General features: G+C 34.5%; 12 protein-coding genes, 1 long non-coding RNA gene and 3 other non-coding genes across 23 annotated transcripts; 5 read left to right on the top strand and 11 right to left on the bottom strand.

The window, feature by feature from the left end:
* Positions 1–4,791: 4,791 nt before the first annotated feature.
* Positions 4,792–6,196, bottom strand: LOC123695161. The gene is made up of 2 exons (XR_006751909.1): positions 5,978–6,196; positions 4,792–5,703 (listed from the first exon to the last, which is right to left on the bottom strand). It is a non-coding gene; the product is annotated as an uncharacterized LOC123695161 (long non-coding RNA).
* A 4,980-nt stretch (positions 6,197–11,176) lies between these two features.
* On the bottom strand, positions 11,177–11,250 carry Trnat-agu. The gene has a single exon. It is a non-coding gene; the product is annotated as a tRNA-Thr (tRNA).
* Positions 11,251–12,596: 1,346 nt separating this feature from the next.
* Trnat-agu lies at positions 12,597–12,670 on the bottom strand. The gene has a single exon. It is a non-coding gene; the product is annotated as a tRNA-Thr (tRNA).
* A 2,444-nt stretch (positions 12,671–15,114) lies between these two features.
* On the bottom strand, positions 15,115–22,489 carry LOC123694976 (centromere protein F). Of its 2 annotated transcripts, none has more exons than XM_045640625.1 (8): positions 22,380–22,489; positions 20,632–20,703; positions 20,073–20,198; positions 19,643–19,744; positions 19,058–19,189; positions 17,790–17,954; positions 16,295–16,432; positions 15,115–15,304 (listed from the first exon to the last, which is right to left on the bottom strand). In XM_045640625.1, exons 1-8 carry the CDS (start codon positions 22,380–22,382, stop codon positions 15,197–15,199), a joined length of 846 nt encoding a protein of 281 aa, XP_045496581.1. In that variant the 5' UTR covers positions 22,383–22,489; the 3' UTR covers positions 15,115–15,196. The 2 variants fall into 2 exon arrangements, with proteins under 2 accessions (XP_045496581.1, XP_045496580.1); XM_045640624.1 differs by lacking the exon at positions 22,380–22,489 and adding an exon at positions 22,014–22,117.
* A 3,912-nt stretch (positions 22,490–26,401) lies between these two features.
* On the bottom strand, positions 26,402–28,194 carry LOC123694899 (mitochondrial import inner membrane translocase subunit Tim17-B). Its single transcript, XM_045640515.1, has 4 exons — positions 28,028–28,194; positions 27,779–27,949; positions 27,260–27,437; positions 26,402–26,763 (listed from the first exon to the last, which is right to left on the bottom strand). Exons 2-4 carry the CDS (start codon positions 27,920–27,922, stop codon positions 26,588–26,590), a joined length of 498 nt encoding a protein of 165 aa, XP_045496471.1. The 5' UTR covers positions 27,923–27,949; positions 28,028–28,194; the 3' UTR covers positions 26,402–26,587.
* A 4,570-nt stretch (positions 28,195–32,764) lies between these two features.
* Positions 32,765–33,487, bottom strand: LOC123695219. Its single transcript, XM_045640992.1, has one exon. It carries the CDS (start codon positions 33,485–33,487, stop codon positions 32,765–32,767), a length of 723 nt encoding a protein of 240 aa, XP_045496948.1.
* Positions 33,488–34,844: 1,357 nt separating this feature from the next.
* Positions 34,845–38,062, top strand: LOC123694841 (trafficking protein particle complex subunit 1). The gene is made up of 3 exons (XM_045640436.1): positions 34,845–35,062; positions 35,282–35,659; positions 37,888–38,062. Exons 1-2 carry the CDS (start codon positions 34,964–34,966, stop codon positions 35,618–35,620), a joined length of 438 nt encoding a protein of 145 aa, XP_045496392.1. The 5' UTR covers positions 34,845–34,963; the 3' UTR covers positions 35,621–35,659; positions 37,888–38,062.
* Positions 38,063–39,023: 961 nt separating this feature from the next.
* Positions 39,024–42,398, bottom strand: LOC123694840 (MFS-type transporter clz9-like). 3 transcript variants are annotated; one of them, XM_045640434.1, is made up of 2 exons: positions 42,288–42,398; positions 39,024–40,910 (listed from the first exon to the last, which is right to left on the bottom strand). In XM_045640434.1, the coding sequence occupies exon 2, from the start codon at positions 40,875–40,877 to the stop codon at positions 39,585–39,587; it is 1,293 nt and encodes a 430-aa protein (XP_045496390.1). In that variant the 5' UTR covers positions 40,878–40,910; positions 42,288–42,398; the 3' UTR covers positions 39,024–39,584. The 3 variants fall into 3 exon arrangements, with proteins under 3 accessions (XP_045496390.1, XP_045496389.1, XP_045496391.1); XM_045640433.1 differs by having other exon boundaries at positions 39,024–40,912; positions 42,270–42,345; XM_045640435.1 differs by lacking the exon at positions 42,288–42,398 and adding an exon at positions 41,255–41,266.
* Positions 42,337–50,179, top strand: LOC123694839 (major antigen). Its single transcript, XM_045640431.1, has 9 exons — positions 42,337–43,551; positions 43,812–44,045; positions 44,361–44,615; positions 44,961–45,164; positions 45,545–45,771; positions 46,162–46,264; positions 47,019–47,160; positions 47,929–48,068; positions 49,384–50,179. The coding sequence occupies exons 1-9, from the start codon at positions 42,337–42,339 to the stop codon at positions 49,516–49,518; spliced, it is 2,655 nt and encodes an 884-aa protein (XP_045496387.1). The 3' UTR covers positions 49,519–50,179.
* A 1,195-nt stretch (positions 50,180–51,374) lies between these two features.
* LOC123694870 (WD repeat-containing protein 44) lies at positions 51,375–82,492 on the bottom strand. Of its 4 annotated transcripts, XM_045640470.1 has the most exons (19): positions 82,304–82,492; positions 81,456–81,606; positions 80,932–81,050; positions 78,838–78,926; positions 77,987–78,082; positions 77,230–77,370; positions 76,406–76,518; positions 69,605–69,719; positions 68,965–69,141; positions 68,572–68,650; positions 64,631–64,788; positions 63,890–64,031; positions 60,401–60,517; positions 59,997–60,050; positions 58,719–58,920; positions 58,051–58,191; positions 54,500–54,883; positions 53,645–54,235; positions 51,375–53,195 (listed from the first exon to the last, which is right to left on the bottom strand). In XM_045640470.1, exons 1-19 carry the CDS (start codon positions 82,369–82,371, stop codon positions 53,055–53,057), a joined length of 3,078 nt encoding a protein of 1,025 aa, XP_045496426.1. In that variant the 5' UTR covers positions 82,372–82,492; the 3' UTR covers positions 51,375–53,054. The 4 variants fall into 4 exon arrangements, with proteins under 4 accessions (XP_045496426.1, XP_045496427.1, XP_045496428.1 ...); XM_045640471.1 differs by lacking the exon at positions 59,997–60,050 and having other exon boundaries at positions 63,890–64,013; XM_045640472.1 differs by lacking the exons at positions 58,051–58,191; positions 58,719–58,920; positions 59,997–60,050; ... (11 more) ...; positions 81,456–81,606; positions 82,304–82,492 and adding an exon at positions 55,354–56,843.
* On the bottom strand, positions 80,014–80,097 carry Trnal-cag. Its single transcript has one exon. It is a non-coding gene; the product is annotated as a tRNA-Leu (tRNA).
* Positions 82,493–88,809: 6,317 nt separating the features above from the next.
* Positions 88,810–100,902, top strand: LOC123695163 (glutathione S-transferase 1-1-like). The gene is made up of 5 exons (XM_045640912.1): positions 88,810–88,936; positions 92,280–92,421; positions 98,154–98,354; positions 99,203–99,408; positions 100,495–100,902. The coding sequence occupies exons 2-5, from the start codon at positions 92,281–92,283 to the stop codon at positions 100,595–100,597; spliced, it is 651 nt and encodes a 216-aa protein (XP_045496868.1). The 5' UTR covers positions 88,810–88,936; position 92,280; the 3' UTR covers positions 100,598–100,902.
* Positions 100,903–102,380: 1,478 nt separating this feature from the next.
* LOC123695162 (ras-related protein Rab-11A) lies at positions 102,381–114,267 on the bottom strand. Of its 2 annotated transcripts, none has more exons than XM_045640911.1 (6): positions 113,956–114,267; positions 113,411–113,532; positions 105,542–105,774; positions 104,940–105,055; positions 104,454–104,586; positions 102,381–103,183 (listed from the first exon to the last, which is right to left on the bottom strand). In XM_045640911.1, exons 1-5 carry the CDS (start codon positions 113,993–113,995, stop codon positions 104,456–104,458), a joined length of 642 nt encoding a protein of 213 aa, XP_045496867.1. In that variant the 5' UTR covers positions 113,996–114,267; the 3' UTR covers positions 102,381–103,183; positions 104,454–104,455. The 2 variants fall into 2 exon arrangements, with proteins under 2 accessions (XP_045496867.1, XP_045496865.1); XM_045640909.1 differs by having other exon boundaries at positions 102,381–103,179; positions 104,448–104,586; positions 113,956–114,266.
* A 1,953-nt stretch (positions 114,268–116,220) lies between these two features.
* On the bottom strand, positions 116,221–119,610 carry LOC123694962 (50S ribosomal protein L1). The gene is made up of 8 exons (XM_045640607.1): positions 119,501–119,610; positions 119,342–119,391; positions 119,124–119,254; positions 118,620–118,833; positions 118,074–118,241; positions 117,365–117,598; positions 116,814–116,911; positions 116,221–116,407 (listed from the first exon to the last, which is right to left on the bottom strand). Exons 1-8 carry the CDS (start codon positions 119,517–119,519, stop codon positions 116,275–116,277), a joined length of 1,047 nt encoding a protein of 348 aa, XP_045496563.1. The 5' UTR covers positions 119,520–119,610; the 3' UTR covers positions 116,221–116,274.
* A 287-nt stretch (positions 119,611–119,897) lies between these two features.
* Positions 119,898–135,034, top strand: LOC123694853. The gene is made up of 11 exons (XM_045640451.1): positions 119,898–120,930; positions 121,140–121,269; positions 122,636–122,801; positions 123,124–123,304; positions 123,588–123,705; positions 128,863–128,983; positions 130,020–130,139; positions 130,416–130,554; positions 131,403–131,552; positions 131,996–132,113; positions 132,466–135,034. Exons 1-11 carry the CDS (start codon positions 120,023–120,025, stop codon positions 132,718–132,720), a joined length of 2,406 nt encoding a protein of 801 aa, XP_045496407.1. The 5' UTR covers positions 119,898–120,022; the 3' UTR covers positions 132,721–135,034.
* A 1,210-nt stretch (positions 135,035–136,244) lies between these two features.
* LOC123695070 (mitochondrial pyruvate carrier 1) lies at positions 136,245–138,907 on the top strand. The gene is made up of 4 exons (XM_045640769.1): positions 136,245–136,350; positions 136,640–136,709; positions 136,935–137,035; positions 138,504–138,907. Exons 2-4 carry the CDS (start codon positions 136,645–136,647, stop codon positions 138,674–138,676), a joined length of 339 nt encoding a protein of 112 aa, XP_045496725.1. The 5' UTR covers positions 136,245–136,350; positions 136,640–136,644; the 3' UTR covers positions 138,677–138,907.
* The last annotated feature ends 5,272 nt before the right edge of the window (positions 138,908–144,179 follow it).

Genomic DNA, 144,179 nt, shown 5'->3' with positions numbered 1-144,179 from the left:
GTTTTATACTATGTAGTGATTATTTCCCTACTATACTAGTATATCTTGTAATGTGTAATGTATTGCTCAGTGGAAAACTCAAGAAAACACCAAATAGGTGCAATAGAGCAAAACAACATCTTCTGGGGCAGCTAGTTTGTTTGTTTGATTGTAATAAATAGGCTCATAAACTACTGGACCGATTTTAAAAATTCTTTCATCATTCGAAAGCTACATTATCGACGAGTAATATTGGCTACATAATATTATCACGCTAAGACCATAAGGAGCGGAGCCACGCGAGTGAAACCGCGCGGCACAGCTAGTCTAATATATAAAAGGTTATGTGACTGCTCAACTTCTTTCATTTGTATAGTAGGTACTACAACTCCCATAGTTTTTGTTCATACATTGCAAACGTTCTAATTTTCTAGAGAGGATGGCACAGATGTATCGGTACTCTTTAAACAGTAGTTTTGGAATATAGATGACTAAAACCAGCTGGGACGGGATTGGCCTAGGTCGTTCGGAAGTTATGGTAGCCTAGTACATTTAGTAAATACCTACCTCTGAATTCTTGGTTTATGTTTTGTTATTAACTCTATAGAGTATAGTTTGATTGTAGATTAATATATTTTTGCACAATACAAGAAGGTGTAAATTTGTATTTACTTACAATAATTTATAGTCGTAATTAATACATTAATTAGGTTTAAATGTCAATGAAGATTTCTATGTGGAACTAGGTACATTATAAAAACATCTTATTAATCAGAATGTTAACAATATTATAAGTTTTTAAAGTCGTAAAAGGATTAAAACATTTCGTTGAAAATCATTGAGATATACCTATGGAGACGACACCGCCTACATCACTTATGTTCCGCTCACCATAAGCCATATGGCTTAACTGCACGCTCATTTTTTATTTGTTTTAAAGTGAAACGCATCAAATATACCTTCGTGTGTGTTACGATATTGCACAAATAATACGGAAAAGTGCAAAGGAATAACTTTCATCGGTTAGTACCTAATTAGATAATAATTTTTAAAACTTAGAGCAAAAAAATGGCGCACAGATTTTATTCGTGGTGTCCCCTCCATACGTACTACGTAGTAATATTATCTCAATGTTGAAAATACTGTTATCCTATCTATACAATACTTCGATGTCTATAACAGTTATTTATATCTGCAAATCTGCGGTTATATAGTAACTTTTAATACTAATTAACTAGTAATTACAACGCAATTACATTTGCGGTTTGTACAAGCCTGCATTCGTAGTTTACATCTACTAAAATTATTTGGCTAAAATTTGATACGATAAAATATACACTTCTCTGAATTTGAATAAAGAGTTCCCCGAAAATGCTTAAAATTAGAAATTTAAATAAGTTTTAATAGAATTCCTAAAAGAATTTACGATAAATAAGTTTTTTATAGTTCATATTTTTATATCATTATTAAATTTCGATTTAAAAATTGCCATATTCAAAAAAATCAGTCGCTCTACAATTTTAACCTTCTTGAGCACTTTATAAGATTTTTTATATAAAAATAAATCGCAAAATGTGTTGGTAAGCGCATAACTCGAGAATGGCTGAACCGATTTCGATAATTCTTTTTTTATTATATTCCTTGAAGTACGAGGATGAATCTTATGTAGAGAAAACGTAAACATGTACCACGGGCGAAGCCAGGGCGGACTGCTAGTATAAAAATAAAAAAGTTTTTTCATTACTTCCTCTACCAACACTTGAAGTACGAGCAAATATTGAGATATAAAAAATATTGATAAACCGAAAACTCATTACACTGAGGGAGGGTCGCAGGGACACTCTAGTATAATGCCAATTGCCATAAGTTTAATATCAAATAAAATTAACACAACATCATTGGAAAGATAAAATACAGAGACAAAAATAATATAGGTACAAGGACATTAATATAGACATTATTTATTTCGTCATTTAATAAAGTCAAGTAGAATCACGCTAAGAATCACATCAATAGAAAGCCTCAATACCTACATATACAGGGTGTAATCATTAAGTGTGCACAGGCGATTTTTCCGTAACTATTACAGATATCAAAAAACTTTAAACTGATATCGAAAGTACTTTACCTAATGAGTAAAATGGCCGTAATAAATTTTTAAAAATAAAACGGGAAATATCAAAAAAATTATCTTTAAAGCCTCCCATCCCCATACATTTAGTATGAGATATGAATATCCCATGTACATTTAATATGAAAGATTTTAGCTTTCTCTTTCTTTTTTTGGTTTTCTGCTTTAATAACTTTGCAAATTTGAAGGGAAGTTCATTTAGAAACTTTAAATAGAGCTCCTCAGGGTATTGCACAATGAGGACGCCATTTCGAAAATCTGCTATGAATACAAAATGTATGGGAAATCAAATGTATGGGAGCGTTTAATGTAATATTTTTTGATATTTCTCGTTTTATTTTTAAAAAATTATTGTGGCCATTTTACTCATTAGGTTCATTGAGATAATATTAATATGGAGCAGACACCACGAACAAAATCTGTGCGCCAAGCGCGGCGGCGCGGGGCGCGCGAATGACGGCTAGACAGTCATAGATTATGCGATGTCACTGACTCACCGCTATAGAGGCGACACTTTGTTTCATTCTGTCTATTTTATTGGGTGCCACTCCTTACATGCACGTTGACTTGAAATTTTCTTTGTACTTACTTAATATTTATTTTAGGTATAAACTGACTTTACTACGCGGGGCTAACAATATCTGGCATATAATATAGGATGATGTAAATAGTGACGTCATATGGAATAATTTAATTTTTTTCGTGTTTTAGGTTCAGTCAGGGCTATGGGAAGTTTTATTCCTTACAAATTGAGCCTTTTTTAGAAAAAAAATAGTTTTTCCCTTTCTTCACGGCCCAGACATGGAAACCTTGAATAGAAAAAAATATTAATTACTTATCTCTGAACTAGCGGTCCGCCCCGGCTTCGCCCGTGGCACATATTTCGCAATAAAAAGTAGCCTATGTTCTTTCTCAGGGTCTTAAGATTGTCTGTGCCAAAGGAGAATGCCCATGAAAGTATGGACCACAGTACAGTGTTGCGTCAATGCCAGAGTGGTTTTGGAGGGTTCTTCGATATTCAAAAGATTTTTACCAATTCATTTTTTTGTGATAAAAACAGGGGTTTTCAAGATATTGAGAAAAATGTGAAATAACCTCAAAACTTAAATAAGCCCGATTTAGTTAGGTTTATGTGTGATTTAGGTAACATTTTATCGTCCAAAGGGTATTTTTCGATTAACATATTTAATCTATGCGTAGAGCTTATGCTTTCAGACAAAGTCTATCTGTTCATCGGCTAGTGTAGGTAGGCACCAGAAATCTTCCGGGACGGATTTCAAGAAAACCTAAATATATACTTAAAAAATGCCAATTGAGTTTTTATTCGGTTTACATGTTGTTGTTGTTGTTGTTGTTGTTTGAATAATTTTTTCACTACATATTCCAAGAAAGAAACAAATAAGAAATAACTGGTTACCTACCAAGCTATGTCATAATAATATTTTTTTTATATATACATATTTATATTATTTTACTTCACTATCTTTGTTAAAACAACCTACAGTGTATAAACAATACCTTAAAGAGTGATTTTATGTTAATTGATTTTTTTTGTAATTCAATGAACACAATAATCGATATTAATACATTTAGCTATTTAGTATTTACCATGGTAAATGTAATAAGTTACCGCTTGGTTACCGTGGTAACCGGTAATGGACACTAAATCTATAATAACGGATCTAAACAATTACATGTCTTATTAGATTTTACAAAACATTCCCTGTTCAAAATATATTTTCCGATGGTAAGAAGGCCTCTAAATTGCCGAGATTTTTTTTAATAGTATTGTTGTCTTGATGCATGAGAAAAACGAGTACCAAAAATGGGCATTCTCCTTTCATCAAAATCGGTCCAGTAGTTTATGAGCCTATTAATTACAATCAAACAAACAAACAAAGTTTTCCTCTTTATAATATTAGTGCAGATAAATAAATAATAATTCAATTATACGTTCAAGTCAGTAGCTTATACAATATCAATTAAAAACTTGATTAAAATCAATTAACAAAAAAAAATTGGTGATTGAGTAAATGATTTTCATATTTCATGATTTCACCTTTTTTCAATTAACAACCAGTCTATGCTTTTCTAAATATGTAAAATTATTATTTTATACTATAAAAATATACGCCAGCAAATATTACTAACAACACTTATTTCATACCCAATGTCATATCTTAAATTTTTAATCTATGACAAAATGTCGCCCGCCAAAAATTTTGTTCTAACTAAGTTTTAAAAATTATTATCTAGTTACTTACTGATGAAAAGTTATTCCTTTGCACTTTTCCGTATTCTTTGTATTATTTGTGCAATATCGTAACACACACGTAGGCATATTTGATGCGTTTCACTTTAAAACAAATAAAAAATGAGCGTGACGTTCGCGCCAATGAGCGAGCAACCGACTGAGTGCAGTTACGCCACATGACGTATGTTGAGTGGAACATAAGTGATGTAGGCGGTATCGTCTCCATATTAATATTATCTCAATGATTAGGTTAAGTACTTTCGATATCAGTTTAAAGTTTTTTGATATCTGCAATAGTTACGGAATATAAATCGCTTGTGCACACTTAACCCTTAAATTGTCACCCCTAGATAACTTGTGTTTATAATGTCCAAATTTGGAGGACGTATTGGAATTAGGATAGAAAAGAGGAAAATGAAAAAAAAAATTAAAAATTTTAATTTTTTCTATTGTTTTCACTATGTCACATAAAACGGACATTGCCAATTATATGTACATGTTCGAACCGTCACATATAACGGACATTGTACATTATTCCTGCAACCGTGGTACATGACTACAATGCACATTTTCAACTCTGTAATTCAAAATTATTATCAAATTATAATTATGGAGGATCTAGAATAAGCTTTTCAAACGTCTGTCTTAAAATGTTGGTTAAAACTTTAACGATATCGTTAAAAATAATGGATTTTAAAAAACGACAGTACTAAAAATCACAGCCTAAGAATATGCTAAGAATTGGAATAGAAATAGTATTACATAGCCTGAGAACTTATCTAATACACCAAGAAAGTCCTCTTCCCATTCACTAAATTGTACAGTTTGAAATGTGTTTGCTTCATCGTATGCAAAGAAGTCGTATACCATGCCTGAAGTACCAAAACGAACAGGAAATTTAAATCGCTTTTTTTGGATTCTTTGGCATATATTATATCCATTGTCTGCCTGTTTTTTAATTTGTAAGGTATTATATTATTTAAATTTTCAAACATTGGGTGGTATTTCTGGTAAGTAACATGATGCTGTGGCTGAAGAACTACTGAGAAGTAGGGAAGATTCATCTCACACCTCATGTAATGGCTGTAATTCTGCAGCAATAATATTTTGTTGATGGTAAAAATTCTGACTTTTTGAATCTTCATTGTGTCTCAAATCAATATGTCGTATAATTCCGAAGGTATGGTGCTGGGGGTAAATGATTGACACTGTTATCATAGTGAAATCACTCCTGTAGGTCTACATTTCCTTCGAAATCGACATCTCAACTCAACGCCAGACTCTTCAGCTTCCGCCAGAGGTAGTGAGGGAATTTTTTATTGATTGCCAAGTCATGCTCCTGTAAAATATAATAAAAATAGAGAAAAATATATCAAAATTATTCCGTTGAAAATGGAGGGCCTTATTGGCAACGTCCGTTACATAGGACATGTGAAGAATACCCTAGTATATACTCCAAGTTGTCAACGTCCGTTTTATGGGACATCGTATATAAACGAATATTTGTATACCAAATATTGTAAAATATGTCAAAATTATGTCAAAATACTATACTTACAATCGTATTCTAACTAATAATATAACATTATAAGCAAAATAGCCAAAATACTTACAGATATTATCAATTTTATCAAAAGAGTCAAGAGATCCGTTTTTTGCAATTTTCAAATGGTCACCATTCGCGACTGTACATGGCTTTGGTAAAAAAACCTGCATGTACGCGAAGGACATAGCTAGTCTCTTCCCAATATACCGATTAGCGAAGCTTAGGTCTGCCATAACAGCGCCAGCATGTGTGTAAATACTATGTCTTTTAAAACGGACGAAATCAATTTAAGGGTTAACGATTACACCCTGTATAGCTAAATGTAACATTGAAATAGAAAAATAGAAAAAGCAGTTATTCGCTGCTTAGGTTTAATTGAAGAAAGGTTATCTTTATCGTTTAGTACCCAAAACCACGCTTAAAGGTCGATTGCGTAGTTAGACAGAAAAAAAATTATATGTATCGGTAAAATGCAAAAATTGAACGTATACGTACCTACCTAAGAGAACTTTTTCATTTCACATTCATCTGAGCGAACATCATGGGACAAATAAAATTTTAACAACGCGAAAATGGCGATACGAAATTTTCCCGCCTGAATAAATAATAAAGAGATAATCCTCATGAATCTTTTTAAACCAACATTTTGCAGAGTTATAATCAAATTCGGCTCCGTTCGTGATATATTTGGGGATTATTTATCTGTATATATTACAGCTTACTGTTAGAAATTGTGATAATCTGTGGCCTTGTGGCATAATTCATAAACAAACGATGTTCCTTGTTTAAATTCAGAACAGACATGTGATGTGAATAAACATCTGGAATTATATTTTAACTAGCTAACCGCCCGCGGCTTCGCCCGCTTTGACTTAAACCTAATAAATTACTAAAACCTTCCTCTTGAATCACACTATCTATTATCATCAAAATCCGTTGCGTAGTTTGAAAGATTTAAGCATACAAAGGGACATAGGGACAGGGAAAGTGACTTTGTTTTATATGTAATGATATAGAAATGAAAAACGTATTTTTTATATAATGTATGAAAAGTAAGTGCAATACAATAAATAAATGCTATTATTTAATCTCTTTGAATTTAATATCCTTCCTTGTTGAAGCAAGACACAAAAACAAACTGAAATGTATAGCTCTGTGGTTTCAATAACATTGAGAATATTAAACTGCTGACTTTTATTTTGCGAAAATGAGAAGATTCAAGAGAAATGAAAAGCAAGATTTGAACGCTGAATTTGCGAGATATTTAATTATTTTAATGCTAAACGGCAATACTTTCTAATCATTTGTTTAATTCAGATAATTTATTCGAAACTCGTTTTGCTTTTAAGTAGCTTAAAGAATTAAGTTAATGTGATTAGTCACCTAATACTTGCTTCATATTTGGGATCTGGCACGAACATTTTATACTTTGCCTACTAATATTTCAGTAACTCAAACTGACATGTGTGTGTAACAAATAACATATAAAAATTCAAAAGATCTTTAACTACAAACAGCAACTGGTTTTTATAGTATAAATGTGTAAATCTAATTGTTATTGATATTGACTTTATAAAATGTTTTCATATTTGAAATTGAATCATAAATTAGATACCTATCAAAAGTAAATACGCTTGCAACAAAATGTTTACACGCAATTCACGTTTAGATAAATATGTGTAAATGTAATGTGAGTCTCTAGTGGATATGTAAACAAGAAAAACGTATTTGCACATATCTAAAATCAACGATTATTTTTCTGGTATTTGATTTCACGCAAGTATTTTTTTTTTCAAATCAAATCAAATTTGTTTATTTGCACGTATATGGTCATACAAAGGTGTTAATATACAATATTTATATCACATATACTGCCATTGTAAATGGCGTGCAAAAATTTTTGAAGGTACAAATAAAATTATCAATAATATAGGTACACATTAATACATTCAATCAACTAAAAAAAAAAGATAATAAATTACAAAATACATACAAAATTACAATTAAATTATAGGTAACTCATACATTAATGTCATTATCGTTCAAGTATTCCTTAACACTATAATAATTTTTGGCTTGTAGCAGTCTATATACTTTATTTTTAAAAATATTCGATGTCAGTATTTTATTAAATAATTTAACGGATTTAAAAGGCGATTTATTCAGTCCGTGACCACGCTCGCTGCAAAGTGTGCGAAACGTCGCGTCGGGATAATAATAATATAATGAAAACGCGTTTTAAATCCATTAAAATATTTAATTTGTAAATCAACGATTAATTGAATGAATTTCGAGCTGTTAATCCATACTATATAATAATTATATATTATAAATGCGAAAGTAACTCTGTCTGTCTGTCTGTTAGGTACTCAATCACGCCTCAACTACTGAACCAATTTGCATGAAATTTGGTATAGAGATATTTTGATACCCGAGAAAGGACATAGGCTACTTACTTTTTACCCCGGGAAATAGGATAGGTTCTATCCCGTAAATCCCACGAGAATGGGAACTATGCGGGTTTTTCTTTGACTGCGCGGGCGAAGCTGCGGGTGGAAAGCTAGTTAATTATAAATTTAATGGATGACGTTTGAATTTCAACCTCGAGGCGATAATTGCTTGTTATAATAAAAATATATGACATCAATTTATAATGACATGGCTATTTTTGAATTGATCTCTGGTAAATTTCATTAAAGTAGATTGTTAGGGATGCCTATTGTTTTATGTTTCCGAATTTAATTTATTTCAACTGATCAAAATTTCAAAGTATGGAATTAAGTTTCTTGAAATAGCGTTTAGAAATTCAAGCCAACATTATAAGAGACGACTTATTCATAGAAATAATCTGTTATCATCTACCCTTGATGTAGGGTTTAAAACGTCGGATACTTTTGTATTTAACTTAGAATTCGTAGATAATGTTTTAGTTATTCTCTCATAAAATTAAAAAGAATAAGTTTATCTATAGTAAGATGCATCAATTTTCAATCATCATTCATTTATTACTTTAATGAAATTTATAATATTGTAATTTACTCGGTTTTAACTGGATTATAATAACGAGATTACACTCAGAGAACTCTGAAATGATACCCTCTCATTAAGGTTAGGTTATGACTTATGGCAACCCTAAGCATGACTAATGAGGCGTACACACGAGGTGGAAAAGGTTAATATGAATAAGCCGGTGTGTATTACGCCTACATCCCAGTGTGTAGCCATGTTGTAGTAATTAATTATACTGTTGGACTTTTTTCTTGTTATTTAATTATGTTTAATGCTTTTATAGTTCTGACGCGGACTGTCACTAATAACGTTTTGTGAACGTTAATTTAAAAATATGGAAATATGGAATGTACTTTTTCCCTAAGGAAGTTTATTCCTATTTTTCTATCGCTGGGCCATCAACGAATGAAGAAACAAACAAAATTATACACAATTAGTTTCACATCACATACAATTCACTGCTGTTTATTTAACATCTTGATGATTACCCCTTGTAAGGGGGAGGGAATTTACACTCACTCTGTATTTGGCACATGTTTTACTGAACGATTTATTAACGGATAATTAGGTGATCAGCCCTCTGGGTGCTGCCAGATAAGTAATCTATCGGGTATTGAATTACAGCTTCCCCTTCTCTCACATGATAAGCGCTGTAATCGTAGACATACTTTATATTATTTAAGCAAATATTAATTGTCTGAAAATGAATATTATTTACTGAAGATAAGTTATCTCTTTAGCTAGATTATAATTAAACAAATGATAACATTAATTGTAATAAATTAGGACACATAAATCAACGAATTGATTTGGATAGACAAAAATTTACTTTGTGATTTGAGATTTTGCGACTAGTGTTCTCTGAAAAAAAAAGTACACTAGATAACAAACAGATAATATTATAATGTTAAGTTTTAAATTTATTTGGCATTTATTCAATTAAGGTCTCAAGGTTTTCTCACTCGTAGTGCTAAACATTATACAATATTAGGATCTCTAAAAGTACTTATTATGTAGTGTTATTCGGTAAAAATATTAAAATAATTTATTGAGCTACAGTGAGAAAAAGTCTATCCTCTTTAAGAAATGGTTAAAAAATATTATTTTAAATACGACCACTAAAATTTGCTACAGTAACTACAACTTATTAATAAGCTATTTTTATTTTATCCCGTAAACACTAAACTCATAGCCACCCCAAATCGTGTCACGTATGAAACATGCTTCGGGATTATCTGCATTGCAATATTAATGGTTCTCTCTGATACATTGATAACGGTATTTGCTGCTAAATTGAGATTTTACGTCGCAGGTAATCGGGCTAACATTGACAACGTGGAAGTTTCGAGAAGTTAGTTATCGTAGAAATATTACCTATAATTTTACTAATATTGTAAACGTGAATATTTGTGAAGATGTATTGGTTAGTAAAGCAGACGAATAGATTTTATGTAAAAACAAAACTTAAATATAATTACGTCTGTTTAAAACATCTATACTAATATTGTAAGCTTGTGGAGTTTGTTTGCTTGAACGCGCCTATCCCAGGAACCAATGGTTTGATTTGACAAATTTATTTTCTGTTGGACAGTCTTTTATCGAAAAATGCTATATAGTATAGGGTATATTATCATCACGCTTAGACCAATAGTAGCGGAGCAATGCTGGTAAAACAGCGAGGCACAGTCCACAGATAGTAACTCTATAAAATATTACTGTTAGTCCTAACAACTTCTCACTTCCTTGCTGGAGTACATAATTTAAAATAAAATAGTATATAAAATAGTTATAACTTATATGGTAATAAATATAAAAATTGGATCAAACTGGTATTCTTATTCCCAAAGGGTAATGGGATGGGACCACGAATAAATAGCTGTCACATGTTCGGATATTTCTGACAGGCGCAGTTAATTCCGTTGCATTGCATTTAGTATTAATTAATTTATTAATGTTGCCCTAATTGCGATGTAATTGTATTGCATTATTAATTTTATCTCTCATTATATTATAATCTATACGTACCTTTATTTTTCAATTTATTTAATACAATAAAAAATAAAAACAAGATTTTACACATATTTTTTCATATAGGTACATACCTAATATTATAGATACTATTTTTAACTATTTTTTTACATAGCACCTGAGTACTTGGCTTTCAAATTGAAACATTTTACATTTATTTAAATTATATGAAATGAATAAAAGTAATACTTAAATGTACACACTATTTTGTAGAAGAGTAAAAAAAATCAGGCGCCGGCGAGATTCGAACTCACGATCTCCTGTTTACTAGACAGGCGCTTTAACCAACTAAGCCACGGTGCCGATGGCGACGTTTGTGAAATAAGAAATAATATTATTCTCGAATGTATGTACCTACCTCAGTTTTTTTTATAATCCAACAAATTACCTACTTATACTTCAATATTTATTAATTGATGTATCGTGTGGGGCTCACCCTTGGCTCACCACAACCGAGTGCAAGAAACTGTTGTGGCTTTTGCTTACGTTGCAGTTTTTACCTCGTTGTAAACTAACGTAACGGAAACAGAGAAATTAAATTATAATCATAATCACAATATCTTCATCTTCATCTCCTTAGTCTGTGTTAAAGCATAAATCAATACTTGTGATAAAAAATTCAAATTCAAAATCAGATTTATATAAGTAACACGCATATATTATGTAGACCGTACATAATAATATGATAATATTTATAAGGATATTAGCTAAAATATATCGAGGTCAAGTAACTTTTATAGATCCCGATGGCCGAGTCAAGATATTATTGTGTAGACGTAATACATACTGGTAAGTATTATCCTTAAACTTAATTTGCATAAAATAAATCACCTGTACTTAAATAATTTGACAATAATATTATAGCTATTATTAATTAATTGTTTTTTATCTTTATTGAACGTTTTTTTTGTATGTACGTTGTATTATTTAATTTTAAATATCATGTGTTGATATCATCATATGAATTTTATAATACACTAGCTTTCCGCCCGCGGCTTCGCCCGCGTTTTCAAAGAAAAACCCGTTCCCGTAGGATTTCCGGGATAAAAACTATCCTATGTCCTTTCTCGGGTTTCAAAATATCTCTATACCAAATTTCATGCAAATTGGTTCAGTAGTTAAGGCGTGATTGAGTAACAGACAGACAGACAGACAGAGTTACTTTCGCATTTATAATATTAGTATGGATAAGAAACAATACATATAAAATATTAATTTTATACAACCCTATCGTGAAAAATAACATTACCTACAAACATGAAGACAAGATATAAAGTAATGCATGAAATACATTAGTTAGGTATTTAATATTTTGTTAAATGGGAAAGGATACTTATCGAAAATAAACCCAAGCTCAATGTAAATTTTACTTTACTGAATTATCCATACTAATATTATAAATGCGAAAGTAACTCTGTCTGTCTGTCTGTCTGTTACTCAATCACGCCTTAACTACTGAACCAATTCGCATGAAATTTGGTATAGAGATATTTCGATACTCGAGAAAGGACATAGGCTACTTTTTACCCCTGGAAATAGGATAGGTTTTATCGCGGAAATCCCACGGGAACGGGAACTATGCGGGTTTTCCTTTGATTGCGCGGGCGAAGCTGCAGGTGGAAAGCTAGTTGAAAATAAATAAAAGCATCAGGCGCCGGCGAGATTCGAACTCACGATCTCCTGTTTACTAGACAGGCGCTTTAACCAACTAAGCCACGGTGCCAATGGCAACACTGTCGAAATAGCTGATCCAAAGATAATGAATAATCTCTAAGAATAAAATCTATTATGCTTTGTTATACTAAAGAATAACTTAAGACTTAGGTGATTGTTAGCGTTTCCCTAACCAATATGGCTTAATTATGCAGAAAGTATGACTTCAAATAATAGAATTTAGACGCGGATACTACAGAAAAACTGCACGATAACACATACAATAATTAATTAGTACAAGATCCAACAGCTCAATTTATCAGCAATTGTTTGGAATTTCGCTAATCCATTAGGTTGAATTAGGTTGCCGCAAATATCTGCAATAACTGCATAAGCTTACAAAACAGCTATAATTGGAACCAGATCTACAATTTCAAGCAAGCTTTACGTATTAGTAACCACAAATCAGCAAGTTCATATACCTAAACCACAAATAATTCAGTCATCAAACGTCTGCTGCATATCCCAGTTTTACAGAACGACCTGCATCCGCTTTTCAATAAGTTATCCACACAAGTACAAACTCAAAGATTCCCAATGAAAATCCCTCCATCACACGCTACAGTAGCTCATTCCAGCGAATTGCGTTTGCAACTAAACTCGGAACTGTCCCAAACGACCTCAGGGATTTCAACTTCAATGAATTACGGAGCCCTTCCAAGGTCGAGCGAACTAATAAACTGTCAATACAGTCTTTCAATATTCTTTTTGGTTTGAATTGACACATTTGACAGCGGGATTTAGTTATTGGACAAGTATTGGACCGATGTTGGACGTAAAAATAATTAAGTAGGTATTGAAATAATATCCGAGAGCGTAGGTACATAATATTATACCTAATATTATTAATATCAATAGAAAGATATGGCGCTATACCGCCAAGTATCTTATATCTATTGCACTCTCTTTTAAAGATCGTTATTTAATAATGGTCATTAATTTTCGCTTGTTTAAAAATACTCAGCAAGAAAATAAAATGTTTCTAAGATCGAGCAGCCCCGCGAACCCACGCAGCTCGGTCTATGTGGATCTGGCTCGGCTTGAGGAAATTAACGGCAACTGAATTGTTTATAATGAAATTCGGCCGACATATAACCTAGTTTAACAAAGCATTTCTGCCCAAACCAACACCCCGCCCAAGTCATAAATAATTTGAACTAAAATTTAATGTCTTCAAAACTATGCGATTTATATGCATACATAATAAACAAATCATAAAGTTTCAATAAATGGCAAGTTAACCGCAGGAGCTATTCCGGTGTTCCCGAATGAAACTTAAATAGCCGGGGGCTGTCGGGTTCCCAATTACCTACTTGGGACCTCAGAGAGTAATAAGATCGATCACTAACAGGCCAAGAGACTGCTGTGAATTGCTTTAAGATACAGTTAAAATATTCCCGTTTGAAATTTAAATAGAAGAGTAAGTATAGTATACAATTAGGGCCTTGTGTTATACTAATCTTCCGCGTTTTTTAATGATTTGCATTTGTGTGATGAGGCACAGTTTAGATTGTACATTGTTACAGATTAAATTGTATTTCGTTCCTGCTTACTGTCAGTCTTGAGCTTAACTTATTGAAAAAATGAGTACTATTTTTTATGTGCTGATAAAAATATTATGTACTACGTGTATATGAAAATATTGAAATGTTTAAGAAGTGCATATCTACCACTTGAATTAACAAAATCACAAATAATATTCAAAAAACAGATCACTAGTCTTTTAGTCACCAGCTCCCTTACTATAAACTGTAACAAACCCATTTATACGGCGATTAGAGCAGAGTCTCCTTAATTAGTTTGCTTCTCGTGTGAGCCACGTGACCTTCTGCGGTCAAGAGTCACCAAAGATTTAGGTCATTAATTTTTAGCTCTCTTGAGACCCCTAACGATTATACCCGTGATTGTTAGGCATTACGCAGTCTAAAGAAATGTCTTTATAATTACTACAAAGCAAAAATTGGCATAGTTAAGTAACTAAGATGCGAAGTGTTTTAGCGAAAATTAAGATCAATCTCAAGCATTCTTTGATATTATTTATCTCACCGGCTGTGAGTGCCTTTACTAGTTTAACAGGAAGGGGGTCGAAATTGGCCAGAATTGCTTCTGAAAAGGAAGGAGAAAAGGATGGTACAGCCGTACCGCATTTTTACCCGACTGGCGCGGCCGTGCCCCCCATATTCAAATAAAGTATCTAGTAGATTCAGAGAGAAAAAAAATAAAATAAAAAAACCTACCTACCTTAAAATATTATAGATAAACCCTAACTGCCCTAACTATAATATTTTAAACCCTACCCTACCATCTACCCACTTATAACTTTCAATACCTACCTACCATAAATACACTAACTACTACCATGGACGAATATAATCTAGATATTTATTGGGTCCATGCTACTACACAGTTTGGTATTCTACTATTTAGAAAAGGCAAAAAAAAAAAACAACCAGATCTAATTGTTATTTATTAAAATAGTAAAATAAATACAATAAAATTATTCAGTTAACAGTCTTCAGTTACAAATATTCTTCAGCTATTTCGTCATATCCGCCTTCTCCTTGTCCGCTTTCCTCAAATCCTTCAACTGCTGGTTCTCTGATACCAGAGCTTGTACACGCTGCTCGTATTTTTCACGTAATTCCTGTAAAATATTATTTCATAAGATTTTTGTCAGTTTTTAATTTATCGTCGCTTGGATGATTTTTAGTTTTTAAAGAGTAAAAAACTACTGAATGGATTTTGACGAAACTAAAATAGCTTTAACATTGTGCTAAATGGTTGGGTGGATATGGCGGGTAGCAAAAACTTGGACATTAAAAAAGAATTTCACATAGGACAAGAATAAGAATTCATAGACGATGGAATATTTTCAAAAATGCGACAGATTATAAAAATTGATCGTGAGCCTATTAGTTCAGGATACATCGCCCATTTTTGCAAGTGACTACTATCAAGCTGATTTTCCGTTTGTAGCTTTATTTTGATGAGACACCGAATAATTTGGTGTACGAAACTCTCGATTGTGGTAGCTAACAGAGATAACAAGGATAAAAATTTTTGATTTGATGGTTCTCAAATATTTATTACGCAATTTGTAGGACAATATGTCTGTTGAATTATATAAACATTAACTAAGTGAAAACAAAAAAATCAGCTTGTTAGTAATCATTTATGATGACCTCGTTATCGATATACTTTGGAAAGGGGGACTCTTTGAACAAACCATAGATTTTGTAGGACAAATATTTTTTCGAATAATTTAGGTAATTATCTTGAGATTGAACAAAAAAAATTCAGTTAGTAATAAATATTTGAGAACCATCAAATCAAAATTTTTTATCCTTGTTATCTCTGTTAGCTACCACAATCGAGACTTTCGTACACGAAATTATTGGGCGTCTCATCAAAATAAAGCTACAAACGGAAAATTAGCTTGATAGTAGTCACTTGCAAAAATGGGCGATGTATCCTGAACTATATCTAAAAAAGGGATAACTTACAAGTGTGAAATTGAAAAAAATGAACATTGAACAACCTAAAAAGGGATTGTTTACAAACACAAAATTCAAAAAGCTATGACAACCTAAAAAAATTATCAACAACAATTGATCATTTTACAACACTACAGAACCTTGAATATAGCCAATTGCGTGGTATACTCCTTCTTCAGGTCATCGTTCAGGCCGGAGCTGGTGTGCGCGCGCTGCAGCACCAGCGCGTGCCGCTCCTTCTCCGCCTTGAAGCGGGCCTCCATCGCTTCCAAGCGATCCTGGAATTGACGTGCTCATTTGATAGTTTTCATGGTCGTGATAGTGACTATTACATGATGGCTGCTGGTAAATTTCAAACTGTGATGGTCATTGGAACATGATGGTCATGTTATAGTCACGATCACGATGGAACATGATGGTCATGTAATGGTCACGATCACGATGGAACATGGTGGTCATGTTATGGTCACGATCAATAAAACTATCAAAGGCATAACCTTCGAAACTTTACTATCAAGAATATGGTCATGGTAACGGTCAAGATAAAAATCACGATGATGATCACGGTCGCGACCACAACAACGATCACGACTATTATATATCATTTTTCATATACACGAAATGTATATGAAAAATTGATATTGACATATTAATAAAATTTTGGGAAAGGGTAGGTAATATCAAGAAGTTGCATAGTTATGCGAGTATATTCTGATTTCGAATGTAAAAATAAATTACTTGTTTATAATCGTACTAAAATAATCTAATATATATATCAAAGATTTCGCAAAAAACTTAAACGCGTTTCATTACAAAAACAAACGACAGCACAAGTTACTAAACATAACCTCCCTCTAATTGAAAAACCGAAAAATTGTATTACATATTTCTATTTACGTTGCGGCTGCATTGAACTCCGCGACATCTTTCAGAACACAAAAATCATTAATTATCATTTTACACGTCTCGCTCTCCGGCATGGACGAATATAATCTAGTTATTGGGACCATGCTCTCCGGTCATAAATTACTCAAGACTATTTCAAGCACAATTTCGCTTCATGATTTGCAAAATTTAAAAAGCTATACTAATGATGAAATTTCACAAGTCTGTAAGTGAAAAAGTTTTGCAAAAACCGCAGCACGTCAAAAATACTTCCTCGTATAATAACTTACTTCGGAAATTATATTTTTATGTATGGCAGTCTAAAAGATAAAAAATGCGTAGCATGACGCTCTCTGAAACCTTCCAAAACTGTCTAAACCATCACGGGTTTTCCTACAGATGGAACATATTTACCCGAAAATAATAATAACGATAAAATATAATGGAAACACACTAATTTACATTCAAGTGAGCTCAGTACTTGTTTCCATATTGAGATACATTTACGCTTGCTTGTAAAAAATATATCGTACTGAAATCAACCGTGTATTCAAGGAATCAAAATTATGAGTCATTTTAAAAAATATAGCAACATAATACAAAAAAACAAATAACTTTAAACCTAACGAATTTAATTTTGCAAAATTTTTAACTTGGTCGTTAGAAGTTTTCACAATATTAACACCGACTTTATCAAATTAAGTTTTTCATCAAAAACAACAAAACATCATCATCATCATCATCACCCACCTCCATAGCCTTAACCTCCGCGTTCCTAATATTCAGCAGATCCTTGGTGATAACGTTGATATCCTTGAGCGACTGCACTTGAGTGGTGAGAGCTTCGATCTGAAGCTCCTGGTTTTTCACCATCTTTGTCTTGTCGAATATCATACCGCGCGCTTTGCTTAACAGCTGCGAAATGAGAAATGATTATGAAGTGAAAAAACTTTAGTTGAGAGCCAAGATCGGCAAAAAATGCACACACGCTCTTTTATTTGTATGGAATAAGAGCGATTCGTAAATTTTCAGATGTTAAACAGATTTGCTGTCATTTTTGTACGTTTTCAGGCAGTTCATGCGTACGCTTTCATCAATATTCAATTGATTGCAATTTGCAAGCGGCGCAATCGCGACGTTGCCGCTCCGCACGACGAACGCATTACGAGTGGCAAACGCGACGTTGCCGTTCTGTCGACACATATAGTTTTGATTGTTTCTACAAAAGATGCAGGCAATCTTGCAATCGTCAAATGAAGAAAGCGTGCAATTAACGTGGATATTACGTGGTTAAATAGCCTAAGTAAAAAGTAAATTCACAAAAGCTATAGTAATTATATGGATAACAAAAATAACTACTTATAAGGCAAAACGTTATTGGAAAAAATGTGTGACAAACACTGCAAATATTTTTAACAAAACACATAAGTTATCTTGATGAAACTCAAAATTAAATTACATTAATGCCACTTCTTGTTTACTCATTTTAAAAGAAACCTTAACACAATCTTGTACCACGAAAACCCACAACATGAAGTTTTCGCTCAACTCAAACACGAAAGCAATAAATCTCGCGAATCACAAGTAAACCGGTGACAAGTCCCGCGGGAACATCAATATCAGTCACATTGACAACGGCTCCCCATTGTTTGCGGGTAGTTGAAATGTGTATTGAAATAATTTATGTTTTAGCAAACTTCCTCTAAGGAGACATATTTTCCCATATTAATTAGTATACGACGTGCGTTGTATTCATGCAAATTTAAAAGATTAAATGTTTGGAATCATAGCCGTTTATACGAAGTCGTTAAGTTTTTTTTAATTTTTCCAATTTTCCGCGCAATTATCTATCAATCAAAATATATCCTTAACAGGTATTTATTGTAATAAAAGAGCAGAAGATGAATAAAACCAGCAAAAAGTTCTCAAAAGGAAATAAGGTTCGATTCAATATCGATTTCACCACCTATAAAATCATCTAGGTACAAACATACAAACAGACAGACACACAAACTAACCTCCTCATGCTGCAGCTTGATGCTCTGTATCACCTCCTGGTTCTTGCCAGCTGGCTTTGACAATGCCGCTTGTAATTGTGTCTCGAGATTCTTTATCCTGCTTCTTAGAAGATCTATTTCCTCTTCGCGAACCTGGTGGTACGATTGAAAGATATCAAATGTAAATTTTTTTTCACTTAGAGGCGATATTTCAATCTTTTTCTAAAACTTATCCGACCACTTAAGAAAAACACAGTCACATAAAAATTTCACCTGAAAAATATTTTAATTAGGGCAATAGATACTGTTTGAAATTGTTATTAAATAGGTATGTTATTTGACGCATAAGTTTTATCCACGAATTGAAAAATCGCCCCTCAATCAAACAGTTTTTTATCCAACGATACTTCCTATAGAAGCTCTATTAAATCGTCAAATATGGAAAGACATTATTATCATCAAACTTTGTCTCTGATCTTTTTATCAACCCATAGATAGTGATTTCGTTATGAATAAAAGGAAAAAAAATTAGCATCTTACATAGAAAATCTGTTATTAATCAGTAGATAATGTACTCATAAAATAATCAAATTGCATAAAACTCACTTTCAATTCTAACCTAAGCCCATCTTCACTCCTTTCGTTTTTAACTTTCTCCAGCTCTTCAATTTTCTTCAATAACGCCTGTTCTCTTTGTAGCCAATCATCCTAAAGAATATATTTAATCGAAAATATAGTAGCAAATATGTAGGTCTATTTCCTTATTAGCTAAAAAAAAGCTCAAATAAAATCTTTCACAAAATTCCAGAAAAATTTGAAAGATATGGGTCACCGTACTGTAGTCTAATCAGTAGAAATGTCAATGAAATATGAAATATGATTAGAAAAATGAAAAATGTTATTAACATTTAGAGCATTTTTCGTACACAAAGGCGTTAAATCAAATCAAATAATTCACAAACTGCTCGATCTTCATTTACCCCCAAAAAAAACAATCTTCAGTTTTTCCCATTGAAAATCTAATGAGATCACTTACCGACGGCTTTACAGCGTCTACATTTCCGTTCGTAGCGGCGTCACCCTCGGAATTCACTTCAACCGGTTCCGGTTTGATTTCCGTCCTCGAAGGATCATTTTCCACTTGCGTTTCTTTAACGTCTGCCTGGGAATTGGGGATACGAATCCATTTAGCGAGGCGGTTTGATACAAACGTATTGTGAGTACTTCTAGCTTTACGCTTTGTAAGTTGGCGGGATGTAAATATGCGACCGTTCGTGTGAAATAGTATTCTACTAGTACCCTCTTGGTGGTTAAAAGGAGTAAACACGCATTTATCTGTGTCTGAGCAGTGTGTTGTAGTTTTTTTTAATATTAGAAAAAAACTGATATGTTAGTACGAGTCATAATAATTTTTTTGTCAAAATTATAACCTCTCTTTTTTTTATTTGTATAATACGCAATCAATACGAGTGATTATACTATTCAAACTAGTCTCTCGATTTACCGTATCGTAAATCAACCATACAGTTACCATGATACAACTTAATCTGTTAATATCTGCGATTAATTCATGAATAATTACATTAATAATTTACCTGTTGCTGTGTTTCTACCGCACTGACAGCAGGACTAGCAGGTGCCTCCTGACTTGGAACGCTTTGATCAGCCTGAAATCATGACAGACAAGTTTTAGCAATGGCTGACAGACAATTACAGGAGATGAATGTTTGTTTGAAGATAATGATATACCTGCGTAACTTAGTCATTATCTGTAATACATTTATCTCATGTTATAATTTCTTTATCTATTACGCAATAAATATTCAGAACAGTAAAAGTATAAAGCTGCTCTAGCCTCTAAGGCTAATAAACACTTGATATAAAAATTATATTCCACAATTTATCAAATCTAATCATCCGATCTGGCTGTGACATAAGACAATTTAGTGGTGATAGCCGAAATTACTTCATAAAAGGGTAACAGTTGGCTCAAAGGGATTAACACTGTCAAAACCAAAAGCGCACGGAATTAGAGCGAAATCACGCAACCATTCCGAGGCACAAACAATCCCTTAAAATGCTACGTGACTGGGCATTTTGGTGTTGGAATCAATCGTCGAAAATCCTGTTAAGTACTTAAGTTTGATTGATTTAAAAGCTTAGCTGCTAAACGGGTAAGTACTAATTGGTATTATAACGGCCATTCTATATGATAGATTCTTTGTCAGTTTATACTATACTAGTGGTTCTCCCCGGCTTCGCCCGTGGTACATATTTCGCAATAAAAGGTAGCCTATGTCCTTTCTCGGGTATCAAAATATCTCCATACCGAATTTCATGCAAATTGGTTCAGTAGTTTAGGCGTGATTGAGTAACAGACAGACAGACAGAGTTACTTTCGCATTTATAATATTAGTATGGATAATGTCTATATGACTATTATAATATTATGCTGGAAGGATTTTCATAAACCACGCCATATATTGAAAATATCTTTTGTAATCTGTTTACATCTCAATTATTTGTTAAAGCGCGTAAGTACGTACGTATTAAAAGTTGCAAGTGACTCTGAATAATTTTAACTAAAATAATTATACTTTTCTAGTAACTAAGTTTTATGTAAAAACAAACGTACCTAATTAAACAAGGCGCCAAAACGCGCGCGCTCCACCAATAATTTTGAATGACTGTCTTCTTCTTACCCTAGTATAATAGGTCATTGTTCTTACCGCGTTTTTTTTTTCGCGAATGAACAGTTGAAGGGAAGTTGTACGGGCTAGCCGTACATCCTGACTCAGCGCTTTACACGATCAATCTATCAACTTATCAAATAAAGGAGTGTATGGGATATCATATCATATCAACTCAGCAGCCCATACAGAAGTGAAATATAATACAACATTGTATTGGGTATTGTTGTAAACAATATGATATAATTGTAAAATTACTTTTACTTTTCAAATACTACTTAACTTACGCTTCCATTTTTCAAATCACTAATCTTTGTCCAAATGGAACGCATGAAGGAATTACTATTCGTTTTAACGTCACATCCGTCATGTAAGTTTATATCCTCAATGCAATTTTCACCGATCATCACACATGTGGCTTACGGTAGATATTTTAATAAACAATGATAAACGGGGATCAAGGTTAACAAATGTACCTATTTTTTTATGTTTTTATCGAATTACAATCAACAATACCAAAAATCATGACTCAGACTAAAGAAAGCTTTTTCAATTTCCGAATTCTATACAGCCAGTCCGCTAAATATGACATAAAGAAGTTTTATTTCATTAATTAATGTTTAAATAAAGTTTGGCGTACACAATGCACTCACCATTATAACAATATCTCTTATACCTCTACCAATAGGTATACTGATTTAAAACTTTCACGTGAAATAAGTAACGCGTACTAAACACACTGAAATGTCTTACGGGACTCGTCTATTTTTGGAGTGCAGGCGTTAGTATATAAATAGGATATTAGTGAACGATCACAATTCTCAACTTTCCTACATATAATTTACAAGGCGCATTTTACCTACAGTAATTAAAACAAACATTAGAGAGTTCTATTGACCTTGTTTTTAGGGTTCCGCACCAAAAAGATTTATTAGACGGTGGTTATCCTTTTGAAATTTACATTGCAAATCCTGACAAACAAAGAATAAAGGATAAAAATATATAATATTATAATATATGAAATATATTATATAACAATATCTTCTATATGTAATATGAGATGCACATCTATAGAAAAATATGAAGTTGAAGAGTTTGTTTGTTTACTTGAACTAACTAGGTACTAGATTAATTCCAAAAATTATTTTACCGTTGTATTGATTATGTTCACAGAGTTGCATGGTTTAAGTAGAATACATAGAAGTATTTTAGCCGGAAGAAAATAATTGTATCCTCAAAACAAACATTGTCAGCAGATTGCTTATTAAAACTAAAAAACATAATATTGTGTACGGAAGCTGAAGGGAAGAGGACGCAATGAAGAAGCTAAGTATCATATAGGTAGTAATATGAGGATATGTTCGATAAAATAAATACAATTACATATATATATAGGTATATACCAATAATTGGCGGCTGGTGCTAAATGCTCTAGCCTCTAAGTCTAAATCGCCACCACAGATCGCCACAGTATAACTTTACTCCACAGAACAGAAAAAACATATTTGTTTTTACTGTTCTGTGCTTTTAACCAACACAATTTTAAGGGCGTATACAGAAAGAAAGCTGGAAACTTTTAAGCGCTTACCGGCGCTTGTCAGGGCTGGTAACCCGCGCAGGAAATTAAATGAACACGCGCCGATAAGCGCTGAACGGTGCCGACAAGCTACAACACGCGCTGGTCAGCGCTGGGCGCTGCCATATAAAATTTGTCTTGGTCTGCTTCTGTGGTCTGCTTCAACCTGCTTCCTTTGTGTAGAACCACATGTAGAACGAACCAGCGCTGACAAGCGCCGGTAAGCGCTTAAAAGTTTCCAGCTTTTTTTCATAAATACGGCCTTAGGTTAGACTTGGTTAGACGTAAAGTCAAACGTGTGTATAGTCTGTGTCAAACCCAAAATTTTACACTTGACTAATGACTTTGACATTTGACACAAAAATAAATTGAAAGTTCGTTTCGTGGTTTCTTACAAATTGATTCTATTTAGAATTTAATGCAGATTTTTATCATTTAATTCAATATTTATTAAATTCTACTACCTGAAACCAAACTGAAAAATAACGTACTGTAAGTACTTCTCTGCGAGTGAAGTGAGTTTAAAGCTGTATTATTGTTCTATAATTGTAACTTCGCATTAGTTTGTTATTCCACTTCAGATAAGTAGCAACTGTGTTTAAAAATTATACATTTACATTCTAGATATAACAATGACATCAGAAAAGAACGCACAAGTCGGCCAAGCGAGGGAAGCTTTTCAAATGTTACACCAAATTTCACAACTGCTCAACACTGGTTTGGACTCTGAAACGTTAACTATTTGCATTCGACTGTGTGAGTTAGGTGTTCATCCAGAAGTCCTAGCTCTAGTAATCAAAGAAATAAGAAAGATGGGTGATGCATCTACACAAAGTAAACCAAGTAATTTGCAGTCCTAGAATTGAGTGTTTAAAATTAAGTATGTCTTATTGAATGAATGTTGTATAATGTTAAAATCATAGTTAAAACCTTGTAAGTACAATTAATTGATTTATCTTCCAATAAAACAAGAATTATGTTTACTAGAAAATTGTTAGTAACATATACCAGCGGATACCATACTAAAAAGTATCAGCTGATTTGAAAACATCTGTTTTGTGATAGACCTCAAATATATTTCTATAAAAAAAATTATAATATCCATTATTACAAGATATGGAAAATGTGAATATTGCCTCTGTAAAAAGCTTGCGAGTGAATTCTACTGAGCCTGTAAAAAATAATAATCTATACGTCATATTATAATAAAATCATAGGAAAGTCAAAACTGTACATTGTTTGTTTTCAAAAAGAATACTTGCAGTGTGATCTACAATAGATACCGAAGCCAAAAATATAGTTTTAGTATTTTTTGTTTGTATGTCTATATGTATGTCCGGTCTTATCTTAAAATAGAAGGATTTACGTCAAATTTGGTATGGAGATAGCTAGAGACCTGAGGAAGGACATAGAATAAGTTTTAACCCGGTAATCCCAAGGGAATGGGAACTATGCGGGTTTTTCTTTGACTATGCAGGTAAAGCTACTGGCGTAAAGCTAGTTAGAAATAACCCAACAAAAATACTATGTAGTTTGTGAAATGCTTAGGGAACTGAAACTTGAATACCTACTGTATTAAATACTATCCTCCATTTGATTTTATAAGAGTACATGTAAATTAAACTGTGATATAATTTTAGCCCTTGAAAAAGTTGAAAATATTGTAAACAAAATCCAATTCATGTAATAAGTTTGAAGTTTATTATTGATAATTAATTTCATAAGAAAAAGTAGTATCATTTATGTTTTCCATAATAATTATTAACAACAGACAGTAAATTGTAATAAAGCTTTTTTAATGAGATGGTATTTTCCTTAAAAAATGCATATTAATATGTTCTAAAAAGAGTACTGAGTATTAACTAAGGAGTGTGTATTGATGTATGAATTATTGATATTTTAGAATAGTATAATAACACCTTATAAATAAAACACAAGAGTAATAATTAAAATTTATTTTCATCTATTTTTACATTTGTTCTCATATTTCTACATCCGAAAATAAATTACAACAATAAACAAACAAGCTAATGATATTAAGATTGGGAACAAAAATCTCTTAATTATCAAGCTTTATTTGTCTAAAACAAATTCAACTATGTGGGAACAAATAATTAGTTGAATCTGTATGGATGTAAAACTATGAGATAATAACAAATAATTATAACTAAAAAGATTAGTTTTAAGTGAATTTTTGTCAGTTCGGAAACTGATTATATCACAGATGCTCATAATCCACTGAAAACCATTAAGATATACATATGGAGACGACACCGGCTACATCACTTATGTTCCGCTCACCATATAGCTTAACTGCATGCTCATTTTTTATTTGTTTTAAAGTGAAACGCATCAAATATGCCTTCGTGTGTGTTACGATATCACAAATAATACGGAAAAGTGCAAAGGAATAACTTTCAACGGTAAGTACCTAACTAGATAATAATTTTTAAACTTAGAGCAAAAAAATGGCGCACAGATTTTGTTCGTGGTGTCTCCTCCATACGTAGTAATATTATCTCAATGCTGAAAACAGGACTGTGTTGTTAATGTGTATGGTTAAGAAACATAACGCATTCACAATATGTATATCAACAAAATGTTTACTAGGTCCACCAAAGAAATTAAAATATTACTGACATTTTGTAATTAATGCGTAACACACTTTAAGCACACCCCGGACACTCCATACAAAATTATAGTTTTGACAGTCACACTGTAGAGACTGCAAATGTGTGTGTAAACTCTTTATGGTTGGCACATTTGTGACTAGCGTAAAAAAAAATTCGCGTTTTTCTGATGAAATACATCCGTAAACAGCACAATATCTAACCATTTTCTACGAAAAACGATAATCACAAATCCAAAATAATAAAATTGCTTTAAGTCAATTTGATTAATGTTGTCAATCTTCGTTGCGTTTCGTCTAAAGACGTCGTTGGTATCGTCCTTGCGGGGAAATGGGTACCATAACATGTCTGATCGTGCGGGGTGAGGTAAGTGTTTAATTTTGGCGGGAGGCGGAGAGTGTCCGTTCTGTAGCGTTTAGCTACTATTATGTATTCTGTGCTTTAAGTAAAAACAAATTCTATTCCTGAAATGTCATGTAGTTTTATACATGTGACTCTGTAACAATGCAATGAAGTGAAATTGCAATTGCAAAAAACTGTTAAAACTAATATAATTTAGTTTCATACTGGCAAGTTATACAAAATCAGATCAACAATAATTTTGTACCTGTGAACATTTTTGGTAAACTATCATAGACTTAGTATAATAACTACTTCATTGGAAGGTAGGGTTCTGTCCTTGAGTCTGTCCTAAGACGGAGGGGTCTTCGAAGATAGGTTGTTGTGGTTTGAATTGCTCCGCAGATATTCTCGTGAACATGATACCAATGCCTTCAATTAGCGCTAAAAGAATTCCACCCACTAATGCACTACCTGCCATTGCAGGTACACCTGTTAAAACATTTTATTTATATGATGAGAAACAACAGAATATATGTATATTATTAAATTTATCAATCATAGTTTTTTAGTCTGGTTTGACAATAGTCAAGTGCAGTCACCTAACAAGGTGTGCAATTCTATACTGATTTATATTTAGGTTGCACCAATTTTAGTGTGTAAAGGAAAAATTGTAATGTGTAAATCTTCTGACTGTTGATCTCTTTGGTACACCAAACAAAAATTAAAATATATAAGTAACTAGCTTTCCACCCGCGGCATCGCCCGCGCAGTCAAAGGAAAACCCGCATAGTTCCCGTTCCCGTGGGATTTCCGGGATAAAACCTATCCTATGTCCTTTCTCGGGTATCAAAATATCTCTATACCAAATTTCATGCAAATTTGTTCAGTAGTTAAGGCGTGATTGAGTAATAGACAGACAGACAGAGTTACTTTCGCATTAATAATATTAGTATGGATTATAATAAGTAATTAATAGATTTTTTACCATTTCTAGCAGCTAATATGCCACCGGTGAGTGCTCCACTCATTATTGAATTCCATGGATCTTCTTTTTGTCGTAAATATACTAAAGAGCAGTCTATTGTGGAGAACATGCCACCCCACACAGCAAAATTACCACCAACTATAGGTGATTTTTCTTTCATAGCTGCTAAACTGCCCAACTGTAATGACATTTATATTCTAAGTTAATTATAAAAATTTGAGTGATTTCAAGTGCTCTGTGTTACAATTTAAAAAGTCATATACCTACTATTACATTACTGAAATTTCATACATCCAAAAAATACATATAATTTATTATCACACATACAATCAAGTGATAGATTATGTTTTTAGATAAGTTTATATGCCGGGTGATCCCGGGCGAAGCCGGGAGGACCTAGTAGTATGATAAGCTACATAAATATTTCTATAAAATTTGTCAATATTGTATTAGTAAAAAGTTTATACTTATACTCCATAGACCTACCTATGTTTATAAGAAAATAACAGAAAATCTTACCATTTTCCTACTGAACCCAACTGGAGCATTTCGAAAGCCTTTAATCGAGTGAAATATACCGCCGCCAATCGCCCCCATCAGAAAAGCACCACCCGAGTCGTCTAATATACGCCAAGGGCAGGGTTCTCTTGAATATTCATCCATTTTCTATATAACGTTATAATATGATGTCTGTAATCATAAGTATTGTGTAAGATTAACCTTAAAATCGATAGCTTCATTATAATCCTTAATAATGTGAGTACTTACAAATTTAACGACCTTTTTTTTAAACGACACAATAAAGGTCGTTATTTTCTTTTATTATACTTAATTTCGGTACACTTTTACACCATTATGATTAAAGTCCGCAAGCAATAAAATTTCACGTTTTCCTTCACACAGTCGCACTTTACAAGGACAAAAATGACATTTGAGTTTTGACAATTCTATTTCTCATTCTCAATCAATCTAGGGTCGCCAGTAATAATAAAAATTGATTAGTCCATTATTTCCTAACGTGTTCTTAAACAAAAGATTGGCTTTTTGGTACTATATTTATTTAATAAATGCCCGTGACCTGTGCTCGTGACTTCCTTTATAAGTGGCAATAAATGTTCCCTATGTTATATTACGTACCTATTTTGTTGCCATATGAGAAATAAAAGATGGCAAAGTCTATGGGCAAAGTGCAAACCCAAGGCCAAGTGCAAAATACCACACAAAATACATTATATTACTTCATGTATTACTTGCTCTGTGGTGCAAACCCTGGTAGTTTTCCAATTACAGCACTAGAGCGTAATATACATAGTTACTATACTCTTTGAGCGTAATATACGGCATAATGCTTAACGTTGAATGTTTAAACTACAGCAACGCTTCGCACAATCGAGCACTCTTAAAAGTAATGCTGATGACTAAACTTTCTTCTTCTTTCGAAACGACGATAGTCGATAGACGATAAACTCGGAGTACTCGATAAATAGTCATCATCACTATCATCAGCTCTTTTAGAACTCATTTAAAAAAATTACTCAAAACAAAAAAATGATAATGAAATAATCAAAATCCCTTAAAATCCTAATTACTTAAAATAACCGTAAATAGCTGTTTTCAACCAATTATTATGTAATGAGCTCTATGAATAATAATAATAAATAATAAATAATAAAAATCTTTATTAACCAAAAGTGTAGAACATACAGTGTTACTGGAGATCCAAACTAGGCTGTTGCCTGTGTCTTGGATCTCAGAAACGGTATACATTTATGTTGAATTACATAGGAACACATCGTCATTAGAATAGGAAAAAAAAACGTATTTATCTAACAAATGTGGAGTTAGGAGTAATAGGGTTGTGTGTGAGGGTGAGTATTGTGTGTGTGTGGAAGTGTGTGTGTGTGTGGAAGTGTGTGTGTGTGGTAGTGTGTGAGAGTGGTAGTGAGTGTGTTTATGTTTGTGAGTGTGATCAATACTTTAATCTTATATTACAGTAAATGAGTACCTTTTATATTCTGAAAACTAGCCAGAATAAAATTTATCCTTATTGTATTAGTTTAAGTTATTATGTTTAAACCAGGTCTTCGGTATCGCTGTAGGATAGTTCATGAAGCCAAGATTTCATTATTTTGTTGCATTTGTGCATGTTACAATATTTCAGTGATTTCGTTTTACAGACATTATTGTAGGTATGGATAAGTGAGTACGATGGACTTCGTCTAGCTATTTTTGAGTTATATGCAGGAAGTGGGATTCTAAATTTTCTTTTCCTTAGTAGTTCCTCGTAATCGGGGCGTGAAGAAACAGATTTATGCGTTAGGTTAACTGCTGATAGTACGTATAGTTGACGAACTCGATGAACTTTGAACTCCCGATACAGTTCGTTCGTTGGAAAGCGGAAAGGCTTTTTCAGAGTTACTTTAATTAGTGCACGTTGAGCTCTCTCCAACTGCAGAAGGTGAGATTTGGCGGCGCTTCCCCAGATCGAAATGCTGTAATTTATTACGGATTGACAGAGAGATATGTAAACTTGTCTTAAAATGGTAATGGGGGTACAGTTGCGGAGTTTCTTCATAATGAATATGAGTTTTCTTATTTTTACTGATACCTCTGTTATATGTTGACTATAGTTTAAATTGCTGTCTAAAGTAACGCCTAAGTACTTTATAAACGGAATGTACTCGATGTTAGTACAATTGCATGTAGAGTGAGTTGTGTTTAGGTTGGTGCAAGAATGTAGTTTAATAGTCTGGTTTAGTAAAGGATTGGGGCGGGTGGATTTTGAAAAAGACAAGAATTTAGTTTTTTTAGAATTTAAGGTGAGCAAATTTTTATTCAGTGCTTCTACTATGGTTAAAAGTCCAAGTTCTGTAATATTCTGTGCATGTTCCCAATCTTTACCATGAAAAAGAACAGCAGTGTCGTCAGCGTAAGCAATTATATGGGCGTTTTCCAAAGTAATTTTGAGTATATCATTAATGTAAATGATAAAGAGTGTGGGGCCGAGAACACTTCCCTGTGGAACACCGAATTCTATTTTAAGTTCAGAACTAAGATTACTATTAATTTTTATGCATTGTCTGCGATCAGTTAAGTAGCTCTTAAACCAGTTTAACGATGTGTCTCTAACTCCAATTTGCTCCAGTTTCTTTGTGAGAAGTCCAAGTGATATTGTGTCGAATGCTTTAGCCAGGTCTAAGAATACGGCTATGCAACATTCTTTATTTTCTACATGTGAAGATATAAGATTGGTAAGTAGGGAGATAGCATGTTCTGTAGATTTGTTTTTTCTAAATCCGAATTGATTATCTGAAAGAAGTTGGAATTTGTCTAAATAAGATGTCAGTCTGTAGTTTACAATTTTTTCAAGTACTTTTCCAAGAATGTTTAATAGGGCTATGGGTCTGTAGTTTTCCGGGTGATTTTTGATTCCACTTTTATAAATCGGTATCACGACTGCTGTTTTCCAGCAGTTTGGGAACACTCCTGATTCTAAACTTAGATTATATATGTGTGTTAGAGGTTTGATGATATGAGGGAGAATGGCTTTTATTGTTCGGACTGTGATATTATCTATGCCGGGAGAACTATCACTATTCATGTTGGTTATGATTTTGTGTACTTCTGTTTCGTCGGTGGGGGAGAGGAAGAAGGATTGGGATGCTGAGTTAACTGTTTTGTAAGAGTTTATGAGAGCTTCTTGAGATATATTTAGGTTTTTTAGAATCTTCTCAGATAAAGTTTTTCCAACCGAAGTGAAATATTTATTACAGTTGTGAAGAGAGCTGTTTACATCATTGTTAATTTCGAGAAGTTCTAACGAAGAATTGGTCTGATTAGTGGGATAACTTATGTTTTTAATGGTTTTCCAAAGCAATTTTGTGTTAGATTTGTTTTGTTCTATGAGAGTGCTGTTGTATTGTATTTTGACATTACGGAGAATTTTATTACAGAAGTTTCTATATCGTTTAAATATGAGTTGGCGGATTTGATCGTTGGGGAATGTCTTAGTATCTTTATGCAGTTTGTCACGATGTTTGATGCAGCGAATTAAGCCTGGAGTGATCCAAGGCTTTAGATTTGTGCATTTACGACTTATTTTAACTTTAACGGAGTACTTTACTATGTTTTTTGTTAGTAATGCATAAAAAGAGGAAGATGCCTCATCAACGTGAGTAGAAGAGAGAGTTTCCTTCCAATCAATCATTTTTAAAGAGTTTATAAGAGCGTCTGTATCAATTTTTGTTCGCCATCGGGGTTGATTTTGTGTTATCTTTGTCTTCACAACTTGGCCAATAACAATATCATGATCGGTTATAGTCGATTGACAGATGGAACCACATAGTTTACCGGACGCCTTGATGAATATGTGGTCGAGACACGCTTCCCCTCGTGTGGGTTTTGTGATAGTAGGAAGAAAACAATAAGAAGACATGAGACATAGGTAATCTAAGGACTGCTGACATGTTGGGTTGAATATATCAATATTAAGATCACCAGCTACTATCGCTATAGGTTTTTCGCTTAAGGTATGAAGCAAATTATCTAACGAAGATAGAAATTTGTAACCGGGTAAACTATCAATTATAATATTTTCGGAAAGCCAACATTCAGTTAAGATTATAGCGTCAAATTTATTATGGAATCTACTCAGGTTTAAAACGAAATCATCGAAATTCCGTTGAATACTTCTAATGTTTAATGATAGCACCGAAAATCCGCATGCATTTGATTTTAAGTTGGAATCATTAAATTCTTCTGTAGACTTGTAGGCATGACATTCAATAGATATAGTTTCATCTAATTCATTACTTATGTTAATTAACGACATGCTGAAGAGATGAATTTGTAGCAGATTGTTTTTTCTTTAAATAATAATTTGTCATGCCCTTAATGAGTTTGAGTAAATTTACATGTTGGAAAAATCTTTTATAAGTATACACAATATGAGTGCAACGTATTGATGTGTATGATAGAAGGTAAGTGTGTGAGTGAGTTATGTGAGTTGTGTGTTGTAGTGTATTGTATTGGTAAGTGTGTTTACATAATATTATTAATCTAGTTAAGACAAAGATAAGTATAAATCTTTTAACAAAGAAGATATAAAGATAACATAAATTAGAATTCTTATAAACAGAAATTATAAACAAAATTATAAATATTTTAAACATTGTAAGTTTTGTCTTCTTGTTCACACAAATAAGTAGAATCATTAAACAAATAGAAGTTATAAATGTTGTTGTATTATTCAACAGATTTTTAAACAAACTTATTGTTGAGTCGCAAGACTTGCTTATAGTAAGATTTATCTTAATATCAATTAAATTATAATTAAGGATAAACTTAAAATATGAAAAATTAAAAATATAATTATCTTGTAGCTTAGTACTTAATAGGAAATTTATCACTAAGGTACATTTTACGTGTGTTTCTAGACATAAAGGAAATAAATTACATCTTACATTATATCTTAGCAAAAAACATAATAATAATATGAGAATGGGATTAGGAGTTTGACGAGGATTTACGTGAATTAAGTATCTGGTGGAGATCCTCCTGTTTCTTGATAGGGATTGCAGAGTTCCCTTCTTGTTTGCGGATGTAAACCACGCCGTTTTTAGTCCAACAGTACTTATAACCACATACTTTTGATTGTTGCCGAGCGGTACGAAATAAATATCTGTTTTCTTGGGTTAGACGTTCGTTGAAGTATAGTTCTATGTTTTTGAGTTCTGTTGCGAGTCCCAAGTCTAGAGCGTTGATGGAGCGCTGCTTCATTTTACCAGTTTTAAGAAATTCATCTCGTTTATTGCGGCTCAAAAATCGGACAACTAAAGGCCGAGACGATTGGGAAGAGTTATTTTCAGTAGGGCCTTTATTTTGTGAGTACTTGCGCGCGGGGCCTACGCGGGTTGTAAAGTCCAAATCAGATTCTTCAATGGGAAAACCTAATTTTTGAGTGATGACGCGGAATGTGTGAGCGGGGTTTTCGTTTGGAGTTTCTGGGATGCCTATTATTTCTACTTCGTTGCGAAGTTGAGCCTGTGCGTTTGAGTTCAAGCGATCTTTGAGTTCAGTTATGATATTGTCTAATGTAATTATTCTTTTTTCGTGATGATCCAGCTTAGTATCGTACTCGTCGAGTCGAAGGTTGCACTTTTCAATATGTTCAGTAAGGGTCAGCATTTGTGATTTAATTTCACCAACGGTTTCTCTGATAAGCCTCATTTCGTGAACGATAGCACTGATTGACACGTCGTTTGTGTTATCGGATGGGCTGGACGAAGCAGATGCAGTACAAGTATTGTTTGAACTTTGTATGTAGCTTGAGTTTTTCGGCTTGGTTTGTGAATTAATTATGTCGATATTCGAATTTATTGGAGGACATAAAGAACAGGTCCAATTTAATTTCGACTCTTCGTTAATTTTTTTTAAAATCTGCTATATTTGCACATACTGTGTGAAAGTTATGAGAGCATTTAGAACATTTAATACTGTGTTGGTTAATTTTTATTATTTTATTACATGCTCCGCAGTTGCAAGCCATATTATTAAAATTAAAATTTGTTTCAATTCTAAAAATAGAATATCGGTTACGCAAATTCCTTACTTTTGTCGCGTCGCTTCAAATCTGCGACGGAATATTTTCAAAAATAAGAGTCCGTCTCTTTCCCTCGTGAGGTGAAGTGGAGCTGCGCACCGCAAAAATTCACTGAATTTAATTTTGAAGTTATTTTAGAATGTCGTAACACAGATCGGCACTTTTACACTATTTTGAGACTTATTACAAGATATGTAGGACTATTATACTGTGAGACTATTTATTATTTTAAAATGAACACAAAAAACACGTCTATCCCTGATGAGCCTCGAAACTTAACTTATATATTTTTTTTCAACACTGAACTTAGCGCAACCTGCTGGTGCATTTGAAAACTAATTCACGTTCCATTGTAAGCATCAGCAAAGGTACAATTCCGAGACGGGCCGCAGACTGCAACCGCAGGCGACACTGTGGCTATCCGGCTGCGGTTACAGCAATGCTGCCTGCGGTCGCTATTCCAACTGCGGCTGCATGCCGTGGCTGCACAATGCACAGAACCGTGTCTAAATGATATAAACAAAAAAGACAAAGATAGTTTGTCACTTCCGCGCAGGTGGCATTTGCATACTGCAGAGTGCAGTCTGCGGTCGCTGCGCGCCGCGGCCGCACGCTGCGCGTTGCGTCTGCAGGCAGCAGTGTTGCCGCGCTTGGAATCAATTTCATAGATGTTCATAGAAACAAGTGCTGTCGCTTGCAGTTTGCGGTCTGAAGCCCGTCTCGGACTTGTACCTTAATTCGGCATTGTGCGCCCAGCGCCACTGAGTCGCATTAAGCTCTGTAATTGGATAACTACCCCTAAGTGCAAACCGTGCAAACCCCTTAATTTTTTTAAATTGACGTCACAAACATAGATAATGTCACAACTCACAGAGCAAATAATATTGACGTATTGACATATGATAATTATGACTAATATCATTGGACTTAATATTGTATTAAAAAATCCTTTATTAATTGCTCTGTGTTAAAAAATAAAATGTACTGACGTTGACGTATTGTTTGTTGATTTACGGTTTACCATATCTTCAATTTTGTAAAATATTTTTGAAATAATTGTTACCTACTTCTGTAACTGTGAATTGTAATCGTATTCTGCTGAAATGACGATTTATAATATGTATATTTTTGATCGCTATGGCACATTACTTTATTATGGTGAATGGAATAGGACAAAACAATCTGGAATGTCTAGGGAGGAGGTGATTGTTTTATTTTGATGTTTTTAGACCGAATCGCTTTAAATATATTCATTTTATCATTTATAAAAAAATACTATTTAGTGTCAAATTCCCGTAACAGTGCAATTGCCATTCCATTATACATAATGTTTGTTTCAGTTGATTTTTTGTGCTCAATTTCAGAATGTATAAAACACAACACATACTTTAGCTATATAATATCTTTTCACTAAATTCCAGGAGGGCAAGTTGATGTTTGGAATGCTGTTTTCCATAAAATCATTTGTGACAAAGATATCCCCCCTGGATCCCAAAGAGGGCTTCATCAGCTACAAAACATCGAAATACACGATCCATCATTTGGAAACCCCTTCAGGACTCAAATTCGCTCTCAACACAGACAATCAAGCTCAGGGAATGAGAGAATTGTTAAAAAAGATTTATTCAGACATCTATGTAAAGTATGTAATTCGGAATCCATTGTGTGGGATCGGCGAACCAATTATTAGTGAATTATTTAAGACTAAACTAGATTTATTTATTAAACAGGCGCCTTTAAGTGCTGCAAGAGCCTCTTGAAGATAAGTTATAATGTATTTAATGTTGTTATTTATTTAATTGTCTTTATCCAAGGGCGGATCCAGCTTTAGTGCCAGGGGGGGGTCACATAGTCGTGGTCAATAGTACGTGGTGATATGTAGTATGATAAACGGTCAAGTGCGAGTCGGATTCGCGAACCAAGAGTTCCGTACAAACATTTTTAATTTTAAATTCATGCTTTTTGCAATTTTTCTTTTATCTGTGCTATAAGACAGAACAGTGTTTTTACTGTTCTGTGGACGTAACTTTCTACAAAATATCAAGATCTGTGTTCACGGGAAGTACCCTGTAGGTTTTGATTCCTGGCGACACTTGAGAAATTTGATAAGCATGAAATGTATGTTTTAGCAATTTTTCCTCCATATTCTGTGCTGACACTGCTTTTAACCAAATTTCAAGACTCTGTGAGGTGTACAATATAGGTTTTGATTCATCATCATCATCAACATTAACAGCCTTTGTTCGTCCACTGCTGGACGAAGGCCTCTTCCAATGCATGCCACTGAGCCCGATCGACGGCCCTTTGCCGCCAATTGTGGCCAGCAACCCTGCGGATGTAGTCACTCCACCGTGTAGGTTTTGATTCCCTTGCGATAATGTCGAAATTTTGCGATAATTTTCAGCATAAACGACTGTATCTTTTGATTGCGTTGGCTATAAGTTTGATTTTTTCAAAGCTTCAAGGAACCGTAGATTTGAGTATTCGGTATAAATTTCAGATTGAAACCTCCACGCGTTCCTGAGACAAAGGGTCTTGACAGGCAGACAAACTTGAAAATTGTTCAAGATAATATTATATTTATTTATATGATGTAATTAAAAAAAAAATATTTTTTGCAATTATTCCTGTATCTGTACTAAGTATAAGATGTTGCTTTGTACCGAATTTCAAGACTCTGAGTTTACGAAAGTACCTAGTTTTGATTCCCTTGCGAATGTCGAAATTTGCGAAATTTCTCGGCATTTACGGCTGTATCTTCTGATTCGTAGACATATAAGTTTGATTTTATTATAGCTTAAAGGTATCATAGACTTGAGTTTTTGGCATGAATATCAATTTCATACAATATGTAAGCGTTCATGAGTAACATGGTTGTAAGTTTAAATTTTTTTTTAATCTCGTCGTATTCTCTGTGCCTATGTCATTTTGTATGATTAAATCTTTAAAACTACGCAACGAATTTTTATGCGGTTTTTTTTAAAGATAGAGTGATTCAAGAGGAATAGTATATAAGGTTTTAGACAAAGCGGGCGAAGCCGCGGGCGGTAAGCTAGTCTGCGTTATAAGATTGTAGGTACTACATTTCATGAGTCTGTGTACTCTGGAACTACCCTGTAGGTTTTGATTTCCTAGGGAGTGTCGAATTTTGCGAAAAATTTCAGCATTTACAGCTGCATCTTTTGATTGCGTTGGCTTAAACGTTTGAATTTTTCACAGCATCACAGGACCGTAGACCGTAGGATTTCGACTTTAGCAAGGGAATCAATACCTGCAGGGAGCACCCTGTCCCGTAAACACAGAGTCTTGAAATTGAGTAAAAAGTATCGTCTTATAGCACAGATGTAGGAATAACTGCAAAAACCCTAATTATTTAATTAAATTAAATAAAAATATATTTTTAAATATTTTTAAAATTACAATCCCTTTACGCATGAACATGTATTAAATTGATATTCACATCAGAACTCAGGTCTATGCTTAAATCTGTTATTTAATTCAAATTCTATGTCAACGCAATCTGAAGAAAAAGCAAATAGAGCCGCTTAATCTATAACTCGCAACTAGGTACTTGAAAGGAAATCAAAACCTACAAGGTACTTTCCGTGAACACGGAGTCTTGAAATTTGGTTAAAAGCAACGACTTATAGCACAGATAAAGAAAAAAATCCTTTAAACAAAATTTTAAGATACAACCTTTTAAAAAAATAGGTTTTCTCGGAGCCCTCGGTGCGCGAGTCCGACTCGCACTTGGCCGATTTTTGTCGTAATTTTCTATTGTTAATTAAAAAAAAATTGCTATTTTATGTCTTATCCACGAACTGGGATATTTCGATATTGAGGTTTTGTGTGAAAAGTGTAACAGCAAAAATTGTAGTAAAAAAATTAATTACCGACAACTTTACCATTACACTTACACTACAATTTGTAAATTTAAAAAAGTTAATATTAAATTAGTGGTCCACTTAGGTCGTGGACCTAGCCCAGGGGGGGGTCATGACCCCGTGACCCCCCCCTGGATCCGCGCTTGTCTTTATCTCATTGTTGTGGGATTTGCAAGTATGTGCCCCGATGCTAGATTTGGTTTTTCAAGTAGTATAAGATTTAAGAAGGCATATTTGTAAGAGAAGTTATTATTTTTTAAGCTTTTTTTTTTATATTTAGATATTAAATTTCAATATTGATATGGTTTTAAGTCATAATCCCTGGTTTTTTTTTATTTTCACATCTTCTATAAGAAGAAATTTAATTTCCTTGTAGCCAAGTATTTCAAAATGCCTCAGATGCATTTAAAAAGATTTATCATCTGAACTAAACTTATTCATTAAAACTAAATACACACAAATACAAATTATTGTAAGTTATACATAATAGGTTATGTACATATTGCTTGTCTCATATAAAATATTTGAAGAAATTTGATTACTCAGGCAGATTCACGGATAACCAGGAGACTGGGTGTTGCCTGATCAAGAATAAAGATTACAGTTTGAATCCAACTACATGATCAAAATTTTTCTATTCTTTCTAAAATTTCTTTGTATCAATATCTATAATATTGCCACTTGCTACTGATAAGTGGTTTTCCAGTTTATAAGGTTTTCAACTTTCTTAAAATAATGTGTTTCTTAATTTTATGTATAATCATATAAGGAATAGGGTAAACAGTACAATCATTGGCATTCTAAGCTGATCTTCAACATATATACATAGTGATTTGTATGTTATAATAATGTTTTTATGTATGTTATGTTATGTTTACCAGATTTAAGGTATATAAACGTAAATTATAAGGAAACACATGGGTTATGGGTATTAAAAAAAATTGTTTTATTGCTTAAAAAGTCCATACTAATATTATAAATGCGAAAGTTACTCTGTCTGTTACTAAATCACGCCTAAACTACTCCATGTTTACCAGATCTAAGGTATATAAACGTAAATTATTAGGAAACACATGGGTATAAAAAAATAGCTTTATTGCTTAAAAGTAACATTAAACTTATTTCTATGTTATTGCACAATCATTGGCACTGAAGTATAATGATTGGCACTACATATCTACTAATGTAGGCACACCTTGCTGTCGCAAAGAAAGTCGAACCTAACATAAATATTGTATCCCATCCATGGTCCATTAATAAACTCACCTACCTAATCATCACCTAATACTTTTAATAGTTCTTCATTTGTCATTGGTCTCAATCTATTTTCTTCAACTTTTACCTTATCTTTTTTGGTTTCCCTTGAATCTCTGAAATTTGCAGGTTTATCTAAAATAGGCCCTTTCATTCTTTTTTTACCATTACTTGTTCCGATTCTTTTAAGCTTCTTTCATTTTCAGCTTCAACTGCATCTAAAATGGGTCTGTTTTTTATTTCCTTTAATATGTAGTAATATTTGTAGGTTTAACTTCGGTCTTATGTTCTATTTTTAATTCTCTTGTATATCCTCTTTCTTCTTCAATATCACTTGAGATTCTATTCGCAGGTTCGATCATAATGTTTGAATGGATTACAATTTTTGGTTTGATACTATGAAAGTTTGGTTTACTTTTCTAAATTGTAACTTTCTCTAGTCTTTATTCGATTGTTCTCCTTTTTCTATTATTTGTTACGATGACTCTTGTGTTGAAATTTTTGGTACAAGATATTTATACAAGTCATAAAGATTTTTAGCTTCTATTGATTTACCTACCATCTGATTCTTCATCTTTCGTACTAGCTATGGTCCTACCACAGGTCCAACAATTTCTTCAAATGTCTGACAGTTAAGACTTGTAGAACATTTGTCATCCAGAATTTCTTGTACTGGTTTAGAGGGCATTAAACATTTTGTATAGTCTACTTGATCTGGATTAAATGGGCATAAACCACAAGCTTCAAAACCGTTCTTTAACGTCGTCTTGTTTAATTTGGGTAAAAGGTTTTCCAATATAGGAGCAACGTCTGTTTTTAGTAAGGATTTCGTTGAGTCATCTGTATGCCATTCTAGGACTGCTTTACGCCACATTACTTTTATTGGGTGAAACGCCACTACGTCTGCTGGTTGCAAAATCCGTGTCGCGTTAGGGTATCGAGCTATAAGTATTATACCAAGATTTTGACAAAGTTGAGTAAGCTGAAGTGTTGTGTGGCTTTTATGCCCATCCAAAAAAATAATTACTGGAAAAGTGATATTCCTCTTCATTAGCGCTGGATGCAGAACATTCTGTATGTATTGGATGAAAAGCTCAGCCTGCATCCATCCATTATCTGACAAGCCAATGCCCCACTCGCTAGGCACAGACTTTAGAATCTCAGGTCGCATTCCCTTTAAGGGGTAAATAATCATAGGAGGTGTTGTTACACCATTCGCCGAAAATGTAAACATTACGGTAACACATGATTTAGACCGAGCGTGATCTACCTCATACACATTTTTGGTTCCCCTTAAAGCGATAACTTTAGTATTCTTTGGGCATAAAATAAAATTAGTTTCATCCCCATTGTAAACTCTAGATGGATCACTCAAAATATTAAAAAGATCATTTTCTTTCAGATATTCTTCTACTTGTTTAAACCAATTTCTAATTTCCTTCTCTGACACCTTTGAGCTGGCTGAATTTACAGCCTCTGATGTTCGTATAGAAAGCTCTGGGTGCCTCTTCAAAAATAATTTATACCATCCATCGCCTGGTTTATTATCTATAAAACTGTTTGGTCTGGGATGTTCGTCCAAATACAGTTTGACACTATTTATGACATCCTCTTTACGCCTTGGAAATCCTTTTCTACAAGCTGAAATTATCCATTTAACTAACTCTTTTTCTTCTGCATCAGTCAAAACTGTATCTGGACCAGGTCGACTTTTAACAAATAAGTTGGATAAGCGAAACTGCAAAGTTGCCCGTGGAATATTAAATTTATTTGCAGCAGTTTTCTTACCCATTCCATTTTTTATGGCTTGCAAGGCTTTTTCTACATCTTCTTCTGTATATGCTTTTGAATATTTTTTTCCAACCGTAACCTTCGGCATCTTAAAGCCGTCTACGTAACCCGTCTACGTAACCTGAAAGCGATGAAAATAAGAGGAAACCTTAGGTGGGTATTGATTGGCACAGCAAAAATTATAATAATGATTGACAGTGACAAGCATTGGAATAGAAGCGAAATCAACCTTATTTGGCAACCCAATATGGTCTACTTTTATGAAAATGTAATTTAACTAAGAAATATAACACATGCCACCAAAAAAAAAGTGCAATCATTGAGCCAATCACTGTACCACTAGGCATTCAAAAAAAATACAGTGATTGGCACCAATGAAATGACCGGTGCGCTTATTTTTCAACACTGAAAACAATAAAAATAGCAAGATAAACCCTAACTTTAGCCATACCAAAATAAACTTACACAAAAATAGCTTATTGCTCTTAGAGCTGATAGCAGCTGTGAAATAAAAATGTCTGACAATAGTGTTGCCACTATAGAATATTAGATATTCTTAAGGTATTGCAACCGTAAATAAACAGAAATTGTCTCATATTATCTGTATTTTTAAATCAGATAGTGCCAATCATTGGGGGGGGTGCCAACAATAGTATTTGGGTGGTGGTGGTGGTTATTATAAGCGCCGATAAGCGCCTATAAGTTTTCAGCTTTCTATGTGAATACGCCCTAATATTATAATGTACAAACCTGTGGTACAAACTTATGTGTGTATAAATAAAACAAAAAAAATGAGTTGTTTTTAATAATATCCCTAAACAAGAAAATCTTTGAATGTTCGACGTTCTCTACGTACTATATCACAAAGCAAATGTGATACTACGAAATTGCTACGAAAAATGCTGCTTGTGAACTACACGTCATGCGAGTTTCGTATTCACATCAAAATTCACATTCGCACGAATATTTACAAGTGAATGATCTGGAGTATAGTCTATTAGAGCTCATAATATATTATTATGTTTTATTAGCAATAATGGTTTATATTGTATTTTGCTGATTGTATTATATAAATATTTAAAGACTAGAAGGAAATATAAATTATTATGTTACTCAAATACAAAATTCACGCATTATACTTTCTTCAGACTCTGTTTGTGAGGCGTTTTTACCACGTTTCTGAAGTAAAAAAATCAAATCGTTAACATAATAGACACGTATCCGTAGACCGAGAAACGCACGTACCTATCCTAGAAAAATAAAATTCGTCCGTTGTCTGTGTCCGTTGTAGACTTGTGAGTCTATGTTTAAACTTCAAAAATCAAAAAGTTCTAACTTCAAAGCTGTCAACAAAAATAATCAACAAACAAACGAAGTCGTATAAAGATATTAATTATTAATGGAATACAGTTAACTATAATTCAATTACAACTCGACGTGTTTATGAAATTAATAGCATGCCTATAAATTTTTAGGTATTATAATAACATATCAGTACCATATGATGGCTCCAGTTTTATGCTGCCAAACAAGTTTTCGTATTTGTAATGAGTGAAACGGATGACACCGATGTTCTTCTCCTGATACCTCCGAACTTTTTCCTCGTTCCTAGCTCAGATTCTGACACTTCAGTACTGGAGTCCTCGCGAACTGTCGTTCACAAACCGGTTTCGTGCACGGCACAAGTCCTAGGCAAACTTGTCAACCAAGTGCATTCGTTGGAATCTAGGTTAGAAAGTCTGGAATTGGACTCTAACAACACCCTGTCCAGCGTCAGTTCGAGAAGAAAAACATGGGATTCCGACAGTTTTGAAAACGATAGAAAATGTTTCACATTTCCTCGGAGGCGACGTCGTAAAGTTTTACGAAAAGACAGTGCGAAAGAAAGTTCAATAACCAGTCTAGATACAATAGATGCCGGTAAAAAAACAATTCCTAGTTTAAAATTGGATAACTTTTGTAAAAAATCGGTTAAAATAAATGACATGCAAAGTATGGATGGTGACATCAGTAGTATTGTATCTACTCCAAGTAAAAAAAATGATAAATTGCTACTGCATGAAATTGATGAATTTTTAACTAAAGTAGAATGTTACGAAAGCCCTGAAACCAGAGCAAACGAGGAGACCATCAGCCCAGAAAATGTAATAAAAGCTACTGGTGATTATATGATAAATAAGTATGATGTTAAAAGCAATACAGATGATGTGGTGTTGCCCAGTGGAAGAACTGTGCCAAGCTCTGTTTTAGATAAGTACATATATTTAGTCAAAAATAATCCAAGTGGCTTGCAATCTTTCCCAAGGAATTATAAAGTTGAACAGGATTCAACAACAAAAAATACACAAGAAAAGCAGGAAACAAGGTCTCCCAGTGTTCGCAAATTAAATTTCTCTGAAAGCAAAGATATTCAGCCGACTTCAACACCAAAATGTGTGCAATCAACAAGTACATATTCTGAGTCATTCAAACCTTCATCCAACAAAATATATGACAGAGCAACTAAAGTTCTAGAACATTATAAATCTCAGAACTACAGCAGGGATTATCAAAACTCATTGACAGAAGAAAGAACTAGAAAAGAAGACTTCAAAATGCCCCAAATGAGGCCCTTTGGCTATGAAAATAGGGACGCACATAAAATGAATATTGATTCAATAGATACTGACTTGCTGAGTTTGAGTGAACTTTGGGGAGAGAAAATGGAAAGGGGAGAAAGGTCTGATAATAATAAATTGGAAGAGGAAAGGCTAAAGAGAGAGGTAATTTTTAATATAATCATTTCTTTTATTGATCTTCAAAGAGATTCAAAAATTCAAAAAATTCATAATTCTTTATTTGGAACATAAAACAATATTATTTGCATACTCTAATAATCATAAAAATAAATCATTCACATTAATAGTTTGGAAAACAAACAACCCATACAAAATACTATAATACATTTAAATTACTCTTACAAATGTTATATTTATTATACCTGTGACACAATGTTAAATATGACAAATTAATATGTTTACAGCACTGCGAAGCAATGATCCAGCAGTTGCAAAGAAAGATCCTTGAACAACAAGAGAAGTTAGCCGTTGCGATAAAAGTCGACAAAGCAAAGGATACAGCGATAAGCAAGCTACGAGATGCCTGGCTCAAGCTCACTGGTAGTCTGGATAAAGCAGAGGAGAGACACAGGAGTGCGTTGGAAAAGATGACCCGTGAAGTTGATAATTTTAAAGTTGTTGCTGAAGATGCGCAAAAAGTAAGTATTGTTTTATTGGTTGTTCGTTCAGTACTCCTTGTTTATTATTCTGGGTGGTGGCAAATACTGAGATGAAAAAAAATATTTATTGTATGTAAAATTATATTTGTTGCTTCAATATCTAATGTAGATCACACACAGGTTTATTCTTTTAAAAAATATTCAATGTAAAGTTCTTTCCTATGATTTTATTATATTATGTATAGATTTGTTCCTGGATATGGGAACACTCCCATACCTAAAGCATTTTTAACTACTAAAAGTCATTTACAAAAAACAGACAACAATATCATAATGCATCTTAAAATATTTCAGAAAACACATCACTTTGAATCGGAACTGTACAAAGCTCTCGATCTCGCGCACGACTATCAAGAGAAATGTAAGCAAATAACCAATGAAAAGAAGGAACTACAAGATAACATGGAACGGCTGGTAGCGAGTAAAGATGAAGTTATCAGGAACAAGGATAAAGAGGTGGAGGTTCTGAAGGAAAATTATGAGACGGTGATGAGGTTGAATAAGCAGTCTACGGATTGTGTTAGGAATCTTGAGGAGGCGTTGGATAAAGTGAGTGAACTGACCAAATGTCTAATATGTTTGTAGTAATTGTTTGTTCTAGCAGCAGTACAAATAATAATAAAAAATGTAGGTATTTGTTACTATGGAGGTTACTTTTAATTTGATTCTGATATTTGGCGCCAAACAAGCCATTTGACGCTTTTTTTCAAGCAATTAATTAGACTAACAGTTTTTTGGTTTAGTATTTTTTAACGCGAGTATTAAAAATTAGAGGCGTAACAAAACTCGCTGTGAGTAATGAATAAATCGCATGTAAAATCCATTAAAATGTCTTTAATTTCTAAGATTTTCGGCTTTTTATATTCTATTTTTTATAATCAAACTTTTTCTCAGGAAAAGCTAGAACACGAGATGACGAAAGGCAAAGTGAACGAACTGAATCAGAAATTACGATCAAACGATGAAACCTCATCCCTAATACAACAAGAGAAGGACATTTTAAAGGAGAAAGTGAATGAAGAGAGATCCAGATGCACGGTACTGGAACGGCAGCTGTGTGATACACAGAATCAATTGAGCGAAATGCTGAGAAGATGCGTGAGTTACATTTGATAATGTTTATTTAGAGTAATAATAGGAATTGTAATAAAAATTAGCATATTGAATTTTTTTTTATTTTTTCGCCACTGAATTTATAAAATGGCTTATCCTATTGTATACAATTTATTTAATTGAAAACTTTTTTTTGCCATTGTGATCTGCGATCAGTCGCAAGACTAAGCAGCATGAAGTGTCACAGTGAGATTTATTAAACAAATTACTCAACAAAAACGTAATAAAATATTCCAGATTATCCATTCAATCCATTAGTCCAAATTGCTCCATCCGTACTCGAATTTCACGCTTAGCAAAACAGGCGGTTGGCATTTTTATTATATATAACCTACAGCAATTAACATCTGAAAATCGCCCTATAGGACACGCTAGAAAACGAAGCTAAATCTCTACGCAAGCATCTAGAACTCCAGAAGACAGAACTCAAGAGTCACTACCAGCAGCAGCTCGAAGAGGCCGTGCTGGGGAAGCTCCACGAGTTCCAACGGCAGCTGGACGCAGCGGAACGGGATATGGAAGCTGCTGCCAGGAGCAAGGAGAATAGTATAGTGGACGCTTACAATAAGCAGATTGTGAGGATCGAGGAACAGTGAGTGTTTGGTGTAGCGTACAGCTAATTTAGTAAAAGCTCATATAAAGATAAATTTTTGTAAAAAAACAAGTAAAGTGGAAAGGTAAACTTAATTTTTACAAAAATTCATTTTTATTTGTTACTTTTTCATGCGAAAAAAACCACTGAACGGATTTTGATGATGCTTTACTGGGGGGATCGGTAGTATGTTTATCATAGTAAAACTTTTATTACATTGACTCAAAGATTTCGTCTGTATATTTCATGTCGCGGAGTAGGAATAAAAGTGATTTTTATATCCTTAAATGGAATATTATCTTTTTAGTTAAATGTCTATAATGTGAAAGATAGTTTTTCCGCGGTATGAAAACGTGGTTTCAAAAAATCACACAATACATGTTTTTCCAGGCACAGATTAGAAGTGAATGTTCTGGAAGAGAAACAGAGAGAGGAGATAAAGTTGTGTCGCCTGCAGCTCGCACAGGCCAATGAGAAGATTGGACTACTTGAGGTAATTGCTTCCCTTTATTTTGTTTACTTTTCACTGCTTCATGTCAATTTCATTCAAAAGTTGTTAATTTTATGTCATTCTGTGAAGAAATAGCTTTCTAGTAATTTTTAAAAAATAACTGTACAAGCAGATAATTAGTACTAATGTTCAGGACGAAGTATACAGGGTGTTATCGTTAAGTGTGCACAAGCGACGACTTAACGATTACACCCTGTATATATTTGTTTTGATAGAACTTCTTTCTTTTTTAATTGGACTCATGTAAGAACACAAATTATAGATCTTTAACTCTATGGTCCTTAATAAATCATTTATGTTTATTCTGTGTCCACAAAAAATGCACTTTATATTCAATACTGTTGGTTTTTATTAAATACTAGCTATGCCGCGCGGTTTCACCCGCGTGGCTCCGCTCCTGTTGGTCTTAGCGTGATAATATATAGCCTATATTACTCGTGGATAATGTAGCTTTCGAATTTTTAAAATCGGTCCGATAGTTTATGAGCTTATTCATTACAATCAAACAAACAAACAAAGTTTTCCTCTTTATAATATTAGACTAGCGGTTCGCCCCGGCTGCGCCCGTGGCACGTATTTCGCAATAAAAGGTAGCTTATGTTCTTTCTCAGGGTCGAAAGAATGTGCCAAATTTCATCAAAATCGGTCCAGTAGTTTATGCGTGAAAACCATACATACGAACCTTTCCTCTTTATAATACTAGTATAGAAAATTAATAAATATAATAATCCCGCAGAGTAAACTCGACACCTACCGTCGTCGTCGCGGTGAGATAGCTTCCCAACTACACGGTGTGATGGAGGCACAATGGCGACAAGCGTTACAGATACTCACGCATACACACAGAGCGGGGTCCGAGGGGGAGGGGAGGGATACAGGTAAGGGAGGGGGAAAAAAAAGAGTGTGTGTACTTATGTACACGCGTTAGAAGTTATACATCTTTAGCGTATGGAAAAAAAATACTAGAATATACAACTTGAACATAGTTATCAATTTTCATACCACCTAGAACTAACTCCATGCTGTTAAATTTATGTGTCGGTCTGCGCGCGCATCGTAACAATTCACTCTCATCATTTTTCTCCATCGCGCCAAAAGAAGTATAACTTCAAAAACATTTCTTCATTGCCACAACTAAATAGTTGCGGAGACAAAAGTTGCTCTTGCGCGCTAGCTCTTACGAGCGTTTTCATTAGAGCTACAACACGAATTTTGCGCTGTAGATCTTTTACTGTGTCCATAACGCGTTATTTTTTCGATAAATAACCGAGGATATATGTATCTGAGTATTTATGTTGCAATGGTTAACTGGATAGGGCGATAGGCATTCAAATCAAATCTTATATTTTTTTACTCATATATTGTTAGTAACGTTAGATTTTATTTTTATTCACATCTTATTATGAAGGGACAAATATTATTTTATTAAAAAAAAAAAGACGTGTGGCACTCGGGGACTGCCGCGGTAAAGCTATTTCATGCTATGCCTTTAAATCACACCTCCGCCCGTCGGAGTGGGGAACGTGAGGTTTTTTCGTTACGGAATTTTTGGATTCGGTCCCCGCGCTCATGGCCCGCGATAGAAGCTATGCAATAGCTTAATAATTGTTGACTGTTTTTTTTAATTCCTCTATTCCTATTCACAGTATGCACCCCGCACCCCGACTACACACACAAGGTGCCCCCACTAACGGTGCCATCTTTAGACAAGTTGCAGCCCCGCAGACAGACGGACATGCAGTTTGAGGACCTGAGTGATAGCGAGCTGCAGCATTATGTGAAAATGGTAAATATTTTTATAGTCCCCGTCACAATCTATCTATCTAATATATAAAAATCAATGCCACTTTTCGTTGTAATTCCATAACTCGAGAACGGCTGAACCGATTTCGATAATTCTTTTTTTATTATATTCCTTGAAGTACGAGGATGGTTCTTATGTAGAGAAAACGTTAATATGTACCACGGGCGAAGCCGGGGCGGACCGCTAGTATACATATATATAAAACTCAAAGGTGACTGATATAGTGATCTATCAACGCACAGCCCAAACCACTGGACGTATCGGCCTGAAATTTGGCATGCAGGTAGATGTCATAGCGTAGGCGTCTCCTAAGAAATGATTTTAGAAAATTTATCCCCTAAAGGGGTAAAATAGGGGATGAAAACTTATAAATCTTTTCCACGCAAGCGAAGCTGCGGACAACAGTTAGTTTTATTATAAGTACAAAAGTGTAGATAGATTACAAGCGATCCGGGAGCGGCACATTGAAACTAATTTGCCACAATTGCCTCTTTTTCGCTCGTCTTATAGTGTGTGTGTTAGTGTGCCGTTTTCAATAACAAATATATAAAAAGCATCGCGAAATCTTTATTTAACTTTCTTCTAACTAGAAATGATTAAAAAAATGTGTGCGTGTACTAGTGTACACACGTAAGAAGTGAAACTTCTTTATGACCTTATTTTTCAAAAAATGATTTACTATATGCAACTTTACAGAAATACGTCGAATCACGCGTGGTAAGGATAAGAAATAGATGGCGCCTAACGGAAAAATGTCACGCGTAACGAAAAAATGTTACACTAAATTTTTTTCCAACCCCGATAAAGAAGTTTCACTTCAATAAATTATAACAATAAATAATGAATTGTTGAACAAGCACTCTATTGATGCGCGAACTTACCACCACGCTAAATTCATACCAAGTTCGTTGCCAGCTACTGTAATAGCTTTATTGAGTACTAGCGGTCCGCCCCGGCTTCGCCCGTGGTACATATTCACGTTTTCTCTACATAAGAACCATCCTCGTACTTCAAGGAATATAATAAAAAAAGAATTATCGAAATCGGTTCAGCCGTTCTCGAGTTATGCGCTTACCAACACATTTTGCGATTCATTTTTATTATTACAAAATTCTGACTGTAGGATCCCTAAGAAAACGAATAAATTAAGTCAAGTTTATAAAACTACTTACTATCCGCCTGCAGTTTCATCCGCGTCTTTTAATACTTAAAATTTATAAAATCATAGAAAACCTTCGAGAATCCTTCCCAAATATTGAAGGAAACAATTAAGAAAAATTTTCTTTTCACATTTCAGTTACTAACAAAACCACCAAGCGGTGAAATGCGAAACCGCGACACAGCAGAACGGCCCACAAGCGATAGAGACTCGCACGAACGGAGGGATAGAAATAAACCGGGATATTCCAAACAACCGCCTTGGAAAGCTTAATTGTATAGAAGAAAGTATATATTTATTGCCACAACAATTTGTAGAATATAAAACTTAAAATCTATGTAAAGAACAAAATTAAAATTAAAAATGTATTGCGTTTTTGCGTTACAATATACAACTAGAAAAGGTAAAAATATGTCAGGGTTGTATAAAACATTCATTCAAATAAACACCTTATTTCGATGCAGTAATGTTCAAAGTCTTGTATACGCTTTATTGAAACTCTGCCTAATAGACGCATAGGCAGAGTTTTGTGTCGGACCGTCTTAGGAATTCAAATATTCCACATTGATGAAAACAAATGCCAGCGTCATTTATGTGGCTCTTGGTCTATGAATTTTACCGCCTTGAAAACTTAATAAAGTACAATAAAATTAAAATAATTCCTAAATAGCAATATTTTTGTAGGGTTTAACCCTGTGTGATTCCGCCCACCGTTGTTAATTTGAAATTGTATCGTCTTATAATTGTATCCTTAATTTAAAAGTATTTTATATCTGAAAGCAAACAAATTTTTACAATATAGGAATGTATATAAATGTGTCTTTTTGTATTAAGTATGTTCTGTGTGTAAGAGATATTTATGTTTTTGATATTTAAGTTTAATGCAGTCCTTGTCATTTACATAATGTTTAATAAATGAAGTTTTTACAAAAAATGTGTTTAATTTTTTCGCCTTTATCCTATCATATTAAAATAGAAAAGTGTCAAATGATTGATTGGCAGTCAATCTTAAATAAGTAAAAATTATTTGTTGGTGCGTTTCTGAATGCGCAAAATATCATAATTATAGACACCGCACAAAATTTTTGGTTGAATACTCCAACGCTACATACATAAGTAATAACATTTACTTATCCATAAAAAAATAATTTAGTCTGAGAATTGAATATTTGGTAGGCACTGAATTATAAAAAAGTTCAAAAATACGCTATGCTACGGAACCATTTCATCGAGAACCTCTATCTGATTACCTGTTTGAATTCAGAATTTTATTCACACATACCTTATTCTATAAACTCAGAATCGGACGGAATGTTCCCGCTGGATAACGGGAGCATTCAATGAATATTTTACAACAAATTAAAATGGATATTATAGGTACAGCGCTTAGATTAATTTGGTCTCCGCGACCAATCCTTAATCTAAGATACAGCGTAATTAATTCCAGTGTTTTAGGCGTGTGTTTGTTCACACTTCACATTATGAGAGATAAAATAGGATATATACGTAAATTGGATCGTGCGTTCAGGATTCATAATTTTAAACTTTGTCCCGAAATTCAGAATTCAAGACCTACACAATTTATCAGTTTGATCTGAATAAATTGAATCTGAAATACCTATAAAACAGTAAAATTGTATGCATTTTATGAATTCTGAGATGTTTTTTTGAACGTAAGTGCGTTCGACGAACCAATAGCTGTGCTAATTACTACTGGTTATTGGTACAGCATTCTAATACATATTCTACAGTGAAATAATTGTTTGAAATCGGCCCAGAAGCAGGTACCCTAGATTAGCGCGTTCACACAAATTTGACCGTTTTATATTCATTTTAATTTCTTATGTGAGAGACTTGAACGTGCATGATAACACAAACAATAGAAAAAAAATGTACCTAAAGCCTTTTTGCGGCTTTCCAGTGAACATTTATTCATGATCATGTGTAAAGATGTGAGATTTTATAAGAAAATTCCTATTTTACTAATTTCTACACTAAAATATAAAGAGTACCTAATTTTTTTGTATGAAAATTTAAAAATTGTTTAAATAAAGGCAGAACTAAAAATACATAATTGTATGTAGTTTAACTATTTAAGGAGTGAGGTAATATGAAATAAAAGTCATATGAACATGTTATATACCCATTTATTTTCAAAGATAAATGCCAGTTAAACATACAATACAATGGCATCGCGATCTATACAACTATTCAATGTACACTTATTTTATTAATCACAATATTTAGAGGCAAGAACTTATACAAAATAAACGAGATATTTAATTGGTGTATAACTTCCTAACAAATATACAAAATATACTTTATTACATTTTTTGATAAATACGAAAATAAATTATACATGATTTAAGAATAATATGTTTATCATTAAATAGTTTTTAACATAAGTTTATTGACATAATTTATAATAATATGTAAGTTGTAATGAAGATAATATATTTATAAGTTAGTGATATTCTTTTACAACCAAAGACATTAATAGTTTCGTAATTATCATTTGGTAAACCGTGAATACATCACATAAAGTTTTTTAACACAATAACAATAGTGTGACATTAAATTATAAATTTGGTCGATTAAGGATTAGCCATATTTAATTCCGTTATACATGTGCGTACAGAGTCATATCATTTTTGTTACAAATTTATAACAATCATTAATTTAAGATTCAATCTTTTTGATTCGACACCATAGGCGATTAAGAGCTAACACGCAAGAGCAACTTTTGTCTCCGCAACTATTTTGTCTCTCCCATCAACTGTATGGGGAGTTGCGTCGCTACGTGCCCGCGCAATCTTTTATTCAAAATTATAATCAGTTTATTTTTATTAATTTTTTATCAATTTAACTGCAATTACTATTATTGATATATTATTAAATTCATCTCAAAATGGTCTCTATATTGTGGCAGTCACATTTGTTTCGGAATTAAACATTCTAAGATTTTCTTATAATTTTTAATCGTCATTATAAAAGTTTATCTAAAAAATTGAATAACAGTGATCTACAAAGAAAGCATTATTGATTGCATCTTTTAGCTTTTCCTTTGTTTTTATTTAGATTTTTCCACTGCCTCTAACTAGACCACGGTATGATATCTCAAATTTAAGTTAGGTTAGGTTAGTCTCACTTTATTAAATTGCAAATTTCGTAAAACAATTCAAGACACATTGTTAATTTTTAAAACCGCGTTTAGTCGCTTTGCGCTAAAGCGATGTGAAATTTTAACATCGAGTCAGTTGCATTTTTTTTGTATTTAACATTATAGTGTTGGCGGAATGACGGTTTCCAGAATTTTAGTATTAAAAAATGAAATGTATTACATAAAACACCTACAAACAATAATTGATCTCTTTCTTTATTAAGTATTTTATATTTTAATTTCGAAGACCCCATGGGCTCTGAGTTTAGCACGACATAAGCTGTTACTTTTATGATAATGTTGTCCTATCCACTGCTTGAAATCTTAAAAAAAAAATTCAGTATACATGAGTTTTTTGATTGTCACAATAACTTTATTACGTTAGCCTTATATTTCTGTTCAAAACGAAAGTCTGTTTTTGACGAAAAAATCGCAAATTATTGATTTTTTACAGTCACAGATGCTGGATGCTTCCCTAAATTTCGAAGTCAACTCAGAAAATACAACATAATCTATTTGTTTTAACTTATTCATCAAAATAAATAGATTATATACGAATTATTTTCCAATATTTTTTGTGTAGATGTGTATATGAAGCCAGCGTGATTTGGGCATATTTTCTTCACAAAAATTTTCTAAATCATCACATCTAAGCAAGTGCAGAGGCAGGTAGCGAGGAGTGTTTGGGCTTCGCCTTGTGAACGAACACTCGTATGGCGCCGTTGAAGTCCGCACTGACGAGCACGTGGCCCGTTTGGGAGGACGATACCATACCGCCTTCTGGACTCTTCTGGAATGTGCAAAATCTATTAGTATTCGTTTTAAATGAGATTTTAAATTAATAGAATATAAATTATTAAAAGTTTGCAATAGGTTATATTTTATAATATAATTAAATGGATGGAATGAAAAGTTAGTGTTAATTTAATTAAATGCTAATTTAAATGGATTTTGTGACATGTTAGTAGTACTTGTAGCAAACTGAATTACAATAGGCTACTTCGCTACGCAAATGATGTTTAATGCAAGTATAAGGAATCTTTGAATTTCTTGATAAAAATTTTAAATATTTTAGAAGAGCAGAAAAAGCTAAAAAATAGTAGTATTGCCTAATTAACAACATATTGATAATCAAAGTTCAGCCCATCGTTATTTTAAGTATATTGATTGACATGCGATATTACACATCTTTATATCTCTAAAATCTTCTGAAAACCGAAAAAAGAAAAAAGAACTCACCACTTCCTCCTTCTCCTCTTGACTCTTGCCCGCATTAAGTTTCTCTTCCCTTTCATTAATCATGCGTATCATATGATCAGGATTGGGCGCAAATATGGCACAAGTCACCACTGCATTATGGGCTTTTATCCCTTCCCAGAAGTCGTTCCTGTCCCTCCTAACTGACGTGAATTTGGAGTAATCATGACACGTCTTCCATATATAAATACACTGGTTTTCTGACCCGCTAACTATGTATTTCCCATCATGAGAAAACGAGGCTTTTATTTGACTCGACACATTCACATAGCCCTTATATTTGCAGGATAAATTCAAGTCTCGTAAATCGTACAATCGTATACGACTGTCATTTGAGGTTACAAGTATTTTGTCATCGTTTGGCATAGGTTCGATGCCGCTTATTTTTCTTCCTGTTGAATTCTTTCCTCTTGTGGAACGAACGTCTATTTGCGTGTGATATTTGAGCTGATCTGTTGTGTAGAAGATACAGCGGCCATCGTAAGTGCCGACGACAGCGAACTTGCCGTTTTGACAAAAATTAGCCGCTGTTATTAGTTTCGTTTTGCCGTCCACTTCGTTCCAAACGGCCACCTGGAAGAATTTTCGATTGAAGAATGTGGAAAAAATCGACATTTTGCGCAATCTGACTCCATTAGTATAAAAATTGATCATTATTTTCACATAATTTTTCAGTCTCTTTTCATTTCACTTTATTTGATGGTATAAGAAAGATATAAACAAGGAAATTATAAGTTTCAAACAAGCTAATTGTTTTCCATAGAATGTATACAACACATTGACTATATACGAAATTTTGAACATTTAGACAAAAAGCAACGGCAAATCAGGACATACCTTTTTATCCGGAATATTCCACAGCCGCAACTTGCCATCCAGACTCCCCGACAGGAAATACCTATCATCTCTCGGATGAAAGACGATGGCCGTCACGAAATCAATATGCTGGAAACAGCACAAACACTCGCCCCTCGAAATATGCCATAAACGGACCGTTTTGTCCATAGAACTGGACAGGATAAAGTAATTCTTGGACCAGGAGACATCTAGCAGGTCGGAATTATGTCCAGAGTAGATGCAAAAGGGTTTAGGGTTGAAGGGGGCGCCGGGGCCGAGTGGGGGGGAGTGGTCCGGGGAGGGGGGCGGGGCGAGGGACGCGAGGGACTCTTGGGACGGGGTGGGGGACGATTTCTGTTCAGCGTTGTATTTTGTGCGCATATCCTGGAATAGATTTAAAAATTGTTAGTAATCGAAGCGCTTATTTTATTGGATGAAGTGTATAGATCTTTTAATAAGTCAGAAATATAATATCACTTCTCTATATAACTGGATTTAGTTTTGCAACATCTAATAGTTTCATTGTAATGCCTCTTTTTTACTGAAAATACATAGAATTCATGTATAAGCGGTAAAAATTTAATACATAAAATAATGAAGGACGTTTGAATTACTTGAGTGTAGTTCTAGGTAGGTTATAGGTTCTATTTGAAAACCAGCACTAGGTTCATGCCTGGCACAGGCTGAACTCCCTTTTGGCGGTACTGCGGACACACTTTTTTGTTCTTAATTTTTTTTTTCTTGTTCACGTTTTGTGTTATTTGTGTGGGTTTTCCATTTTATGATTGTCTTTTTTGTAATGAGTCACGCTGTGTTGTCAAATATTTTTTTTTGTTTGTTCGTTTTTCTTATACCTGGAACATGTGGCAGGCGTCCCGTGTGACCCACACGCGCAGCAGCCGGTCCTGCCCCGCGGTGGCGAGCAGGGGCCGCACACTCACCTGGAACATGTGGCAGGCGTCCCGTGTGACCCACACGCGCAGCAGCCGGTCCTGCCCCGCGGTGGCGAGCAGGGGCCGCACACTCACCTGGAACATGTGGCAGGCGTCCCGTGTGACCCACACGCGCAGCAGCCGGTCCTGCCCCGCGGTGGCGAGCAGGGGCCGCACACTCACCTGGAACATGTGGCAGGCGTCCCGTGTGACCCACACGCGCAGCAGCCGGTCCTGCCCCGCGGTGGCGAGCAGGGGCCGCACACTCACCTGGAACATGTGGCAGGCGTCCCGTGTGACCCACACGCGCAGCAGCCGGTCCTGCCCCGCGGTGGCGAGCAGGGGCCGCACACTCACCTGGAACATGTGGCAGGCGTCCCGTGTGACCCACACGCGCAGCAGCCGGTCCTGCCCCGCGGTGGCGAGCAGGGGCCGCACACTCACCTGGAACATGTGGCAGGCGTCCCGTGTGACCCACACGCGCAGCAGCCGGTCCTGCCCCGCGGTGGCGAGCAGGGGCCGCACACTCACCTGGAACATGTGGCAGGCGTCCCGTGTGACCCACACGCGCAGCAGCCGGTCCTGCCCCGCGGTGGCGAGCAGGGGCCGCACACTCACCTGGAACATGTGGCAGGCGTCCCGTGTGACCCACACGCGCAGCAGCCGGTCCTGCCCCGCGGTGGCGAGCAGGGGCCGCACACTCACCTGGAACATGTGGCAGGCGTCCCGTGTGACCCACACGCGCAGCAGCCGGTCCTGCCCCGCGGTGGCGAGCAGGGGCCGCACACTCACCTGGAACATGTGGCAGGCGTCCCGTGTGACCCACACGCGCAGCAGCCGGTCCTGCCCCGCGGTGGCGAGCAGGGGCCGCACACTCACCTGGAACATGTGGCAGGCGTCCCGTGTGACCCACACGCGCAGCAGCCGGTCCTGCCCCGCGGTGGCGAGCAGGGGCCGCACACTCACCTGGAACATGTGGCAGGCGTCCCGTGTGACCCACACGCGCAGCAGCCGGTCCTGCCCCGCGGTGGCGAGCAGGGGCCGCACACTCACCTGGAACATGTGGCAGGCGTCCCGTGTGACCCACACGCGCAGCAGCCGGTCCTGCCCCGCGGTGGCGAGCAGGGGCCGCACACTCACCTGGAACATGTGGCAGGCGTCCCGTGTGACCCACACGCGCAGCAGCCGGTCCTGCCCCGCGGTGGCGAGCAGGGGCCGCACACTCACCTGGAACATGTGGCAGGCGTCCCGTGTGACCCACACGCGCAGCAGCCGGTCCTGCCCCGCGGTGGCGAGCAGGGGCCGCACACTCACCTGGAACATGTGGCAGGCGTCCCGTGTGACCCACACGCGCAGCAGCCGGTCCTGCCCCGCGGTGGCGAGCAGGGGCCGCACACTCACCTGGAACATGTGGCAGGCGTCCTGTGTGACCCACACGCGCAGCAGCCGGTCCTGCCCCGCGGTGGCGAGCAGGGGCCGCACACTCACCTGGAACATGTGGCAGGCGTCCCGTGTGACCCACACGCGCAGCAGCCGGTCCTGCCCCGCGGTGGCGAGCAGGGGCCGCACACTCACCTGGAACATGTGGCAGGCGTCCCGTGTGACCCACACGCGCAGCAGCCGGTCCTGCCCCGCGGTGGCGAGCAGGGGCCGCACACTCACCTGGAACATGTGGCAGGCGTCCCGTGTGACCCACACGCGCAGCAGCCGGTCCTGCCCCGCGGTGGCGAGCAGGGGCCGCACACTCACCTGGAACATGTGGCAGGCGTCCCGTGTGACCCACACGCGCAGCAGCCGGTCCTGCCCCGCGGTGGCGAGCAGGGGCCGCACACTCACCTGGAACATGTGGCAGGCGTCCCGTGTGACCCACACGCGCAGCAGCCGGTCCTGCCCCGCGGTGGCGAGCAGGGGCCGCACACTCACCTGGAACATGTGGCAGGCGTCCCGTGTGACCCACACGCGCAGCAGCCGGTCCTGCCCCGCGGTGGCGAGCAGGGGCCGCACACTCACCTGGAACATGTGGCAGGCGTCCCGTGTGACCCACACGCGCAGCAGCCGGTCCTGCCCCGCGGTGGCGAGCAGGGGCCGCACACTCACCTGGAACATGTGGCAGGCGTCCCGTGTGACCCACACGCGCAGCAGCCGGTCCTGCCCCGCGGTGGCGAGCAGGGGCCGCACACTCACCTGGAACATGTGGCAGGCGTCCCGTGTGACCCACACGCGCAGCAGCCGGTCCTGCCCCGCGGTGGCGAGCAGGGGCCGCACACTCACCTGGAACATGTGGCAGGCGTCCCGTGTGACCCACACGCGCAGCAGCCGGTCCTGCCCCGCGGTGGCGAGCAGGGGCCGCACACTCACCTGGAACATGTGGCAGGCGTCCCGTGTGACCCACACGCGCAGCAGCCGGTCCTGCCCCGCGGTGGCGAGCAGGGGCCGCACACTCACCTGGAACATGTGGCAGGCGTCCCGTGTGACCCACACGCGCAGCAGCCGGTCCTGCCCCGCGGTGGCGAGCAGGGGCCGCACACTCACCTGGAACATGTGGCAGGCGTCCCGTGTGACCCACACGCGCAGCAGCCGGTCCTGCCCCGCGGTGGCGAGCAGGGGCCGCACACTCACCTGGAACATGTGGCAGGCGTCCCGTGTGACCCACACGCGCAGCAGCCGGTCCTGCCCCGCGGTGGCGAGCAGGCGGCCGCACACGCTGAACTTGCAGCACCACACCGCGCCCGCGTGCCCCAGGCCCTCGCCGCCCAGCTCCTGATATAATAAACAATAATTCAATTAAAGAGTAAATAACACTCTCGAAGCACACTTCAAAGCAAACATCAACAACATAAAAAAAAGTTAAGGTCCCAGTTAAGAACCTTGAGGGACACCAAGTTGTAAACATAAATTAAATCATAAATTTATTAAATCATTACAAAAAACTTAACATCTAATAACTAGCCAACCGAATGATCACACCTATCACAATTATTTTCCCCATAATTTCTTCTTTACGCAATATTTTTAAGAGCGACGTAATCAAACGTCACCCTCAAATCTACACATCTTATACAGCCGTTATATATATTTGAATTCTTCTGCGAGTTAGATACCTTCAACTATATTCATATTAAGTACCATATCCACCACACTTTCTTATACACCAAAAGCAACATCACCTCCCTAATTTTAATTCATCATTACGCTTTATACATCAAACTCAAACACTTTTACGCAACTCTAAAAAATGTTATAATAATGTTAATATATGAGGGACGTTACAAAAGTCATCTACAAACCTGTACATAACGCACGCATCCATCGAAGTCGTACGGTCCCTTGTGTGAGTTAGATGCTTTCAGTTTAATATTATGTTCTCCATGCACATCATCTGCTATCTCAGCAACGTCTTCTTTATGTCTCGCATGTGATACTTCTTGTGCTAGAGATTTAGCAGCATCTACTGTTTTCTTAACTGTGCTACCGAAGAACCGCTTTAACCTATGGTATGATAAAATTTCGTTAGTATGGAGTTGTGTGTTGTTATGTTAACAGGTTATTTGCGGGCAATGTGGATGATTTGTCTTTTACTATTTTTAAAAACAAAGTTCTCGCCTTCAGATGCTCAAAAGATGAAATAAATATTCAAACGACCTTTTATTTTTTTCTTTTTAAATGATAAATTTTTAAATTGATCACATGAAAAGGAATTTTGTTAATGTAAAATGATATTTTAAATTCAAAGCAATTCAAGCCAATTTCAAATTACCAGATCGGTGTTAAAATTAGCACAAGAAAAAACGTCGTTAATAATAAAACAAAACGTATTAATTATTCAGTTATAACAAAACGCACTCAAAATGGTAATAGTAAAAATCTCGATTTCAGGAGCAAAATTTACAAAGCATGACTTGTGTTGGAATATTCTCTAGGTAAAAATGTTTAAAGCGATAACCTCACCATAAAATGGCAAATTGGGCATTTAATTTCAGTTAAAAAGCATAGCTTGTAATCGAAATAAAAATATCGATGTAACAGTGCTGGATTCTATTGTCATTAACTAAACTTTATTTAGGAGCAATGGTAATCGTGATTCTTAAAAAATGACGGTAGTTTAAGTTAGATGGTCCTATATGTGTCATGATTGCTATGAACATCACATTGTCTTTGTATTGTTTCTAAAATGTATATCTGTCTAAATAACTATTGACCTAATTCGTTACTTGCGTTGGCTATGTATATTGTCTAAAACATATTCAAATTAAAATGATTTATTGTGATTCACAGGTTTTTTGAAACATATTCTTCTAATTCTTTATCTGTACAAAGATATATTTATGTAAACTAATAAGAGTACTAGAAATCCTACTCCTACTCTTGCTCCAGTCATATTTCTGGAACATTAACTATACTATCCATAAAGTCAGTGCGTCTAAACCAAGTTTAGTTGGCAACAATAAAACCGCAAGCCAGTGTTGGACCATAAGCATTACATCAGGTCTAAATTGACCGGATTATAAGCATTTGCCGTTTGCGAGAATATAGCAACACTGAGCATGTACCAAACAAACTGTCACCTGATGTTTATGTTGTCGTGCGAGTGACACTTGACGAGATCGGCTCGAATTACACTGAATGGTGAAATTTCGTTAGATAACCTTTTTTGTTTATCAACCTTTTTTGTGTAAAATAACATCTAATATGTGTGTCGTTATTTCTTCAGATTTTTCTTTCGAAATTCTCATCTTCCGAGTTAAAAATATTTTGATTGGTTTTTATTACTTTGGTCTATTCCGGCCAACAATAGTTAACAAGAAATAAAAACGGTATTGAACCTGGTTTTCAAATATCATATGTCTTTTCTAAGCAGAAGATAAACGAATTTTAATATAATTATTTACTTTACAACATATAATTTCAGTCTCTATTTCTTAACATTCTAGTGACCCTAAAATTCAACTTATTCAAAAACTATACATACTTTTCGGTTTTACGTTTGATAGCTGTCGTTTGTCGATCGACCGACTCTCTTTTAGCTTCTTTCGTCTCATCCTCAACGCCTCCCGTGCATACGCTTTCACTTTCCTCGTCAGTTTCCCTGAAAACAACAAAATTGAAATCAAAATATTGTAGTGTCTATGGTAAAGGAAGCTTTATGGTATTTACAATGCTCAGAAACAACTTTGCAACACAATGTCCTGAAATGGTTTAAGCTGCATCTTATGAATTATAACAGAAAGTGGGCTGAGCAATGATCATAGAACAAAATTTCTTATGGATAAAATAAACTTATGGTTATATAACAAAATCAAACTTCTTTGATTTGACTCTCCCTAAAATTTTATAAAATATATAAAATGTTTATTAAATTATTGCTCAGTCCAACTTCTTTGTTTAACAATTAAAATGTATGAGTCTAAAGTTTGATTTCAAATCACAACATGATTGCTATTACAACGATTCGACTTTAAAACACGTTTCCATTTTTTAAATAAGCTTCAAAATAATGTACAAAACTTTTATAGTAATTTTAGATTAGGATTTCCACGCTTAGTCATAATTCTGAGCAGTGGTTTCATCATATTTATCAAAGTAGGCGTCAATCTACTTTAATCAATTAGAAATACTAACAACATTACGTGATTAATTATTGAGTATTTACATGCAACAATTTCATAACCATGCTAAATAAGCTAAAAGCTATTTTTTAAGGCATACATTAATACATAACAAACAAATATCACCAACACCCACTATACACATCCCTACTATGTACAAGTCAAAAGGGTCCCCTTACCCCCCAGGTACACAGGCACAGGAATAAAGATAAGCATACCCTTAAAGACTTATAAAACCGTAAAACACTATACAACGTCAAATAAAACGAACACACTACAATCGCTACGCAAAGCGGTTGTGAACTGTGCGCTACTTAATTACAAATACCACTGTCACGAAACCAATTTAACCAATAGTATTTCTCAAATTTACACAATTACCTATAACGCTCAATGAGCAAATACCTAGTTCACAATCGCCTTTACTGCTTTGCGTAGCGTAGTATAGTGTAATCCAACTAAGAATAGGATCAACTCAGCGCCACATTCATCGATGTCATCGCTGTTCATTGTAACGAATTATAGTCGAGCCAATTTAATAGGCAACATTTGACGTCTATCAATTTTATCTTCGAAGAGAGGTAACCTGCTTAAAAACATCGATTAAAGTGTATTAATCGATACGGATTTGAAACATTTGTCAATCGAATTTATTAATTTATGATGATTTTTATTCACAAGTAATCAATGCATTCGATTCTAGATGTCAGATTTCGATTTTTAGAGTAACGTCTCTAGTATTTAAAAAGAAAAAAGGTTTATTGACACAAAATTGTAGCGACGTCAGTTCTTCAATTCAGAAATTATTGATTATTATGTTTAGGATGGTTTATCAGTAAAATGAAATCTTAAAATTACTTGTATCTATTGTCTATCGGTCATTATTATTATAAATATGTAATCGTAATTGAAATAAGTTAAGCAAATGTGCAGTTCTAACAAAACGAAATATCATGTTATTCTATGTCGTCGTTACTAGGTTACGTTGTTGAATTTTGTTGAACTGTCAAATGTTGCCTATTAAAATGGCTCTACTATAATTTTCAAGTAAATTAATAACGTACTTATTAAAATTAGATGTAAGTTGGGCAAGATAAATTAAAAAGAATTTTAACGTACACAAATTACAAATGGCATTCATCACATAGAGGTAAGAGACGTTCCTATTATCAGTTGGATCGTAGTGTAGTGTAACCATTGACGCATAATATACAACTAGACTCACAATGACACTCAAAAATTGTCCAAACCAAAACTCTGCCTACACGTGGATAAGCGGAGTTTTCTAATGAGCAAAAACGACTTTGAACATTACCGCCCCGAAATTAGGTGTCAATTCCAATTTCCAATGAGCTGCTGGAATATTTTTGACGACATTTTATTAGAAAACTTTTAAGGCATTTGTAATACAAAAGATTTTGAACTTTGTTGCCACGGCATAAGGTGTCAATATCAATGAACATTTATACAAAATCGATCAGATATATTTTGACGACTTTTTAATGTGTGATTGGACAATTTTCGCTGACAATTGCGTGTCTAGTTGACACAGTGTGGGTATATAACCTAGTGTCAATGGAGAGGTAGGAGAGCGCGGGGCGCAGCGGCGCGGAGGGCGAGCGGCGCAGCGCGGGGTGCGCGATCGACCAGCGCTTCCATAGCCGCCGGCCCGACGGGCTGGACGTACGGCCACAGTTACATTTTATAGACATAATGTCTTTTTTTTTAAGGGGCCTTTCCTACCTTTTTTGGTAGGAAAGGCCCCTTTTGATAGAATCAAATCTTCTTAGAGAACGTTAAATATGAGAGTTTTACATATAGTTTAAATATATGTATAGTTTATATAAGTTTGTGAGTGAGACAACATAGTAAGTTCTCCCAATTTTATTTAAAACAATTCCTTAAAGTTGGCAAATGTGTGACAGTGAGTTTTATCGGATTTTTGGTAGGAACATACACTAAATGGTACTAATACACATTAATATATTATGAAGTGAATTAGGTTTTGATATCAGAATAATTAATGTCAGGGAATTTGATATCTAAATTGGCCACAACCAGTATCTTTCCAAGGTACCATTTTAAATTTTGATGATACGATAATATGTTATTATGTTCTACAATTTAAACATTAGAAATTTTCAACCGACTTCAAAAAAAAACGAGGAGGTTATCTAACACTTCTATTATCTTAAACTATTTTGGAACATGCAACTAATATTACGTTGCTATTTGTTACGATAATATTAGTAGGGTTAATGCAATGCATAAGTACATAAAACGTGCAAAGTGCTATTTTTGCATATAATTGTTAGTAACATAAGAGTTATTAAAGCGTGCTTGTATCAATAAGTGAAGTTATAATCCTTATAAATGAAAAATCAATTAAAATGTTACTATTTCTAGATTTTATATCGAGCTTGAAGACTAAAATGTAAATATTATGTAATTTATAAATGTTGCTAATTTTTAATAAAACCTATTAGATGTGAAATACTAGTGTAGATTCCATGCAATTGTGTATTTCGTTTTAGTGTACTGTGTAGTCCTTTTTCAATGTGTGTGTATGGTCCTTTAATGTAATGTGTAGTGTATTGCTCTAAAGTGTCATGTCATGCCTTTAGTGCCAAACGTGTGTATTGCGCTTTAGTGTCACGTATAGTGTATTCTCCTAAAGTGGCATGCGTTTCTGTAGTGTGTGTGTATGGGCCTTTAGCATCATGTATAGTGTATTACACTTGACTGCAATGTATAGTGTATTGCCCTTAATTGTTATATGTAGTGTATGTAGTGTGTGTGTATTGCACTTAAGTGTAATGTATAGTGTATTTTAGTGTGTGTGTACAACTCACCTATTATGGTCATCATCAGCCGGTCTCCCGATATACTCGGACGTGAGGCGCATGATGTGCAGGCTGAGCGGGTTGATGCACTGGGGCAGCTTGTGCTCGGCGACGCTGAGCGGCACGCGCTCGCCTGCAACACACCTGTGCACTGGCCAGTTGCGCTTTTTTTTAATTTTTTTTTCTTAGTGAAAGTTGTGTGCGGCCAGTTGGGTGTCAAAAGGAGGTTTGTAGTCAAAACTTTTTAATTTCACTGTTGGAGTTTGTGTGCGGCCAGTTGTGGGATATCAATGTAAAGGAGGTTTGTTGTCAAAAACTTTTTTTTTAAACTATTATTGGAGAAAGTTCATGCGGCCAGTTATGTAATGATTGGTGGATTGATATGTTTTTTTAAAGGCGAGTATTTATGGCCAGGTTCGTGTTGATAGGTTGGTAAAAAAGGTTTGTTAAATTATGAAAACTTATTTTTTACGGCAAGAGTTTCTGTGGCCAGTGTCATATCAATTGCTTAGTGAGAAGATTCGACAATAGACTCTTGTAAATTCCGCAAATGTAATCAATGAATGCACTGGCAAATTTAACAAGCTAGAGGCATTGCTCGCGTGTAATCTGAGTAAAAAGCAGCTTATGTACTTATCTCAATTTCATACAAACCTAATTAACTATTTTCGCGTGACAGAGAAACAAACATTTGATCTTACAAACTTTCGCATATTAAATATAAATAACAATACATATCGTGTGACGCACCAGTATCCAAATTAAGCACGGTGACCTGCTCTAGTATCTCGATGTCGGAGAGCTGTCGGCCGGACGCACAGCGGGCCCGTAGGCCTTCGCCCCCCACGTCGCCCTCCGCGGGCGAGTCGCCGGCCGAGCGCCGCCGCGCGCGGGCGCCTTCGCCCCGCCTGTATACACCATACCAATATAAATATTACAAATTATTATATTTGTAAAAGATCATATTGTATTGTTCTTGTTTATGAGATTAATAAAGTTCTTTAAACCGAAATTGTATGTTTATAATATGCTTCTAACTGCTTGCCTCGTATCCGCCCGAAAAGATCTTTTTTCGTAAGTTTTACAAAATGTTTCAGTTCTTCTTAACACTTGCCTTCCAAGTGGAAGACAACGAACCAAATATTTTTTTTTAATTAAACTAGCTTCCCGCCTTCTACTTCGTTTGCTGTGTGTTAAACTAAACAAATAATATACAAAAGACATGACATTAAAATATATAATATAAATATATTTTAATGTCATCCACATTAATGCACAAAGTATTCCGGCACATTTTCCTGACATGCTCTCAGCGTTTACGTCAAGAAATATCCATGCCATCCTTGTTTCAGAATCCTGGCTCAAACCGTGTCATCCATCCGCTGCTTATTCTATCCCTGGCTTTCACCTCATACGCAACGATCGTGTTGGGAAGGGTGGTGGTGGCGTGGCGATCTACCTCCGATCTCATATCCCGTTTAAATTAATTTGCTCCTCCCCTCAACCTCCTCCGTCCAATTCAACCGAACATCTCCTCATTGAAGTACACTTACCACATTCCAAAATCCTTCTTGGCGTTTTTTACAGTCCTTCTCTCTCCATTGATTACTTTTCCTCTTTTGAATCCCTCCTTGATAACCTGTCTCCACAATATGAGCATTTAATTTTGATGGGAGATTTTAACACATGCTTGCTTAGAGGTGACAGCCGTGCTAATAAGCTGCTCTCCATCATCAACTCCCACAACCTCCACACCCTTTCCTTACATCCTACTCACTTCTTTCCTGGTTGTAATCCCTCACTCTTAGACCTGATGATTGTCTCCCTACCCAACCTCATATCCAAGCATGGGCAGTGTGCTGCCGATGCTTTTTCCTTCCATGACCTTATTTACCTTTCATACAAGCTCCGATCACCTAAATTCAAACCCTCCACTGTTCTGCTCCGTAATTTTTTGGGGATGGACAGAGATCTACTCCGGTCTGATGCGAAAAATATCTGTTGGCGTGAGGTCTACGAGGCAGAGCTCATTGATACGAAAGTGTCCTTATTTAACAAGCTGCTTGTAGATTTATACGACAGACACGCGCCGTTACGACCAGTTAAAAAGAAGCACACACCGGCACCCTGGCTTTCACCTGAACTAAAAAGCCTATCGTTAAAAAGGGATCGTGCTAAATCCAAACTTAAAACGGCTCAATCGGACGAAGCGCGTGCAAAGTACAAACGAATACGCAATCGCTGCAACGTATTGTGCAGAGACGCTCAACGTCGTCACATCCACAAGTCTCTTGAGAACGGTGACTCAGTCTCAAACTGGAAATTCTTGAAAAGTTTAGGCGCTGGTAAAGTGACTCATAACTCTCCTAACAATCTCGACATTGAAAAGCTAAATGGGCACTTTACATCGTCTCCTTCTCTTGAAACCAGTAAGAAAAACCGTACTCTTGCCAACCTCTCCTCGCTCCCTACTCCTGACTATCCTGCCTTCCGTTTCAACCTTGTTACTGAGCGGAATGTTGATAAAGCGATATTGTCAATATCATCAAACGCAGTTGGCTGTGACCTTGTTAGCCGTAATATGATCATTCCTATCCTTGACCTCATTGTTCCCATTATCACTCACATTTTCAATACCTCCATTTCCACTAGCGTCTTTCCAAGTGTTTGGAGAGATGCACAAGTTATTCCATTGCCTAAAAAATCTAATCCTAATTCCTTTTCTGATTACCGTCCCATCTCTATACTACCTTTCCTCTCCAAAGTCCTCGAACGTCTTCTTCATAACCAACTCACCTCTTTCCTTAATACACACAATATCCTTAGTGATTTCCAATCTGGTTTCCGTCCTGGTCATAGTACGACTACAGCTCTTATCAAGGTGACTGACGACATTCGTGCTGGTATTGACAATAAGCAGCTCACAGTACTGACTCTGCTGGATTTCAGCAATGCCTTTACTACCGTTGACTTCGACATACTGTTGGGTTTGCTGCGTTTAATTAACATATCTCCTTCGGTAACTGACTGGTTTCGTTCCTACCTTACCGGTCGGAGGCAGCGTATCATGATAGGTTCTAAACACTCGTCTTGGTGCGCAGTCTCTGCTGGTGTTCCGCAAGGTGGTGTCCTATCTCCTCTCCTCTTCTCCATTTTTATCAATTCCTTATGCTCCCGATTGACGGCTCTGTACCATATGTATGCAGATGATTTACAGATTTATACCCAGTCTACTATCTTTGACTTACCTAAGGCAATAGATTTCTGTAATAATGAATTAGCTTCTATACTTAGCTGGTGCGATGATTTTGGACTAAAACTAAATCCTTCTAAAAGCAATGTCATCATAATCGGCAGTCCTTATCTAATTTCTGAAATCGACTGGGGTATTTTGCCTAGCATCAAAATCGGTGACGTAGTCTTGCCTTACCAAAAGGTAGTCAAAAACTTAGGTGTTCTGTTTGATCAAACGTTGTCCTGGTCTAATCATATCCAGGAATTGAGCCGTAGGATTTATGCCGCTTCCGCTACGCTCCGAAGGCTTCGTAACTTTTTGCCCATTCCCACTAAAATTATGCTAGCACAATCCCTTCTACTCCCTATTCTTGATTACGCTGATGCATGTTTTCCTGATTTATCAGTAGAGCTAACTGATAAACTTGAGCGACTCCAAAATTTTAGTATTAGGTTTATTTTCGGCCTTCGAAAATACGATCACGTTTCTATCTACAGAAAAAAGCTCAAGTGGCTCCCCATCCGTTTTCGCCGGAATCTCCATTTGTTGCAATTACTGTTCCGTATCCTTTTTGATCCTTCTGCTCCTATTTATCTTAAAAACAATTTTTCCTTCCTGCACAATGAAAACTATTCTCTTCGCTCGGCTGATAGACTCACCTTGAGTGTTCCTGTTCGACGTACTCACTTCCTCGCTAAATCGTTTGTTGCCACTGCTGTCAATCTTTGGAATTCTTTACCACTGCCTATTAGACAAGCTAAAAATATATCTTCATTTAAAAACCTTTTGCGACGACATTTTCTCACCTCTGCTTTCAACTCGGCACATTAACTATGTATTTTCATATTATTATCTATACACAGATATGTATATGTATGTATTTATAGTATTTTATACTTGTTTTATGTAGTATGTATGTATTTAATTATATGTATCATGTATATAAATTATAGTTATTTATGTATATGCGTAAATTGTATATATTATTATTAAAAATATAATTGTGTATATTCGAGTGTAGTATATTTATTTATATGTATCAAGAATTATATAATATCTACCTGTATATCTATTTTAATTATTATTATTTATTTATTTATCTTGTTCTTTTTGTTCCTTGACTTTTTTCTTCTTCCTACCATCGAAATTTCAGTAGCTTGTTACCTTTTGCCCAGGTTGCCTGGAAGAGATCACTTCTAAGTGATAAGGCCGCCTAATAAACTGTACTGTTCTTTGTTTTGTATAAATTAGTAATAAGTTTCCCATGTTTGGTGTATAGTTTTATTAAAGGGTAATAAATAAATAAATAAATAAAAGCTTTGCTGGAGAATCGCTCAAAATATTAAATACATTATAATCCGTTACGTTGTTTTAAATATATAAGCATACATAGGGACAGACAGACAGACAAAATAAATCTATGCAGTGATGATTAATCATAAATGAAACAACATACCGAGTAGTAGATCCCAGACTTGCAGTACCACTATGCATACGGGTACCCGCACGTGTTTCTTCGTTGCGACCGCATTCGCCTGTAAATTTGTAATTTACTACAAATAACTTAAGAAATAATGTTTATTAGTAAACTAATATTTCTTCACTTCGTCTAACTTGAATGAAAGATATTTTGTCAATGGAAAATAAAAACAACACTACCTTTGGTTTGGTAGCAAGGGAAGCTATAGAATATAATAGATAGCTAGCTTGAATTAGTTGTGGATGTAAATAAAAAGTTTCAGTCATAGAAAAAAATTGACCACTAATATAAATACAATATCTATATAAACCTCATACCATCTTTTCTTCCATACCTTCTCACTACTTTTTTTTACTTTACACAACTCACCATTAACAGCACTAAGATCAGCATGCGTGTGCGTGTGTGCATAAAGTTGCGTGTGTGTGTGCTGTTGCTGCGTGTGTGTATGCTGGGGCTGTGTGTGTGTGTGCTGTGGCTGCGTGTGTGTGCGTGCGGGCGGCGCCTGGGGAGACGACCACGTGTCGCCCAGGGACATGTCGCTTGCTGGAAAAGTAATCATAATATTTAATATTACTTTAACAATAAGTCATGTTGTGATTCGAACAATCACAAACGCACATTATGTTGGCAAAGTTTTTAAAACCTATTGAACGAAATTTATGCTCTTACCACAAAACAATTTAAACACAGTCTAACTTTAAACCAGGGATCTGTCACTTTAGTGTCTATGCGAAATACGACAAAACCAGATTAAAGAGAACCCGCGCTTAAAGTTAAACCCTGTCCAAAGTTCTTTGTGGTAAGACAGTCAGTATTTATTTTGTGTTTTCGTATTCCTAAGGACAATGGTAATTTGTGGATTTTATACTTCAATGCGATACGAGTTACAACTTGGATGATAGTCCTTAGAAAGAGATTAACAATTTCCGATCAGTGGCAAAAAATTGACGATTATCCTACTTTTTTTAAAACAATAAATTATTAAGCATATTTGCATTATACTCACCATATTTAGAATGTGATAGTTCCAACGAGTCTTGAAACTCTCTCGTCAATGATTCGATAGTACTCGCCGGACTGGGCAAGGCCATGCTCTGACTCAATGTGCTTACTTGAGCCGCCTGTGTACAAAGTTTTCATCAAATATTATTTATTTGATTGCCACAATTATAAATATTATATAGAACATCTGTCATCACAATAAAACGCAATTGTATTAGAAAAAAAAATATTGAAGCTGGTCAAGTAAAAGAACAAAAAAAACCCTAAGTCATTGAGATATACATATGGAGACGACACCGCCTACATCACTTATGTTCCGCTCAACATATGCCATATGGCGTAACTGCACGCTCATTTTTTATTTGTTTTAAAGTGAAACGCATCAAATATGCCTTCGTGTGTGTTACGATATTGCACAAATAATACGGAAAAGTGCAAAGGAATAACTTTCATCGGTAAGTACCTAACTAGATAATAAATTTTTAAAACGTAGAGCAAAAAAATGGCGCACAGATTTTGTTCGTGGTGTCTCCTCCATACGTAGTACTATTATTTCAATGCTACAAGTTTAATTTTTACTTTTATAGCATTAAATTTATATAATATTATGTTAAAAACTATTTCATACGTTACATCATGAGGCGAGAATCGAACATGCGTCCTACGTCTATAGGAGCGACAATTAAGACCATGGTTTTAATAAATAACAATAACCCACAATTTCAAATTCAGTTAACTTATAACTTGTTAAAGTGACACTTTTTTAGCGACCTTAGCCGCGTTGAAAGTAAAATTTCGCGGCATGGCAATACTGTCACATCGTGGAGTAAGGCGATGATTTTAGTATTTTTGAATCTTGCCAAAGAAGTTTCACATCTGACACGTGTGCTCGGCACACACGCTCTTTTTTAACCGACTTCAACAAACAGGAGGAGGTTATCAATTGGGCCGGTATATTTTATATTTATACTAATATAATATAATAAATTTGTTGGTTGGTAATTGGTTGTAAAATGGTTTGTAATTATGTATGTATGGTTTTCACGCATAAACTACTGGGCCGATTTCAAAAATTCTTTCACCATTAGAAAGCTGCATCTTCACTGAGCAACATAGGCTATATTCACAGAACAGGAAAAACTAATAGAAGTGTGATGTGGGCGTGGCCCACGTGTCACTGGTAAGGTAAGATCACCTAACTTGCTCTCAGTTGTGCGCAGAAAAATATTCGAGTCGGTTGTCAGCTGTCAAACCTTTTTTCCATATTTATTCATTAATAAGGACGTGTTGTTTTGTATTAGAGACCAAAAATGTTAGCAGACACAATAATATCAGCAATAGAGGCATTTCATACCATCGGTAAGTCTTATTTTAATTTATTTTAAATATATTTTATGTTATAACTTCGCTTGTCGTAATTTGTCAAAAATTTATAAAAGTAATAAGTCAAAATGAACCTTAATCCATGAGAAATTAGTACTATTATAGATTGAACAGCAAACAAGACTTTCTGGAATATTATTGCAATAAACAAACGAATGTCGGATTAGTGATGCATGTGGCGCATATCAACAGTATCGATACTTTAGAAAAGACAATCACTATAAAATATTAAAATTTATTTTATTTTTCCTTTGCTTTCATTAGTCCTATTTATTTATAGATTTTCCAAAGAGGCTAATTTAAAAGAGAAATGGATAAATGCAACGTGACGAGTTAACTGGATGCCGAACAGCACTAAGCAGTCTAACAAAGGCCACCGATACATCAAACCTACGGCAGTTCCAAGATTTAAAATAATGCTTAATTTCTGTTTGTGTTTTGTAAATATAGATTTATACTATTCTATTCCGTATTTTATTAAAATATAATAATATGAAAAGACGTACTTAGTAGTAATAAACATACTCCAAAATGTAACACATCATACTATACTCTTATAATAGAACGAAAAAAAAAATGCACAAAAATATATTTATTTGTGAATTATCGATAACAAGGCTGACATCCCTTAGAGCATAGCATCAGGTTAATGTCAAGTTAATGTCATTAATTTAGAGTGACACACATTTCAGCCTTATTTCTATGTGTTGAGGTTCAAAGTTATATCTATCAAAAATTAACGCCCTCTGTTGTGGAGTAGCTGAATGTTTTCGAATTTGGAATTTCTGAGCTAAGAGAAACAAAACAGCTAATATGCCTAGGGATGTGATACTAAAATAAACCGTAACATAGTGCTTTAGGGTACATATTGAAATGCTGAATTTATAACCTAAGTCGGTTTTTACTCAAATTAAGCTGTCCAATCAAAGGCATAGTTTACTTGTAGTGTACTGTGTAACTATCGGTTTAAATGTGTGGGTTTGGCGACACTGGTTTTCATACTAATTATGACATTATAGCACTTCTATTAGTTTTTCCTGTTCTGTGGCTATATTGCATTTTCAAAAAAATTAGAGATCCTTACCAAAAATGCAATAATGTAACCCAAAGTGTAAAAAATTCCTTAATAAAAATTCTGTCATCGCGTGCGCTGCGGAATCTATTCCTTGAAGTACGAGGATGGTTCTTGAAAAAAACGTAAACATGTAGGTACCACGGGCGAAGCCGGGGCGGACCGCTAGTCATGTATAAATGTTTAATACTAATTAGAAGAAAGAAAGAAGAAAGAAAAACCATTTATTCCAACACACACAACACACATATAAAATAGCATTGTAAATTATAAATAATATGTAATAGAAAACATAAATATATGTGTGGTTGCATGCGCTAAAAAAGGAAGCCACTCAGGATACCTGAGGCATAATACCTCAGCACTGATTTTCAGTGACCCCTTACGACATCCAGATTGTCAGCTGGTTTACTGGATAATAATAATAAATAAGGACAAATTGATAAATAAATAAATATATAATATGTAATTCGAGTACACAAATAAGATACCATACTTAATACTTGAATGAATACGCTAATATTTTAATAAATAAACTTACATGTAATAAAAGATATGAATGCATATGTAATATGTGATAAAAGATAATATGAATTAATATATATGAATTAATATAAATAATCAAAATGGATATCTACTATTAGTTTATTCGTTACAGACGCATCGAAAGCTGTGGAACTTGTTGTTTCAAAACAAATTGCCTATATTTTAACCGGAAAGTAGTGACGGTTTTTGTTTCCCGCAGAGGTGGTGGTAAATTGTTCCAACATTTCGTTGCGCTGTAACGAAAACTGCCTCTAAAAGCTGCGGTATGATGTTTTGGTACAGATAATTTGACAAATGTGTTTCTGGTCATATAAGTTGAATCTGAGTCACCTAACCAAGAAAGTTTATCATACAGATAGATGGGAACCCTGGAACGTATAACCGAGAACAGCAAAACCGCAAAGTGTAACTTCCGACGACTCTCCATGTTCAGCACCTTGGCATCATTTAGGTAAGGCGTAATGTGGCTCCTCGCAGGTATGTTCCAGCAATAGCGAGCGCACGCGTTTTGAACACGCTGGATTGCATTCCTTGAGCGCGCAAGCATTCGCTGACCATATACGACATCACCATAATTAAATTTGGATAATACTAAGGTATCGCACAGCCTTACCCTAAGGCTGGTTGCAGAGCTTGACCGACCGTCAGTGCGTATCGTCGGTCCTGACGATACGCATCAACAATTGTATGACTATGACACTAATGCGCATGACAATACGCGTGCGTATGGTCGGTCTAGCTATGAAAGGTTTTATGAATTTCCATACATATGACAAGCGCGACTGACGTACGCACTGACGGTCGGTCAAGCTCTGCAACCAGCCTAAGTGATGGTGCAATGTGATCTCTTATGCGATATAGTACTTTCAGTCGATAAAAGCAATTAGATATTGTTTTGTTTATATGTTTCTCGAATCTAAGAGACTCATCAAAAATAATGCCAAGGTTACGGGCTTCCCTAACACGCTCCAACGATCTTCCCTTTATAGCTACCGGTTGAAGCAAAAATTCTACTCTACTAATAAGAAAAGGAGTGCCAAGAATCATATACTTAGTCTTTCCTGGATTCAGCAACAAACCGTTCTGCTCGGACCAATCAGCTATCCGATCAAGATCCGAGTTAAGTCTATCAATAGCCAGTTGCGTGTCTCCAGGATGGAAAGAAATATACAATTGGATATCGTCAGCATAAAGATGGTATTTACAGTTAAGTATACAATTTGTAATGTCCGACGTATAGAGGATAAAGAGCAGCGGTCCCAGAATGGAACCCTGAGGAACGCCTCGAGTAAGCCGTTTGCGTTGCGAATAACGCGCTTTGCCATCCTCTCCATTGACTACTACAGACTGAAGTCTTTTGCTAAAATAACTTTCAAACCACAGTACTGCTTGCGGACTAAAACCATAATGAACTAGTTTGGAAAGTAAAAGCTCTACATTAATGGTATCAAATGCCCGTGAGTAGTCGAGTAAGACTAAAATTGTGGCTTGACCCTGGTCTTGTAAGGCCAGCACATTATCGACAACATCGGCTAAGGCTGTTGTTGTACTTCGTCCTTTTCTAAATCCTGACTGCAGATGAGGCAATATATTTTCTGCTTCCAAGAACACAGTAATCTGTTGATGTACAATTTTCTCAACTATTTTAGAGAGACAGGGTAGCAGACTAATTGGACGAAGCCCCGTATAATCAACAGGATTACTGGTTTTCTTTATCGGTCGCACGATCGCCTCTTGCCACAGCTCAGGAAATGTACTTGTGCCAAAAGAAGTGTTGATTATCTGTACCATTCCTGGTATAATTATGGGCAATATTAGCTTTACCATATCCAACGATATACCATCGACACCCATTGCATTCGAATGAAGCGCCTTCAGTGCTTGAATAACGTTTTCTTCCGATACATTAGTGAAATGAAACATCGTATCACTGTCCTGATAGCGTTTTGCAATGAAATTGTCGATTATATTCCGCTGGATATCTCTGTTGCCCGGTACATTAAGAAAATGGTTATTAATTTCATCAGGATCGCAAATATTTAATGGCAGATCAGCGTCATTGCTTTCCTTAATATTAACTTGATCTTTTATGTGCTTCCACAGAATCTTAGGATAATCAAAATTGGAATTAATGTATTTGTCGAAATATACATTTTTTTCTCTCACAATAGCCTCTTTCACATATTTCTTTAGCTCATTATAATAGGTCCTATACTCAGCGCATTGTCTAGCCCTGGCATGTGCTTCATCACGCCGCCTCATCATCAGTTTAATATTATATGTTATCCAGGGATAGCTTTTTTCTTTTAAATATTTAGTTTTATTAGGAGCATAGCAATCAAAAATGGAAAGCGTTAAATTAGTTAGAGCATTTACCATTTCATTAACATTTGATAGATAACGTATGAAATCCAAGTTTATATTGGAGACGAACCGGTTGAACTCCACAAAGTCTATATCCTTGAGAGGTCTGAAAGTAATCCATCTGGGTACTGGTTTCTCCTTTTTGACATTTATAACAGAACATATAAAAGCGTGATGACTGAGACTCGGAATATAGTCTACTATAACTTCTTTTATAGGAGAGTTACTACAAACTAGATCCAGTAGTGTTTGGGTTTCACCAACAAAATGAGTAGGTTCTGTAACATACTGATTAAGATTCATAGTATCTAAAAAATGTAATAATTTTTTTGAATTAGAAGTTTGTGTATTTAAATAATTGATATTGAAATCACCCAATATTATTATCTTATCGGACCACACAAATGAGGCCAGAGATTCGCTGATAGCGTCAAAAAATGTATCGCTATCCAACCAAGGCGGTCTATAGGCAGTACCAATAACAAGGATCTTGCCCCGGACAGCTAACTTAATCCACATCTGTTCCACAAGATCATTGGGGGGATGGGAGAGCAACGCGACTGCTAGACCTCGCTTGATATAAAACCCAACTCCACCACCCCGATTTCGTATAGAAGCTGGTCGAGGGATGTGTTTGAGCCGATAGCCAGGCACTCGCGGCGCTCGCCCCTCCTCTCCCGCACGCAGCCAGGTCTCATTAAGTGCCAGAATATCTACGTTATGCCGCTCTACTGCGACGATAAACTCTTCATGCCCCGTTCCCAGTGAACCCGGATTGAGAAAACCAATTTTCAAATTATTCCCATTCATCATTAAATAAATATAGATATATAAATGTAACTAAGATATAATAAGCAGTACATAAATATAATACTTTTAAAACCGCATTTTTAATATTTATAAATATGGGGGAAACACAAATATATTTATTGAGAGTATTTGGGGGGGCTTTCATAAAGGCAAACCGGCACACAACCACACATATTACGCTACAGACGATTAAACTATGACTACTAGGTGAGTCAGAATGACAAATCTTGTAATTGAATCTATTGTTACATGAGGGCACAACATACAAGCACAGATACAAGTTTCCAACCAAAATTTCTAAGTTAAAATACAGAATACACCATATTATAGATTCAATTTTAAAATTACCAAAATATTTTTGTGGACAAAGTATGTAATTACAAAAACAATACTTAAAAATATTTAGACAGTAAAATAACACTATTTTTATTTTTTTGCTTAAAAAAATAAAAGTAATATATAATATTTTTACATCTTTTACATGTTTTTCAATTTCAATAGAATAATCTAATTGGAAAACGAGGAAAAAACCTTGCGCAGTTCAGTTTCAGACCGTATCCAATGGGATGACGATTTCGCATCGCGTCTATTATATGAATTACTACTTATTATATGAATTAGTGCACATACCTCCACTCTGAGCGAGTCGAGATGCGGTTTGCGTGTAGTGTGCGCGGGCTGCGAGCACACGCTCACGTCGTCGCCGTCTGCTGTCGATAGCGTTTGTGAACCGTGCAATTTGTCTGTGAATGTGAGATTGAATTATTGATTTTTTTTTGCATTTTTTATTTTTACATACTAAAAAGGCATAGAATTATATAGTACTAGATGTGTCCCGCGGTTTTACCCACATTGCTCCGCTCCTATTGGTTTTAGTGTAATAATATAATATAGCGTATCGTAAGAAAGTCACAATTGCACATTTAATATTGTTGTAAAAATAATACTTGGGGCGTGATCTATAATAATAATCGATATCAAAGCCAAAAATATAGTTTTAAGAATTTTAGTTCGTTTGTCTGTATGTATGTCCGGACTTAATCCAAAAAGTACTGCTAAGAAGTCGGGCGAACATATAGGTTGTATCATCATGCTAAGACGAAGGAGGAGGACGGAGCAGCGGAGCAATAAAGGTAAAACCACGGGACACAACTAGTAATAATATAAACAATCAAATATCCATGTAAATTTGACCAACTCAGCCACTCGTGACTGTGCCGTATTGAGTTGATGTTCATTCCACTAAGGTGGGAATGATATGGTTGTTAATCATCTCATCCGCCCCGGATTGTCGTGAAAGGATGCGGGTTCGAGTCTCGCCTCGTGATCGATTTTTTTCTATTGTTTATAAATTTACATGGATATTTGATTGTTTATATTTTTACTAGTTGTGCCCCGTGGTTTTACCTTTATTGCTCCGCAAAAATATCAAATTCAATCAAATATCCACTAACTGCGTTTCTTCTTCCTGGGCGGTGCAACGGGTCCAGGCAAATGGGTATGACTCACAGCTACTATGGCCGTTCCCCCGGATCTTTGTTTCAGACTGTTTGCTTTTGTACTCGCTATCACGTCTGGTTCAGCCATTGCTAGCACTGTGGATGTAACAATAAAACAAAATGATACAGAATTTTTCAATTTTGTATTACGGTGCATTTACATCAAACGAACATAGTGCTAGAGGAAGAACATTCTTTCGTGATCTTTACGTGTAAACGTAAGCTCGTATTCAGTGGTGTTCTGTATTAGAATTTAGAATATTGCATAGAATCTTTTCTGAAACCACTAAGAACAACGAAAGAATGCTACGCCTGTTTACACTAAAAGAATTTGACATAGTGGGGTTAGAATGAGCATTCGCTCGTTTGATGTAAATGCACCGTTAGTCGCTAGACTATGCTGCTTGCTTTGCTATGCTACCTGGTTAATTAAAATCAATCATAAAAACAACATTTGCGTTAAAATATAGCTATAACAATAACAAAATAACATGTTTAATAACATACAAATATTTTACATGAAAAAGGAATGTCTGTCTGTTTTCATGTCTTATATAGTCATTGTTTCCACCATATGCTGAGTCTGAGCCTTTTCGTAGTAAACTGTTATTTTTATTGTGTATTTTTTTTTGTTTATGTGTTTGATCTTTACTGCTAATAAATTCTTATTCTATTCTATTCTTAACTAGGTAGGTACTAAACGAAACCTTACCATTCTGAGTTCTGTCTGTATTCAAAGGGTCGTCAGATATCGTGGAAGGTTCTCGTGATGATGCGGAAGGTACTGGAATGTTCTCTCTTATGTTTGCTACAAATTAAATAATAATATATAAACAATATTGCTATTTAACTCACACATACATATAAATAAACATTCATTTACAAATAGTACTGTAGATTATGAGATGATGAAAATATTTCATGTATTTGTGAAGTTAAAACTGCTTTGTTGACCATTTCCGGTTTATAATATAAAATATAAATATAACAGGATATTTTTTATATTATTTCAAAATTTACATGAATGATAACTAAACAAGTGTAATAAATGTCTATAGTTAAAGTATCTGATATTCTGAAACGCTTATCCATCAGGAAATAACAACACAAAAAATATGTTAACTTCCTTGTTTTTTGGAATACCAATTAAAAATATAACCTACTAGCGGTCCGCCCCGGCTTCGCCCGTGGTACATATTAACGTTTTCTCTACATAAGAACCATCCTCGTACTTCAAGGAATATAATAAAAAAAGAATTATCGAAATCGGTTCAGCCGTTCTCGAGTTATGGAATTACAACGAAAAGTGGCATTGATTTTTATATATTAGATAGGACATTAAAATTTATTATTTATTATATATAATGTACTAGCGCGGCTTCGCCCGCTTTGTCTAAAACCTAATAAATTATATACTAAAAGTCTAAAACCTTCCTCTAGAATCACTCTATCTATTAAAAAAACCGCATCAAAATCCGTTGCGTAGTTTTAAAGATTTAAGCATACAAAGGGACATAGGGATAGAGAAGCCGACTTTGTTTTATACTATGTAGTGATACTTACGATGCGACTCCGCAGCCCCGCTGAGTATCCTGCCGATCCTGCCGAGTGACGTCATACTCTGTAGACTCATCGTATCGTGCGATATGATTCTGAAATTAAACATTATTGTGTTAAATCAATGCGCATTTTTTAATATTGTGTAATGTAGAAAAGTTCGTTTTACAATATATAATACAACTAGCTGCTCCGCGCGGTTTCACCCCCATGGCTCCACTCCTGTTGATCGTAGCGTGATGATATAAATTATAGCTTCCTCGATAAATGGGCTATCTAACACCGAAAGAATTTTTCAAATCGGACCAGTAGTTCCCGAGATTAGCGCGTTCAAACAAACAAACAATCTCTTCAGCTTTATAATATTAGTATAGATATATTATGTTTTACAATATATTTAAATAATAGCATATATGTTTTACAATATTTTAAACGTAATGTACATTGCTTGAATAGTTTTGGATATTATATGAGCTTGATATTGAATTTAAATTATTTAAGTTTTTAAAGCGTCAGATAGAGTAATAAAGTTGAAGTAATGTTTAAACTATGGTTGCATACATATCTTAAATCAAGCAACTATTAAAAGGTAGTACATATATTATTTAGTAATAATTTGTAAGTGTAAAAAATAGGACGAGATTACCACACGAAAACGGCAGTAATACATTTTTCATGTAAATAAAAATAATATACCATCATACCTATATCGCCATAGAATTCTAATAGCTAAAGATCACATCACAACATCCTGTATATTTAAAAAAAGTGAAAATTCTTTTAAAACCTTTAATAATACGCTTACACGTTAACCACAGACCGTCATCGGGCAAAAATTAACAATTCTTGTTATTGTATAACCGAGTGTTTACTGATAGGTATCGCGTGCATATTGTGTCCCAGTTAATTAAACATTGGTTTTAATTTATCGAGTTTTTTGTCACTGCAACCTCATTATACGAAAGCGGTAATGCTGAGAGAGCGGGATTTAAAATGGTATAGTTTTGGTTAAAATTTACGTTCTTATCAGACGGAGCGTTGTTTTATCAACCGGTAGTAAAATAATTTTGGCGACGAAAAAAAAACGAATTAAAAAAGTTTGACATAATGTGTAAGAAGATATATACCAAAAAAATGTGATTAATACAGAAAAATATATAAATAATAAAATAAAAAAATATTTGTCAGAAGTGGGATTCGAACCCACGCCCACAGAAGTGGACTGCGACCTGAACGCAGCGCCTTAGACCGCTCGGCCATCCTGACTTGTAGACTCTAGATGAAAATAGGGATAGGTTTATAGATATCCATGAGTCAAATATTTTACGATAAATTACGACAGGTACGATAAAAATAGCTGCTTTTGACTCAATTACAAAATATGTACTTAAGTTTTTTTTCACATTTCGGAAATGGAATATAATTTTTATTAAAATAATCTCTATTCTCTATCAATTTAGATAAGTTCGAAAAGTGCATTTGTAAGTACGAATGTATATTATGAACAGAAGAGAAAAGACGCGGGCAGAAAGCTGTTTACATAAATAAGCATTGATTCTTGTTTGACAAAGAAATAACATTCATATTATTTGAGTGAATCACATGAATTTTATGATTCACTTCCACTCTATTGTATTTAAATAAAATGTAGTTTCAAATTATATTGATTGTTTCTTTATAAGCCTGGCCATACATGTTATGATTTTCAGGAATTTTGAAGTTTTGTAAACTTATGTCATGAAGAAATATATTTGTTTGTTACAATTCCACAAATACAAATGCCAAGAGTCAAAGATTTAGTAATGAATTAGATAAAAAAAAAAACTCTTAAGATAATGATGCCTCAGGCATAGATAAACTTTAACAACCATAATTACTTTTAAAGATTCTTAACAATATGTATATGCTAGCAGTGACTTCAAGTTAACAAAAGCAGTAAAGAACTAAGTAAAACCTACAGATGATCATCAAAATAAGTTCATAACAAGGCTTGCCTCACTAGAAATTATAGTATTTATCGATAATTAGTCTCCAATATACGCCAAGGACGTTCAAGGCAGGTGCATAGGTAACTAAAAATCTAAATCACTAAAAACTCACTTGAATGGATGCTCCAGAGCATACGCATGGTCAGATTGTTGTGGAACGTCAGGTTCGTCTTCTTCCTCTGTTTGCATGCACCTCCGTAGCTCCTGGAACCTGCGACGACCTTGTACCACCTGTTAAGTAAATTAATTGATATGATTATATTATTATATTGAAGAAATAATAAGTCATTTTTTCATGTTCATGAAGTGTAACATTGAACAGTAAAAAATAATTAACATGACTTTGATTGTATCTTTTGCAAATTAGGCCTTAATGTTGAAAAAAAGGCTGTAAAAAATACCTCTAAATGTTGTGCTTGAATTAAATTTCTATCTAATTCAAAAACTAGTGAGAATCAATATTTTCTTTTATTAATATCTGCCATTAATAAATAATATTACTTTGTACATTTTATGGAACTACTAAAAAGATATCTAAATGGGTCACAATTGAAAAAGTACATGCCCCAAGAAATTCTTTATTCAATATTCATACAAATAATTTACTTAACAGGTACAAAACAAAAAGCTCCTCACATGTTTAACAGAGGAATGTTCGTCCACCAGTGTCTCTTTGGTTCGTGTGGCAGCTGCTTCATCTTCAGCTTTGTTACTCGGCTTCTCCTTCTCCTTGTCCGAGCCACTCGAGTTGTCTGTTATGCTTATACTCTTGCAGAGTGATGATCTCCTGGTATATTGAAAAGTTATATTAGAAAAGATATTAACAAGTATATTTATTTAAGTTAAATATGGAGAGATATAGATTTTTTTTTTGTATTAATAAAAAATATGGAATAAAAATCTAGTAGTAAACAGTAATAAAGTAAATATGTTTTGGTATATAAACAGCAGTCTCCGTATTATTGTAGTAAAAGCTGATGCGGCCAATTCACTTCCATATAGTTTCAGTGAGTTTACAGTTTTATATCCATAATATTGACCAAATAATATTATATACATAGAAAATATCTCCACACATGAATTTATGACTCACTTTTTTGCAATATAATTTAAAATAGCACTTTTATACATAATGAAAACTTGGAGGGCAGAACCTAGTTTCACAAAAGTAGTAAAAGAACTAAGTAAAACCTACAGATGTTCATCAAAATAAGTTCATAACAAGGCTTGCGTCACTAGAAATTATAGTTTTTATCGATAATTAGTCTCCAATATACGCCAAGGACGTTCAAGGCAGGTGCAACATCTGGTACTTACACCTATTGTTGTCCTGTCCAACTTGTTACAAAAACACCCTCAAATTAATGACACAGCACAGTTATACGATAAAGGTCAAGCTCAGCAGCGGCTGTAAACATGCGCTCAACGTATATGGGAAGGATATAGCAAATTATTAATAGGATATCGTTCTAATAAGCACTTACTTCGATCCCCTATTGGGTGTGAAGTCTTCTGCATCGTAGAACTCTTCAGAGTCGCTGCTGTCGCCCATTTCGAATCGAACACATAAAAAATGTAACACAGATCAAATTGATACACCACTTTTCTAATTCATTGTTGATCACTTATTGTTAGAAAAGAAAGTTGTAATTGATAGATTCATTCACAGAACTCGACCATCTTAAAAATATGACACTTATGTCATCTGTCAACGTCACCCTCAATGTCAACAGGTTTTCAGTCCAAAAACCAACAAGCAATTCGAAAACAAACTTAATTTTTGTTACCTTAACATTATGTTTTTAATATTTGTCTTTACTAACAAAACATAACGTAACTTCTACAAAGCATAAGCTTTTTCTACGTTAAATTCCCCTCGGATGTGTAGGTAGTTTCGATAAGTTCGAATAGGTTATTCTGGTTATTCTCATAATATAATACAGTGCGACACAAAAGAGATGACAAAAAATGAGGGCGCCACCGTCGCTCATATAGCAACACTGATACTGCGACGCAAGCAATCTTGATACTATAGAATAAAAATCAAAAAAATAAAAAGTAATAAATACCGCGATTTAAAGTTGTTTCATTCATCATCGTGTATATTTAAGACAAAAATACATTAGTATTTTAAATGCCCTACCTAGGTCAAATTTTACTTAAATGTATTTGGAATTAGTTTATAGAAATCGGTCAAGCCATTTAGACTGCAGAGGCGCACATAGAATCAAACATACGAACAAACAAACATACATACATACAGCTCAAACCTAAGGCTCAAACACATTACGCTCCTTCTGGGTCCGTCAAGTAAAAAAAACAAGGTGATTTGAAAACTACATATTTTTATTTATTTTTAGTAGATATTCTCCTTCATTTTTACTCCCTTGCTCCACTATCCTGCGTACTGTGCTTTCAGAAACCCCTATAACAAACGAATTAAGATGAATAAAATCAAATAGTACATTTAACATATTTATTTAGTAGCTTAAAACTATTTTTTTTTATGTCGGAGGCCAAGACTCACTTTGGATCCCTGCGTCCACTCTAGTAAGTAGCAAGTAAGGATTCATAGATAGCTAAGGATATAAGTAATAAGGATATAAGTAATAAGGATATAAGTAAGGATTCATAGGTATGAAAATAGTTATCACTATACTATTTAAGGCTGGTTGGATTGGATATAACTTCTTGACTCAAATTGTGCTGGTCGCACTATAAAAACTAGTTTTTGTTTACATACAAATAACCTCAAATTAAATTTCAAAAACGTTATAATCGCCATAGATACGTACATTAAACACTCGTCACTAATGGAATATACTATTTTACGTAGTACTGAGCAAAAATAAATGGAATCTCACCGGTATAATCTGCTGTACGTCTGTAAACGTTTTCCAAATATTTTTCTCGTTTTTCAGCTTGAAATTATGAGAAACACCGAATGAAAACTTTATATATGGCATCACGGACACCGCTACGTTTAACCTTTTTCATGATTTCTCCTTTTTTGAGTAAATTTCTTGTTTAAAATAACAATTTTATCTCAACTTCACCAAATAAACAACAAATTTTTATTCAACTTGACAGCTGCATTGATAATTCAGGGTTGCCAGATAGGTAATGAAAAAAAAATTAGTTCCAAATTAATTAATTTCATCTCTTTTATGTCGCACTGTACCTACATTCTGTGTTAATTGTTAAATTAGTGGTTCATTAATCCTATAGATAGGGAGGCGAGGTAGCTAAATGGCGTAATAAAACGGCGCCGTCGAGACTTATCAAAATCGATAGATAAAATAATTTTGAAAAGAAAAGCTTCTATGGTAAAAACCATTTTAGCGGTGGGTTTGGCGTGTACGGATTTTCAAAAATGTAAAAAAAAATAGTTACTTGGGCATTCTCGAGCGCGTCAGATATTCATACTACGTATGCCCCAAGTGCCTCTGATAACAACGGTATACTAATCTGCCGGTTTGCGTGGTGGGGCTAGGCATATTAATTCGTCAAAAATGCACAAAAAAAAAATTTACTCGAGCGCGTCAGATTTTCGGAAGGGGTGTTAAGTAGGCCCCAAGGAAGCTCCCCTTAAAAAAACTGACGATTTCGGCGTGACGATAAGTTACGATGAATTTTTGAAAATGCAGAAAAAAAAAGTCCTTTTGAAATACTCGAGCGCGTCAGATTTTCATAGGGGAGGTTTATCTCGGTCTCCTGAAAGCATATTTTCTTAATCTGACAAAAATGTTGGTGGGTTCTCTTAATCTGACCGAAAAAGGTTTGAGAGTTTCTTTTTTTTAATCATCGTTATTTCATATCAATTTTTCTTAACACCCTCAGTTTTCGAGATATACTCAAAAAACCGGGAGTTTGAGTTTTTATGATGCTTCAAGTCAAAAAGTTTTAACTTTGGACAAAAATGTAAAGAGACCTTTTTTGTGTTAAATAAAATTACCTTTTTTGTTTATTCAAACTTTTTTTTTGTAAAATGTATCGTTCGCGACTTATATACTGCAACGCGTTTTTCGGAAGACGAAATGGTTCCTCCAGACTTCCGGTCACGCGGAAACCGGCAGATTTTGTATTTTTAGTAAGTTTTAGATTATATTCTTCAAAATAAAAATAAAAACAATCGCGCTCGAGAATGCCGGATTAACGTTTTTTTTTTTACAAGTTCGCGACCCTATAACTTGGCGGCGTCAAGGACTTATCGTCAGATTAGTTAAATTTAGTCTTAAAACACTAAAATCAACCCCCAATATCTTAATCTGACGCGCTCGAGTATTTCAGACTATCGATTTTTTTTTACTAATCTGATCGTCTATCCTGGGCGCGCGTCACTACTTAAAGAGCTAAATAGTTAACAAGGTTGTTCTAATATGTCTAAGGTATCTCTCATATCTTAAACTGCCACGCTCGAGTATTGCAGAAAATTCCCCTCTTCGCCTCCCTATCTATTATGTCATATAACAAAGCTATATGATACCTATGGTATGTAATATGTGTATAAAATACCTATATGTGCTTAATAGTTTAATATTATTTGATTTATCAGACATAATTTCATGCAATTATTATGTATAATTAAAAATCTAAACACGCTCTAGTTTCGGTACGATTAAGTATAATGAAAGGATTATCTAATTAATTTGTCATGAAAATATCCCGTTGTTAATAATTATAATATTATTGTTTATAAGGAAAAAGATATCACTATCATAAACAGGAAATAATAATTAATGGTAATGGATGCAGTCTGTCCAAATCACAAAACTATTCTAGTTAAATAGTATAGGTACCTATTTTGTCATATTTATTGTTAAACTTTGCTTAAGTAGTTACTAAGAAGAGTGAAATGAAGTAAAGAGTGTTCACTGTTCACTCTTACTACAAAGAGTGTTTTTTAATGTTAAAATACCCACCTAAAATCAAACAGCTTTTAAGAGAGTACAAGTCAATAACTGCGTTAAAAACAACCGACTTCAAACTTGCACTTGCAACATTTACAAATACAGACAAAAATGCTCATAAAATAAAAACTACTGGGCCTATCCGAATAAAATTTTTATGGGACCAATTCGACACCATCCCACATCGAACAAAAAAGAATCACGTAAATCGGTTCAGAAACCTCGGAGTAATCGGCGTACATACATTAAAAAAAATAACATACCGGCCGAATTGATAACCTCCTCCTTTTTTTTGAAGTCGGTTTAAAAGAGGACATAATCTGTAATTTCCATACGTCCATGCTTAAGTCTCATTTCCTGGATTCATTTACTAAGAGATCCATAATTATTATTTATTTGGTTTAATATCTAATTAGTTAACTTTCCTTTGCTTCAACCAAACAGAACTCACTTACCTCTTTGTTAGCACTGCACAGAAGCGCTAACGAACCCTTCAACAATGGTAACAAGAGAAAGACTATCTCCGTCACAGAGAAAATGTTACATATTTAGAAAATTAACACCTAAGTAATTTAATACAATTTCACTTTCATATCTATGGGCATAAAGTTCAAAATGGGAGGTACTTTAATATCATCAGGGGTCCATTGTTTTCCGTCACGGATGTGACTCCTTTGAGGATGGATACTGTGCAACTTGATACTGTCTGGACGATGACCGCGGATCAATTTCGTCTAACAAAAGAATTAGAATATAGCAAACAGAATGTAAAACCTTAGATAGGTAATTATTAAGGGTGGACCCACTAGCGTTCATGACCCTAAAGGGCCTGTGATTGTGACGTCATTCTGCGTCTCCACCATCAAATCACATATTATAGGTATGCATTGAATTATGAATAGGTACCAATCATGAGCAAGTTCATAATCGGACTTGTTTTTTGCTGTGACCACAAAGCAAACTCAATGTTCAAACTTTGGTATAAGTAAAGCTTCGATAAACTTCGACTAATTTTGTTGAAATGACAAATTTTGTCACATTTTTTTAAGGAGCCGAGGTCGTACCACCGCGCCACCGTCCTTCGCGGTCTGGCGCGTCTCCATTTTTTATATCATTATTTTTTAGATAACTAGGTTCTGGATAATATTTCTTTTCCTGAAAAGTAACCTAGCACAATAGGCATGTAGAAATTTCTTCAAGTCAAAAAACATTCTCGATTGTCATGCAATGTTAGTCATAAATAAATAAATAAATTATCCCAGATCATTAGAATATTTTTTTTTATTATACTTATAATATCACAGACTAATACTAAGTACGTATACAAATAATATGTATTATATAGTAGGTATAACACTATGTTGTAGCCTTGTAGGCAACGTGGATGAACTTAGGGGCTTGGAAGCAAAAATAATATAATATGTTTTTTGCTGTACTTAGGTACTTAGTTACGAAAAAATTTTTAATTGAAGATTTTATGTGACGCAAAGCCACAGAATACATAATATCGAATAAGTAGCTAAACGCGCAAAGCTTAAATGACGAAAAGCTTAATAAAATCAAGTGAAAGTACAATAACTAGAGTTTGTTATTCGAACGTTTTAAACACAGTTTTACAACATTTTTAAGGAATATATGTATTTTGTCTATGCATAGACCTGTGTTCACTGTTATACTGTTCTGTGCCTGTGTTGAACTTAATTAGGAAGGAACCTATTCTTTTTTAAATTTAATTAGAGACCAGAGAGATAGGTTCCTATTTCCGGACTCCGGTATGACAAAATCATAAAACCCATTATGATTACAAGAAATACAATTCACGTATGACGATACACACCATTTTCGAAGTCGGATGAGAAGTAAATGTTGTCATACGAGAACAAATGTTTATCCTTCTAGTGGGATTTCCCATTAGTCAGATCCCGTATGTTTCAGTATTTTAAACACCTACAAATTAATTTTACCACATCGGCTAAATTTGTAGGTATGTAACATGTAGGTATTACACATTTGAATGTTATAGATTTCGATTAACTTCGATATGGATATAGCCCTGTATATAGCTTATAGGTGATAAGTAAGTTTGAAGTGTTTGCTGTGTATTACTATCTTACTAATATGACGTATTTGCCTTACGATACGAGTAGATAATAATTGTGAACTTAGATTGTAAATGATAAATTAATTTCACGTGGAATTTTTCCTCTAACAAACATACGGTCTACGTTTTTGTTTATTTATTTTGACTTGCAGGTTATAGACCTAAGAAGTTTCATCTATTTTCAAATTAACTAGTTAACTAATTATTGTTTCTATATTATTTATTTAAATTTAATCATAATCATACGCTACTAAAATATATTAATTGCTATTAAATTTGTTCACTCACAAACTCGTGCTCATACATAAAATGACAAATCTAAACACACACACATACACCCACACTCACACGCACACATGCGCCCACACACACAATACATACACACACACACACACACACACACACACACGAATACACTCCACACTTAACTATTAATATTTTGTTATTTAAACAGTTTATTTTTCTCATGTAGATAACCTATTTTAAGTTAAGGAAGAGCGGGTTCTCCTGACACAGGTTTTATATTAAACTTACTAGGAGGGCCCTACTACTCCATATTGTATGAAATTGAGAAGGGTAAATAAACTATTTTTATTTTTTATTTTATTTTTAACTAAGTAGCTAAGACATTTTTTTTTCAAATAAACTTGGGTATAATTTTTATAATCACTTCGAATTGCGTAGATACCAACGTTAGGTACCTATCATTTGAAAAAAAGTTGTTTGGCGGAAATTACTAAAGATAAATACAGCCACGTATTCACCAAGTATTCTATGATTAAAAAATCATAATCGTGTGTCCATGTCTGTAAATTATAAAGATATCTGTGGATAGTTACATATAATATACATATAGTACTTAGGTTCTCACATAGCTAAGTCACATAGGTACTCTAATTTTAGCATCAAATAGGTAGTTATAATAGCTGTAAAACTGTTGCATTCCATAGCAGTCCAATTTAATGAAATCCTATCATGGGGATAACTGGTATAACAATGCGTCATACGCGGCGCCGTGGTATAAATCTGACAATCTCCCCCCACAACAGTTTACAATCACTCCGCTTTTCGTACAGTCGGTCGTGTTCCCGCTAAAACATAAAAAAGTAAGTTCCCAGTGTTACCATTGTGAAATTTTTAATTAACAAGTGTAAAAATAATTAATAGTCGCGTGACAATTTGTAATTAAATCGTGTATTGTGTTTTTGGATCGTATCAGGTAACAATTTCGAATGCTATGGAAAATCGCAAGCGTGAAATTTAATTGATTTGAATTTTAAGAAAGTTTAACGGTATTCGATTTTCAAAAATGTTCGTGATTTATATCGGTTACATGGTATTCTTCAGCTTATAACATTCTGGAATTTTCTATATTTCAAGTACCTACCTACATGAGCTTTTATGAGCTTTTACTAAAATAATTATTTCAAATATATACCTAAATATTGTGAGTAAGGGTGACTTTGTATTAAAATACTTAATTAGAAACTAGTTAGAATAATTAATTATCGGTAGGTACATAATTATGGTTTAAGTTTTTCATAATCAAAGCACCAAAAAACTATAAGTACCTAGGTACTTTGAATTCCGAACCACACTGAAAAGAAGAGAAACTTAAATTGTATCTTCAGAAAACTGTATAGTTACCTATAATGTAAAATTCCAAGCTAGGCTTGTAAGCTTGGAATTAATATCGTTTCTTTAGAGGAACGGTGTTATTTATTTAACCAAGTTTCAGTTTTCACTGTTAAATTATCGTCAGATATAACTGTGTATTTATTGCCGGCATATTATATATAGCTTTATCATCTCTTTGATTTGCATATGTAGGTACCTTAAATTCAAAATATTTTTATCTCTGGCGCGGCCGGCGTCCGGACTCCGGACGATGCATCGCAGCGAAATAAAATAAATTACCTAGACAACTACTTACTACTAGTACTAATGTACGGTCTAGGTACTAAGGTACGTTCTCTGTGACCGTACCTTAGTACTCATATGAAAAAATTATACAAACCAATCAAGTAGTAAATACTTAAATAGATATCAAAGCTACGTCTGTCTCAATTGAAATTAAGCTAGTTAGGTACCTTAATTCCTAATTATATTTTGTAGGTGAATTTAACGGGTCATCTAGACTTTAATAGATATTATAAAAATATTTTTAATTGACTGTTAGTGAGCGAGTCTAATAATTCATGCTCACTTTTAATATTATTTTTTTCTTGTTTAACTATACCTAAGTAGCTAACTACTAAAAATTTATACCAAGAAGTTTTATCTACCTCTTAGATCTATCTACCTTCGAAATAGTGAAAGGCAACAACCATTCTGCGTGAGTAATAAATTTAAAAAAAACCTTATTATTTCACAGATATATAAACATTACTGTGTATTATTTCCCACGCATAAGAATTTTTTCAAGGTTCAAAAAACTCGAGACATGGTTTGACTTCACGAAATATGTTTGAGCATAATTTAGCAGACATAGGTAGGTAGCGAATGATTAAGATTTAGCTATAAATTATTATATGTATCTATCTACCTATATGTGAGTCTGTAAGGAATATAATATTCTATGGGTCTGTCCGTCTGTATAATAAGTTAAATAGGTTTCTGTTTAAATAGGTAACTAATTTGGAAACATAATTAGTAGAAATGTGAATATTGACATGTAAAAAATCTTAAGAGTAAAAATATTAGTTAACATGTTTTATTTTTTTTTAAACTTATTTTCCAAACAGATATATATTATGCTAAATATGACCTTTAATGGCAAACGAATAATTATATTTTTAAATAAATAAACAATATATTATTGAGCTTTAGTATATCCTCCTATTTTTTACGTCTTGAAATAAGAAATAATTTCAATAGATGGATAGGTAAGGCTACCGAAGTCTATTAGTCAAGTATTCATAAGGGTTAAAAAAATAGATAATCTATATCTCCCATAAACATGTGCTAATTTTATTAGGCTGCAAAAGTGATATTACATAGTTAATGTGTAATAATGATTAGGTTAAATCTTCTAGAATTTACTTCACCTATAACCGGTATAAATTACAATTACTTAATGTAATATTTCAAACAACCGGTTATTTATTTATTTCGAGGTTAACACTGTTTTTTTCTAACCTGTCAAAACTATGCAATTTTTTGTCCCTTTGATCAATCGAATCGACTTTATCAAGGCCTTTATCCTTCAATACAACTGGACAAAGCCACGATTCCGCATTCATAGTAATTGTAAATTGTTATGTAATTACTAATGACCTAGAGTCTAGGTCCTAGACGATTCGATTGAATCCGTGACCGCGTAGGTAGGTACGATTTATACCCACAATTAAATACCTAGGTAATAGAAAATTGTAAAATAAACTAGCAAGTAGCAACACGATGACAATATTGAAATAGTAATTACCATGATGAAGCCATGATGTCATTAGATAATGAAAAACATATAAATTAATATTATACCTAACTAAAATGGGGGTGAACATATTACATACCTATAACCTACCTATATAGAGGAATATATATTTTTTTTTAAGTACCTAACTAATAGGCTAATGAAATGTAATGATCGTTAACTATTGTGTCTCAGAATTAAGAAGCACCATTGAACTTAACGATAGATAGTAGATTTTAAATATGTACTTACATACCTAATTTTTTTCATTATTTACTAATAATTACTTACTAGTTATAAATCAAACGCTATTCTAAATTACAAACAATGTCAATAGATAGAAGTCTCACAGCGTGTTTTTTTGTGATAATACTTATAATTCATAGGTAGGTAAGAAATAATAATATTATGTAGATTATAGATTATGTAGTATACCTACCTACATTTATCAAGTTCGAAAACAGACGAAACCGGTTTCGGCAAAGTTTCGGTCAAGCAAACTCCAAAAGCTCATTTCCTGCGATTTGCGAACCTGTTACATAATGCCTAATATTAAAATAACTGAATGGAACAATTTGTGGTTTAGAATCGTAATTTTATTGAAACTAACTAAGTAGGTACATACTTACCTATGGTTTTGTTTTCAAACAAAATGTTAACGGACTAACTACCTACTATAAAATAAAACAGCATCAGCGAATCTTACGATTTACGTCATACCAAAACACAATACCTACAAGTTAAAAAAGGTGGAACTTTTCAGCCTAAAAAAATTATTTTTACATTAAAAATTCCGTTCATACGTTCCAAAACATCGTTCTTAAATACGGTCCACATAATTAAATAAATTGTTTTCTTATGCGTCCTTAAATAAATCATCATCTTATATATTATTAGTATGTTCCCAATGCCTCCTATGAGCGCCTGAACATGACCTGAAATAGTCTGTGCCTGAAGTCTGAACCCTCATAGGAGGCATACACCCCGCTGGCTAAGTGCGGTAGATAAAATATAAATTAATTAATGGTTTGGTGTAGCATGCCCATGGACCTCTACTACGTGCCCGGATCCGCGCCATGCCGCTCCGTGCTGCTGGCGGCGCGCGCCCTGAACCTCAACCTGAACCTCAAACTCGTGGACTTGCACCATGGGGAACACTTGAAGCCTGAGTACTTGAAGGTAAGCTTTTAATTCATTTTGAATGAATGAATGAATGAATGAAAATACTTTATTGCTTTGCATATAACAAAGACAAGATTAAGATTTTAGATTACAGAAACAGCAAAGGGCGGCCATATCGCTAGGTAGCGATCTCTACCAGTACCAGGCAACCCAACAATCAGAGGAAATATAACAATACGATGTGGATGAGCAATTATGCATTTTATGTGTGCATTAAAGGTCTGCGTATTTTGATACATTACAATTTACATGATGTAGCTGATACCTATAATGATGCAGAGTGCGTTAGACATGTATATATATTATCTATGTAAATAACAAACTAGGTCAGCTGAATACCAATATAACTATTTCCTTCTACAAGTTATTATTCACAGGATGTGTCCTGTGCAATCAGGATCCAAATAAGTAATAACTATTACAAAATGTTCCAGTTGCGTGACTTGAACTTGAAAAATCGATAACGTTAGCGACTAGCGTTTATCGATTCTTCCGTTACTTTTACTTATGCTTGTTTAGCTTGTTTTCTTTTTGGTCATTTATATAGTAGTTACCTATTAGCTTTTCGCCCGCGGCTTCGTTCACTTTGTCTTAAAATTTTATGATAGTGTTATATTATCCATACTAATATTATAAATGCGAAAGTAACTCTGTACCTATGTCTGTCTGTTACTCAATCACGTCTAAACTACTGAATTTTAATTACTAATTTTATTGCGAAATATGTACCACGGGCGAAGCCGGGGCGGTCCACTAGTTATCTATAAAACCTCCTCTTGAGTCTTGACCTACTCTATCTCTAAAAATAGGTATGTATAGGTAGGTACCAATATTACGATCGGAAATTATTTGGCTCGAAATGTGACGTGTGCGTGTGAAATAAAGTTCCCAGAAATTATACATATCGGCTATCAACAATTCTCATAGTCATATTATATCTGTTACATTCAAATAAATCAAAAAAGGTACAAACAATCTCAGGTTTTTGCTGTTCAATTAATAGGTATCTACCTACTTACTTACCTATATTGTTAAAATTTTCGAAGAAACTCATTAAATTGTCGAAGAAACTCATTAAATTCGTGTATCATTAAGTATATTCCTGTGCAGATGTTACATAATGACGATAATGACTCCATATGATGTCAATGCCAGAACAAAAAGAGAATTCGCGTTATTTTTATCTCGAACCCACCATAATTAGCTGTGTGCGTTTTACCAATAGTTCTGTTCAAAAACAAATGACTTATCATCAGATTTTGTACAGGGGAAATAAGCCTTAAAACACTGGTAATAGTGATAAATTTCCTTTGCCGTAAAACGAAGGCCTAGTGTTGAATGTGTGAGGCAATTCAAAGCTGAGTTCATTGAACTACAAATGGTACTTATTTATTTATTTTCCATTACATAATACTTCAGATTTTATTATCTGAATAGGTTCAACACGCATTGTCCTGTCACAGAATACATAATAAGTACCTGTGACACCTATTTAGCGAGTAAGTAATTAATAACATTTTGAACGTTAATATTTAAAACTTCTGTAGAAAAATGCTCGAAATTTATTCAGTCGACTAGACAACAAGAAATTACTTCGACAAATTTCAATGTACGGTTACAGTTTGAACCAAGTAACTACGCAACTAAAATACCAAGTTGAACCGGTATCAAACATTCCTGTCTCGATTGCTCCTACAAGCTTTGAGCTTTGGAATTCGCTCAATGACCACATTTTACTGTTTGGGACAGTTTAAAACGAGTTCAAATGTAGTTGACTTATAATGCATTATAGCTTGATTGTTTTATTAATGTAAATGGTTGCGTACTGAGCTTTCACCAGTAGAAAGTTCAGTGGGTGTACTAATAATAATAGTTACTTTCCTACTGAGTGACAGGGTTTATATGTTTTTGTTTTTATATTGCCTCAACGAGGCCGAAATCACCATGAGTGGCTATAGTTTATTACAAAAATGTTATTTCTACATTTTAAATAAGGTAACGGCACCAGTGGTGGACAAGCATCCAGTAATGGACAAAATAAATATAAAATTTAAATAATAAGACCAAAATAAACGTTATATAATTTGGCAATACTTAACCCCTTATTGCATGAATTATTAAGGAGATGAAATAAAAATTATTTTTTTGCAAAAAAGTGTTTATTAGACCTTACATTATGAGATCAAATTGAGAAAAAAAATTATTTACTTATATTATAGAAAATATATAACGGCGCCATATATGGACTCGTATGCAGTGTTTGTTGTATTTTTTCTGACATATATGGCTTCGTATGCAATTAGAAAAAAGTAACTAATTAATAAAATAAAAACATATTCCGGATTAATTTCACACACACGGTTGCTAAGCCCCAAACTAAACTTAAGCTTGTATCCTGAATGCTTAGTCAACTGATATGCTACATATACTTTACATAAATCCTATCCTACTTATATTATAAATTCGAAAGTTTGTGAGGGTGGATGTATGTGTATGTGTTTGTTTGTTACTGTTTCACGCAAATACTACTGAACCGACTTCTATGAAATTTAGCACACATAATATAGAGGGTAACTTGGACTAACACATAGGATAGGTTTTATCCCGAAAATCCCACGGGAACGGGAACTATGCGGGGTTTTCTTTGAAAACGCGGGCGAGGCCGCGGGCGAAATGTTAGTACTTTATATGGATACCTAAATAACACCCAGAATCACAGCCAACTTATACTTCGTGAAATTGCTTAAAACAATTACGTTTGTCATTATAACATAAAAACACGTTATATTTTTCACATAACGTGAAGGAACGAAATTGGAACAATATAGGCATAGCTGACGGGCGTTCTTCTTCCAAATTCGGTAATGACTAATCCCATCAGACCGTACAGAATCAAAGTGAAAATCTAGATGTCCTGCAGGAGTTTTTCGTAGCTTTTTTACGGTAATTGGCGAGTCAGAAATACTGAGGAGACTCCAGAGATGCCGATGTTTCTAAGTTTTTGAGAGACGACCACGTCTTTTGGTAATAAGAGCTTTCCCTGACTTTCGCATTTGCTCTGAAACGGCTAATTAAAAATCATACAGTGGCATATAGCATGAGTCTGTATTTATTGATGATGATATAATATTTACATGCTTAGCATAGTGAGATAAAAGTGTCTAGGATTGATACTGGAACAATCAGTGAAAGTATCCTTGAATGCTGTGCTTGAATGCATACCCAGCCACATATGACATAATATATTTTGGACGGAATGCATACGAAGCCAAATATGACAGATTTGGAAAAGTACAAAAAAACATGATTAAAGCAAAAAAACAACCTAACCAAATGTTTTACCTTATTTTAGAAAGACTAAAGAATGAAGAAATATTTTTTTTCATGGCTTTACTCACCTTTTTGATATTGAAATCTTAATTTGAAAATCACGGTTTTTTCCGCGCACCCAAACCGTCGCACGCGCTAGACTAAATCTATAATATATCTGATGGATAATATTTACACTGTATAAATTAATTACATTCCAATTCTCGATGAAATGCTGTTTAAGATGTAAGGTAGTTTTTTTAGATATTGTTTATAGTTAGCCTATAAAAAATTCATAAACTTCGTCGTCCATATATGGCTCTGTATGCGGTAAGGGGTTAAAATAAAAGTTTGGTTCATAAACTATCAAAATACGACACTTCGTCTTATTCGGTCAAAATGTTTGAAGATGGCATAACTTTGTGTTTAGTTGCTGCGACTCGTTTCTAAGAAGTCCGTTTTTACTAAGGAAGTAAATCCTTAAGGAAGTGAGGACACAATTTTGTTTTTAAGAATTTTTGTATAAATCTTAGCAAAATTTGACATTACTTTTATTTATAGTAGTTAAGTGTACGAAATATTACACCATTTAGTATCATGATAGGTTAAGTTATTTAAATAAAATTCGTCAGTGTCCATAACTGGATTTAATTCTATGGATATATCCATTTATGGACAAATGTCGAAACTAAACTTTTTTTTAAGATATTAATTACATGCGCTTTTCTATATTGTCTTTTCTTTCTGATTAATAATATACCTATCACGACCATTTCGAACACAGGGTTCCAATATTGTACAACAGTTGTCCATGACTGGATTTGCTTTGGTTCCTATAATGGACATTGATATTTTTTGTTAAAATTACACTCCCCGACAAATTGGTAATGCAATCAATGCCCTTACGTAGTATATTATTATTAGTCTGTGCCCTTAATAATGGGGATAAAGTAACAAAAGCCGCTGAAGGATTTGAAGTGCTAAGAATAATTTTGCACAATAAACTATCAGTTAAAAGTCCTAAGGTCTGCTCAATGGGTCCAACAACATAATATATATCTGAACATGAAGAATATATTTTAGAACAATGGGTCGCATCGCATCCATAAGCGCATTGTAACGCATCTATCATCTCTGATGAACTGTTTGGATAGCGATCCATTCCAATTTAGCAGCAGATAGCGGTCTGCAGCTAAATTCCACCACCATACAGCACACACACTTAAATTTAATCCACACCATCTTGACAACAGTTTAAAAGAAGCTTTTTGCCTCGTGCTACAATTTGGAATCCATATCGATGGATCGATCAGATTAAGGCTGCTATTTGCGGTTCACTTCACGAGTGTAGCGGAATGCCAGGAAACAGAGAGATATGGTGGAACATCGTGAAGCAGGTAACATCTACCCTTCAAACCTCATGTTGACCACCCTTCACTCTGACTAGAGTGATACGACGAAGAAGAAGAGTTCCCAAAATGGATGGATGTGTGGCAGTACTTTTTTTAGTTATATTTTTCATCCCTGACTTATTGAGTAATAATAGAAAACCCATATTGTTTTTTCTTAACAGATTTTTTCTTATTTAACGATGCATTTGTCCAATTTTTTCCTAGAAAATGGAAATTAAGACTGTTTAAAATATTATAAGTATGCAAAATAATTAATAAATACTATTTTTTATAAATACATCCCAGATTTATTGTATTCCAATCATCATTTGCAACATTTTATTGATAACTATAAGTCTTCTCCAAGTGTAAATGACTGGAGAAACAACTTTAGGTACAGTCCATAAATGGGTGTTCATAACTGGATGTTGTCCAAAACTGGGTGTCCATCATTAGATTTTAACTGTCCAACACTGGTGCAAAAAAGTGGTTTTTTAATTTATTAATAACTTCATTATTTATGCATTGTAATCTTTTTTCTAACAATGGTTATGTTAAACTAACATTGAACTAAAGGTATTCAAAAACAATATCCAATAAAATTAAAAAACCTATGAGAAATTTGCAAAAAACTTGAATTTTTTCCTTAATCTGTACAAGACTGGTGCTAATAACTTATGCTATGATTAATTAAAACATAGCTAAAAACTTGAGAAGTGATGTTTTAAATAAAAAGAGCGTTTGTCATTTGTGCTGAGCACACATGTCAGAAGTGAAACTACGCAAGATTCAAAGATAATAAAATCGTCGTCTTATTCCTTGACGCGACTTTGAAATTGTAGGTACCTACTTACTCTAAACGCGCCTAAAGAAGTTTCACTTCAAAAATAAAACTATTGTGCCAATTTATGTTGTAAGTTTTGGTCCCTTGAATTACGTTAACTAGGTATATCCTGAACAAGTGTAGAGCGTATTTCTAAGGGCCCCCACAATATAACATCAATAACATCTTATTTATCATTGTTCCAGATCAACCCACAACACACAGTACCAACATTAGTGGACGATGGTTTCTCAATCTACGAATCACGCGCCATCATCACATACCTCGCCAACAAGTATGGCAAGGGCTCCACATTGTACCCAGAGGACCCTAAAGCGAGGGCCCTGGTCGACATGCGTCTGTACTTCGACATTGGCAACCTTTATCAGAGATTTAGCGACTATTTCGTAAGTTATCTATTTATATTTTTAGCTGGCAAAATCTGTGGTACGCTTGTCAATGTTGTCAACGCGATTCTGTATAACTGGCTATTTAATCTGTGGTACAATTTTGACCGCGATTTTCGAACCTACTATGTGACTCTCAGAGCAAGATGTGACTAAAATAGTATTATTGAAATCACTTTCGATATTTATCATATTTATATATGAAAAAGAAAATTTCATTAATATGGTTTCATGACCTAAAGAATAAATAACTCTTAAAGCCTTTGAAAAAAAATTTGCTCAAACGAAATTAATTTTCGTCATTCGCAATAACTGAAATTTGTCAGAGATAGTATTAAGTATATTACTGTGGTCAGTTTTTTTTCGAGTACTGACTGGATAAACATAGCAAATATCGACATATTCAATTTCTGCAAATCATTAACCGCTATATTAACAGTCGGCTTAAAGTTGAGCGTGATAGCTATGACTTACAAGTTGCAGTTTCATAATTATTAGATGTCATAATTATTTATCATTGTTAATATTATGTACAAACTCAAGGGCAAACCACTTTTAACTGTTAACTACTTATTTTAATAGCATAAAATGCAATAACATTTGATGCTATATACATAAAGTTGGTGGCTTAGCGTTCTAGGTATCCCGCCCTACGATACCTATATTTTTTTTTTTAATTTAGCAACTCAAGACAAGTTTTCCTTCTGCACAAGGATATTTGTTAACTTTTTGAAAAACTGAATGAATAAAAAATAATTAACCGTGGGCCGGTATGAATCCGTTCATCTATAACGTTTTTCAAACATGTTGAACTGAAAATCAAATAAATAATACTTAATCTACCACAGTATCCCCAAGTGTTCGGCGGCGCTCCAGCCGACAAGGAAAAGCTGGCCAAGGTGGAAGACGCTCTGAAGATGCTGGACAACTTCCTCGAAGGCCAGAAATACGTTGCGGGACCAAACCTAACCGTCGCCGATTTGAGCATCGTCGCGTCTGTTTCTAGCTTCGAGGCTTCGGACGTTGACTTCAAGAAATACGCCAATGTTAAGAGGTGAGGTTTTGGCGATAAAATGTCCTTGTATTTGGGTATAATAATAATATAAATAATTCTTTTATTTTATTAAAAAAAAACATAACCGCAGTCCGCAGAATATCGGTTTGCTAATTTCCGCATTATTTAATGACACAAAGCCGGAATTGAATGACCAATTATTTCTTAACAATTAACATTATAAATCATTACACCTCAACTTGTAGTAGGTATGCCTGATACTTGGTAGTTAATTATTACTATCTCATGGTAAAACAATAGTCATGTTGTAAAAAATAAAACTATATTCAGTAACTAAAACAATGCAATAGAACAAATCGTTTGAAATTTAAATAATAACGTACCTACCTAAGGCTATAAAATATTTAAGTCTAGCACTATAAGTTAATTTAGGTTATAGTAGAATTATCAATAACCTTGGCATGGCAATTACTGGTATAGTACACTATACTAAGTATGATAGTATCGCATAGCTGTTATAGATGCAAGGCTACACGCTAGTTGCATAGCATTTAATCACTTGACTCATCGCTAAATTTGTATGAACGTTGTTATTTATTGTTCCCATGTTCGTAAAACAGCGCCTGTAAACTTTAATTGTTGTGATAATAATGTTGATTTCTCTTATCTGTTTTACAATGTTATTACATAATTATAGACAATGATAAGAATTAAGATAGCATTAGAGTTCGTACAGGTAAATAAAATTAGTATTATAATTTTTATTATTTTATTATTTAAATTGCCAATGTTTTGCTAGGAGAAAAATTTGATTCAATCACGCCTGAATAGTGAATACCTCATATCATAGACATAGACTATACCACAGCATAATAACTAGTAGCTAGCCAACTATACATATTATACTACCCTTGATACTTCCTCCTGTGTTCCTCATAAAAAACAGATTTAAATAAAAATTGACACAGATTAGATATTATAGGTACTTTAAATTTAATATTATTTTCGCAATGTGTTTACACACCTGCATCTTTAGCAATAGGCGGCAATTAAAATTCAATAAAATTTCCAACTCATTTAACATGATTTCAGAACATAAAATAAAAGTAATATTGATATTTTCAGATGGTACGAAACAGTGAAGACCACAGCTCCAGGATACCAAGAAGCAAACGAGAAAGGCTTAGACGCATTCAAAGCTCTCGTAGCTAGCATGACTAAGAAGTAAAAAAGAAATAACTAACAACAGGGTTGCCAGCAAACGTAGTATTTTTACAAACACCTAAATTAAAATTATAATTAAGATATTGACGCTCCACACTGCTTTCCAAGGTTACTTCAAATGAGTGCTTATAAAATCAGTGCTTGAATTAAGAGTGCTTTTATTGTCACTTCATTTTTGAGATAAAAAATACTATAGCTGGCAACACCTGATATAATTTATTTCCTTGTCTATCCTTAACACGTCTTTGCATAAGATTTTGTGATATAAGATTTAGAATTTAAGTCACAATAAATGAACTGAATTTTTGATTTACTTGTTTTATTTCATGAATACCTAAATAAAATTTTCATCATCTTTATACTTTACTAGCTTGCCGCCCGCGGCTTCGCACGCTTTGTCTAAAACCTAATAAATAATATACTTAAACCTTCCTCTTGAATCACTCTATCTTTTAAAAAAAACCGCATCAAAATCCGTTGCGTAGTTTTAAAGATTTAAGCATACAAAGGGACATAGGGACATAGAAAGCGACTTTGTTTTAGTGAATAGCACTTGACTAAGATTTCTTTGAAAACATAGGTACTCCGTATTATGACCAGAAGTTTCGTGTCATGGAACTGTCCATTTGATAAATTTAAAACATAATTATACAGCATCCTATTTTTACTTTTTTTCTCTATATATTTTGCGTGTAAGCTTTAAACAAAATTTTATAAGCGCATTCTAGTAAGAGCTAGTGAAAATCAAAATCGATCCTGCCGCTTTTAAGTTTGTATGGAATAATCTGTTACTCCATATACATTAAAAGATTAGTACTTTATTATGGAGTGAAGAAGCAAACATTAAATTTTCTGTATATTTAGAAATTATACCAAATAAAACACATAATATTTACATTATTCTTTATTATCTTTGTCTTTAAAGTAATTACAGATAGGCACTAAAAAAATAACCATGCATATGTAAGACCATAATATATTTAATTATACATCTTCGAAGCTAGTGCCGTTGTTGTCGAGTATGGCAGCCCCACACGCTTGAGTATTGATGGCAACCCAACGACACTTATATTGCAACACCCAACGGCTTCAACGTTCAAATTATTTTAAAATACTAAATCACTGTTAGGGCAACACTGATTTTATTTTTAGAGATCCCTACTTTATTAGAAATTAGTAATTTTTTCAGCAGTTTTTGTATGTTTCTTGGATTTGTCCACGAAAGTACTTCTAGAAATATGGAGTATTTTAGTAAAGTCTTGTATAAATCTTTCAAATATAAATTTAGAATGTACCACCCATAACAATATAACTCAACATAATCTCAATAATGCTGTCAACATGAGAAACAAACAATAAAAAGCGGAGAAAACGTTCCACCGAATCCACAAAAGGCACATATCCATAACTAAAAACATTTAAAAAAGCTAACTCTTCACTTAGTACAATACTACTAGCTAACGTCGGTTATGTGTATATTATAGACAATTCTAAGCATCAGCCACTAGTTTAGAAATTAAAGACTTTTACGGATTTTAAACGCGATTTATTCATTATATTATAAACGCGATTTATTCATTATATTATTTCGTCTCTCCGTGACCACGCTCACTGTAAAGTGTTCGAAACGCCGGGAAAATAATAAAATGAATAAATCGCGTTTAAAATCCGTTAAAAAGAATTTAATTTCTAAATACTCGCGTAAAATCAAACACTAGAAAATACTATCAGCCACTAGTTTTTTTTTTATATCTGTAGTCAATGGAGTTTGAAATAAAACAATGTAATTTTAAATCGCGGTTTATTATACACATCCCGATTACATAACTTTTAAACGATTAACTTAACAAAGACTATTTTATTTATAATTTACACAGAACCGTGGCGAAACAATCAGATTATGAAGCTATTGTGTGCTATATCATATCAGCCCAAATTATTGCTCGAGTGTATGTTAACTGAGTTCAAGTGAACTGGCAATTTCATTAACTAAATAAATACAATATTATGAATTATTCACTAGAGCGGTCCGAAAGTGAGTTTATTGTGGCAATAATGTATTTAGCTGAATAAAATATTCATTTTGTTTAATTTAACAATTTGATAATTCATGATAATCAAGTTTTTGAAGTATTGTCCAATTAAATTTGTTTTTACACGGAAACTGTAAAACTACAATAAACCCACTTTTCCCGCATAAAAACTTAAATAAATCTATAACCAATCGGTTTGAATTTCTAAGCGAACATAAAAAATACCGAACCGTGTGCTTTTGCATTGAAAACTACGTGTAATCACGTTACGAAGTGAAACCTCTCCAGTCGGTGACAAACATTCTCGATCTTTCCACACCCTTCTAGAAGCTTCTAGCACATTCTCGAAGTTTCACTTCCTTTTTTATAAATTTATAATAATCCGACACTAAATTACACAAAGCTATCTACATGAGCTCGTACGGTTGCCAGTTAATTAAAGCGGATACTTTAATACTGTCCACGGAGGAATGGCGTGGCAACATTTGTTTGGGAATGATTGTCTTGCGTTGTGTTCCTTCCATTCGCTTCCACATACTTCACTGGACATTTTCTGGAATAGAGAAATGTCATTGTTAGTCAAAAAAAAACAAATGATTCATTTTCATTTAATACTTATAATGACAAATAGTATTATTGTATTATACAATATATAAATTATATTATTACTGAGACTTTAGTTTCGCTTAGAGAGCGTGCAGAGCCGCAGTACTTTTAGAAGTGCTTCGGAAGCACTTTGAAATGAGGATAATTAGCCACATTTTACGTTTGTTTCTATCATGTCACCTTACTTAATCTTAGTGTTAGTGTGAGTGGGGGGGTGAGTGTGGGAGGTTGAGTGGGCGTGTGTATGTGGGGGTGTACCTGGCGCGCTACTGGCAGCACTGCAGGGGGTGTGTGTGTGGGGGGGGGGTGTACCTGGCGCGCTACTGGCAGCACTGCAGGGGGTGTGTGTGTGGGGGGGGGGTGTACCTGGCGCGCTACTGGCAGCACTGCAGGGGGTGTGTGTGTGGGGGGGGTTGTACCTGGCGCGCTACTGGCAGCACTGCAGGGGGTGTGTGTGGGGGGGGGTTGTACCTGGCGCGCTACTGGCAGCACTGCAGGGGGTGTGTGTGGGGGGGGGGGTTGTACCTGGCGCGCTACTGGCAGCACTGCAGGGGGTGTGTGTGGGGGGGGGTTGTACCTGGCGCGCTACTGGCAGCACTGCAGGGGGTGTGTGTGGGGGGGGGTTGTACCTGGCGCGCTACTGGCAGCACTGCAGGGGGTGTGTGTGTGTGTGGGGGGGGGGGGTTGTACCTGGCGCGCTACTGGCAGCACTGCAGGGGGTGTGTGTGGGGGGGGGGTTGTACCTGGCGCGCTACTGGCAGCACTGCAGGGGGTGTGTGTGGGGGGGGGTTGTACCTGGCGCGCTACTGGCAGCACTGCAGGGGGTGTGTGTGGGGAGGGGTTGTACCTGGCGCGCTACTGGCAGCACTGCAGGGGGTGTGTGGGGGGGGGGGGGTTGTACCTGGCGCGCTACTGGCAGCACTGCAGGGGGTGTGTGTGTGTGGGGGGGTGTACCTGGCGCGCTACTGGCAGCACTGCAGGGGGTGTGTGTGGGGAGGGGTTGTACCTGGCGCGCTACTGGCAGCACTGCAGGGGGTGTGTGTGGGGGGGGGTTGTACCTGGCGCGCTACTGGCAGCACTGCAGGGGGTGTGTGTGGGGGGGGGTTGTACCTGGCGCGCTACTGGCAGCACTGCAGGGGGTGTGTGTGGGGGGGGGTTGTACCTGGCGCGCTACTGGCAGCACTGCAGGGGGTGTGTGTGTGTGGGGGGGTGTACCTGGCGCGCTACTGGCAGCACTGCTTGCGCACGGAGTCGGCGGCGGAGGGCCGCACGTCGGCCGGCTCGGCGTCCGGCCGGATCACGTCGCCCTCCGGCGGCTCGCGCATCTGCTTCTGCGACACGATCCTGTAGATCTCTGTAAAGGTAAAACAAATATGAGATCATAGAAGTATACGACACTTACAAATCGAAATATAGGTTGAAATTTTGTAATAAAAAACGACGTGTGGCACTTGGGGACTGCCGCGGTAAAGCTATTGCATGCTATGCCTTCAAGCCACACCTCCGCCCGTCGGAGTGGGAGGTGAGGTTTTTTCGTTACGGAATTTCTCGATTCGGTCCCCGCGCTCAAGGCCCACGATAGAAGCTATGCAATAGCTTCATATTTTGTAACAAAGTAAGGAGGGAAGGTATTCTGAATAATTTATCCAATATTAAAGATATCAATATAATATCGTTATAATTATGATAGAATGAACGAAAACTTACCAGTAAGAATATTCTGGAATGCTGGTTCAACATTCGTGGAGTCCAAAGCCGATGTTTCTATAAAACTAAGACCATTCGCTTCCGCAAATGCTTTTGCCTCTTCTGTTGGGATTGATCTGAAATTGAGAATGAAATTGTACATTTGAATGGTGTTGTTAATAGTTTATTGATAATGGTCATGGACTTGAATAAAATACTGAAATTTGTGCATGTTACCAAGCACAGTTAAATGTCAGGTAACCCATATATCCTACTTTTTTCTGTAAAATTTACATATTTTATATACAAGGGCCAACCAGAATCATAAGTCACACTGCTTTTGTCTGTGTGGAATTCTACAGACAACACACAGGTAGGCTGTTCTATTTATTTTTTGACAACCAGTTGCTAGCACTCCATCTTACCAGCCGATGGTGGAAAAAAAATCGCGCTTCCCTAAAAGGTATCTGTTCACTTTTCTCTTGAAGTATACCTGAGATCGCTATTGTTCCCGACCAGCATGATAAGTATATTCCGGCCGATATGGTCACACAGTTTCTGGCTAGATATAGAGCTACAACGAGCTGTCAGCTGTCACAAGAATCTATGTTACAGATACACACCTGAGATGCCTGAGATCGCTCTTGTTCCCGACCAGCATGATGAGTATATTCTGGTCGGCGTGATCGCGCAGCTCGCGCAGCCACCGCTCCACGTTCTCGTACGAGAGGTGCTTCGCGATGTCGTACACGAGCAGCGCGCCCACCGCGCCGCGGTAGTACGCGGACGTGATCGCGCGGTACCGCTCCTGGCCCGCCGTGTCCCAAATCTGGGCTTTTATGGTTTTGCCGTCCACCTGGAAAGAGTGACAATATAATTAGCATATAGGTATCTGTGCCCCAAAAAGAAAACAAAAACAAATCACAAACAGAAAACGTATACAAGAACTAGCCACGACATTCTACAAGGAACTTTATTCTAACAAAGACGCAGGCAACCACCCCATTCTACCACCATCTCAAAGTAAAACAGCAGAAAGCATACCAGAGAGCGAACCCGATATTTTGAAGAGTGAAGTGGAAAAGGCAATAAAAAGTTTAAAAATGGAGAAAGCTCCGGGACCAGACAAAATAAGGAACGAGATGTTAAGGGGCACTATTGACGAACTAGTACCAATACTTACCAAGATGTTCAATCAAATCCTGAAATCTGGGTATGTACCAACACAATGGGAAACTTCACATATAATCCTACTACATAAGAAAGGCGCAAAGGATGACATCAGTAATTACCGGCCAATAAGCTTAATGTCGAATGTGTACAAAATTTTTGCAAAGGTCATTTTGGGCAGGATAAGCGAAAAATTAGATGAAAGCCAACCAATAGAGCAAGCAGGATTCAGAAGAAACTTTTCTACAATAGACCACATTCACACACTAAAACAGATAATCGAAAAGTATAACGAGTTCAACAAGACATTGTATATAGCTTTTATAGACTATGCTAAGGCATTTGATTGCATTAGTCATAAAGCAATATGGGAGAGCTTAGGAAGGCAAGGTATACCTGCTACGTATATTAACATTATTAAGAATATATATACAAACAGCAAAGCAAGAATACAATTGGAAGCCTTGGGTAAAGAATTCAGGATCAAGAGAGGAGTAAGACAGGGTGACCCAATGTCGCCTAAGTTGTTCTCAGCAGTCTTGGAGAACGTCTTTCGTAATCTGGACTGGGAGCATCTGGGCCTCAACGTAGCTGGAAGAAAACTAAACCATTTAAGATTTGCGGATGATCTTGTTCTACTGGAAGAAAATCCAAAGACACTAGGGAAGATGATCAAATCTCTAAATAAAGAGAGCTCGAAAGTGGGTTTAAAGATGAACATTACAAAAACGAAACTGATGACCAACTCAGTAATGGATCCCATCATAATCGAAGATCAACAAATAGAATATGTCGATGATTATTGCTACTTGGGTCAGATAATCTCCACTAGAGACCAAACAACCAGAGAACTAAATAAGAGGATTGCCAATGGATGGAAAAGATTTTGGTCTCTAAAAGAAATTGTAAAATCAAAAGATCACAGCATGGCAATAAAACGGAAAGTCTTCAACACCTGTATCCTTCCATGCATCACCTACGGCTGCGAAACATGGTCCCTTACGAAATACCATCGAGATAAATTAGCAAAGTGCCAGAGAAGCATGGAACGGAGCTTGACAAGAACCAAAAGGCAAGATCGAATAAGTAACCTGCAATTAAGAGCGAAAACAAAACTTACCGATATCCTGGAAAGAATAGACCTCCAAAAATGGAGATGGACCGGCCACATGTTGAGATCTAGACAAGAAAAATGGAGCCAAATTGTCACCAACTGGTATCCAAGGGATGGCAAGAGAAGTCGAGGACGACAACATATGCGCTGGGAAGATGAGCTTAAACTTACCGCAGGACCCAAATGGAGGAGAGTCGCCAAAGACCGGAAGCAATGGAAATTACTGGAGGAGGCCTTTGCCAGAAGGCACACTGAGTTGAGAGATATACTTTAGTGATGAAAACATTATAGCCAAAAAATAGTAGGAAAACCATTCTCACCCAGTCAAAAAGGCTAAATAAATAAATAAATAAATAAAATCTGTGCCCCCAGATATTTTGGGCTTTTTTGGTTTTGCCGTCCACCTGCAAGGGTTGATAAAATAATAATAATAAAATTTGCGAAGGAGTATATCGTCTGGGCGGTCAAAACAGTGATAAAATTCAAATTTCGTTTAGTGTGTGAAGTCATTTTGGCTGGTCAATACCATTGAAATAAATAATTGAATTATGGATGATACATTTGCTTGATGCAGTGTTGTCACAATATATTTATTATGATACCTACTGTTGTTTATCTTCACTGTTTTTCTTTATTTACTAAATTCATATTTGTTTATCTATTCCAGGAAATTGGGACAATCTACAACCAACCAAATCACTATAATCTGAATCAGAATCGAGTGGAATTTAAAATTTAAATACAGCATTTTTTATCCTATTTGAGTTTCACTTGATTGCATTGTTATCTTTGTGATTTTTGATGAAACAGCGTCTCAAGTGTGGTGACGTGTAAGGCGACACGGTACTCAAACTCAATAGATTATAAAGAGCGCGTCTTCTAACGTGTAAATGGAATCGTCCCTGTCCTGATAAAGGCAGTGCATACTGCATTCATAAACATATCAAAGATATAGTTAGAATTCTATTTAAGTTTTGTTAGATGTTTTTAGAAAGTTTTAAGAAAAGGTCATCCACTTTTTCAAATAGAGCATTATATTTTATTCCGTAATTTGGACCGTTATTCTTACTTCAGTACACACATGTTACAGCTATACACAAAGTAAACTTCATCGACAATAGAACAAAATGAATAAAGTACATACACATAAATATGACTTAAAAATTAAATCGTGTTACAATGTAAGAGCAACAAAACAGGTGTTCACACATTACAAATAAACAGATTAACAATTGCTCACATGGTGACACATGCTGTTGATAGTGTTTTCGATAAAACTTCGAATACCTACTACGCGAGAATTGTAAATTTCATGAATTGTAAATAGAATTAGATAAAATTGATTTAGAATATAACTTAAGTGAAATATTTAAAACAGAAGCTTTGGTTGCAACATGGAAGTGTTCAAAATTAACCATATTAATTTATTTTTCATAAAGATAATGTAATTTTCATTTTGAACAATGTCAGACCTACATTGATATCCATACTAATATTATAAATGCGAAAGTAACTCTGTCTGTCTGTTACTCAATCACGCCTAAACTACTGAAGCAATTTGCATGAAATTTGGTATGGAGATATTTTGATACCCGAGAAAGGACATAGGCTACTTTTTATTGCGAAATATGTACCACGGGCGAAGCCGGGGCGGACCGCTAGTATTGTATAAATTATTGCATACTCTTCTTGTTCTCGATAAAAATAATTTTTAATTTTTAAAAAATAAACTGACTCTTATTTTCGCATCAAAGAGGTTCAATTAAAAGCTTTATATGAGAAACAATCTGAGACCAGTCCAATACAACGTATTCAAAAGTATTATAATATCTGTATATTCATACGGTACACTAAAATATATTCATCATCTCGATAGCGTGAATGTGATTGAATCACATCGAAGCTGGCCTGAGGTCAAGCGAATATAATTAGAAGGTCGCCGACACTTCCCCTTATCGTGCTTTCGTTTTTTACAATAGAGGATGTATGTTGTACGGAATATATTATATTTGAATATAACGGTATGGTGGACAGGAAGCAACGAATTCGATCATTTAAAGTTGGTGGATTAGGGACAATTAATAAATTGCCTATGAACTCTTGATATAAGTTCACTTTAATGGTGCAGTCTGCAGGTTCCAGAGATGAGAATAAGAGATTTAACAAATAGTTCGAGTTTAAAAAAGAAATTTAAGAAATAAATAATATGCGAAAGATGTTGATAATCTTCTAAGGCTCAAAGTGACCTTAAAAATTAATCCATATCTCAAATATTTAGGCGAAAAACGCTCATTGAAAAGATAATCATCTTTTCACGAATCGAATCGTTTATGGAATTACAATTGTAATTCATTCTTTACACCATATAAAAGTTTGTATTGCCTAAGCGTTTAGATTACAAGTAAAGATTAGGAAGTATTTCATTTGGTACGTCATCATTTACCGTTTATAATTTGCACAGCTTGATTTTATGTTATCGTCACTAAGTCAATCTATGACGATGTTTGATGATGTTTTTCTTTTTATTACTATGAATGTATTTTTACAATAATTAATAATTGTTACACGAAAGATATGGAAATAAAAACAGCCAAATGTTTTGCTGACCGTCGTGTCGATGTCGTGAACGCCATAAAGACAACCTCGTTTATGCGAAGATAGGAGGAAAATAGAAAAACTCTGTTTTCTTTTTAAACTTTACCTATCGACTCTAAGGGCGGCCGTACACGGACCGCTCGAGCAGTTAACGGCTGAGCGACGTACACGGACGGCTCGAGCGGTCGGCGTCAACTGCTCGAGCCGTCGGTTGTTGACCGCTCGAGCCGTCGCTACCAACCGCTCGAGCGGTTGATTTTTTTGACTAGTCAAGTCATTGATTTTCAGGGGGGAAGGGAGCCGTCATCGGCTCTAGCGCAGTCAACGGCTCGAGCAGTCAGTGTATGCCTCACGACCGCTCGCGAGTCGTCAACGGCACGGTGGAATTTCGTCATGCAGTTGACGGCTTGAATCGGTCGCGACGGCTCGAGCCGTCACGTGTACGGCGGTGAATGAATGCCGCGCGGTCGCGGCTTCAAGCGGTCGGTCTCAACTGCTTGAAGCGGTCCGTGTACGGCCGCCCTAAATGAAACTTTTGATTTGTGGTTTTAAGAGTTACAGTACTATGTCTTCGATACAAAATTTCTTCAAAATTCCTATCCTAAACAGATGGTACTGGTACCTACGTAAAATAATAAGTCGAGTCAAATTAATATTATTTGGATATTAAATGCCAAATTCAGATGTTTTCGACTTCCTTAATTCAGAAACATAACTGTGATAACATAGGATTTAAAAACCAGTAGAACCTTATCATATTAGAAATATGTTGATCGCTATATTCCGAGACGTATTTTCTACGCGGTTGCGGGTGGATGAATGACATCATGCCAAACAAGTTTTCTTTACGGAGCTTTGTGATTACATCTTCCCACATAGGTATTATAATTTGTTGCAAAAACACATTTCTATGGAATGAAGAAGCTGACTATAAAAGGCCTCATTATAGTGTTAATATGCGTCCAACTAGAAATTTTTATTCGTTAGCCATTCGTAAAACTTTATGCACGCATTCCTACTAGTAACTATACAATTGTTATATTGTTATGAAATAACTAAAAACTTAAGTTTTCGAAATTTAAAAACTAAAATGGGCTGTATTTCTTTTTATTCTCACGAGAGCTGAATTTTCGCTGCTAAAATCGCGGTCGCAGCAAAATTCGTGATAAAAATGCAAAACTTTTAAGAGTAATTTGCAACATCAACAGATATATGCAAAAGTGTTATTCAGAAAGTCATATACAGATACAGTTAGATATTGTAAATTATTTCAACAATACACTCCTCAAGAAATAAAGATTCTTATCAATACATAAAAAAATAATTTAAACTATGACTATGAATCAATCACTAAAGATATTGACAATATTATAAAAAATATAAAAAATCACAACATGTGACAAAACAAAAACTATCTAGGAAGTTCACTTGATATTAAGAAATAAAATCAAGCTGTATCGAATAGCAGCAGACAATAAGGTCACATTACATTAATATTTCGTATGTAACAGGTTACATCATCATTTAGCAAAAGTAGTGCATTTAAATGTTTATTACATGTACTACAAAACAAAAAGATTTATTGAAAAGTTTGTGTGTATATCAATTAGGAAGTACTGTAACAATTGTTACAAAATTTATTAGGTACCACTACAATTATAACATAGAAATGGTTACTGTATGGATGCACATAATTGAAATATTATCTTAATTGAGAATACTAGTATAAAGATAAATCAGACAACTGAGTTGTCTCAATTATACCAAAGTATTAGTATTAATAGTAGTGTATTTATGAGATTCTATTCCTATTGCAGTTATTTAATAAAACAATAAAGAAATGGAGTGAAAAACTACAAAAAGAAAATTTTATGTACTGAAACAGCAACATATTTTTAATAGAAGGATGTGCATTATGAACTGAAATATTTATTTGTAAGAAAAATAAATAATTGCAATAATAATCACGGCTATTTTATTAAACTGTTTAGATCGTATATTTACCTACAAAGAGATATAGTTTGCATTATTCATTTTGTAACTATGTAAGATAGAAAATAATCTACAGAATGCACTTTGTTATGGTAGTTAAAACTGTAAGTACATACAATAAAACCTTTTCATTAAAGGGCAATGAAACTGCATAAACTTGACTTAATTTAAAAGCAAAAAATAAAATCAATCTTCTCTATTTACTATTTAAACTGGCACCTTTCCAAATATGCTATCAGCTATATGTTTTACACAGGGAAATGACCTGTACATATATTTATATTTATTTGGTTGATTATTGTACAAACAATGTTGGCAATTTGTTTTGATTCAATGACTTTGAATATTATAAACAACATTTTTTTATAGTTGTTCATTATCTTTAAGATAACAATGTATCACTGAATGAAATAGCCTAATATCAAACACATGTAGTAAAAGACAGATTCAATGTCTTTATAAACATTTTAAAACACATTTTTAGCACTGAATAATAATTCAAGAAAATATTTTGATGAAATACACTCTTATCTTACAATCCATCTGACAATATTTGATTAAAATGTGATATTATCAATGTTATTGCAATAATAACAATTATTTACATAAGTCACTTCTGAAACATTTAATTTCGTTTTAAATGTTTTATTACGATCCCATAATAAATCACCAAGATTTAGAACATGAGAGATCACTTCTTCATGACAATATAAATCAAAGAATAAGTACAAACCAAATCACTACATAGTATAAAACAAAGTCGCTTTCTCTGTCCCTATGTCTCTTTGTATGCTTAAATCTTTAAAACTACGCAACGGATTTTGATGCGGTTTTTTTTATTGATTGAGTGAATCAAGAGGAAGGTTTTAGTATATAATTTATTAGGTTTTAGACAAAGCGGGCGAAGCCGCGGGCGGTAAGCTAGTAAACAATAAGTATGATTATTAATATGACCTCAATGTAAAAACGTATACAATGTCAGAGGAAGATCTTTAGAATATCGTAGAATGTATCTAACTACATTTTGAAATTCCTCACTTTTTATAATATGGATAATGTACAAAGAAATGTGTCATCATTATAACGATACTTAACAAAAGGTTATTTCAAACAGGTGCAGAGTGTTTACTTTGAACATTAATCAGTAATAACCAATGCTAAATAAAAGATATGAATATGATTAAGGCATATTTTACTTTTTATTTTGATTTGATACTCTAGTGGATTATTTTAATTTCATTCACATATCAATCTGATCAACATAATTACTTTGGATACTATTGTGATTGTTGTGATTAAATTTGGATTTTTCATACTTTGGATGTTAAAAATGTGCATTTTTAGAATCAAAGTTTAGAAATGGGTATGCCTTAACCTATCTTCTAACAATTTTGATAATTTTATTTTTTTAGCTATATGAGACATGTACTATAATGGAAAAAACGAATAATTACACAGCAGCAAGCAAATGTTTTTCACTATCAATTAATTAATGAATGAAGCAATCTATAACTTTTTATATATAGATAAGTGTAATATAATTCAACAAAGGACAAAGGCAATCTCACTTCTATGTGTGGCATTTGCTTATTGCAATTTATCAAAGTAAATAATAACTTACCTCTATACTTCTTGTTGCAAACTCCACTCCTATTGTTGATTTTGACTCTAGGTTGAATTCATTTCTAGTAAAACGTGAAAGAAGGCTACTTTTTCCCACCCCTGAATCCCCTATCAAAACAACTGAAACAAAGAAATTATTACTTTTAAATGAGATCAATAGTACATACATTTGTAACTATATGCTTTTTAATGGAATTTTCATACACAAAAATTACATTTAGGTATATTGATTAGATCACAGATGAGTACAAGGTGACTCACTACTTAACAAGGATCTCAAAATCGATTGGTTATCGTCAGCTGATAGAAAACAAAAGATTTTACACTATAAATCTCACAAAAACAATTATCGTGACTTAAACTGTAGGATTTAACTATTCTATTAATATTCTATGAAGTTTTTGTACCGTAACTTGAATATATACGTCATTAAAATATAATCTTTTGTAGTAAAGATATTAAAAGATAAATAGATTTTGTTCTATCCGATTTCATATGCTTATTGATATATTTTTTTGTTGAAAACTCCAGCACTTTGCTTACCTTTGAACAAATAATCATATTCGTCCTCTCTTGTACCCATTTTGATATTGTAGTTGTCCGTTCGACGTCAAAATCGGTCAACTAATAACGTCAAGATCGTTGAAACGTAAACAAAAATAGTTGTACACAAAAATATCACAGACTTGTAAAACACTGCACAGCTTTGCCAATATCACTTTTGATAACGGATTAATTAAATAAAAACGGGTTGAATCAAATAAAAATATTTAATTGTCTCAGAGACAAAATGGCGGATTGTTTTACGCCCCTATTGGTGCCTCACAAAACGTCATTTCAGCTGACATGTTGACGCCCTGTTGTTTCGTTTACCTTCTTTTTTAAAAGATGGACGTGGTTGGATTCGGGGTATTTTGTCATAAACAATACAAGATTCTGTGGTACCCACCTCCAGAATTTTTTCGACATAATAAACTGAAATAACCACAGGAAATAACCAAGGAAATAACTAAACTCATGAAAGTTTGAATAAAATTTCAATGCCATACATTCGATTGTATAAATTAAAGAAATTTCTCCACAAATCAACATATGAATCGGATATGAAATGTTAAATAATTTAAAAACGAAAAAGAAAAACTATCTGAGGGTACAAGAGTGGTACAAGAATTTATTTGTTTACTAGATTATGGAAAGCTACGTTATGTGTGGTTATGTACTAGCAATGAATATGGAATCACATAGGATTCCTTAGTCATTGTGTACTAGGTAGATACAACTTGTAGTACCGTCCTTGGTACCGTCATATTGGCCAACATTGCCCGCTTTTTATGAATAATTTCAATTTCCGCAAAAAAATTCTATGGCAACGTTAGTATTTTCTGTTAAGTAGCATATGTTTTTCTTAGATCGTGTGCATATAATGCTGTAGAAAATTTCATTATTCTTCAACATTTTATTCATTTTTTGTCTGTTTTTGCGGGTAAAGTTATCTGAACTTGTTGCCAACATTGCCCAAGTCGATTTTTGACGTAAATATGACCTCTAGCCAGATTATATTAAAGTCCAATTCAAAAATGTTGGAAAAGATGTCGTTTACTTTAAAAATCAAAGCAGTATCATGAAAGGTTCCCGACTTTAGTGGCTGGGCAAAGTAACCCAGGTATTTTTTCTATTTTCATACAAATCGCATTTCGCTTTTCCAAAAGCCTAGGGTTGGTACATCTCAGTAAGATGAGCATGACTTCCGATTTCTTTTACTGCAAATATTTCGTAGTAGGATTATGTTGTAGGCAATAAAAAGATAAAAAAAGCAAAACAGAATATTGTTCAGTGACTATTTAATAAAAATAAACATATTTTTACATTTCAGTTGTGCTTAAAATTCAGCAATTTAACTTTATTTACCATGGTTCTTTCCGGGAGACCAAATTAAGCTTATTTTTCCGAAATTAACCGAATAGAAGTAATATTATTAACTATCAAATTATGTGGTAATATGAAATGTGCCAACCCTAAGCATTTTTTGATGGTGGGCAATGTTGTAAAATATAGATCGCTACATTATTGGGTAATTTTGCCCACCATTGTAACTTTTGTTTAAAACAGCCTTCAGTGGTAATAATAGCATTAAAACACTCTTCAAACATTATTTTATAACATGTTATGAGTAAAAAAAAAAAAATGTTGTGTGGTTTTATGAAACCACGTTAAAAGTGAAACTGTTCGAACGGTTCCGAACACTGCTTTGTGTAGCGCATGTCGCGTGTCGGTCGGCTGCCGAGTAGGTATACCTACTCGGCAGCCGCGATACACGCGACATACGCTACACAGACCAAAAAGTTTGAGACGATGTAATAAAAGTTTCACTTTAATGAAACCTGTGTTTTAGCCATCATGCACAAACTATCACTTGAATTTCACCATTTTTTGCCCGCAAAATCACACATGATATTCGACGAGTTACAACAAGTTGCTGATTTAAGTTAGCGACACACACAATAGGCAGTGTTGTCATACATATAACCTATTTTACACCAAATACAATAAATGTTGCCAAAGTATAAAGGTATTTTTGCAATTTAAAATTTTTCTTATGAATTGATTTTTGGGCAAAGATACCCCTGTGGGTAATGTTGGCCAATATGACGGTATAGATTTTTTTTTCCGGAAGATAAAGGCAAAACAAGGGTAAAAGCAAAACTCACTTTAATAATAATATATTAAAGTGTTTTGTATAAAGGCGAGGCGAGACATCTTTATAATAATATTATATAAAAATGATTGTGGGGAAATAAAATACATACATAGATTATTTGGTTTTTATTTTACACTAAATACTTTTTTACATCCTAATCTAATTTACGCAGTTGCAGCCACGACTTCATCTTCATCATCACTATCCTCTTGCACTTCTTTCGACAAAGTGCGGTCAACGTGTACAAATGGATCGATCTTTAAGTTTTCCGTCGATGGCGGGCTGACAATTATACACCTAGAAAACCATAAACAATGTTATTGTTTTCATTTTTTTAAACATTTTTTCATTATTAGATATTTTTATTTCTCCTTAACTATGCACTCTTTGGTTGAGTTCCTATTCTTATACACTTTCTTTGATGTATGATATATTGATAAAAGAACTAGCTTAAACATCGCGGTCAATAATTGTCTGAAGCCAAATTATGCTCCATGCATGTATCAGGCAGAGTTTTCAAATGAGAGATATAGATTTTGAACATTACTGCCAGGAAATAAGGTGCTAATTTCAATGGATGTTTTATGTGTTGGACAATGTTGATGACCTTTTAATAAGGAATTATGAGTCTATTAATAATTTAATTTGATTTGTAATTTGAAAAATTTGCAATATTCATTGCAATATAATAAAAATAAATTACCTAGTGATGAAAAGTCCATCTCTCTTAGGTCTTGAAGACTGTATGTCTTTCAGTAGCTTGTCAATGTTCTCGGCGACACATTTTGGTTCCATATTCAACTAAAAACAAAATAACTTTAGTAACTCACTTAGTTAATTGGTAAACCACTTATAATATATGGGCAAAGATTTCAAAATTTCATTTATGAATGAGTGTTAAATATAATTTGTAAACAGTTTCTTAATGCAATATGTGACTGTATACTTCAAAGTCTAACTTTAACATTTATTTATTCAATTAGACTTCTTTTACACGCACTTTAGATCGTCATTTAATATTTTTAACAATTACCACCGATTCGGAAAGCAGTATCTATGGAGAAGAACCGGCAAGAAACTCCATAGTTGCTCTTTTAAAATCATGTCAATATTACAATTTAATTTTACTTATGTAAAATTATATCTAACTACATAATATATCATAATATGCCAAAGAACTGTCCTATGGTTCTTACGCAACAAACCCAAGGATTTTCATAATATACCTAAATGGTAATAATAAAAATTCCTCACCCTTCCAACCGGGACTTCTACAGACCCAAAGTTCTGTTGTACCTCATCCTTCACGACCCTGTACTGTATGCCAGCTGCGAATTTCTTCACCAGCTCAGCTATATTAGCGTCTAATGTACCACCCTTAATGCTTGGGAAGCGCCGTTTCATCAGACCTCTGATGGGCACCAGCTCTGTTATTATGTTTGGGTGAGCAATCACATAATCATAGTCGCCTAGTTTTATTGTACCTTCCTGAAAGAGAGACATGTCAAAAAATGTTATGAAGATACAAAAGAGCTTTTATAAGAAGTCTAATGGAATAAATAAATGTTAGTGTGTAAACTTAAGTTTATTTTAGAAATGTTACATACTCAAACAGTTCCTAAATTAGTTCTTAGGTTCATAGTAGTTGAAATTACAAATATAAATCAATTTTGATTTTAATTGGCAGGTATTAACAGGTAGCAAAGGTGTAGATAATAGTACATGAAATTTATTTAAGTATAAAGTTAAATCTATACTAATATTATAAGGGTGAAGAGTTGGTTTGTTTGTTTGAACGCGCTAATCTCGGGAATTACTGGTCTGATTTGAAAAATTCTTTTCGTGTGAGATGGCTCATTCATCGAGGAAGGCTATTTATCATCTCGCTAAGACCAACAGGAGCGGAGAAATACAGGTGAAACCCCGGAGCACAGCTAGTATACAATAAAACATTACTACTCACTTGAATCTTCTTTACAAGGTCTGTACCGCCAACAGTGGTGGCGCCAGCGTCCGTCACCTGTTTGATCAATTCCGCTCCCTTGCAAAACGCTAAGATCGTGCGCTCTTCTTCGCGCGGGAAGTTGTGCGGAAAGAGAGTAAGCTTCGAGAAGTTGTCTAGGAAGCGAGTCTGGAAAATAAAACTTAAATTCAGATGCAGCATTTATTTTTAAAAACAGAATGTCATTAAAATATGGTTTGCTTTTTCATAGATGTATGTAGTGTACCCTACTCATAGCAATATAAATGTTGTTTACATAAACAAATATTAGAAAGGGTGAGTCAAATTTTAACTACTATAATATAACAAGGTAAGCTTAAAATATGGCAACATATTTTTTTTTATATTATATAGGTACAAGTTTTTGGTAAATTGTGTTTATTTTGCCCTTCTTTTTTTTTCTCTGCGACAAGGCAATCTGTTTTCAAAATAATTGGCCCTTTATTTGTAACTTCTGAGAAAATGTAATGATGAGTAAATTTTATTTTGACCATATAAATTAGGTACCTTTTTAATTCCTTCCATGTTAACTTCCACCTTAGCATATACATAAGCTTCTGGATCATTATACATAGTGGGATGGTGGGTTTCCTGGTGCGCTCTAACAGCCTCCTCAGCTGTGTAGACTGGCCACCGGTAATAACGCATGGGATACACATCATCCACCGCTGCATGTTTGAATGAATCGTCTAGATGCTTGTTGATCAATTTTTTTGCTACCCTGTAACAAGATTAAAGTTAGAAGAATATTGGACTAATGGTAGATGTATTAAAATAATTTTGAAAAGGTTACTAATGTGAATTTTGAGTAGAATTCTACTTGAAAGAACTTGAAAGAAAACTTGAAAGAACTTACTATATTAATTCTATTAAATATTCTTATTGATATAGTTCTTAAAGGAACCAAGAATTGATATAGTTGTATTTTATGTAGTATGTTGAATAGGAAGCTATTCCTTGTAATGTATAACATGTTTTTAATAATAAATTAGTTTTAAAATCAAATCTTACTTGTCCTTTCCTCTCTGGTTGTGAGGAATAAATCCAACTTTTGTTATTTCAACTTTAACTTTCTTTGCACGGGCCTTCGCCCTTGTACCTTTACGTGCTGCATAATATACTATACCAGTGTTAATTGAACGCTGTAAAGAATATAAAATATTTTAAATGTCTGAAAACTGTTCATAAAATTACATGATAAAATTATTAATTTTATTAATAATACTTACTGTTGTCGTAGCAATAGATTTGTATAATGATAAGCTGTTAAATAACGATCCTGCAAAGCGAATTGAATAAAATATTAGTAGAAATAAATGAATTCATTTTACTACACACTCGACTATAAATATTATATCAAACGTCTTATTAACTTTCTAAAAACTTACGGAATAATGTTCCAGACATATTCAATATGTTATAAATTTAATTTAATACATGAATTATTTTTATTTATTAAAATTTACAACAATAATAGAATTTTATTTGAGGTTATCACTTTGTTGGTTGACATTTCGTTTTCTAATTTCTGGTTATGCGGCACAGAATACTGGCATATTTACAATTTAATATTTTGATTTTTTTTTTACAATATTTTTTTGATTTTCAACCTTAACTAGCGCCTACAACTACAGTGTATATTTAATATGATATTGTAATTAATTAATTAATCAAATAATAATTATTTTATAGTCTTTCTTTTCAAAAAGACTCGAATCCAAAGTAGCCGTTAAATTTGTATTAAAAATTAATGTTGTCATTGTCGATAATCAAAATCAAATCAACATTCTCAAACATTTTTGGCCGTTGTGATTGTTTTATTTTATTTTATAATCATGAATTAAATTCTTATCAAATGATCAAGACTGCAGTTTATCAGTTTTTTATACAAATAAAGTAACTGATTTAGAATGGAAAAGTTTAATAGTACAATTCTGTTAATATCCCTTTGTGCATTATTGTGGGGTGTGGCCGGTCAATATGAGTGGCAAATACGCGATAGTTTTGATGAAGTTCGGGGTAAAATGGATAAAGTTAAACCAGACAATTGTTACATTACACATTTAGATGACCTTTTCTTGCCCGATGATTCTGTGTCTCACCATCCCGATGTCAAAGAAATAAACATTAACCCCGTATTTCCAAATCGTACGGCTATGTTGCATTTACACAACATGGTGATGAATCGTGCGTTCTTCTGGAGTTACATCCTCCAGTCTAGGTTTATTCGTCCAGCGATTAACGATACTTACGATCCAGGCATGATGTACTATTTCCTCTCGTCAGCTGCCGATGTGTCTTCGAATCCTTACATTAACGCTAGTTCTATATATTTTTCACCAAACATGTCATATACATCGTCATACAGAGGATTCTTCAACAAGACAATGCCGCGATTTGCGCCCAGAGCGTTCAGAGCTGACGATTTCAATGATCCCGTACATTTGCAGAAGATATCAACAATGAACACTTTCTATGTTGAGGATTTAGGAGCATTCGATCCTAATAGCTTATCGAAGGATTACACGTCGGATTTCTATCGTATAAATGAGTGGTATCAGAAGTGGTTGCCTGACAGAGTTGACAAAAGGCACGATACAAAGACAACTTACCAAGTTGAGATTCGTTACGCAAATAATACGAATGAGACATTCACATTTCACGGTCCCCCTGGTAATGATGAAGTTCCTGGACCAGTGAACTGGACGAGACCATATTTTGACTGTGGAAGGTTGAATAAGTGGCTGGTGGCTGCAGTATCTCCTGTGGCTGATATTTATCCCCGACACACACAGTTTAGACATATTGAATATCCAACGTAAGTATACGCTTCATATCAATGTTAAATATTCAAAATTATGATTATTGAGTGTAATTTCTAATAAGAAAAGATAGGTTATGCCTTTATATAAGTATTTGCGGTTCAATTTTCATGATGAAAGTCTATATTTTATAAACCAGATTGTTTCAATAATATTTGCTTAGAACCTATTAATTATTCATTGAAATATTTGCAATTATCCACAGTTATACTGCGGCAGTTGTGATGGAAATGGATTATGACAGAATAGATATAAATCAGTGTCCGCCGAGCCAGGGGAATGATAAACCGAACAGATTCGCTTCTACAGCACGATGTAAAGAAGAAACTACAGAGGTATGATTTGTTTTTACTTTAATTATAAGATTAATTAATGAAAGTTTAATTCATTATATTGTATATTGTCCAATTAGTTTAGACCATCAAGTTTTTGATTTCTGTATGTTTTTTATTATAATATGATGAATTTCCCTTTAAAATTTGTTTTTTTCAACTAGACATTTTTCAAATATATTTCAGAGTAGTTTTAAGCTTTGTTTATCTAGTTGTTTTTAAATATCTAAGAATAAATTCCAAATAGACATAAGCAATATTAATAAAACAATTGAGTCGATACATATCAAACTCCGGTAAGTCCATTATAACAGAAATGTGGGAATCGAGGTATTTTTAATAACTTAAAAAAACAATATGTTTGGACCTTTATAATTCATGACGGATATAATATAATACATTAGAATTATTTTTACGAAGAAAAAGAAATGTATTACTTGATGATTATGCCACAAAATTAGATTTAAATCTGGACATACAGGCGTTTGATAAATACCAGCAAAACTTACCGGGTTTTGAAAAACATCGTCTTGGACTTACAGGAATTTGAAAAATCTCTAATGGACTTACAGGGATTTGATAGAACTCAGTTTTGGGACGTACTGAGGTGGTGGAAATGGGTAGATAGTTTGTCGCGTTGTAAGTATAGGACATTAAAATAAAATATGTAAATTAAAAGATACAAATTATTATTATTATTAACCTTCATCATCCCACTGCTGGGCAAAGAGAGGGGTCAATAAATCAAAACGGTTGAAAAAATCTCAGTACGGCCCTGGGCTTCATGGCTGGAAATAACTACTGTGCGTGTGCTGTGCGTCAGTTTCATTTAACTTTTAGCTGTTTTCTGAGCCTTGTCTGTTTTAGCTTTTGGTATTGTTTTTTTCCTTGCTTTGTCTAGAACCACCACCTCTATAGTAAAACTGTTTTCTTCCATCATTTATCAATTAAAACGATTTCTAAGCATTGGTCACACATGTTAGCTTCAACAAAATTGAGAGAAATGGCAGCCATTTTAGTGCCATACTGCGCTGTGATTGGTCGAAATGGACTTACCTGAGTTTGATAAACCACTGTCGATGGACATACCGGAGTTTGAAAAAAAATATTAACTTTAAACCTTATTTTAATAAAGATACGATTGACTTACCTAACTTTGAAAAGTACAGACTGGTTTAGTTTTACAATTCAAAATTGGCGCCATTGTTATCTCAATTTTGGCGGGGAGTGGACTTACCGGAGTTTGATATGTATCGACTCAATTTGCAATTGACAACTCAAATCTCATAGAAAAAGGCGAAATTATGACAAAATAATACCAAAAAGAATTGATAAAACATCCATAACTTAATCTTTTTATCATTTACAGTGTGAACCCCTCCACGGTTGGGGTTTCCGACGTGGTGGCTACCAGTGCCGCTGTAGACCCGGCTACCGTCTACCCAGCATCATCAGACGACCATATCTCGGAGAAATTGTTGAAAGGGCAACGTCTGATCAGTACTATAACAACTTCGATTGTATGCCTATTGGATGTAAGATTATTTATTATATTTACTTATTTAGGGTGCAAATTTGCATCTTTACTCTTTAGAGCTGCATTATTTATCTTTTTTCCCTAGATAACTAGTAAATGAAATTTCAGCAGCTGTTATTATTAGTGTAAACTGTAGACTATATAAATGTATGATATTGTATTTAGAAGTTCAATATTTAGATTTAAGAACTTTTGAACATGCATCACAATCATAGTTATTTCGTAAGCATATCTTTCAAATGTATAAATCGTTCGAATTTAGACTAATTCCATATACGCAACCAATTGCTATATTTTTAATGTTTCTTTCGTTTGTTTAGGGATCCAACGTCTTCCTGTTCAATGGGAGAAGGCTCATCCTTTCATCAGAGCAATATACGCAGATAGATATTACGAGTATGTGAACGCTACGAGTGGACCAGCAGCGCTACATACTGAAAGGGTCAATGTGTACGAAGTACTGAACTTTATTAGAGGAGTGCAGCCGCATAATTGTTCTCTGTAAGTTTATAAGATTAATTAAATAGTTTACTATTCAAATAGAGTTTGTGAGGATGGATGAATACAAATACTACAGAACCGATTACAATGAAATTTGGTTTGATAATTCCATCCCCTTTTTCAATCGCATCAAATTTTTTTATTAAATCTTCTCCTTTCCCAAGACTTCTATATCTGTACTTATATTATCTTTTTAACATGCGAAAATATCTATGTAAAGTCGCAAAACTTTGTTACAAAATATTTTAAATATCTATTTACTATTAAAAATGATTACTTCCAGATATAATCCATCAGACTTATTCCTGAACGGTGACATAGCGTTCGGCGCAGAGGAGCAATTTGAGAACCAAGCTAAAATGGCCGTGCGTCTGGCTAACTTTATCAGTGCTTTCTTACAGGTAAATTATAATTAGTGTTGATATATTGTAATGTTTATAGAAACAAAATTCGATATAAATTATTTGTTATGTATCTTTGCTTAGTTGACCCTTTCAAATGTATAAAAGGACAGAAAGAAAATCTAATTGAATCATGAAATACCATATTTTAAGAATCTGTTGTTTCGTATTTTCTAAGAAAATGAAAAACAGTTCTATGCGATGCAAATATAAAAAAGATCGATTCCGCGCCATTGTGACGACATAGCTGTTAAGGACGCTATAACGTATTTTTACAAAAACACGCTGTTTTTCGGTACCATTTTAACTTAAAGCAATTACACGTGAGAACATAGTAATATCTTAATTTAAAGATAATATATTCAGCTCTACGTTCATCTTATAAAAATTGTACGACGTCATACAAAATTGTCGCTGAAATACGTTTTTTCCATCACAATAAACGCATAAAATGCAAAAAAATGGGGTCTAAACCGGTACCATTTTAGGAAAATTAAGAGCCTAATCTATCTTCTTAACTATATCTTATTGAGGGATATATAGTCCTTTATATATGGTGTAATTTTTATGAATCTAAATCAAAATTTTATTTCAATAATGAGCTAAATTAAAAATACTTGTCGATTTCTTCATACATTTTGTTCTCGCGGTTCGTCAGACCGCGCTCAGAAGCGCTCTTGGAAGGACGGGTGTATCGCTCCTCGTGCCAAAAATAAAAACGAAATAAAAAAGATTACCTAGTGCACACTAAAAGTTTTGCGTTTCTAGCCACCCATAAATGTTTGAATTTTGAATGTTATATTTTTTTAACCTATGAAGTCTCATAAGTTGAGGAAAAAAAAATTTGGCTGGAAGCTCGTGTCAATTTTTTTTTATCTCAAGTTGAAGTCCGTTGTCCGTAGCAAAAACGGAACTAACACGAAACAATTTTAGGGCGATGATTTTTGATGATTTTAAAAGTTCGTTTTCTCCGAAAGCTTGCACTGCACGCCTTCAAAATACTTTTGGGAGGGAAGCACCTTATTTGAGCACTGTAAGGCATTGATATGCTGAATTTCATCGCGGCCGTGTTTCTCTTCATGATGAAAGTCGTGAAGGTCGACCCTCAACTGCGATCACGGAGGAAAATATGGCTACCATCAGACGACTAATTTAAGAAAATTGCCATATCACTTATTAGGAGATTCGAGGACATCTGGGGATTGGTATGAGACAAATTCAGAAAATTTTACATGAACATTTCAAAGTTAGGAAGCTTGGTTGCCGGTGAATTGCTCCCAAACTCACTCCAGAACAAAAACGACATCGAGTAGATTGGTGTTAAGAAATGCAATTAAAGTACAATTACGGACATTCTAATGCCGTGTATAATATCGTGACAGGACATGAAATATGTATATATGGTTATATTCCAGAAAGAAAACACCAATATTCTTTGTGGGTGTTTGAAAGTGACAGCAAACCAACCAAATTGAGGCAGGCGAGAAGGGTTGGCAAACAAATGATTGCATTATTTTTCTCTTAGACGAATCCTGTCTGCACTATCCCACTTGAGTAACAAAAGACTGTTAATGCCGAGTGGTACACCACTATTTTTTGCCCAATGTCTTAGAAAAAATAAGAGAAAAGCGACCTAGAAGTCGCATCTTGTTGCACCATGACAGTGCTTCGGCGCACACCGCGAACAAAACAAAGTCATTTTTGGCTACTGAAAACATAGAGCACATGACTCATGCCGCACGCAGTCCTAACCTAGAACCTTGCGATTTCTTCCTTTTCCCAAAAATCTATGATTCAATGAGTGGTTCGACATTTACGAGGCCAGAAGAGGCCGTGGTTGCTTTCAAACAGCACGCAGAAAACATACCCTCAGACCAATGGTCCTCATGTTTCCAGAAATGTTTTGAACGGATGAAAAAGTGTTTTAAATGTAACGGAGAATACTTTAAAAAGTAGTAAATATAATATTGGACAAATAAATTGTTTTGTTTATTAGTTACGCAAAACTTTCAGTGTGGCCCACGTATTGTGCGTGCACTGTCTTTTTCGTGATTTGAAATATTTGATACTTTATATGAGTAAAGTTCTGTATAAGTTTCATATTCCAATTATTTGTTATTTAAAATTATGTTTTTAAAATTACCTTGCCTGAGATCCTCTTTTTTATGGGTTGTTGAATAGATTGGTGGGGTAAAACAATTCAAGATGGCGTCGACGAAAATTTGGCTTTTTTTCGTGATGGGTGTCATTTTCATAGTTTTTGGGGTAGCTATTACCGAATATGAGGTCAAAACTGAAATCCAAGATGGCGCCGACGAAAATTTTACATCTTTTCGTCATAGGTGTCATTTTCATGGTTTTTGGGGTAGCTATTAACGAATATGAGGTCAAAACTATAATCCAAGATGGCGCCGACAAAAATTTTACATCTTTTCGTCATGGGTGTCATTTTCATGGTTTTTGGGCTAGCTATTAACCAATATGAGGTCAAAACTGAAATCCAAGATGGCGCCGACGAAAATTTTACATCTTTTCGTCATGGGTGTCATTTTCATGGTTTTTGGGGTAGCTATTAACGAATATGAGGTCAAAACTATAATCCAAGATGGCGCCGACGAAAATTTTACATCTTTTCGTCATAGGTGTCATTTTCATGGTTTTTGGGGTAGCTATTAACGAATATGAGGTCAAAACTATAATCCAAGATGGCGCCGACAAAAATTTTACATCTTTTCGTCATGGGTGTCATTTTCATGGTTTTTGGGGTAGCTATTAACCAATATGAGGTCAAAACTGAAATCCAAGATGGCGCCGACGAAAATTTTACATCTTTTCGTCATGGGTGTCATTTTCATGGTTTTTGGGGTAGCTATTAACGAATATGAGGTCAAAACTATAATCCAAGATGGCGCCGACAAAAATTTTACATCTTTTCGTCATGGGTGTCATTTTCATGGTTTTTGGGGTAGCTATTAACCAATTTGAAGTCAAAACTAAAATCCAAGATGGCGCCGACTAAAAATTTGACATCTTTTCATCATGGGTGTCATTTTCATGGTTTTTGGGATAGCTATTAACGAATATGAGGTCAAAACTATAATCCAAGATGGCGCTGACGAAAATTTGACATTTTTCGTGATGGGTGTCATTTTCATGGTTTTTGGGGTAGCTATTAACGAATATGAGGTCAAAACTAAAATCCAAGATGGTCGTCGAATTTCAAGATGGCGTCATGGTAATACTGTCGCGTTATGGAGCAAGGCGGCGATTTTGGTATCTATGAATCTCGCCCAAGAAGTTTCACTCCTAACACGTTTTCTCGGCACACACGTTCTTTTTTATTTTATTCTCTTTGTTTAAATGTTTTAGATAAACTTTTTTTTAAATAAAGTTTAGCGAATATATTTAAAGAATATATTTAAAGTTAATAATATCTGTCAGAATATTAACATTATTGCCACAGAGTTGCGTTTTATATTAAATTTCTAAATATGCATTTCAATGTTCTTTAAAATTGTTTTTTTTTTAAGACTTTCTACAAAACTGTGGTTGTTAACGTTTTTGTTATTTTATTTAAGTTTACTTTAAAGGAGTAAGAAAAATATACCTAATTATCGACGGTTACATTGGGGATTTGGTAATAGCTGACTCAAAAACTTTGAAAATGACACCCATGCCGAAAAGATGTAAAGTTTCGTCGACACCATCTTCGATTTTAGTTTTGACCTCATGTTGGTTAATAGCTACCCCAAAAACCATGAAAATGACACCAGTGTCGAAAAGATGTAAAATTTTCGTCGGCGCCATCTTGGATTTTAGTTTTGACCTCATATTGGTTAATAGATACCCCAATAACCATGAAAATGACACCCATGACGAAAATATGTAAAATTTTCGTCGGCGCCATCTTGGATTTTAGTTTTGACCTCATATTGGTTAATAGCTACCCCAATAACCATGAAAATGACATCCATGAAGAAAATATATAAAATTTTTGTCGGCGCCATCTTGGATTTTAGTTTTGACCTCATATTCGTTAATAGTTACCCCAATAACCATAAAAATGACACCCATGAAGAAAATATATAAAATTTTTGTCGGCGCCATCTTGGATTTTAGTTTTGACCTCATATTGGTTAATAGCTACCCCAAAAACCATGAAAATGACACCCGTGACGAAATGATGTCAAATTGTCGTCGGCGCCATTTTGGATTTTAGATTTGACCTCATATTGATTAATAGCGACTCCAACTCCTTGAAAATGACACCCATGACGAAAAGATTTCAAATTTTCGTCGGCGCCATCTTGGATTTTAGTTTTGACCTCATATTGGTTAATAGCTACCCCAAAAACCACCCACATTTGCAAATGTGTTTGCTACTTAGGAAAAGTTCAGATTTAAAGATATAGGTAATGTGAATGTGTGGTAACGAATTTAATTTATTTCATTCCGACTGTTTCTCGAAATAACATACATTTACTAAGAATTGCATACAATGCCGGGTTTAATATATTGCCGGTAACATAATATTATGTATGATAATAATTCTTAAAAAAGTATTTTATACATTTCTTAAAAAGCTTCGATATTGTATACAATAATACAATTCATATTCAAATTGTTGTAAAATAGTCACACTTTTTTAAGTTGGTTGAATACACTAAAATACTTATAAGGATCGTACCTACTAATAATAGTAACAAAATGAATTTTTAAAGTTCCCAGTAATCTTCTGGAATCAATTTCAATAAAAATATAAAAAAAAAATAATAATATCAAGTATGAAGATGGTCTATAAAATGGAATGCGCTATGTTTACGTCTTTTACGTGAGCGTGATGTTCCCGCGAACCACGTGGCGACGTTAGATACCTAAATTTGAGTAACGCAGATTTGTGACAGCGTCCTTAAATCAAACGTCTAATAATGTTTGTTTTTAACTTTAAAAACAGCTGAAATGAAGTAAACCAGTATTTCATAATAAATCGTATTTTTCAAAAGACACATTTAAAGGTAATTGACATTTCTATTTTTGGATACATAGATTGCATCATAATATTACTAGCTTTCGTCCGCGGCTTCGACCGCGTCTACTGTTCCTTTAGCAAATTCAATAATATATTGTTCCACATAATAACACAATAATTCTATACAGGTGTCAGATCCAAAAGAGGTGTTCAGTGGTACTCGAGTGGCTGACAAGCCTCTAACGGAAGACCAGATGATCGGTGAAACACTGGCTATAGTGCTCGGAGACTCCAAGATCTGGTCAGCTGGTGAGTGGCCTTATATTAACTGACTTAAAAAAAAGCCGTGTGGCACTCGGAGACTGCCACGGTAAAGCATAGCATAAAAAGTATCACCGCTTGGCCGGTCAGAGTGGGGGTGTTAGGTTATTTAGTTACGGATTTTTTACATTCGGTCGCCGCACATAAGGCCCGAGATAGAAGCTATGTAATAGCTTAAAAAGGATAAGGTTCATAATTGAGTAATATTTTTTGTAATAAGAGTTGAATTGAGTTGAATAAAATTAAAATTTTCTTTTATATATCAATTAATTTATTACAAATAACGAACAAACGAAATAAAACGTACGCAAAAACGTACGTAAATAAAACGCAGATATCAAAAAAACTTTAAACTGTTATATACTTTCGTTATCAGTTTAAAGTTTTTTGATATCTGTAATAGTTACGGAATAATCGCCTGTGCACACTTAACGATAACACCCTGTATATTATGTAGTTTGTTCCTGTGTGATTTTTCATTGTCTAAAGTAAGGCCAACGAGAAGCGATATAAAAGGTCATTCACCTAAAAAACAACTGTGGCGTTGACAATCTAATATCTATCTCTTTCCATCTTGTGCCTTTGTCGTAATGTCTCGTTCTCCTGGCAAAAACATAACAACGTCAAGACGGATTCGCCAACATTCGGGCGGCATTTTTATAATTCTTATATTATATTTTATGATTCAGAAAATTATTATTATTCGCGTTATTTAATTTAAATCTACATTATACAATAATTCAAATTATGATAAAATTTATAAAAATAGACTATGCTTTTTGGTAGGTATTATTACAATTTGTCGGATATTTTTTAAAACTATATAAATCCAACTTTCAAAAAGTTACGTACCCCTGCAAGTCCCAATGACCTTGCATGTGTTTTGTTTACATTTGGTATCGCTCCTCGTTGGACGTACTTTATATATTATGTATGAGTTAATATTGTATGTGTTTTTTTTTAATATCAATGAAATAATGTAAAATAATAATGCCTTTAATTCATTTCATCTTTATTTAAACAGGTACATACTGGGACCGTAATAAGTTCACGAATCGTACGATGTTCGCGCCATTCGCGTACAAAACTGAACTGAACACGAGGAAATATAAAGTTGAAGATCTTGCACGATTGAATAAAACTGGTAAGACCTTTAATTACTGAAATCCTATTCTTCTAATATAATAATTATAATTAGTTTTACTAATGCGAAAGTTACTCATTCACAGTGTAACCATTGAATGAATTTTGATAATTTTTGGTAGTGATGTAGCTTATGAAACAGAATAACTAATGATCTATAGAAATATTTTATTTATTCCGTGGGTGGGACCACGGTGAAATAAATAAAAAAAAATGTCTTTAATAAATTAGTATAGGCTAAAATTATTACTTTGAATCTATAATATTATATTTGCAGAGGAGATGTACACAAACAAACCCTGGTACCAATTCCTGAAGCAGCGCTGGTCGACCAACTTCGATAGTTTGGAGAAATACTTCTTGAAAATGAAGATCCGAGACGATGAGGTGGGACGCTACTTGAAGCAATATGAGAGGTATGCTTATTATTTTTATAGAAGTGTTACAAACACACGTGTCAGAAGTAAAATTTCTTTGGCAAGATTCAAAGTTATCAAAATCGTGACGTAATTACTCCATGACGTGACGGTATTTCCATGACGCAACCTTGAAATTTTACTCTCAAAAACCTCTTGAAAAAATTCAAAATTCAAATACGAATGTATAATTCAGTCATTCAGATATTATATAACTAGCTTCCGCCCGCGACTCCGTCCGCGCGGATGTCGGTCTTTGCATGGATGGTTTATTTCTCCATTTTGAGTAACTCGGACAATGACATCTTATAAATATCTATTGGACCCAAATACGGCTAGGTCTATAATAATACGCAACGCGCAACGTGTGTTCGCGGTACCTACTACAGAACAACGTCTTTGGATAACTGAAAAATTGAGATTAATTTTTTTTCTACGTATTTTTCCAGGATAAAAAGTATCCTATTTTACGCCCAGGATAATAAGGTATAATTATACCAAGTTTCATCGAAATCGAACCGGTAGTTTTCACGTGATGTCTTCACATACAGACAGACAGACAGACAGACAGACAGACAGACAAAAATTTTTTTAATCACATATTTGGGTTTGGTATCGATCCAGTAACACCCCCTGCTAGTTATTTTTTCAATATTTTCAATGTACAGAATTGACCCTTCTACAGATTTATTATATGTATAGATATTTCATTAATTTAAGATCAATTCTTTCAAACTAAAACTACATTTCCTTTTTTTCGCAACTTTTATGTCATGTTTCAATGAGATTTAGATTATTTTCTATACACTTAAAAGAAAAATAATTAAATAAATGTTCTATATCACCAGGTACCCCACATTCTACCGCGCGGCTAACATTGCTCACGGGCATTGGACACAGCCGTACTACGATTGCACGGGGCCGGTCAAACAGTGGGTCGTTACATACGCGTCGCCGTTCTTCGGCTGGGACAGCGTGAAGGTCAAGCTGGAGTTCAAGTGAGTGGGCGGCTTTATTTTCGAAATGTAATGTGACAGATGTAAATGGCGGTTTTATTTTGGATTTTGGTTTGACAGGTGTGAATGGCGGCTTTATTTTTGGAATGTGAGGTGTGAATGGCAGTGTTATGCACAATTTTTTTTGTATGAATTTATGGCACGTGAATTTGGGTGCAAATGAACCTTTGCAATGGGACCTTTAATGTTTTAATTATTTTATTTGGTGTGGTTAATTGTGTGGTGTGTGTATGGACATTTATTGGAAGATAGTGTAGTAGTTTGAAAAGTGAATGAGAGTTTTTCAATTAAATTGTGAATGTTTGGAGTATGGATACTTAAATTTTTCGAAAAAATTCGGCTCATCAAATTTATTGTACATGTTATGTGTGGTAAATCATCCTATTATAGATCTTGTTAGCCTATAAATAAAACTTCTTTTTCAGAGGTGTAGTCGCAGTTACGATGTCTCTAATGGCGCTAGATATAAACCAATGTCCGGACAAGTACTACGTGCCCAACGCGTTCAAGAGTACGGACAAGTGTGATAGGACCTCTTCTTATGTGAGTAGCTTCTATATAAAATAATATTTATTTCCTTTCATTTCATTCCATTCCATTTATGTCTTTATTTTTAGGTCATAGTAATAGTCACATTTGTTACATTGCTATAAATGTTGTTATTTTAGGGTTTTATATTTGTTACATTGTTGAGCTGCAATTATTATGAAAAGCAACGAATTGTTGCGTGTCCGCTCTTTTGGTAGGTATACACGGACAAACTCATTACCATTTATATTAGTAATATATAAATTCTGACTCTGCTTCTGTGTTCTGTAACAAATACAACTAATTTAAAAAAAATAAATTATATTAACATTGAACACTATACAATAACACATACCTAAAATTTCAGTGTGTACCAATACAAGGTCGCGGGTTCGAGGCCGGCGGTTACAAATGCGAATGCCTCCAAGGCTACGAGTATCCCTTCGAAGACGAGATCACATACTATGATGGCCAGATTGTGGAAGCGGAGTTCCAGAACATAATTCTGGATAAACAGACACGTATAGATATGTTTAAGTGTAGATTGGCTGGTGCAAGTGCTATACAGAGCAGTTTTATTATAGTTTTGACAGTTTTGGTACTGTTGATCAAGTTCAGGTAAGAGAAAATGATGAATTATACCCGACTGTGTAGATTTAAAATAAGATAGAAAGAGAATATTTAGCACTTACCTTCACGTTAAAAGGATGTAATGCAGGATGTTATTGTAACATTGCTTTTTTATGGAGAAAAAATGGATATATTTTGTGCGGGAAATAAACGCCGCACTGTTATCCAGTGTAATGTTTTTTGCATTTAATTATAAATCCTATTGTAATATCTCAAATATGACATTAAAAAAATGCATAGCTTCTATCGCGGGCCTTGAGCGCGGGGACCGAATCGAGAAATTCCGTAACGAAAAAACCTCACGCTCCCCACTCCGACGGGCGGAGGTGTGGCTTGAAGGCATAGCATGCAATAGCGCAACCGCGGCAGTCCCCGAGTGACACACGTCATTTTTGTAGTTTGATCAAGCCATTTTGGCGTGCCAAAGACTAACATACTTTTGATAAGCACAGTCGGGTAAAGTGACACAGTGATTTAGTTTTGAAACATGATTTTATTGATATTAGGTACAATTTCTATGTAAAGTGGAAAAGACAAATATATAATAATTATATAGTGATTGAGAGAATTCATGAATTGAATAAACAATCATTTTTTGTAACAATGGCAGCATGTACAACAGAAACATTAGTAAATAAGAATACAATATAAAATTGTATATCAAGTTTGTACCTTATTATGTATGTTATTAGAAAAAAAAAAATGTTTTTATTCTGATTTATAGAGATTTCACAAATCTATAACGATAGCACATTTCATCCTATAAGTTTTTGAAGTGAAACTTTATCGGGGTTGGACAAAAATTTAGTGTAACATTTTTGCGTTACGCTGTAGGCGTGACATTTTTGCGTTACGCCGTAGGCGTGACGTTTTCGCGTTACGCCGTAGGCGTGACATTTTTGCGTTACGCGTCAACTTTTTCATATTCCTAAGTTTCACTTCTTACGTGTGTACTCTAGTACACGCACATATTTTTTTTATTAGAACGAAACAAAATGACTTATTTTTCCGAATCTCAGGGATATGTTCATTTGAATGATCCATTTTCGGTGCAGAATGTATTGAATTTTGATTAGAATTACGATTATTTTAACATTCCAGTTTTACACAAAAGGCAATTTGTACTTTTATGAGACAGAAAACTAGTGCAGTTTTTTTTTGTCTATTTTGCATGCATTTTTATCGTTATCGATGAAGTTTTTGAAAAATAATAGCAAATAATAACCATGCGAAATTTTATAAAATCGATTCAGTAGTTTGACGAAATTTCGCGTGATTTGAAAGATTTTTTATTTTTTATCTTTGGTCTTTCATGTTTATAATTATTGAAACATTAAAATGCCTCTTTTTATAGTGTCGTAATTTTTAGACTGATTACATATACATTAAGAATCTCATATTAGAATCATGTTATTATAAGTGAGCTATATCTAATTGTATTATATTCCTTTATATTTCTTAAAAATAACAATGTTTACTTTTGTAACAAATGTAATTGTATTATTTGTATTTCTATATGCATTTACCGTTGTTTTTTAATGTTTATAATACAGCTACTAGGAAGTATAAATTGTGAATAAGGACTTTTATGTTAGAATGACAAATTCATAGACATAGGTTACACGCTCAGTCTGGCGTCAGTTCAGTCCATCAGTTTGATCCGGCTTAGACTGATGCCAGAATGATGGATGAAAAACACGGTATATTCTGAACCATCAGTCCGTCAGTCAACCGGTTAGACGATAATAATTCTCCCGTCATTCTGAGCAGACTGATGGACTGAACCAAGACTGAACTGACGCCAGACTGAGCGTGTAACCTATGTCTTAGTGTAAGAGATGAAAAATGATCAAATTGTTTCGATCATTTAGTAGTTTCAATAAACCACATAAGATCTACTTTCAGACCAACTGGTTTGCGTCATAAAGCAGTTGTAAAGCCTAAAAAAATTCAAAAGTATTGTTAATCAGACCATACTATCTACATACAAAATATCATTCAACAAAATTGATACTTATTTTATAAGCACTTTAGTTAGAAAAATCAATTATTGTTCCATAAACGTAGGTACAATGTTTACTTTTGTAATTAATATATAACCTTACTGGTCTATGTAATTAGAATGAAGATTTATAAGTTTAGAAAAAGCCCATGTTACTTATATTGTTACACAAGTAGGGTTTTATAAATTGAGAAGACAGATTTTGTCAATGTATTTTATTATTCTTTGATTTCATTTGCCAGTGAATATTCCAAGGTGATATTGAATCCGTCCATACTGTGCCTTTAATAAATATTTTACAAATTATACGCTTTTTATTTTATCTTCCTATGACATAGACTTCGTCTGACATTCTGAAAAATAAAAATTAATTATTTTCATCTGAAATAAAATACAATATTATTGCTTGAAGTGGTAAAATCTCACTAATAGGATTTGTGTTTATAATTACATTTATTTAGCAAGTCGACGTTGTAAAAAATATAAAATGATCTTCTTTTGCAAGTTCATTAAGCTTTTACTGATTGGGTTTAACTGGAGCGATAACAGTAAAATACTAAAACGACATAAAAAAAGAACAAGAGTTAGTCTTGGGTTTTTTTTTAATAATCATATTATATATCTACCCCGGATGTATTATTGTAGAAAACATGTATTTAGTAGTATTTCCTAGTGTTTGATGTACTTTTTAGCCGACTTAAAAAAAAGGAGGAGGTTATCAATTCGGCCGGTATTTTTTTTAGTATTAGATTTTAAAAGGAATTTAGATGTTGTATGATATAAAAATTGCAGATTTTTAAGGATAGGTATTGGGTGAAAATGGTGAAAACTACGTACGTTTGTTGAGCTATTACAATGCTACGAATGTAGACCAGTGCACCGACTAAGCCTAAGTACAGAGTTATGTAGATAAGCATGTAAATTATAACCAGAGTTCGGAGGAAGCCCATCGTTGGGCTATAACGTCTCTTTTATCATTTTGGTTTGGTATTTTTTGACATTTTTTACTTTTGTGAATTATTTTTGGTTATTGTTTGTTTTAATTTTTGATCAAAGTTTAATGACAATGTCAGTTAGCTATTATTATTTTAATTTCGAAGATTTTTGATATTCGAGTACACGGTGAGTACTGAGTTCATGTGTGAATACTTGGTGAATACATATTTATAATTATTTTTTATAAGAGTTTTTATTTAAGGACTGAGGACTAAGGCTTAGAAGTAAGACTAGGCGTTTCGCGTTATGGGTAGGTAGGTAGGTAGGTACCTAGCTAGAGTTACAGATATATTTGAAATTGCCGCGTTCTGTGTAGTCGTTTAGAAATACATATTTTCTAACAACCGTAGTTCGTTTTTGAAATGAGTTATTTTCATTTTTTTTATGAAAAGTGTATCAATTAATTTAAAATACGGATGAATTGGTTAATAGCACTTTGGTTAATAGGTATATTTCTAAACGCAATCGCTACGTGCTTTATCTTATCAGTGACACTTGTCATTGGAAGTGACAGATCATAGAAGAGAAAAATTTACAGTGACGAGAAAAGTAGACGTAACTTCGATTTATAGTAAATTAAAAACATCAATAAATACAGATAAAAATCTTATTGACTTAGAAAAGGTTGGTTCTTATTGCATTGTACTTTTATTTGTTGTTTTCGACCTTTCTCTTATTCAGAGATTTGTTTTATAGCCTTGACTTCTATGAAGTGATCGAGGACTTATAGAACACATATTAATTTCCATACTTGAAATTATATAAAGCATGTATTTTATATATGCAGGGTTATCTAATTTATACAATTACAAGTCGTAGATAAGAGATCGTGAAACAGTTTTTTACGTTAGTCTATACGATTAATAATTTTTTATAATTGTATATTAATTAATAATAAAATAAAACGTTTCAGGAAAAATGTCGCTGGTAAAAAAATTATTCGATCAGCTGAAAAGCAAAGAATTTCGGGAATATTTAATGAGGTATGTACATTTTTTTGGTATAGAATAAAGATAATAATATAATATCTAATTGTGTAATAATAATTATCTGTGTCTGAAAAACAGCTCTGTTTTGGACAGCAGTAGCTGAGATGCAGCCTTTAGCTTCTACTACTTTGTACTTTATAAGAGAAGCAATAATAAAAAAAAAATATAGTTACATACTGAAAAAAAAAAAATTATTAAAAAAGAAGCATTATATTCCAGCACACATTTCTGGGGTCCAGTTGCGAATTGGGGAATACCGATAGCTGCTATTGCTGACACAAGAAAGGACCCTAAATTCATCAGTGGCAAAATGACATTTGGTAAGTATTTAATTAACTACAAACTACAAAGAAAAACCCTCATAGTTCCCGTTCCTGTGGGATTTTCGGCATAAAACCTGTCCTATGTGTTAATCCAAGTTACCCTCTCCCTCTATATATAATTTCATTGTAATCGGTTCAGTAGTATTTTCGTGAAATAGTAACATACAAACACACATCCATCACAAACATTCACATTTATAATATTATATATTTGATTAATAAACAGATTTTTTTAAGTCCCTTCTCTCTCTGTCACCAGGCCAATCTCATAAATACTGATAGGTTACATAAATACAGTACAGTTACATTGGCTGGCTCACTTGCATTTTTTATAGAAATTAAATATGAATTGGAATTTCATAATATTATATTGTAACTAGCTTACCGACAGCGGCTTCGCCCGCTTTGTCTTAAACCTAATAAATTATATACTTAAACCTTCCTCTTGAATCACTCTATCTATTAAAAAAAAAAACCTCATCAAAATCCGTTGCGTAGTTTTAAAGATTTAAGCATACAAAGGGACATAGGGACAGAGAAAGCGACTTTGTTTTATACTATGTAGTGATATGATAAAGACATATCATTGATGTATTAAATTGATAACTGAGGTATTATATAAGATATCGTGATTTGCAATGTTATCTTTTATGGCATTAAACCCAAAGCCTTATTATCCAAGTATAAAGTTGATGAGATGTTGATAATTTTTATATAAAACTAGCTTTTTGCCCGCGGCTTCACCCGCGTTTTCATAGAAAAACCCGCATAGTTTCCGTTCCCGTGGGATTTCCGGGATAAAACCTATTCTATGTGTTAATCCAAGTTACCCTCTATATGTGTGCTAAATTCCATTGTAATCGGTTCAGTAGTATTTGCGTGAAAGAGTAACAAACACACACACATCCTCACAAACTTTCGCATTTATAATTTTACTAGGAAGGATATAAATGATGATAATAATATTGTGATAACTAATTCAGAAAGTGGATAATACAATTTTATTGTTTGTTGATAATATTTCTGTATTAGTTCTGATTTAAAATGATTTATTACTGTGATAAAGATAAATGTTATCATAAAAGAGACTTTGTTCAATTGATGTTATTCACTATTGAGTATATGAGTGCCTATTCAGTGTATCTAGTTGCTAAGGCATTTTGAATCGTAATTCTAAGCTCAAACTACTGGTCATTCATCCTGGCTCGGCCCTGGTTCATCCCGGTTTACTGTTAAAAAAAATAAAATATGGCATATGACACTCACAGATGAAGTGTCCTTCCATATTAATTTTTTTTAATCCAACACAACATAACATAACAAAAAGTCTCTTTACAATACTAGTATAGATAATAGTATAGTATTATATTATCTGTGGTATACACAAGTGTGTCAGATTCCATAATTCGACAATTTTCATTAAAAAAAGTACATTTTTAATATTTTATTCAACTTTTTATTCCAGCACTCACACTATATTCATTAATGTTCATGAGGTTCGCGTGGAAGGTACAACCTAGGAATCTCCTTCTCTTCGCGTGTCACTTCACCAACGAATGCGCTCAGCTTACACAGGGTGCTCGGTTCATCAACTATCACTATATACAGGGTCCTAACACAAACGAAAAAGTAGAATAATTAGACATACAAAATTGACGTACAATGAACAACTCGACTCACAATCGTTAATTGTCCAAACCAAAACTCTGCCTACGTTTATATTGGGCAGAGTTTTCTAATGAGTAATACAATGGAGTTTGAACATTATTGCTATGAAATAAGGTGTTAATTTGAATGAACGTTATAAACAACGACGCTCTTACATAATATATATTGATGAATAGGCGATTGTAAGACTAGTTGTTTATACTACGTGGGCCACACTGAAAGTTTTGCGTAATTAATAAACAAAACAATTTATTTGTCCAATATTATATTTACTACTTTTTAAAGTATTCTCCGCTACATTTAAAACACTTTTTCATCCGTTCAAACCATTTCTGGAAACATGAGGACCATTGGTCCGAGGGTATGTTTTCTGCGTGCTGTTTGAAAGCAACCACGGCCTCTTCTGGCCTCGTAAATGTCGAACCACTCATTGAATCATAGATTTTTGGGAAAAGGAAGAAATCGCAAGGTGCTAGGTTAGGACTGCGTGCGGCATGAGTCATGTTTTCAGTAGCCAAAAATGACTTTGTTTCGTTGCGGTGTGCGCCGAAGCACTGTCATGGTGCAACAAGATGCGACTTCTAGGTCGCTTTTCTCTTATTTTTTCTAAGATATTGGGCAAAAAAATAGTGGTGTACCACTCGGCATTAACAGTCTTTTGTTACTCAAGTGGGATAGTGCAGACAGGATTCGTCTTAGAGAAAAATAATGCAATCATTTATTTGCCAACCCTTCTCGCCTGCCTCAATTTGGTTGGTTTGCTGTCACTTTCAAACACCCACAAAGAATATTGGTGTTTTCTTTCTGGAATATAACCATTTAGACATATTTCATATCCTGTCACGATATTATACACGGCATTAGAATGTCCGTAATTGTACTTTAATAGCATTTCTTAACACCAATCTACTCGATGTCGTTTTTGTTCTGGAGTGAGTTTGGGAGCAATTCACCGGCAACCAATCTTCCTAACTTTGAAATGTTCATGTAAAATTTTCTGAATTTGTCTCATACCAATCCCCAAATGTCCTCGAATATCCTAATAAGTGATATGCCAATTTTCTTAAATTAGTCGTCTGATGGTAGCCATATTTTCCTCCGTGATCGCAGTTGAGGGTCGACCTTCACGAATTTCATCATGAAGAGAAACACGGCCGCGATGAAATTCAGCATATCAATGCCTTACAGTGCTCAAATAAGGTGCTTCCCTCCTAAAAGTATTTTGAAGGCGAACAGTGCAAGCTTTCGGAGAAAGTGAACTTTTAAAATCATCAAAAATCATCGCCCTAAAATTGTTTCGTGTTAGTTCCGTTTTTGCTACTGACAACGAACTTCAACTTGAGATAAAAAAAAATTGACACGAGCTTCCAGCCAAATTTTTTTATTTCCTCAACTTATGAGATTTCATAGGTTAAAAAAATATAACATTCAAAATTCAAACATTTATGGGTGGCTAGAAACGCAAAACTTTTAGTGTGCACTAGGTACGTCAATGATATACGTAGTTGAATTTAGTTGAATCTTTATTTCGGCCGCAACGAACGGGTAAGGAAAAACTTTGTTGTGAAGTAATATTGTTTTATTGTTATATCGAGTATAAGTGAAATGTTATTAGATGTTGTGTAAAAAGAATTTGATAATATGGATGATTAGATGGAGCATCAATTTGTTGTTATTAAGGCCACTTAAGATCCTATCGAAGGAGATAAATAATCAAAGTAAATGATATAATTCTAAGTGGGTTTATGTTAATATATTTTGTTGCCAGTAGGCACTAAATGTGTTTTGTGTAAAGATTGATTGACCGTCAGTTCTTTTCAAAAGAATTGTCCTTAAATGCATATCGGATCTGAAGAAAACTTAAAAAAAGTATATAATTAAAAGTTATTTATCAATGCTGGTTTAAAAAAAAACCCATTGAATCTTTTGGAGGTAACTTGAGCTGTTAATTATTTTAAGCTCGTTCTTTAATCTATCTCTAATCTCTATGGTACGGTAAACGAATTGAATTGTGCCAATAACTGCCTAATAAAATAATTTATGTAACTGAATTAATTGTTCCATGTTATAATTGTAAGTAGATATCTGTGTTTATGGTTTTAATTTAAAGTTTATTTTCTTTTTAAGTGAACTTATTACAATACGTAATACCTGAGTGAAACTTGGTCATCTTTTTTTTTGGTTTTCTACTACACTAGAATTTTGTGTATTGATATTTGGTGTTGTCTCTGTTTTTATTACTTAGACTTAAGAGAGATAAGTTTGGAACGATTATACGTATTAGAATATAAAAATGTGGCTTATAGTAGCTGACGTCATACCACAGATAACGTAGTTTATTACGGCATTAAAAAATTAAATATTTAAAAAGGATTTGCGCATGCTATACCCGGCGCGGCCTAAGATGATCCCTATGACACTGACAGTTATTCTCAAGAGACAAACTTGTAATGGCGTCACCATTAAATTAGAAACTTAATGGAGGCGTCTAAAAATGGCATTTATTAATTTTTACGTAGCTTTATCCTATTACAATGATATTCCGTTGGAATTATAACAATCCTTATCATTTACGAGAAATTATATCAATCTGACTTTACGTTTACGTCCTTCAAAACTTACATCGTTGGCATTTATCGACTAGTGCGGAAAGTATCGATAAACAAATTTCGATAATGGAAACGAGTTCACATTTTTTCCATGCTTAAGCTATAGTTCATTCACTATTGAATGGAACAGAAGCTCGCAGCATACTTAATTAATAATTACCGTTCGCGTTAATTTACTTACCTATGATAATATAAGTTTTTTAGAAAAATTAAATGGGGGATTCCATTTTCATGATAAAATAATATACACTGTGTTAAACGGGTTAAAAATTACGAGAAAATGATAAGGTGTATTTTTATGTTTTGGAAAACTTTCGTTTTACTTACGTTAAAAATTCATTTTATAATATTTGTAAAAACATGTTTACCGAGGTGGCTGAATGCAAACCACGCCTTTGCCTATAAAATAGTAAAGTATCGACACGATCCATCATACGAGCAATCACTAAGACGAACTGTCATAGGGATCATCTTAGGCCGCGCCGGGTATAATTCCTAAATTGACAAGACGCAATGAGTGTGGTTTATTGCAGTCATTTCTAACTATTTACGTATTGAAAAATAACACGATAACTATTACACTTCTAAGTTTCAATACTTTTAACTAAGTATTGTGTAAAATAAGTAGAAAAGTACTGTGATTCGTACGTACCTACAATATAAGTAACTTATAATGACTATTTTCTAGTTATTACGAAAAGCCTTAAGTAAGCAATTTTATCATTGAATTATATACCTTAAAGGATTTAAATAAGATACAAAATAAGATTTATTTACCAGTGTTGTGAGTCGTTGTGGCCGAAATACAAATGCTGTTATGTACAAAGTTATATTTTTCGAAAAAATTTATAGTGATTAAATTATACTCTATTGTTGATCTGTTATGTATGTTTTTGTGTTCATTTTATTTATATATAGTGTTCATGTAAAATAAATGATAGATGGAATGTTGCCTTTTATTTTAATTCCTCCGTATTTCTTCTCAATTCTACTTCGGAGATGGATAAATCCCAATTTATCCTTCGACGGAGAGAAAACATTGAAATGACGTCATCATCGATTTTATTGCGTGTAAGAAATTATTTAAGCATTATTGGTATAAGAATTACTTATTAAGTGCCATATCTACACTATTGGCTGTAACGAGCAAGTCAACAACATAGATAACAATAGTACATTCAATGCATGTACATAGCAAATCTTAAAACCGTAGCCTAATAATTTATTTTACATTTTAATAGATCAGTTTGTAAATAAAATATACTGATGAACTTTGAACTTCTTTCAGTTTTTTTCAAACCTCAGATATTAAATAGTTAAGATTTTATCGACTTATGAGTCGCTAAGTCGTCGAGTCGTCGAGTCGTCAGCTAAAATTAATTTATCTTCCTCAGTAACGCCCCTTCAATATAATCGTCTACAACAGCACTAACCTAAAAAGTTACATTATTGAAAATAAATAAGTAAGTATGCAAAACTAAATAAAACTGAACACACAATCACTATAAGAATAAAAACTTTTTCATACAAATAGCAGAAAACTTCGCAGTGTTCGACAAATCTGGTTAACTATGTTAAAAGAGTCACAGATTCATAGTTCTCTTGACTCTTGAGTTATTTATTATTAAAGTCCTTTATAAGTACCTATTCCTTGATCGATCGTCAGTTGCTTCTATAATACACTAGCGGTCCGCTTCGGCTTCGCCCGTGGTACATATTTCGCAATAAAAAGTAGCCTATGTCCTTTCTCGGATATCAAAATATCTCCATACCTCATGCAAATTGGTTCAGTAGTTTAGGCGTGATTGAGTAACAGACAGAGTTACTTTCGCATTAAGTTATTATAATATTAGTATGGATTGCTGATTTTTGCGTTAGTGTGTAGGTATATCGACAGGACCAAGCTCTTAATATTTAAATTTTAAACATATTATGGTAAACCAATTGTTTAGAACGCGTCATGGCGTTTTCTTTATTGCCATAGCGCGTCGTGGTCGAATAGCATGTCAGCGTTTATTTTTTAGATTCGTCGGCATTATATTTCAGAACGGAATTTTGGCTTTAGCATAATTTAGAAGCGCGTTGTATTCGTTAAAATATTATTTAACAACCCACAACAACCCGCTTCACTTGGTACACAGGTAATTAAAAAAGCTAACGTAAATCATAATCTATCTAGGTACCGAATTCTAGATTCGCAGCTGTGTTCGCCTTTTTTTTATAGTGGGGAAATCTTCCAAAGATAGAAAGTAGATACTAAAAATTTACTTAAATGCATCAGTCATCTATTCATCCTCGTAAAATTTCTTTGACGATTTTAATATTAACTACTTATCTCTAGAGAGGTAAAATTATTTTCCGCTGATTAGGAAAGTAATTTTTAAAGCAATTCAAGTCTCAAGTTAGTCTTTAGAATAACATCTAGGTACTTATGTATTTAATTTTTTTTTAATACCATGAACGGCCGGCCGATGTTTGCATTAAAGCTAGGTAGAGCCAAAAAATAATGGCGTAGGTACCTACACTTTAAATTTTTACTTTATAAGTTGTATTTTTACTAATGTTAACTATATTAATCTTATGCAGACTAAAACTGATTTGGTACCTATTCTAGAAGCTTCTAATAGATACATAGGTACCTAATATGTACCTAATACATAACCTAACATAAAAATATTTATTATGAAATATTTTCTTTGAAATATTATCCATTTTTAATCAATAATTGGTATGTTTGATCATGCGTCCTGTGAGTTTATTTTCGCGTGCTACCATAAAATCGAAAGCAATCAGTATAATGTTTTTGCGTAGTAAATTGTTTGAAACACGATAACTGCACATTTCCCACCATGGTAAACAAACGT

Source organism: Colias croceus, chromosome 10 (genome assembly GCF_905220415.1).
Source record: "Colias croceus chromosome 10, ilColCroc2.1".
Classification (NCBI taxonomy): domain Eukaryota; kingdom Metazoa; phylum Arthropoda; class Insecta; order Lepidoptera; family Pieridae; genus Colias; species Colias croceus.
The sequence above is the reverse complement of the archived record's forward strand: the minus strand, read 5'-3'. Positions and strand labels throughout refer to the sequence as shown.

Coding starts and splice junctions, on each gene's coding strand:
- LOC123695070 (XM_045640769.1), top strand. CDS start 136,645: ATGTCGCTGGTAAAAAAATTATTCGATCAGCTGAAAAGCAAAGAATTT. Junction 136,710..136,934: donor TTTCGGGAATATTTAATGAG/GTATGTACATTT, acceptor ATTATATTCCAG/CACACATTTCTGGGGTCCAG. Junction 137,036..138,503: donor CAGTGGCAAAATGACATTTG/GTAAGTATTTAA, acceptor TTTTTATTCCAG/CACTCACACTATATTCATTA.
- LOC123695219 (XM_045640992.1), bottom strand. CDS start 33,487: ATGAGGCTTATCAGAGAAACCGTTGGTGAAATTAAATCACAAATGCTG.
- LOC123694899 (XM_045640515.1), bottom strand. CDS start 27,922: ATGGATGAATATTCAAGAGAACCCTGCCCTTGGCGTATATTAGACGAC. Junction 27,438..27,778: donor TTGGGTTCAGTAGGAAAATG/GTAAGATTTTCT, acceptor ATGTCATTACAG/TTGGGCAGTTTAGCAGCTAT. Junction 26,764..27,259: donor CATATTAGCTGCTAGAAATG/GTAAAAAATCTA, acceptor ATGTTTTAACAG/GTGTACCTGCAATGGCAGGT.
- LOC123694839 (XM_045640431.1), top strand. CDS start 42,337: ATGAGTGAAACGGATGACACCGATGTTCTTCTCCTGATACCTCCGAAC. Junction 44,616..44,960: donor TTGAGGAGGCGTTGGATAAA/GTGAGTGAACTG, acceptor ACTTTTTCTCAG/GAAAAGCTAGAACACGAGAT. Junction 45,772..46,161: donor ATTGTGAGGATCGAGGAACA/GTGAGTGTTTGG, acceptor ATGTTTTTCCAG/GCACAGATTAGAAGTGAATG.
- LOC123694841 (XM_045640436.1), top strand. CDS start 34,964: ATGACGATTTATAATATGTATATTTTTGATCGCTATGGCACATTACTT. Junction 35,063..35,281: donor CTGGAATGTCTAGGGAGGAG/GTGATTGTTTTA, acceptor ACTAAATTCCAG/GAGGGCAAGTTGATGTTTGG.
- LOC123695162 (XM_045640911.1), bottom strand. CDS start 113,995: ATGGGTACAAGAGAGGACGAATATGATTATTTGTTCAAAG. Junction 113,533..113,955: donor ATATGATTATTTGTTCAAAG/GTAAGCAAAGTG, acceptor TCTTTGTTTCAG/TTGTTTTGATAGGGGATTCA. Junction 105,056..105,541: donor AGCGATCTCAGGCATCTCAG/GTGTGTATCTGT, acceptor TCTCAATTTCAG/ATCAATCCCAACAGAAGAGG.
- LOC123694853 (XM_045640451.1), top strand. CDS start 120,023: ATGGAAAAGTTTAATAGTACAATTCTGTTAATATCCCTTTGTGCATTA. Junction 121,270..122,635: donor GTAAAGAAGAAACTACAGAG/GTATGATTTGTT, acceptor TATCATTTACAG/TGTGAACCCCTCCACGGTTG. Junction 130,555..131,402: donor TACTTGAAGCAATATGAGAG/GTATGCTTATTA, acceptor CTATATCACCAG/GTACCCCACATTCTACCGCG.
- LOC123694976 (XM_045640624.1), bottom strand. CDS start 22,058: ATGCGTTCCATTTGGACAAAGATTAGTGATTTGAAAAATGGAAGC. Junction 20,704..22,013: donor GTGATTTGAAAAATGGAAGC/GTAAGTTAAGTA, acceptor TCATGATTTCAG/GCTGATCAAAGCGTTCCAAG. Junction 19,745..20,072: donor TAGACGCTGTAAAGCCGTCG/GTAAGTGATCTC, acceptor TATATTCTTTAG/GATGATTGGCTACAAAGAGA.
- LOC123695163 (XM_045640912.1), top strand. CDS start 92,281: ATGCCCATGGACCTCTACTACGTGCCCGGATCCGCGCCATGCCGCTCC. Junction 92,422..98,153: donor TGAAGCCTGAGTACTTGAAG/GTAAGCTTTTAA, acceptor TCATTGTTCCAG/ATCAACCCACAACACACAGT. Junction 99,409..100,494: donor AAATACGCCAATGTTAAGAG/GTGAGGTTTTGG, acceptor TGATATTTTCAG/ATGGTACGAAACAGTGAAGA.
- LOC123694840 (XM_045640434.1), bottom strand. CDS start 40,877: ATGCCGAAGGTTACGGTTGGAAAAAAATATTCAAAAGCATATACAGAA.
- LOC123694870 (XM_045640470.1), bottom strand. CDS start 82,371: ATGGGCGACAGCAGCGACTCTGAAGAGTTCTACGATGCAGAAGACTTC. Junction 58,921..59,996: donor CACGACAACATAAACATCAG/GTGACAGTTTGT, acceptor ATCATACCATAG/GTTAAAGCGGTTCTTCGGTA. Junction 54,236..54,499: donor GGAATATTCCGGATAAAAAG/GTATGTCCTGAT, acceptor AAATTCTTCCAG/GTGGCCGTTTGGAACGAAGT.
- LOC123694962 (XM_045640607.1), bottom strand. Junction 118,242..118,619: donor ACATGGAAGGAATTAAAAAG/GTACCTAATTTA, acceptor TTTATTTTCCAG/ACTCGCTTCCTAGACAACTT. Junction 116,912..117,364: donor TAGAAGTCCCGGTTGGAAGG/GTGAGGAATTTT, acceptor TTTTGTTTTTAG/TTGAATATGGAACCAAAATG.